The sequence below is a fragment of the Nomia melanderi genome, chromosome 1 (assembly GCF_051020985.1).
Source record: "Nomia melanderi isolate GNS246 chromosome 1, iyNomMela1, whole genome shotgun sequence".
Lineage (NCBI taxonomy): Eukaryota > Metazoa > Arthropoda > Insecta > Hymenoptera > Halictidae > Nomia > Nomia melanderi.
In genome coordinates, this window is record NC_134999.1 from 34,877,296 (window position 1) to 35,019,755 (window position 142,460).

The 142,460-nt window shown below is 56.2% G+C and overlaps 2 protein-coding genes across 7 annotated transcripts; one reads left to right on the plus strand and one right to left on the minus strand.

The window, feature by feature from the left end:
• Positions 1-9,793: 9,793 nt before the first annotated feature.
• LOC116432953 (uncharacterized) lies at positions 9,794-39,161 on the minus strand. 2 transcript variants are annotated; one of them, XM_076366153.1, is made up of 9 exons: positions 39,074-39,161; positions 28,541-29,562; positions 28,176-28,442; positions 27,754-28,071; positions 26,974-27,659; positions 26,406-26,894; positions 15,359-15,556; positions 13,448-13,628; positions 9,794-10,593 (listed from the first exon to the last, which is right to left on the minus strand). In XM_076366153.1, the coding sequence occupies exons 2-9, from the start codon at positions 29,531-29,533 to the stop codon at positions 10,348-10,350; spliced, it is 3,378 nt and encodes a 1,125-aa protein (XP_076222268.1). In that variant the 5' UTR covers positions 29,534-29,562; positions 39,074-39,161; the 3' UTR covers positions 9,794-10,347. The 2 variants fall into 2 exon arrangements, with proteins under 2 accessions (XP_076222268.1, XP_076222235.1); XM_076366120.1 differs by having other exon boundaries at positions 28,176-28,445.
• Positions 39,162-39,795: 634 nt separating this feature from the next.
• On the plus strand, positions 39,796-112,344 carry tio (zinc finger domain-containing protein tiptop). Of its 5 annotated transcripts, none has more exons than XM_076365824.1 (4): positions 39,796-39,967; positions 41,069-41,781; positions 104,276-104,525; positions 105,865-112,344. In XM_076365824.1, the coding sequence occupies exons 2-4, from the start codon at positions 41,742-41,744 to the stop codon at positions 109,976-109,978; spliced, it is 4,404 nt and encodes a 1,467-aa protein (XP_076221939.1). In that variant the 5' UTR covers positions 39,796-39,967; positions 41,069-41,741; the 3' UTR covers positions 109,979-112,344. The 5 variants fall into 5 exon arrangements, with proteins under 5 accessions (XP_076221939.1, XP_076221941.1, XP_076221935.1 ...); XM_076365826.1 differs by lacking the exon at positions 39,796-39,967 and adding an exon at positions 40,581-40,616; XM_076365820.1 differs by lacking the exons at positions 39,796-39,967; positions 41,069-41,781 and adding exons at positions 67,736-69,895; positions 84,714-84,845.
• The last annotated feature ends 30,116 nt before the right edge of the window (positions 112,345-142,460 follow it).

Genomic DNA, 142,460 nt, shown 5'->3' on the forward strand with positions numbered 1-142,460 from the left:
TGGCGTGCGATACCCCGACGCCGGCGATGTATTTTCGCCGATGTTAAAATACGAGTACAATCGTATTCCTTGTCCGATCCCCGACAGGGGCGGAGAGAGACGATTCTCCGAGAAAGGTATTTCCGAGTCTGTCGATAAGGGAGAAGATGCGAGTGGATTTGGCAGTCGCTTCGTAGAAATACTCAATATTTACGCGGTTGTTCGATCGCCCGTCAGAATCAGGTAAAGTCAGTAGGAAATAAGAGCAACGGAAGGCAAACTGACGTGGGAGTTACCCACGGTAGAAGAGGGACGGACATCAAGCGAGTAAGCTACGGATGCACCGGTTGGCAAGCTTTCGGGAAGATGGCGCTAACGGTACATTAGATTCTAGTTGAACGCTCTCATCCGTCTCTCCTTTTCCCGCCCTTGATCGATTCATTTATCCGATACGACGTATTCATCTCGACACGTTTTTCCTCCTCGATCACGCGTCGTTAGCACCTTCGAGTTTCCTCCGCGAGCGAAACTTTCAACGGTTAACTCGTCTCGCCAAGGAAAAAACGAGTACAGTGGTAACGAACAAAGGTTTTCGTACGAAAACTTTCGAGCGTACTGGCACGGTACCAGAACGGAAACGCGCAAGATCGAGGACCATGGAGAACGAGATTGCGCCGAAAGAAACGAGGATCGTTTCGACGGAGGAGCGGAAGAAAGAGAAAGAGAAAGAGAAAGAGAAAGAGAAAGAGAAAGAGATAGAGAAAGCGAACGAAGAAGAGAAGCGAGAGTGAACTGTAAAACAGTCGTCCAGTCATGAAAGGAGGGGAACGATGAGCGAAAGCGAGTGTTAGTCAGAAAGGAACAGCAGGTGCTTTGTCACCGCGCGAGTAAATCCGGCGAGTTCTCGGATACGCTTCTCCCAGATTGCGAGATTCTCCGCGCGCGGGCTTTTCTGCCGATCACGTCATCGAGATACAATTGCCCCTTTTTCGTCCGAGTCGATACGGCCGCGAGTCGTGTAGGGATCGCGGAATCGTTCGCGACTCGGTACGATGAGCGAACTCGCGCGGGCCTACAGCCAGAAAAGACAGGAGGAGGAACGTTTTTGTTTCCCAGTGACATTTATTTGGGTGCAAGGGGACGTGGGGTTCTCGTTTTGCATAAGTCAGGTGTATCCGTGTGTGAGTAGAGGCACCGTGATATAAATCCTCGCGCGAGGAGACTGCCCAGTGGCTCTGCCTCCGTCTTTCTCTTCTCCCGTCTCCGCTCTCCCCATCTTCATCTCTATCTCTATCTTTCCGCCTTCCCGGCTCGTCCCAGCTCTCTTTTTCTCTCGGATCGCAATGCCGCACCGCCTCTCCCTTCGTCCCTTTCCTATCTGCGGCTCCCATCTTCTTTTTCGCTTGTTCGTTTCTTCGTTCGTTCGGTTCTTCGCTTGTTCGCTTCTCTCCGCTTCTCCTCGCTTCTCGTCGTTCCTCTTCGCTTCTCCCTTCCCGTCCTTCGCCACTTGACTGGACACGAGCGCACTATGGTGCACCCTGTTCTGCATATAATGCACCGGCCGCCGTTCCACCCCTCTTCCGTGGCAGCGGTGGCCCCCTCCCTCCCTCCCTCCCCCCCTGCGTTCGGCGAAGAACTCGCCTCCGCACATGCATGTCCACCGGCGTAACGTTGATGACCCACGAAAGGATCATTACCGAGGCAACGGGCACCGTGCCGTTCTCTCTTGCCTCCCTCGCCGACCGAGCGTCCGAGGGTTCGTTTAAATACCGGCGCCGCTACCGAAAACTAACGAGCCGATAAGCGGACGGTTGTTAAAACGCGCGCGTCCGCTCGCATAACTCGCGAGCAGCAGCGTGCCCTGTCCCGTCGACGGTCTCTCTATTCGAACCGGAGCCTGTTTCCGTTTCCTTCGAGGGATCCCGCACGGCCGCGCGGCCTCCACGAATTCGTTCGCGTAGAACGATTCGAATTTCGACCGGCACGGTATCGCGAATAAACTATTTGTAAGGCTGAGATACGAGACGCGTTGCGGCGCGGCGCATTCTTCGGCCGAGAGAACCATCGGAAGATTCCAGTTCTCTTTGCTTTGCTTTTCGACCGATCCGCACGCTTCCACGGAATCTTATTTGATCCGTCATCGTATTTTCTACGGTGATGCATCGATTATACCGATGCCCGGACGAAGAGGGGGCCCGGGAGGAGATAGCTGGTACCAGAGCTGGAGAGAGAGAAAAGAGAGGCGCGATCGAAGACGGAAGAGGAAAGATCGAGAAATGGGAAGGGCGAGGAAGGCGCCGAGTGGAAAAAGGAAGACGACGATGCCAGTTTTGGCCGCGAATAATTCAGACGGGGGAGTCGTTTAAACGTCGGGGCACGTCGCCCGACAGGTGTAGGCATCGATTAGCATAAGGTAACGACGCCAACGAGCACGTAAACACGTCCCGGCCGGGCGATCGATGGATCACGATCGCGCCGATCTTTCCAGCGATCATGATTAAAGTGGGTCTTTAGAGTGTTCGACGTAACGGATCGGTCGTTCGTCGTAAGAACGCGTCCGTGAGCCATTCCGTGTATATTCTCGCTCGATCCTTTTCCTCTCTTGTCTCCCCTTCCTTCTCCGTTCCTTTCTTCTCCCCTCCTCTTTCTTCTTCTTCCTCCACCTCTTCCTCCTCCTTCTTCCTCGTCCTCCCCGCCCCCACCGCGCTATCTCACTCTCCCTGTCCTCCGAAGCTTCTTTCACCTGTACGAGAGAATCCCGGGTGACCTTGGCTGTGATTAACACCCAAGAAAGTAGAAACACCGGCTCGCACATACGTCGACCCGAGTCGGCGGCTGCAGGTTCAAGGTCATCCGAGGAGCGCACGGATAATCGACGGTTGGTCTTTTATGCGAAAACTCGCGAACGCGAACGAACCGTCGAGCTTCCACAAAGACGGAGTACATCCCGGCCGGCCGTGCGGGCGCCGCGTATCGCCGGAGATTGAATTTCGCGAAGCCGAGCCACCGTTCCGAGAAATTTGAATTCGCTACCGCGAATCGTATCGGGGAAGGGTTTATACGATCCATCGGGTACTAGCTCGTTACCGGCTCGTATCGTTCGAGCGCAGCGCTCGTTGTTAATAGGGATACACCGAACTTTTTGTAAGGTTGCGGTAAGTGCAGCGTCATTGGTAGTACTCTCGTTGTCGTCGGCGTTGCTGCTACCTGGCTCGAACTCGCGCGTGCACGGCAAAAGGATCACAGGCATCCCTTATATGGGTTGTCACCGAGGTTGCCGGGATAGGATAATAAGATACTACCTTCTTGCTCCTGGATCCTGGACAACGGGCGGTGGCCGTACAGATCGTGACCGTCCCGTCGCGGGACGACGCACACCCATACTCGCCCCGGCACGCTGCTCCTTTCTTCTTTCCTCCTTCCTCTTAACCTCCTTCCTCTGTCCTCCTTCCCTTTCCCCCTTCGGCGGTCTCTCTTCAACGTTTCCCCTTTCCTCTGCCCTCTTTTTCCCTTTCGACTTTGTTTCCCGAACGGTCGGGTTTACCGCGAGCCCTTGTTCCCGTCGTTTCGACGTACCGCCTAATAATAGTTCCCGATTCGCCGGCAACGAAATCTCCCTTATCGAGGTGAACGCCTCTCGCACGGGCTCCGTTAACGATGCTCCGAGCTGGCTTAGGTTACGGCCGAGGAGAAAAAAAATGGGACGCGAACAAGACGAAAAAGGAGCGGGTCCCGGGACCCGGATGTCGCTCGTGCTCTTTGCGGATGGACGTGCGAGCCGGGCATTAGCCTAGTTATCGGCGGTCCGTGTTCGAAAGTAAATATTAACGCGCGGAGTCCCGAGAGCGACCTAAACCGATACGTTACCGTGCAAGCCAAGCGCGCACGTATAAGGCGGTCGAGCATCGAAGTTCACGAGGATTGGACGCACCAGGGCCCCGTAGATCGTATCTCTCGAGCGAGTTTACGTAGAAATCCGCGTTCTACCGACAAGCTGGACTAACCTAACTTAACCGCTCTCGAACAGTCAGACCCTTCGGCTGCTGGTATCGCACTACGAATCGTCTACCGAATCTTCGGCGCATATATTATCGAGCGAGGACTGTCGCGGGAGGTTCGCCGCTGCGAGCCGTGGAATCGTCGCTGGCGAAGATTATCGAAATCGTGGCGAAGACCGAGCTTCGAGAAGGATGCCCGGGCAGCCTTAATTCGATCGGTTCTTCGAGGAAACGTAGAACGATGTTCACCTCCGTTCGGCTCGCCGGACATATTTCGTCCCGGCCGTCCCGTTTCATTCCCCGTTTCCGAGAACCGATCGCGCGGGATCAATTACGAAACGTCGAAACAAAAGTAAAATCGCGTCGTTCCCGTCGATTTCGAGAACGGTGCGCCGATGCGCTGACGGTCTGTTGCGCCGCTGCGCTGTACCGCACCGCTCGAACGGTTGGCGCTTCTCCTACCCGAAAGCCGTGACACGTTTATGGGCCCGTACGGTGGTCGCTCGAAGCAAGCTGATCGGTTCATAAAGCATCCGACCGCGATTCCCTGGTAGTCACAAATCAACTCAACTGGATCGTTTGGGCCCTGTGTTTCAGCGGTCTGTGGCGTAGCCAGGCTATATCTGTCGGAATGTACCATAGGTATGGTCTCGCGCTGCTTCACCAAGACAAACGCAGTTTCACGGATAGGTACGAATGAACCGTCCCAGAGACAACACCGAACCTTCGTCTTCTTCGTGGTCTCTCGTAACGGACGGGCCGCGGTGTGATACACGTAAAGCGACGCCCTTAAATCACCACGGGACCGAACGCCTCGTCCTTCCGTCCCCCTTTTCTTCTCCTTCGACTCGGGGAAGGTGCACCGAGTTGGCCGCAGGGCCCACGGTCCAAAAAAAGATGGATTTATAAGGATCCGAAAGCAGCCTAGGGTTTCGGGGATTCCATTCGTTCGACTCTCGGCCGTGGGCACCGGGCTCTCTCCGGTTCTCGGCTAACGTCTCTCGACCGCCGACTCGCGACTCGCGTCCCGCGTCCCGCCTATCTTACGCTATCGATTATCGATTATTTCCGATCCTGCCCCTTTGGATCGTGGCCGTTCCTCGTCCTCCGAGAGAACCACGAGAACAGATTTACGATACCAATCGTATCGGACAAACTCCGTCCGGCCGTCCGGCTTGTTTTTTCATTTGAAAAGAATACCGATACTTCCGCGCGTATCGACCTCGTCATCGTGCCCCTCTTTACGCCTTCCCCCCCGTGCCCCGTGCACGCGCTCCCCATCCTCGGCTGTTCGCGGGGAAAGATGTAATCGGCGAAAACGCGCAAGATCGATACTATATAGAGTAAATATGACGGCACGTTAACCGGGAATGCCGGGAGGAAGATTTCCCGATGACATCTCCCGCGGGAGCAGCAAATGCCTCCGCGTCCCCTCTGTGTTCTTTATCACCGCCCCGGAATGCTTGATAACGTTTGATTTGTTTCAATCGTAAATATCAAGGCCGCGCAATATGGCTCTGCTCTTTCTCGGATGTGCGCACGGATGCAGCAGCCCCTCGTTCCAGGGCAAACGTGCAGGCGTGCAGGCATGCACGAATATACCGCACGCATCCGCGCACGCACGGCTGCTCGCTCGTTCGCGGTGCCGCTTCCCACCGGCTGCGATAATTGCGACGCCCGTCCCCGCGAGAACGGGCATTAACACGTTAAGCGGCGAGCCTGTATTTTCTTCCATACCCCTCCTTTCAGGCCGTTGATATCCGATATCGTCGTGTGTCGTCAGTCACCGGTGGTCGTCGCGGTCTGAACGCAACGTGGAACGCGTCGGTCACCGGTGACTGACGTGGCGCTCGACGTGTTAAACGCTGGCGCGAGCGCCGCTGTCCGCGAACCTCCACTCCGAATCGACAGTCGGGACGCCGGCCTGTAATTTGCGTGTTTGGTTAGCTCGCGATAAGAAACGTAATCTCGTCGGCGAAGAGTTCCTCGGTATTCCGCGCGAACGTGGCCCTAAATCCCCGAGGGACGAGAACGCTTCCAAAACGAGCAGAAAGCTTGAACGGTCGCGAGGTGCCGAGTGCGGAGAAAGAATGGGTGGCGGAGGGGGAGCGAACAGAGGGTGAGAAAAGGCGAGAGATGGAGAAAAAGAGGGAAAAAGGGAGGAAGGGACGGCGAACGGCGGGAGGGACAGAGAAGTCGATATACACGCACGAATGCGCGCTTCGTGGTTTTTCAATCGGGTTTCGGCGCATTCTTTAATTCGTCGCTCGAGGATAACACCCCTTCCTCCTGTTGACCGGCGGGACGTGTGGTACGCGTACGTGTAACCACGCACACGCGCACCGGCCACGTTTCTGCATTTGCATTCCCGACGCAAGAGGTGCGCGCACGCCGCCAAGACAGGAGCCATCGAATGTTTAATTCAAGATACGTGAGAGTGTTGAGCCGGAGAAACAGAGGGAGAGAGAGAAAGGTGGAACGGAAACAAGATCGGCCACGGTCAAGACGGAGACAACTGTGCGCCGCGCAGGGCCGACGAAGCACGAGATATATAGAAGTTGGCCGCGTATGAGCGAGTTCGGTGAAACGAGAAAGAGAAGGGACGCATCCTCGAGGAGTGGGAGGAAGAGAGCAAGAGCTGGATAGAGAGAAAGAGAGTACCAGGGAGAGAAACAGAGAGAGAGAGAGAGAAGCGAAAGCGTAGGGTAGCAATTGATGGGACAGGGTGGCGCGTTTGTTGAGCTAATTACTGTAAGGCGAGGCGCTTACGCGCGCCGCTACATACAAACGGCATTAAAGGTGGTGGCCATCAATCCCCGTGGGTCCCCTTTTCCAGTCCTGGCAACTCGCCTCTTCCTATCCTCTCCTGTCTTCTTCGGGGTATCTCTGTCTCGAGACCGCGTCTTCTCCCTTTCGAGAATCGCGCGCTCCGTTCTCCGCGCCCACATATGACTTCTCTACCATTAATCCGTTATAATTCATCGCGTCGGCTGCCCTTCCTAGATTTCTATTACCTTGTCCGATATCGTGAGTGGAGAAGGGAGAATACGAAGCGAACCGAAGGCGGTACCGAACACCGTCACGGTAAAAACCGATTCCTTTCGACGAGCTCTGACGAGAGACGAGAAAAACCGGCGGCCAGCCGCCGAAGGTACGCATAGATCACCGGTGCCCGCGGTAAAGATCGTACGGCGTGGGTGCCTTGGAACCTCGAACGCGACCGTTCGATCTCGCCGCGTTTGCAAAAGGATGCCCCGGGATGCACGTGCCTCGGTCGACGCGCCGTTGCGACGCAACATAAATAATCGCGGTCGATAATTAAGACGGCGTTTCGGCGCTTGTGCGTGTACAGGCCGACACCCGCTGTCTCCTCGCGACGTGACATCGAGCTCACGCGTGTAGACACGCGAGACCGCGTCCGAGCCACGGAGGGAAAATATATCGTCCGCCCTCGGCCCATTCCTCCTCCGGTCTTCGTTCTCCACTCTCACTCTCACTCTCTTTCTCTCCGTCTCGCGTTCTCCCCATTGGCTCTTCACTGGGATGGAATCTCAGCGATTCCCGCGAACTTTGGGACACCGAATATCGTAACGGGTAAGGGTCCTCGGCTGCTCTTATGCGAACGGAACGAAATGGAACGTAACAGAGAAGGAAAGCAAAGGGAAGCGAAAAGGAAGAGAAGCGAAGCGAAGTGTAGTCGAAGCCGACCGTGCCGTATGCGAGAGCTCCGCTGTCACGGTAGAAAGTATTGCGCGGATTCATCTGGATAAACCTTGGTACGATCAATCACCTCGCGATTAACCGAACTGCCTACGAAATTGAACTCGAACGGTGTAATTTATAGTGGTTTTTCTGGAAAAGATAAGACACGGTCGTCGTAGCCGGTGACAGAACCGTCCTACAACGAAAAACTTCCTTCGCGGTTGAACAAGTAGCGTGCACCGTGTCTACGATCGTCCAAATGTCGACATGCATAAGTTACTTGTCTACGACAACAACGACGACGACGACGACGACGACGACGACGACGACGACTCGCAAAATCGCTTATAACGTTTTAACAGTTCAACGTTATTAACTGCCTAAATAAGTGACGCGACGGAGCGGCATCGCGAGAGGGAATCCTGCTGCCAGTGACATAAGTTCCCGAGTGTAATTAGGGGAATAAAGTCCGCGGAATTTCGCGAGCCAGAGCCACGATGCCCAGCTACGATCGTAAAGAGGACGAGTGTCCCGGCGTAATCCGAGGCCCGCAGACTCGTTGCGAGAAGGGGCTGCCGCGGAAACGACGAGGACGCGTTAGGGAACGATGGTGGAGGGCGTCTCGGTGCCGACGTCGTCGTGCCAACCCCACGGGGCGCCAGGCTCGTTATATCTTCATTAAGCGGTCTACCTAACCATCCTGTCGCGACTTCTTAGCACTTCGCAGTTCACACTAATTTCGCGTTACCTTTTTCTTTCTACATATCGGTTTCCTTGTTCTCCCCGACCAGACAAACCTGCAATAAAGACGCTCGAAGAACAAGCGCGCGGCGGTATTCCGTTTCTCTTCGTTTCTTAGAGGCGCAACCTTTCGACTAAACCCTCTTCTTTACGAACCTCGAGCGAACACCTTCCTCCCGACCCGTGTTACTCCGCGTTTAACCGTGACCGATCTCACCGGCATCGCGGGCCATCGAGGGTGAATTTTCGAAAACGAAACGCTCCGTCTCCCTTTCTTCTAGCCCTTTTACCTTCCCACCTGAACGCGTCGCGTCCGCCGTTCACGCTTTCATTTTGTACAGGCGACCGGACGAAACTCGCGGAAGCCGGACCGTGTCGAGTCGTGCAAAATTTAAGCGCGATCCTTTGTCCGGACCGTGGAGTAACGCCCGCGAGTTTCGTGGTCGTGCCGGAGTCGGACGCAGGATTCCCCTTACCAAGGAAATTCCAAGTCGCCGAATCGCCGTAAGATCGGGACGCGTCGTTATGGGTTTGCCTGCTCTTTTCTTCTCTCTCCGTCTCGCTTCCAGGCTCCGTACCTCTCGGTTTGTTTCTCGAGCAGGGACAGGGGCAGCAGCGGCAGCATCGGCATCGGCATCGGCATCGGCATCGGCATCGGCATCGGCATCGGCATCGGCATCGGCATCAGCATCGGCATCGGCATCGGCATCGGCATCGGCATCGGTATCGGGGCGGAGGACCCGGTCCACGGCCAGAAGGAGGACGCGGTCGTAAATATTCGGGCGCCAAATAATGCCGGTTCCGAGCGAGAGCAAGCGACCACGACTGCTGCTCGACCCGTAATGAAGGACATCCTCGTTAATTAGTCAATAAATTATCCTTCGCGCTCACGACGCCCGTGGTCTCCCTCCTCTCTCCGTCTTTCTCGGTCGCTCTCGTCCTGTTTGCCCGAGAGAACTCAAGGGCCGCATACTTTACGACACCTATCTCGCGCGACAGCACGATGCATTTCTCACAATCAGGACCCTCGAAGACGGAAACGCGTCTTGTAAGACGATCCACGAGGTGGTCCGCCGCTGGCTTTCAGCCACGATGAATTTTTCAACGACCGTTTCGTCCCGTTTCCTCACCGCGTTCTCTCCTCGCCGTTGCTCTCTTCACGGCCCACCGCTTCCCACCTCTCACCCTTCATCCGCGTCTTCGATATCGCAACCGAATAGGACGGGACGAATAAAGTACACGCGACGAAATTAGCGATCTCGTTCGATCGTTCGATCTTTCGAACAGGTAAAAACAGTTGCATCGGTAATTAGCAGTTTTATTTCAAAAGCGACACAACTCGCCCACCTCCCCCCCCCCCCCCTTGCCGCGCAACCAATCCACTTTACGAGCGGGTCTCTTTATTCCTCGAAAGTGTAAGGGTTGTCGAGCGAGCGAACGAACATGGGTACAGGTGAATTCGAGCGATTCCCGGGACAAGCGACGCATCACGCACGACGCTACACCGGCGTTGTGCACGGGGCATAAAGATTCGTTCGTAAACGCGTCGAAAGTCCGTACCGTGCCACGTGACCGTACATCACCTTAACTATTTCCTGGCGTGGTACAGGCCTACCGGTTCGCACGACCACGAAGAACGAGAGTCCCGACACCGAAGCCGTGGTCGTCCGAGGCTAACGCTGTGTCGCGGCTCGATACATCGAAGATAATTCGAGGACGGTCTTCGCGAATGACCGTCGTCGTCGATCCGGTGAATATTCGAAAGACGTACTTCCCCCGTTCCAACGGATTTCAACTGCGGACGCGACGACGGACGAGAGAGCCGACGCGAACGCGCGCCATAAATTTGCACCCTCGAACCGGTAGACGTCCTCCGCCGGAAATACGAAGCAGCCGGATAGGGTCGGGAAAAACAATCTCGCGAGAGTTAACTCGGTGTTCGAACGAAACGCGACGACGAATCACGGCGAACCTCGAAAATTCCGAGAACGTAATCGGTCGCGTGACTAGGCGTAGGAAAAACCTCCTCGTGCGCCGCCAGTAGATGCGCTCGGAGTTCTTTCGCGAAATTCGTCTGGAAAGGGTCGGCGTTCTTCTCCCGGCAAACGTCGCATTCGTAGATCGTTTTGCCCGGATGAAGATTAGTGGATAGGACGTGTTTCCGGAGATTCTCCTGCAACAGAAAGAAAACGTTTGAATGAACGGCCGCGTTCGTTTCGCGCGTTGACTAGAACAGAAAGGAGAGGCGCTTCTGTGGAACGGCGATGAGTGTGGTTGGACCCGTGTGAATAGGCGGTAGCCGGATGGCGTCCGGGTGTTTCGAGAGTGGCGCGAGTCGAGTCGAGTAGAGTCGAGTCGAGTCCAGTCGAGTCGAGTCGGGTCGAGCTGAATCCGAGTTGAATCGAGTTGTATCGTGTCGGGCCGAGTCCAGTCGAGTTGGCGTTGGAACGAACAGGAGGCTCGGAACGGGCTTTCGTTGGTATCGGTCGACAGTGAATACCTGCGACCAGAATCGGTCTGCCGCAAACCGGACGCGTTCATTGGCTATGCCATGGAGCATTTAAAGGCGCTTTACCCTCTCGGGCTAAGTAGCAGGCCGTAGTCGTAAACATCTTCCTACCAGGCGGGCTTATACGAGCCGTTGATGGCAACGGCAACATCAAATTTAATTTCCCATAAGTAAATCTTTCCACGGGCAGTGCTCCGTGACGGTCTCGGGATAAAGACCCGTTCACACCGTCATGGGCGGTCGTCCACCTCTGCGCGAAACGCTCCGCCCGTGGAAAGTGAGCACCGTCACGCGAATCGCGTATCAAACCTTTCGTTAATTCCGATCGATTCCGATTTCCTCGGATATAATATTCTGCTACATCAGGGATGTACGCACGCTGCTATGCTGTACGTTACTAGGCCGGGGAATATTCCGGCCTCTTTACGAGGCTTCGTTCTAGGATCTCGGACCGCGCAGCTTTATCTTCTTTCCGTTTTATTTCTTTCCAGAGATTCCACTCGGTTAATATTAATTTCCTTCTACCTGTAGGCTACCTTACCGTAACTTAAACGTAAATGTTCTCGTAATATATGTATGAAAATTATCGAAAGCAGCAATAAGTCCGATATTCCCCCGGTCGGCCGCCGACCAAGCTGCTTGTAAAATTACAAGCGCGAACAGCCGGGATCTTTAACCCAGATCAAGATTATATCGATGGAATACCGAATGGCCGCCCGCTTCCACTTTTTACTCGATACCGAATAAATACTTGTGAACGCTCGTTCCGTTGCGTGTCCAGCGGCTACGTCGAGGAGCATCTCTCGAAATAAATTCCGATCAAAGAAACGAATAAATCGGTACGGACGCGGCTTCCTTCGATCGTCTACCGTTTCTTCCTTCTTCCTTCCTTTCTTTCTTCCTTACTTTCATACATTCTTTCCACCTTCTTTCTTTCCTTCTTTCTCTCCCTCTCTCTCCCTCTCTGTCTTTCTTTCCTCCATTCTTTTACTCTCTCTCCCTTTCGTCCTTTCATTCTTCCGCTCTTTTGTTCGTACGTTCGTTCTATCGTTCGATCGATACGCGGAGAAAACGATTTTCACTCGTTATTGCGCCTAGACTCGCGAATACTTTACGGGGTTCATCCAACCTGGAAGAAAATTGAAGAGGGAGATAAAAAGCGGCAACAGCCGGGGCAAGATGCGTGGAAGCGCGAAGCAGATCCGAAAGTAACTAGCGCTGCCTTCGAGAATTACCGCCCCTGCACCGAACTACCGAACCGTAAGTTTTCCGAGCGCGCTGCCACGCCAAGAGGAACAGAGATACCGAGAACCAGAAGGGAAACGTAAACGCGAACGATCGAAGCAGACTGGAACAGAAAGACTGAGAAGGGAAAAGAAAGAACCGTGTAACCATCCGAGGTAAATCATAACCTGGATGCTGCTACGAGTGGAATGGCGTGGGACCAGGGAAAAGGGGGTAAGAAGGACAGGAGATGGGCAGGAAGGAAACAGGGAAGGAAGGAAGGAAGGAAGGAAGGAAGGAAGGAAGGAAAGAAGGAAAGAAGGAAAGAAGACACGAAAGAAGAAAGGTGCGCGTGTAATCTTGTTGACGCAAGGCAAGCCACTCGCTACGTGGGTGGGAATTTCGTCGTTAAATCGGCTCGTACGCTGCTCGCGCGTTCCTTTCTTATTAAAGTCTTCCCGGGTAAACGGGCATCGCCGATCCCGATATTCCGTCGGAACCGGAGCGATTTCTATCGGGCCGCGTATCTTATATTCCCCCCCGCCGCCCTTTTCACCCCCCGGTCCGCCAGTTTTCCCTTCACCCTCGGCGCCGTCGCTTTAATCCACGGTTACGCGATCCGAATCTCGATTCCGATGAATTTTTGGATCGCGTCCGCGAGGCGGCCAAGATTAGGAACTTTTCACGGCGGAAATACGTCGCGGCACGGTTTAGATGTGGCGAGCGTTGTATCATTACCGATGCAAGACGTAACATTCGCAATTCTCCGTGCCGCGAGATTACCTAGGCTCAAGTTATCCCAGGCTGAGAGCCACTGGAATGAGTTTATGTCGCTATCAAAGAGACACGGAGCCCTCGTATGCGAGTCGCATCCTAACTAAAGCTTCAAAGGGCATTAGCATACCGGCCGCTCGGTATGACTGGGCCGTGCGTGTGTGGGCATCCAGTGAGCACAATTAACTCGTTATCTTATCGCGCCTCGGTGGCGGCAGAGGCGGCGGCATGGTCCAAACGTTAAGGTGTACTTTGCTTAATTTACGCCACGGAGTCACCGCAGGGACAAAAATTGAACAGCGAGTCGAGCTCCGCGGCAGCCGCGTGCGCGTTTGCGGTTCGTCGAAATGGAACACCGCGTCGACGCGATCGACGAGCCTCCTCATCATCGGCAGCGTCTCGAGCTGTCTTCGCTTGCGAACGCGACGCAGCCTCGGACACGTTGAAACTCGCGATGCCTGGCCGTCGGGTTTCCCGTGCGACGTCGTTTCATCCCCGAAATCAACTACCGCCGACTTACCAAGTTGTTACTCGCGTAAGCGCAATGCCGACATTTGTACGGCTTGGTTCCCGTATGCAAGCGCACGTGCCGCTGCAAATGAGAGGCGAGTTTCGTTTTAAAAGCACAGCCGGCGTACGGGCAGGCCTGCAGCGGCTCCGATTTCGTCGAGCTCGCGGTGTCTTCGTGGCGGCTGCGATGTCTGGAAGCAAGAAAATTACAATTTTCGTTTATTCCGTCTCCGTTTCTCGGACCGGATCGAGTCTGATGGGAAAAGAGGGACGACGGCGTGTCCGCCGGTAAATTGCGCGTCTTGCGGGCTGGAAGATGCGCCGCGACTCGGCGAGTTCATCGTCGCGGCGACACCGGTGATTATGAACGATGCGATATGCGTGCGCGATATTACGAGGGAGCCATTGGCCACGGCTACGTGTATATCAGGTTCGAAATGCGTGACACGTTTAATTAAAATCCCGCGTGATTTACTCCGCCGCACAGAGTGTAAACGAAAGAGACGGGACCAGATTCACGGTGGAGGGAAGAAGGATCGGCGACACTGCCGGGGAACGATGAAAAAGAGAACGAAAGAGGGACAGATACCAGAGAGAGAAACGAGATAGGTGGAAAAAGAGGAGACCGAGGAGAAAGAGGAGGAAGAGGATGCGGTGGGGGCGAAAGGGGTGGGAAAGAGAGGATACCGAGCCAAAGGGAAAAAGGAGCGCGGTGTACACGAATGGGAGATGGGAGAGAAAGAGAGCTCGTGACACTCTGTGGCTGCGTTGAGTTCGACTCACGTAGTAAGTACTCAATTCGCGATGAAATATCGCGTCGACCATCGCCATGCGGACGATCATAACGGGTTGCCCGCACTTGGCCGGCTGCTGCACGCAACTTCCGCTTTCGGTGCGCTCTCGCTCCCTCTCTCTCTCTTCCACCCACCTTCCAGCCTTTTTCCTCTTTCCCGCTTTCGACCGATCGCTCCATTCCTCGCTGCCTCCCCCGCCGTTTGTACTCCCCTGCCCTTCCTCTTTCTCTCTCCCTCTCTCTCTCTTTTTCTCTCCTCTTCCCTCTCTGTTTTACAGCTTTCGCGTTCCTTCTCCGTTCCCCTTTGGTTACACACGACGCGAAAACGAGAAAACGAAACAAAACGGCAAATCGAACGAGATGAAATTTATTAGCGACCTTCCACGGTACAATGCCCTTAATAAGGTAGAATTTAAATCGAAGCTCGCGGATTCGCGCGTAACGCGCGCGACAAACGGTCGTTGCATATTTTCCGGTATTAGCGTTCCAGTGGCTGTCCCGGGAGATAATTAAGAATCAATCGAGTGACGGATAAGAAATGCCGAGCGCAATCACCGCTCGCGAATTCCTCGATTAAGGGGGCTGCGCGTACGGGTTAACACGATCCGCGCAAACACGCGGGGGGTGGGAGAGAAAAAGAGAGAGAGAGAGAGAGAGAGAGAGAGAGAGAGAGGAGAGAGAGATTGGAAGAAAGAGCGAGAGCGGGGGCGAGCAAATACTTTTCCATTAATTACGGTCAGCGATTTATAGCTCGAACGAAACAAATTATATCGATAATACTCGAGATCCTTTGACCGTTCGGGTTCGAGCAATCGAGTACGCGCACCGACTACCGCGGCCAACGCAATTAATTTTCTACTTCCTCGAAGACATCGGTCATGCATCGTACATACGCGAGCCACTAGCACGATTAATGGCTTAGGATCGTGCCGTGCCCACCGGGGATCTCGATTAGAATTAATGTCAATGGTATCGGTGGTAGGCGAAGCAGCCGGTCATAGTCCCCGTTCTTCCCTAAGACCACGATCGCATCGAATCGTCCGCGAACTTTTCGTACCCAGCCCCGTTTAAAGGCGTCGGCGTGTCATCGGACGTATCATCGGACGTATCATCGACCGACAAACCCACCTGCGTAACTGGGATTCCGTTCTCGCCGCGTAAGCGCAGTCCGAGCAGCGGTACCGTTTGTCGGACGAAGAGCTTTCGTGCACCAAGCTTCGGTGGGACCTCAACTCGGAAGCTGTTCGGAGTACCGTCGGGCAGCCCGGAAGTCCACACTTGTACTTTTTACCGGCATGACGCAGCATGTGTTGCCGAAGAGCGTGTCTGAAACGAAAGGCAGAAAGAAAGAATGAAAAGAGGACAGAGAGAAGGGAGGCGAAACGGCAACGGAAGCATCGCGGATCGTACATGAGACGATACTCCGAGTTACCCGTATTTTACGGAATTTCTATTAATTATAGTTCGCTGCAGGAAATTTCTACTAAGACGTCGACTGCCACGGAAAGCAACAGCGTTTCGTGTGCAACTTATTCTTCTCCTGGTAAAGATAAAAAGGAAGAATTATTAATTATTTAGTAATCATAATTCTCACGTTACACCATTAGCTAGTTATTTACGCTACTGAATATATTTATCCGACATCAGTTCACGTGCGACGTTAGGGTTATCTCCTTGTAATTTCGGAGCTCCGGCCACAGGTGACCGCCGCGGCAGTTAACGTGTTAATTATAATTTGCTACGGGAATTCATCGCGTAATAAGACAGCGGAATAGTCTGGCATATTGCGAAGTGCGCGTGATCATCGGCAGTTCACACGCGGTACGATCCGATCGCAGCTGTTGCATCTTATATCAACCTGCCGGCTAGAGCACACAAGAGCTGCACTTTAAATAGTTCCTGTCAAGAGGTGACGATCTATACGGTTAGTGAACTCACTCCCGGCACGACGACCGACTCGACGGTCCGCGCACCAGTTTCGGTTCCGTGGCTTTTCTCTTTCTCCATCGCCGCGCGTGCTGCGGATCACGCGGAAAGAAGATGACGCGCGCGAACAGCCTGGATGCCCCCGCAAGGACGCCGGTAATACACCGGCAACGTTCGAGACCGGTATAAAAGCAAGCGAAAGCTCGTCGATGTTATCGAAATCGGCAGCAAATTTCCGAACGTGGTAGCCACGATCTTCGCTTACGTATCTCTCGGGCCTGTCTCGAGATCTTGGCCAGCGAGCGTGCCCTCTCCGCGCGGGAAACCTACCGCGGTAGCAGAACGAAGGACATGGTTCGAATTTTTCGAGATGGCAGCTCGACGATACCGGCAAACTCCGCGACCTGCAACGAATCGGACGAGGAACGAACTCGCGCGGGCACGGAGGACAGTGAATCGGAGAAAAAGGAGATGGAACGGAACGCGATAGAACGGACGAGAGACGAAGCCACGGAATGGAATGAAATTGAACGGATAGGAATGGAAGGGAAGAGAAGGGTCGGCGACGGGAGGGAAGGGAAGGATAGGACAGGAATGGATAGAGAGAAGGAAGATCGAGAGCAGAAGAGGCTAAGCGATCTGGGCCGTCCTAGGGGGAGTCCCGGCCTACCCAATTGGCTACGCAAGTGTAACGGCAACTTTTACAATGTCAGGATATACACGCCCTCGCACGAGCTTTGGACGTACCCTCCCGTACACCTGCATCCAGGTAGTCTTCGCAAGAAGGTTTCCGAGTGATCGCCGATCCTCGGAGACTCGACGCTTTCCTCTCGTTCGACCGGGATTCAAGAGATTTTTTCGCGCGACGATACGCAACGACGCACGGAAATAGGATATTCGATGAGGGAACGCTCCGATTCGATCGGTCGAGGAGCCGACTCTCTTTCCTCCTCGGAGCATTAATCGGCCGGGACAAGTTGCCCGGCCGTTCGAGCGCAAATGCGACGTATGCTCGCGGTCGCTCGTTATTTAGATGCGGCATCGGTAACTTCCGCAAACCAATATCTCCTCGTTGCGTCTCGCCGTTTCCCGCGCGGAAGGGAGCCGGCGAGATGGACGCGGAGATCGCCGGCATCCCGGGAATGCGACGAAAGCGAAGCGTACCCGCGTCGAATGTTGCTTCGACGAACGCGATCCCAGACGCTCGAGCGCGGAAAATGAGGATAATTGCTCTGAATTATGACGTCCCAAGTATCCAGCGACAACGCCTTTCCGGCGGATTCGAGTTCCGATTAAGAGGGATATTAATAGGATGTATTATACGCGACTGCGGTTTCTCACGCGTTATATATTCGCGCTGCAGTCATCGCGACCCAACGTTCGCGGTCGCCGCGCGATAGTCTCGACTCGGCTCGGCTCCGAACGATCCAACGGGGATGAAACGAGCGCTGACGATCGCGCGACACGCGAGAAAACTTAGAGAAAAAGTCGATCCGCCGACCAGTCGAATCGTTGAACGTCCGCGGCGAACGTCGAGCGTAAATTTGCCTAAAAATCTATCGGCGCGACATCGTCGTCGGACGGACGACCAGATACGGGCCGTGTCGGGCCGGTCCGAGCGGGGCCGACCCGGTGAATTATTGCACGGAGAAATCCCGTGTTCTCGGGCCATTCCGGGGGATTGGAATCGGAATTCCAATAGAACAATATTAATATGGTTACGGCGACAAAAGCGCGTCCACCGGCAACGACATTGACGAAAGGACGGCGAAAGGGAGGAGCGGGGAACGGTCAGCCGGCGTGTGTTTCGGTGGAATGTCGCAGGCGTGACAAGAGGCCGTTAAGAAGAGAGTCTCGGGCCGATTGGGCAAGCGGATGCGGTCACTCCGGATGATTTAGCGCGACGTCCACCGTCATCTCGTGAAATATGTGCCGGCCAGGGACTCGAGGTCATTTAAAAGTCTAATCCGCGACGGTACGATCGTCGTTACAGTCGTCGATAACGGCGGCGACTCGTTGCGACGGGATCCTTCCGATTCAACGGGAAAACCGAACGAACGACCGCGTACCATCAGAGATGTCGGGAAGAGAGGAGAAGAAAGTCGCGTGGTTGGCCGGTTCGATGGCGAGCTCGGCAACCTCGGCTCTCGCCGATCGACGAATATAAATCTCGGTGATGACGGCTGATCGACGCGCAGATAGTGCGCGCGCCCGGTGCCCGGCAATCTTCCGGCGAAAATTCGTATAATTAAAACGGAGGAGTTAGCGGTGGCGAACCGGAGTTTGACGTCGAGTCGAATCAAATCGAATCGCGGCGGAACGAGCGGTCCAGCGGAGCGATCGGCCGGCCGGGTGCTGTACCGGTCGTACTTAGATCGTGGAGAGAGTACGCGTCCGCAGGTAAGCTCCGGCAGGATGTAGCGACGTACGGGTTAATATAGCCTCGATCGTTCTGGGATGGGAATGGCGGGGCCGTTGCTGAAGCGATCGTGTACTATCCGAGAGGAGGGAAGCGGATGAGAGCGAGCGAGCACGGGCATTAATTAAAAAGGTTGCGCATTAAAATGATTTGTTTTAATTGGCTGAACGCGGTGAGGTATTTATGGCCTCGCGGTCCTTCGCTCGCCGGTCCGTCGGTCTGCGGCCTCTACAACGAACGTCGACTCGGACTTCTTCTTCGTCTGCCTCTCCTTTTCCACCACCTTCTGCTGCTCCTCCTCCTCCACCTCCTCCTCCTCCTCCACCACCTCCTCTCCTCCTCCGCTGCCTCCTCCTCCAGCAGCAGCAGCACCACCACCACCACCACCACCACCTCTTCGTCCTCCTTGTTCTTCTTCTTCTACTCGTTTCCCCTTCCTCAGCTTTCTCGTCTCGTCTTCTCTTCAGGTTTCTCGCCTTTCTCGCCGACTCTCGTCTTTCCTGCCACGCTGAGTCCTCTCCGCGCCCTAGTCCCCTCCGCCCCTGACCTCTTCGATTATCTCGAAATCGGACGATCGTTCATTCCGACTAGCCACGAGAGACTGAGAGAGAGAGCTAAAAGCCGATTCTCCTCTGGCGCGGAGCAACCGAGGGCGATTCATAAATATCGGACCACGACAAGTGGATCTTTATTACCGCGAATGATTTACAAGCGACTTTGCCGTGCTCTTTCTTCGACTCTTGTCACCGACGTATCCTCGGGAAGGAATAGCTTCCTCCTTGTCTCGCCGACGAATTCGTAATTTAATAAAGCGAATTTTTCTTCGCTTTCCACGAGAAACCCGACATCGCCGGACCCTTTACCTCGGCCGTTGCCAGGCTCGTTCGTTCGCGATTCGCCTATCGGGAGACGCGAGCCGCGATAAAAGGTAAACACGCGAGCGCGACTCGAAGAATCGGGGAATCGCAGAGGGCCGCGGAGTTGAAGAATCGAAGAATCGAAGAGTAAAAGGCTCGAGGGCCGAGGCTGCCGCGGTGGGTGGAATCAACGTTTCCAACGGACGATGGCTAAGGTGGGATCGTGATGGGCCGTGATGGTGGTGTGGCCGTGGAACGATGCCGAAGAGGAGGCTGGACCAGAGTGAACCGAAGGTGATGCATGGCCGACGGTTCCTACGGCGGGGCCGCAGACGAAGAAATAAAGAATAAGAAGAATATCCGCTTCGTCGGGTTCAGAGCCGGCCCCCTGGAGCAAACGCTGTCATAACTCAATCCCACCTTCGTTCGTTCGTTCGTCCGTTCGTCCGTTCATCCGTTCGTCCATTCGTCCGTCCTTACGTTCGTACATCGGTACGTCCTTCCCGCAGCGGTGCAACTCGCACTCGCGTTCATCTTGCTCTTTCGCCGACTCTTCTCCACCGCGCGGCCCCTCCACACCCTTCGTTCTTTCTTTCGATCCACCTTCCTCGGAACTCGATCTCGATCGCGGCGATCCGCCCTTTCCCCGCGACCTCGTCGAAATCTTCCCTCTCGCCCGTCAGATCCGATCGAGAATCTGTTTCCCTCGTCAGAAATTTTTCGGGCGTTCGCCGAATCCGTCCTCCCGATCGGAGTTTTTCGGGCATCCGATTCCCGTAAACAGCTTTTCGCTTCTCCCGCACGGACACGCGAACGCGCACGCGCATTCTCCCGGCGTTTCTGTGTTTCTATCGTCAAACTTACCGGGACCGAGTCTCGGGAACCGGTTTAACCAATGATTCACGCTTTATTCGAACGGCAGAAATTGCTCGATTCCAGTTCGTTCGAAAACTTGAATGGAAATGAATCGCGAGGCCGATCGTCGATTTTTGGAAAGATACGGGCGCGTTCGTTTCGCCGGCGATGGAGCCCGGGCCGAACGGCGGAAACGCGTCTATATCGAGCGATCGGCACCGATCGGTTCCCGATCTCACCGAGCCGCGCGTCGATAAATCTTCCGGGCGAGAGGGACCGATCGAAGCCGGGCACGATTGTCGGGCATCCTTCGGATTCGGCGCGAGCGATGCCGCAAATCGGGACAAACGATCGGACGAGCGAACGACGTCAGATTCCCGACTTCGAAAAACCGGCTTCATTAACTCTGTGCGTGACCGCGCGTCAAAATAAGTTGAAATTAACGCGCGAGTCCCAATCGGAGGCGGTTCTGCGGGGACAAACAAAACGGAATTTCGTTTCCGCCGATCTCCGGGGAGTGGTTTGTTAGTCTCGTATTTGGCGCTGATGCTGTAAGTCGGCGAGACCGTACGAACGAGAGAGAACGCCGGGGTGGCTGGAGAAACGTCGAGGGGACAGAGCGGGACGAGGATATCGCGTGGAAAGAGAAGCGGCGAGAAACGAGGAAAGAGAGGGAGAGAAAACGGGAGAGAGCGAGAGATTCTAGCTGCCGCGTCAGGGAGATTAGGGGATCGCAGGGTTGGTTGTTGCCGGTAAAGCCAGCGTGGGCAGGGGGCGGAGGGGCGGTTAACGCTTCGCAGCCGAGGCTCAGAATAAACAACAATATTATAACGCGAGCTTAATTGCGCCAGAGGGCTCGGTAACGGGCGCATAAATCGGAGCAGCGAGCGCGCGCGCCCTCCAAACTACCCACACCCCGTCCTTCTCTCTCTTCGCCTCCGTCTTCGTCTCCCCGATTCGCCACCCCTAGAACATGTACCAGTCTTCCACGAGCCGCTCTCGGAGTAGGATTCATTTACAATAAACATGTCCTCCGCTAATTTCGTCGGCGGAAAAGGAGGAATCTCCAGAACGGAGGAGCGTCTTAACCGTAACGTACGTCGACGTTTCTGCCTTCTCGTTCACCGGAGACGATCATTCGTTAGGGGAAGATCGCGAGTTCTTCGCGGGATATCCTCTTCCGGCAGGTTACGAGGCAAATTTCGGGTCAAAAGCCACGTTCGCCGGCTGTTCGATACCGTTCCCCGTCTGTTCGATCGTACCGCGACCGTCCGCGACCGGAAGAGACGTTCGTCGAACGAAACGAAGCTGGTAGCCGAGGTAGCGTACGCGCACCCGCCGCGAGGGTGAGGATTCCGGGACAGCTCCGCGGCGTACGGCGCGGATGGTAAAATGGCTACGGCGCCGAAAAATTACGTCGGTCGCGTCACGGGGCCTCGGACGCGTTACGATGGTTGCGGTTTGGCGACGTTTCAACCGGCAAGGAACTCGTCGTCGCGGTGTAGTTCGCCGTGTATACGGAGAACTGGTCGCGGGCCCGGATAAAGAGTCGATGATGCGCCGCGAGCTGGCTCGGGCTGGTCGGACGGACGCGCGGAGGCGAGCGGGCAAAACGACGGAAAAGAAGAAGCGGAGGCGATGGCGGATGGAAGCCGGGGCTTCGGGCTTCGAGCTTCGGGCTTCGGGGCTTCGGGGCTTCGTGGCTTCGGGGGATACCGGGTTTCGAAAAGAGCCGGCAAAGGGATGGAGAGAAAAGGAGAGAGACAGAGGGGCGGGTTAGGTCTGGGCTGGCGGCCGGAGGCCGGAGGCCGGCAGCTATATCTACGCGTCCTCGACCGCAGGCCTGTTTTATTTTATGAATCGCAATATTTCACGCGACAACTGGACTCGCGGGGCGGTCACCGCTAAACTGTCTGCATACGGGGCCGTGCTTACCGCGTGCCACCATACCAAAACCATACCACACCGCGTCCGCGTACCATCGCTACCGACCACCATTGCCACCACACCGTACGAAGAAAAGCCACGGCCGTGTACGTACGCGTATACCTACGTTCGACCACACGGCCGCTCTTGCGACACAATGCGCGCACAACCGAGACACCTCACTAATACATTTCGATGCGACGAATGCGGTGCAACAGCGTCGCATTGTTCCTCGGGGGGCATGCAGAAATCTTTCCTCCTCCTTGTTTCCCCTCGGCGCGGCGACCGTACGGCCGAGCCCCGGCCGAGCCGCTCCGCGCCGTTTTGCTCTCGGTAGCGCGAACAATCCCCCGCGGGATTCGCCTGGGATTCGTTCTCGGCCGGCGGATCGGCCTTCCGAGCGACCGGCCTCACGACCGCTCCGCCGACCGACCGGCCGGCCGGTCGTGCCTCCGGGCTGGACGCTCGGACGCTTAAGGGTGCCTACGGGGTGATCCGTAAAGACGACACCGTGCCTCATTAGCAGCGCCGACCGAGGTGAGAGAAAACGATACACGCGCGTCGCGGAAACAATGGTAGCTCGGGATCGCGCTGCGACGCGTACCACGCTCCTCGGCTCGAGGGCCCTCGAAATTTACGATGATCGGAGATTTATGCACCGTTTCGTATCCGAACACGCCTCGCGGTCGAATTAATTGCGCGACGCGGCGCGCGGTTGCTTTCGTCGTTATCTCCGGGTACCCTTCGCGAATCCTCGGCCGGACGATCCCGTCGACGCTCGATCGCCCGGTGGAAGCGCGCGCGATCCGGGCGAACGTCAACGGGTGGCGAGGTTACGCCAATCTCACCCAGTATGCCTATCTTTGCGCCGTTTACCTGGCCAGCTACGAAGAAGGCGGACGCGCCATTACTGCTATGGAAGATAAAAGATAGGCGCGCGCCACGCCGCGGTCCATATATGTAAATACCTCTGGGGAACTCGCGTACACATCGTCGTCGGGCAGGGACGAGAGGGTTGCCGGTGAGTAGAACGCTGCGAGGGACCGAGCAGACCCCGCCGCGAGAAGGAGCGGCGAAGGGCAAAGGGGGTGGAACGAACGAAACGTACGGTCAGTAGCTCGCGTATGTAACATACTATCTTGAATATGCGCATACATCGAGAATTGCCCGCTTATTCTGAGAATTGGTTAGGCGATCGAATACGCGGGAGCTGCCCGTCTTCTCGTAATTACCTCTCTTTTCTCTCCTACCATCCTTCCGTCCTTCCGTCCGTCCGTTCCGCCCCTTCCCTGCCCCACCGAAGTTTCTTCTTTTTCGATCGGTCGCTCGTTCCCTACCATTTCTCGATCGTTGCTTCTCCTTCGTTGCGTTACGTTTCGTTTACACCTCGTTCTCCCGTGTCTTTCCTTCCCGGCGAGAAACGGAGAACGCCAGGCCGGTACGAAAATCGGATAACGAAAGGGGCAGAGGGACGAGAGCGGTGGCCGCGACCAGGTTAATCGACGGGGATGGCTGGCCGGTTTCCGGAAAAGTGGAAAACTTCGTGAAACGTTTCGTCCCGTAACCTGTTCGTCGGCTCGCGGAAACGAGGGCAAGTTCCGGGATGCGACATCGCCGACAACTGACGCCCCGGCCTCGCCCGGTCCTCGACCGATCCGCTCGCCGTTCTCCACGAAAATTGAGCCGGAGAAAGTCCTAATCGAGCTAGCCCACCGGAAGTTTTAACTGCCTTGCGGTCGAAAGATGACGCAGGATTCCAGGTATACGTGCCGACGGGGAATCCTCGGAACGGAAACGCGCGAACTTGGAATTCGGGGAGCGGAATTTCGGACGCGATTGATCTACAGGGTGTCACCTCTGTCGCGACGCACGGTTTTTCTTCCACCAGCGGCCGTCTGACGAGGAGAAGTTTTCAACGAGAGTCGCAGAGTACAGAGTCTACGATAGATATAAGTGAAACAAATTTCGAGAACGGTTTGTCCTCATAGCGAAATCGAGGTTGCTCCGAGTTTTACGCCCAGAAGAATCCAGAGCATCTCACACGATATTTCTGCTGACATATCATTCGCTTCACAGTAGCGGAAATGCGAAACGTTTAGCTTTCCGTCGCACTTGACTTCAAGACGGTGTAGACCTCATTGAGCACCGAAGAGATTACTGAATGTGAACACAAATTTATGAAATCTTCGTACCGATACCTACTGTACACTCCGTGGCTAGCAACTCTTGTTCTCAACTTCGTTTAACCAGACGCAAGTGGGTGAAAGGTCGCGTATCGCGTCATAGGCAACACCGTGTATACGAAACGCGACCGTGATGGAGACGACTGGATTCGCCGGCCGTTCGGAAAGCTCGTCGCGAAGATTCGTCGCTGGTCTCTCTATCGAAACGTTATCCGCGGAGCGCGCGTACGGGCCGTAAGGGGTAGCGGAGTAGACGATGGTCGAGCCTAATCCTTCGAAACGGTCGAAATCGCGACATTAAGCGAAACCCTCGTCGTTTCGAAGCGACCATCCGGCTCGAGGAGTACGATGGTAGTCCGACGCGGAATAGCTAGCGTTACAGAGTGTAATGCGTGTACGAGACGGTCGGCACGAGTGGCGAACCAGCGGAGAATGGGCAGAGCGAACGGCGGCGAGGGGAGCGAAAAAGGGACGAGAAAATCGAGCCGTGCCGCGCGGACCGAGCGGACCGAGTTAGGTGTTAACATTTGCTTTATAGCGATCGCTCCACACCCGACCAATGGTTTAATACTTGGGTCGGCACGCGAGAGAAACGGTGTGCTGTGGCGCCTAGTTGCGGGCACCCACGTACGCTCCCTCTGCTCGAGCGCGTTCCCGCTCCGCATCGGAGAGCCACCGAATACGTATTTCCGTGGCTCGTTTCGAGCATCCGTTCAACGTTTCAGCGGTCGGCGACGTCGTTTCGCGCGTCTCCTACCACCGACTTCTGAAATCCTCGGAGCAGCGCTACCTAAACTATGCATCGCGTCGCGTCGCGTCGGTTACTTTGCGCCCTCCCTCCCCCCCGCCGGGTACGCGAGCTCCTCCTCGAATCGCGTCCAATCGAATCGGTGTATCGGTGGGATTCTTTCCGCGGAGGCGACCGAGCACGCTGCCCGCGCCTGTTATTTCACTAGTATATCGAAGCATTAACGCGCACGGGATTCTATTTGCATACGTTAGTATTAGAGAGTCGTAGAACGTGCACTTGCACGGACCATAATGCAGGCCCGTTAAATACTAGAATGACCCGTGGGGCTTACGGGCCGCTATGAGATGTTAATACGAGCCGGTGGCAAAGAGCGAAGTCGCTTCCTCCTGGTTGCTGCGTCCACCCTTTCCGCCCCTTCTTCCCTTCGAACCTTCCTCCATTTCGCCGCTCCCTCTTTCTTCCGTTCGGAGTTTTCTCTGTTCCATCGGAACCCTTTTCCCCTCGTAGGAAACTCGTACCCACCAGCGATTCGCTCTTTTTGGTTCCCTCCCCTCCTCGGCCGGGCCACGGATACGGTCTTTTATTTTATAGTTATGCAGCGAGGACACTTTTACTACGACCGCGCGAACGTTTCGTGGTTTCTGTCCGCGACGCCGGCTTTTATTGTTCCTCACTTTTTATCCCCGAAACGCGTGCCTTTCCACCGAAAGACGGAGATCGGCACGGCGGAGAGCGAGCCCGCGCGGTTCTCGACCGTTACAATGCGAGAACGTAGAAAGGCGAAAACTGCGGTTGTCCGTTGCGCCGCGATGCTTGACGCATTCACGGAGCTGGTAAATCCGAGCGAAGACGGAACGCGAGATCCGCGAGACGTTCGAAGGCAAGAGCCGTTTCGTAAGAGCCGCGGTCACGGGCCGTTCGATGCACCCGATCCACGATCGATGCGGCGCGATTGCAGCTAACCGGAAATCTCATGATAAATACGGTCCTTTCGTTGGCCGTATAACGCGGCGAGTTTTCTACGCTAAAACCCATTGTTGTCACGACACGATGTTCGCTATACGTCACGCGACCCGTCCGGCGGTTCCGTGCACGAAGAACGTGCCCAGGCAATTACTTTTACGCGCCATTCGCGAGCGATCGTTTAAAATTATTAATCGACCGATAATTTTGTTCGTGTCGGGGAGACGGTTTCTCCCGGTTGTGAACGACGTTCGGAATAGAAATCGTGAAACGGCGGGACGAACGGGATACTCACTTCGTGTAGAAAGCGTCGTTGCACTCGGAACAGACGAAGCTGCGTTTCCGGGCCGATTCGTTCGGCCATGCCGACGGCGTCGAGCCCGTGCACGCTTTCAGATGAGCGTTCAGGTCTGATCTTCTGGTGAAAGAGGCCGAACACTTGGCGCACGGAAACGGACGTTCCCCCGTGTGGCTTCTGATGTGGTTCCGCAAGGATACTTTGGCGAACGTCTTCTTGCAAACGGGGCAGGAATATTTCGGTAACGATTTCCCGTGCTCCGGCTCCTCGTCGTTATCCTTTCGAACGATCCCGGCGTGAAGAGCTTCGTGAAAGATGAATTCCGCTCGCGAATCCGTTGAGAAACTACAGCTGCCGCATTTCCATTCGTCCGTGACGGCTGCCGTCCTCGCCGCGTTTAATTTGTTATCGCCCCGACAGTTGTTCTCCCTCGTGTGTCTCGTCACGTCTTGCGAAAGGGCAAAAAGCATGCCGCATTTGGGACACCTGCGCAAAAAACATCGATTATCCCCTGTTTCGCGTGACGCGATCTATCCGGTTCCGTCCAGCATCGCCGGGAGCTTACCTGTGACACACCTCGGGATGTTCGCGCAGAAGATGCTGCTTGTGCTCCGACAAATTGGCCTGCTTCCCCCCGCAACGGGTGCACTGCCGAGTCGTGCTCGCCGTCGAATCTTCGCTGTACTTGCGGGCCTTCACCGTCTCCTTGTGACTGGAGGTTCTCCGATGCAACACCGCCTCCTGAGCGGTCGCGAAATTCATCGAACAGAACGAGCAGAAATAGGGGGTGGGCAGCCGGGTCGAGTCGTCCGCCTCGCGTTCCGCCTTCGCGTCGGGTGCCGCGTTAGGTGCCGCGCTGGGCCCCGCGATCGGTCCCGAGCCTGGTTCCGTGCTGGGCCCCGCGTCGGCTTTCGCGTCGTGCCGACTCAACTGGTGACGCTGAAGAGCCACCAGGGACCGCACGATTTGCGGGCACAGGTCGCATTTGATTCGCCGCTGATACGCATCGGACGCGGTGAAACTTTCCTCGTGACCGGTTTCCTTCGCGTGTAATCTCAGCTGCAAATTATATCGGAACCGGCCATCGCAGCCGGGACAAGTTAACGCTCGTTGACGACCGATCACCACCGGCACGGACCCGTTCATCATCGACACGACGTCGCGATGGCTCGTGCTCGACAAGTGGGCATCCATCGCCTCGTTCTCGTCGCACCAAAAATCGCACGGGGTGCACGTGTAGCTGCCGCCGATCTGGAAAACCGACGAGGACGATAAAAGTCGAGCGTGCTGCACGGTCGAATAACACGCGTTAAATCGAAACGAACGGGAACGAGGTAGATACAACCTGCTCGAGAGTGTTTGCGTGAAGATCGGATCGCCAATGAAGCAGAAACGTTTCCTCCGTATTGCAATAAAACCGGCAAGAGGAACACTGAAAGGGACACTGCCGAACCACATTCGCCATATTTTCCAGTAAAAAGCGACGGGCTCGTGGCCCGCGAGGATTTACGCCCGCGACGCGGCAGTGATAATGAGAGAGCAAATGCTTGCCCATTTGCGCCCTCCTCACTCGAGCGTGGCACATCTCGCAGCTCAGAATTTCCTTTTCCCTTCTCCTCGAATTCTTCTTCACCTCTTTCGCCTCCGATGTTTCCTTGATTTTCTGTCGATGATCGGTCAGTCGAGCAAATCGATTAGCGGAACGATTAACTAATCACCGGCTAACGGGAACTTATCAAGATTAAACGACAACACAGCGATAATTACCTGTGTGCGCGTCGACGTTTTCCGCGGCGGATGCAAACTAGCGATGCGAGACTGCGGAAAAACACCGTCCAACTCGCGGATGCTTCTTCTGGCGTGCAAATCGGACAAAAGATGCCTGTTGTAGACCAATCGGGAGGCAAGTTTCCTACCGCAAGGACTGCACCAATATCCCGATTCGATATCCGTTTGCGCTCCCGGTACCCATTTCCCCCGCGTGTGTCCTGGCGGCGGTTGTCCGGCGTTGCTCTTGGCTTCGTAGTCCTCGATCTTCTGAAACAGAGTATTCGATAGATTGTTTTCGCCGAACGGAATCAACCGGGACGATTCGGTTATCCGTCATCGTCCGGTCTCGATTCCCGACGAACCTGAGAGCTCTCGGTTGGCCGCCATTTTCCGCCGGTATAAGTCGGCGGTGGATGTTCTTGATGTTCCTCGTCCGGCTCTACATCGTCGTCGTGAAGTTGAGACATATTTTGGGGCAGATCGTTCAATCCGGGTTTCCATTTGCCGCCGGTATGGCCACGCGGCGGGCGTTCACGATCCTCCCCGTCCTCGGACTCTGAATAAGAATCTTCCTCCCCTAAATCTTCCTCCAAAGTATCGTCGTCCGATTCGTCGTCCTGCTGGTATTCGAACTCGTACCTCGGCAACTCCTTGTTCTCGTTGTTCGACACCAACTCGGCGAGTATCGTGTCCTCCAGCCAAGTTTGATGAACTTGCTCGATCCTCTGCGTCTCCTCTTGTCGCTTCCTGTCCGTCTGCTTAGACTCGTGAGACGTCATCAAGCTCTCCAAAGAGTTTTCCGGCTCGTGCTTGGTCGGGAACGCGCCGCCCTCGATGCTCGCGCCGACATGGCTCATCGACTGGTTTAATTTGTTCCGACTGCTCGTAACCGTGGACTTACCGGACGCGGAAGTGACGATATCGGGAAAACCGACCAGCGACGAGATACAGAGGTGTTCTGTCGGATCGTCGAGCTCCGAGACACCGGGCAGCATACTGTGAAGCTTCTCCTTCGCCGCTGATTCCTCCGCGGCGTCCGCGTGCATTTTCTGGCCCTTTTTCCGCTTCTCATCTTTCTTGAATTTCCTGCTCTCGTCCAGCAACGCGGACGTTCGTCGGGGATTCGACTTGGTGCTGCTTCGCAATTCCAACGAGCTGAAGAACGCGTCCGCGTTCAGTATTTCGGGGTAGGAGACGGTGGTCGGCGTGGTCGGCGACACGCGAGCCGCTTCGTTCTTGTCGTCCGGTGGACGACACCCGGACTGACGGTGCCGAACGTAATTCTCGAGACCGTGTACCGTCAGATGACACTTGATGCAAAAGTGCGTGTCGTCGTCGTCCTCGTAACTCTCCATCGGTCAGCCGTGATCGCGCGCTGGCCAATCTGAAAGAAATCGCATGCTCACGCGGTTTTTCCATTTGCTACGCGTTATTAATCCGTTCAGTCGGAAGGCGACCAACGAAGAAGAAACGGGAGAGAATATCCAAGGTGTCTCGCGTTTCGACGCCTCCGTCGAAGTTTGTCTCGCCGCGCGCCGGCTCGACGCGAAACTTCCCCGGGACGAGCTATCGGCGCGAACAAACTTTGGCAAAAAGTTCCCTCGGAGGGAACGGAAACGCCAGCGTGCGTGCGAACGTGCGTTCGTTCGTTCGTTCGTTTATTCGTTCGTTTGTTTGTTCGTTTGTTTGTTCGTTCGTAACACGCGTCGCCGAATTCGGCGGGACATCGAACAAGCCTAAGTTTGGTTTACGAATTCTGGGAGATTTATGAGATAAGCGACGCGCGTCGAGCGCAAAGGGCAGCGCATCGCGCGAGCGTTAGCGAACCGCGCCGGGCAAATTGAAGGTCCGATATTCGCGGAACAGAAGGGAAACAAGTTGACGCTTCGTACGAACTAGGGGTAGGAAGATCGGTCGATGCCGCTTGGCCGTTATTCGGACGACGACACTTCGCCTCCCAGTCCTGGCCGACCCTCCGCCGCCCTCCGCCAACGTCCCCGCCGGCCCCGCCGCTGCCCTCCGCCGTCCTCCCCAGCCCGTTACCCACCCCTGCTTACTTCCAACCATCCACCGCCACCCTCCTCCCCTCGCCATTGCCCTCCCGCCCGGACACCCTCCGCTACCTCTACCCCCTGCCTTGTTGCGCCCTTTCCGTTTCCCCTTTCCGAAGTCTGCGAACCGGCAGCGACCTCGTGGCTCCGTCTCCCTACATACCCTGTCTTGTCTCTCTTCTTCCTCTTTCTCTTTTCTCTGTTCCTCCGGCCGTTTCTCCGTCTCTTTCTCATCCTGTTCGTCGAAATCTCCCTTTCCTCTCCTCGCCCGTCTCTCCTTCCCGTCTTATTAAACGGAGAAAACTACCAAATGAGATTTCCATCCGGCTCGAAACACGCTCCTCGCAACCCGATCGCTTAACACGCGAATCCAGCCGGATCGTTTACATTTGACGTGACTCGAAAATTTTATTCGCGACGCGAGAAATACCGGAACTCCGAAATTATCCGTGAGATCTGGCTCCGTGACGGATGAAGGGGTGTCGATCCGCGTCGTCCCTGTCAACGGCGGACAAACGCATCGCCGCCGTGGAACGTCAGGGAACGGTCCAGGGGAACCTGATTTCTCGATGTCTCGGCAGTCTTCAAATTTTCATCGAATCGAGTTTCACTCCCTCCTCCTGCCGACGCTCGTACGAAACGTCGCGCCGGGGGAGGCGTTTCCGCCGAGCATCGTCGAATATCGGCACATCACGCGATCGGAGTGTTCGTTAAGCGGGGTATGCTACGCGAACAAACAAGCACAGACGGGGCGGAACAAACGCGAGCCAATTAAGCGTGGAACGGTCGTAGTAAATTAAATATTTGCCAAGTAAGGGTACGCGCTCCGATAACGATATTAATTATTGTATCGTCTTGTAGGACACGCGCGGGAAAAAACACGGACAATGGTAGGAACGATCACCGAGCTAGAAGAACGGAACTAAATCGAGTGGACAGATCCGTCGAGATTTACGAGCGTTTCACAGGAAAAACAAGAAAGCCCGTTAATTGGCTGGCGGTCGTGGACAGAATTGAGACGTCGATACGTCAATATAATATCCAACTGTGACGCATCGCGCGGAGAGCAGCCAGCTAACCGATGGTCGCGTTAACGTTGATCGACGATCACCGATGACTAATCCCTTATTACCTTTCCCACCGCGGAAAAAGCAGAGCGCACCTGCTACCAAGGAGACGCCGTTTTCCCTTCGATTCTCGATTAGGAAGAACCGGACGCGAGTTACGCGTCGAGAGGACCGAGAATCGGGAAGCGAGCAGCGGGATGCGAAATGCGAGGTCGCTTTGCGATCTAACCGCGGTTACGAGAAGGCGGCACAGCCGCCGAAGGAAGGGGAGGGATGGACGGATACTTGTTGAACGCACGAACTAGACGAATTCCCTCTGTTCCGATGCCACGCGAGGCTAAATTAACGCGCGAATATCCTACGCTCGAGCGGATCGGACACCGCGACGTCGCTACGCTGGGACAATTTCCAGAGCGTCTCGCATGGAATGGAACAAAGACGAAAGAACGACGGGTTTCAGCTCGGGACCGAGATCGATCCGAGGCTTTCGCATCGACGCCTTTCGACGAATCTTGTCGACGACGCTCGTCTCTCGCCACGGCGATCCGCGAACTCGCGAATATTCGATACCCGCGGAACGAAATACGAAACGTTCCCATCGAGAAGCGACAGCCCCGATCGGTGTCGCTAATCCGATCGAAATGGTCGAGGGTTTCGCGTCCCCTTCGTTCCTCCGTATCAACCGCAATTAACGATAATCAGCGCTCTGACCCTCGCCTACCAATTCAACCGATAGACTATACCCTTCTCGCTCCGGTTTCCCGGCAAAATCGATGTTCGAAAAACGAACCGGTACAGTTTTAAAACGAACCACGGCCACTCCGATGTCGATTGGAAACGCTGAACAGGCCGCGACTCCGACACCCACGGATCCTCTTGACCGTTTTCCACCCTGGACTTTTCGTCTTCGCGTATCCCCCCTAAATCGTTGAAGATCGGTTCGCGTTCCGAACCCGTCAGATCTCCCGATAAGCGCGATTTCCCTCGGATCGTTTATTTTTAGGAAATATCCATCGTCGAACGCCGATACGACGCGATCGAGCTTCGCGACTCGGGAGTCCGAAAAGCATAGGCGACGAGGTAGACGAGGTAAGCGAGGTAGTCGAGGTAGCCACGGAGCGAGCGTCCGAGAGATAGGTACCGTGCGAAGAGGTGGAGTACGGTCTAGAAGGGAGATGGACCGGAGGTAGACGCAGGGGGATGCAAGGTCCGGGGAATATTGAGCCGCTCCGTTAATGTTTATAACGACGTTAGACGTTGGTGTCCCCGGTAGCGCGCGTGTAGGTGTATAGATGCTACGGGATAGCTAGGTGGCTTCGCCTACCCTCTAGCGTAGCCTCTGCTTCCTCCCTTCCCACCCTTTACATCCGCATCTCTCATTCCCCCTTATTATCCCTCGCGCTCGGCCTCTCGGTTCGTCCTTTCGTATCTTCTCCTTTTCCTTCTGTTTCCCCTTCTCTCTTTCTCCGCGTTCGTGTGTGCAAGCCCTCGCTCCCTCTCGGTCAGTCGCCTTGTTTCCGTACCTCGTTCTCTTTCCCAGCGGTGGCATACAACGGTAGTGGTAACAACGGTAGCAGCCGAGCTAGAAGTAGAGGCAGAGGCAGAGGCAGAGGCAGAGGCAGAAGCAACGGCAGGACAGGAACTGACATAAGCGCACGAGTGTGTATGTAGAGCACGTACTCGGGGGCTCTCCAGTTCGACGGAGTAGGTGGAGGCGGGTGGTTGGGTGGTCGTGGAGACCTCTCGGTCGAGAGTATGGGTTGTGGGTGGTGAACGGGTGGATATAGCGCGGAGGGTGAGTATGTCGGTGGGTCGAGGAAGAGGAGAAGGGGAGGGCTGCATCCTAGCAATGGGACGAGGGAGCCTCTGTCTAATCGATGCCGCGGCGGTGCGCGCTCGCCCCGCTGGCTATTACGCACCTTAATGTCCTTTTCCCTCGCCTCCTCCCCGCGCCAACCACCCTCGCCTCTTCCTCCTCTTCCACCTTCGACGCCGCTATCCCCTCGACTGCTCCGCTGCCTCGTTGCCTCGCTGCCTCGCCACCTTCCTCGTCTCGCCTGTCTTTCTTCCGTTCCTGCCTCTCTTTCTTCCCAGAGCGGGACTCCGCGAGCTCTTTCTCCTTCCTTTCTCCTTTCCGGCAGCTTCCTCTCGGCCACGTTTCCCTCTTTCTCTCGCTACCTCGTTCGCTCGAACACCGAGAGGCGGCCATGACACGTGTCAATCTACCGCAGACGCCCGATCGATACCGACGGACCTCGGCTTCTCTCTGCGCTCCTCCACCTCTTTCTTCGCCCTATCGTCGACAACCACCCCATCCTCGTCCACCTAACCATCCCCATGCCACATCACCCATCCACCCGTCCACCCGTCCACCCACGCCCGTACCCGCGCCCGCACCCTATCCCCTCCTGCCCCCAGACCTCCTCTACCACCGCCTCAACCTCCGGCTCTCGCCCACCCTTACGACCGCGCTCCGTACTCCCTATACCGAACCTTCTACGAATGCTGCCGCTGCTATACGCATCGACGCGCGAACCCTCGACCCGTGCCGCGCGAGGCCTGCAAAGCTCGCCGGGAGTATCGCCTCTACTTCTCTTCCCGCGACAAACGAGATTTCGTTTTCCAGCAACCGGCCAATTGCGCGCCGGCCGCCGTATCACCGACGACGACTCTGCTTTTCCACGCTCTCCACGACGACCCCTATATACTCGCTCCGTCAAACCCGACGTCCATCGGGCTACCGCGTCCCTAACGGCCGCGAAACCTCTTTCGACTTTGAACCGCCACCTTCCATCGAATCGAATGGAACTTCGATGAAACGCCGGTGTACACATTTCGCTCCTTTCTTCCGCGGCGATACCGATCTTTCGGTCACGATCCGACCGGACTCGCCCCTTTCGAATCCACGGCTTTCATTTATCCGTGTTCTCAGAGCCGTTGGATCGTTGTTAATTGTTGTTCGCAACGAGGCACACTCGGCGAACGCGACACGCCGAACGTATTCGATTCGTATTCGCCGAGCATTTCATTATCTCGATCGCACGATCGAATATTTTTCCCTGTTATCTGCCGCGTAAGGTATCGATAGCGGGGTTCGCCGACCATTCGTCCGCGATTTCTCACATTCTCGATACAAGGTAAAATTCACGGATCGACCCGAAAACATTTCGTTACGTTAGAAACGCGGCAAGTTTATCGAGGTCGTAAACTTTCAACGAGCACGAAAATATGCGAGCACTACGGGGAAAGAACGTTAAAGTACGATCGTGCCCGTCTCTCGTCTCTCGTCTCTCGTCTCTCGTCTCGTACCGCGGCTCGTTTCCACGGACATTGATGTTTCGGAGCAAAGATACCAACCATCGCTCGAAATAATGCATCGGGAACCATCCCGAGATCCGTGGACTTTGATCGGTATGAAAAAAAGCAGGTGCGAGACCGACCGATAGGTTCGTAGCCGTGAGCGTGCGGCTGACCGTGGGGGTTCGCCTGCGATTTATCCATGTGAAAATACCCAAGGAATTATTTTCGAACGAGTCGAATCTGGTCAGCTGACTTCTCATCCGGTATCGGATCGTACTAATCGTCGACCGCCGTATTCGACGAGAGCTTCGGCTATTTTCGAAACCGTGAAGGTTACGTCGCTTCGGGCAGGGCTCGTTCCGCATTGCCCCCTCGAACGGTAGAAGTCTTCCCGCCTCTTCTCCCTTGGCCGTGCTCTTGCTCGCTTTCACTCGCTTTTCCTCGCCGTCCCTCCCAAACGCGAAAGCTGCATTTTTCAGAAAGGCCGACCGCGAGGACGACCTTTTTTACCCACCTCGTGAGAGAATTTGTCGAGGAAAGAGAACGTTGTCGCGGGTATTCGTTAAACGACTCGTACACTTGGAAGATGACTTTACGTCTAGCGGAACAGCGCAACGGCAAGAAGTCTTTCCCCAATTTACAGTGTCACAGTGTCGATCGATCGCGATCTTATCGACGAATAAGGAATCGGTGGTCGGAAACATTGGTAATCAGGAAATAACACCGACAGAAAATTAATGGAGGATAGATGAAAACCGATCCATCAGCCGCATTCTTCGAGTGATTCTATCCATCGAGTGATCCTCCGAATACTAAATATTTGGCGAAAACCGATCGCGTCTCGAAAACACTCTCGTATGCGGGATCTTTTTCTACGAATTTATGAACGCGGTGAATGAATCGTCGATAGTAAATCTACCTCGGGACGTCTACGTATCTGTGCATTCTCCGCGACTTAACGTTATGCCTGTAGTTTTATGACTCACCTTGTTTATCCGCGACTCGGTTCTAAAAGCGAAAAAGAACACGCACGATCTCCGAACGTCGCATTCCAAGGGAATTCGGCTACGATTCGGAGTAAAACTTTCTCTCCCGTTTTTCGATGTTTGCCGAATTATACAATCCGTGTAACGGTAATCGCTCGATCATCCTTCTCGGGAGTCTCGCGCGTCGAGGACGCAGCGTTCGCCGAGAGACGATTTGACGCGCGGGAACGCCGTGAAACCGTACGACAGGATCGTTTTCGGATCACGGGAAACGGCGGTTCCGGTTTTAATCGACTTATTCGACACGGTGACGTCGGCGAAACGACTCGGCGACATTCGTCGTTCATCGTTCGAACGTTACACGGCCGTCGTGTGTTTTTGGGCGAGTACGTATGGAAATTTCGGAACGTCGAGGAATCGTCTCGAGATCGATGGTGCCGGCGCAATAGATAGTCGAGGAAAGCGGTGTGCAGCACTTTATTTTACGAGGTGCACTTATTTCGGGTCTCGCGGGGAGCTGACGGTACAAAACGAGCAAACGTATACAATGGACTTGTGCGCTGACCCACATTGTCGTTGCATAACGGGACATCTTTCGAAATATTCGCAAGTTTAGTGCCTCCGGTCTCGTCCACCGACGACGGGAACGCTCGTAAAAGGAACCCCCGCAGTCACCGAGAGACACAAACGCAACTGACGCGAACCACGCGCGCACCAAACCGTTTTTCGGTTCTACTAACTGTCTCGACACTTCTCTCTTTCTCTCTTTCTCTTTCCCTCTTTCTTTTTCTCTCTCTCTCTCTCTCTTTTCTTTCTCCCCGTCCCCGTGATCGTCTTGATCCACAGACGAGAAAAAAGAGAGTTATATTCATCGAGAAGCTTGGCTCTACTAGAAGAAGAAACATGGGAAATTCCTCGAACCGGTCCGCGATCGTCGAATCGCGGTATCTCGAGGGCTCGGTAATTGACGAAAAATGTTTGGTGGTCCGAAACTGTGCAACCGAAATACGCCTCCTCCGACACGCAACCCCGCCGCTGCTCGGGGACCCTTTTTTTCCCTAAACTTTTGTGCGGCATAACGATTCTCGATGGCGCATCGCGATAAGTTGGAATCTTCTTTAACGTGGCCTCTAGAAACGGGGAGAAGATCCAGCTACCGGTAAAACCACTCGATGGGAACGTCACCTAATAAACGATCTCGTAAACGTCGGGCCGCGAATGTCGCCGGCGTTGAATTGGCCTGACGCGCGTAGAAACGACACGATCGCTTCGCGACCCCAGAACAAAAACGGCGCCGCAATCGTCGAAATAAAATACTCTTTATGACAGTCGCCGCCGCTCCGAAGCCCCGGCACCATTGGCGTAAAACTCGAGCGTGACGATCGTCGCGGATAGCCGGCGTGTCCCGAGAATCGAGAAAATTCCTTCAAAGCGAAGACGATCCGAATACGCGTTACTAAATTAAAAGGGAAATACTCGAAAGTAACGCGCGCCGTTCTGCCAATCGTGGCTATCGCTAATGCGAATATTCACGAGCGGGAGACGTTTGCGCAATTGCGGTTCGCCTCGCGATTGTCTGGCACACGGAGAATTCCTCGGATCGAAACCAAAAACGAAGCGGTATTTTCGTCTCGAATCCGTCTCGAGGCTGTCTCGAGTCCGTCTCTCACGCTTAATGTCTACAATTTGAAGTAACGATGAATAATTAACGAAAGAATTTCATGGTGTTGTAGCGAACGAAGCTGCCGGATTCGATGAGTCATCGGCACGCCCCCCGAACAGAGACAGCTATACCAAGATCCACTGAATTTTACGGACGAATCGAACGCGAGAAACGCCTCGGAGCTCGACTCGCCGATCCGTCGATCTCCCCGTGCGTCTGCCGATGGTAAAAGTCGGATGCCGATCAAACGTCGGGCGACACATCGAAAACAGGATTCTCCTCGGAGAATCCAGCGAATGTCGTTTAATAGGAAAGTGTGTCGAGTCGCGGCGAAACTTGTAAAAAGTGCAAGGAAACGAGGCTTTCCTCGGGATCGCGTATATCGGTACCGCAAGGAGTACCGGGGGATGGCTCTCACGAAGGACGAACGGTGAGGTGGCAGTAAATCGGGCGTCGGTGCAGTTTTAATTGACAGGAATGTTTAGCGGTAATGAACGCAAGGTGGAACGAGCCGGATAAGTTCGAGGTAGGAACAGAGGAGAGCCACGACCACGATACCAACGCCGACGACAACGGTGGCGACCGTAGCGATGGTAGCGGCAGTGGCGGCGGCGATACTGGCAGCATCGGTAGCAGCCACGACAGAAGAGGAACAGCGCGGCAGCGGGGCCGCGACTAGATAGAGACGCAGCGGCAAAAGCATAAACATCCCGATGCTGGCAGTGGTGGTGACGGCGGCGGCGGTGGCGGCAGCGGCAGCGGCAGCGACGGCGGCGGCGGGGGCAGCGCGCACGTTCCACACCGTGGGCGTCGCCATCGCGTTCCTACCACGACGGCAGGGGTGTTCTATGACGCTATAGATCATGCGGGCTCCGCCTGGTAGGCGGGCACAACCTGGTAGTTGGTACGCCAGTGCCCCTCTCCCCTCGGCACCGCCGGCCTTGCCAGCGCCACCACCGGTGCCCGCCAAAACGAGATCCGCTCACCGACTATCCACAAACTGACCAACTCGTATCCTTCGACCTCCATTCGATTCTTTTCCGACTCGAATCTTCGTCCGAAATTATCGTAAAGCAGTCCGCCGCGCGTAATGCTCGTCCCCGGCACCGTGACGAATCGAGAAGTCGCTCGGGAAACATCGATACCACGCTCCAGAATCTGACAATCCTCGTCACGCCGCTCTTTCGGTCCTTTCTCTCGAAATATTACGCGACTCGTGTATTCTTTTCCTAACGATTCGACGATTCGCAGTACCGAAACGATCGAACTTGAACGTCGAACGGTCCCGCCCACTTGACGATCTACGTCGATCGCGCGCCCAAGGGCGGTAAGACGAATTACTCGATCGCTCATCCGTATTCGTCGTCCAACTTTCATTTGCGACGCGTATCGGAACGGATCGAGAAGAAAACGGCGTTTCATTTTGAAACTCCCGCGTCGATCGTCTCACGATCGGCAGCGACTGCGCGTACTCTCGTTCATCGCGATCTCGATTAACTTGAAATGTTCTTAATCAATTTCTATTAGTAGAATTATTCCGCGGGATGTCTTTTACATTTATTGCGGCCCTCGTTAGGTCTATCGACTCGCCGATAAGCGCGTCGGAAACGCGGCACCGGTTCGTAAGTCGACGTCAGAGGGGCGGTAGAACTACGTTTCGTTCGAGTGATTAAAAACAATTTACTGGAACGTACGGAACAGTTTTCGTCCGTGATTTTGAGGTTAGCTTCTAATTTCGCGAGGTATTCGAGCAATTGCCAATAGTTTTCAGTGTACTCGAGTATTCCGGTCGCGTACGGTTAGGATTTGATGTGATTGTCGAACTTACCACGATTGGAGGGACGTCCGATGGCCGTACAGGGTCGAAAATTTCGAGAAACTCGCAGGTGGTGCTTCGCGACGCCGTAGTACGGTAGTACGAAATCACCGTGGGCAGCGCCTCTGGTGGCGGGAAGAAAAATTATAAGAACGAAACGGTTCGGTTACCCCCTCCTGCGCGATGTACCGGGGCCGACGAGGTTGGGGGCCCCGCCTCCTTTTTCGACCACCTCTCGTGCGCGCGAGCGCAACCTCAGTCCCCCGGGCCCATCGACGAACTTTCGTTGCGCCTTTCCGGTCTCGTTGTCTTTGCGTTCCGTGCGATATTTTTCGTATGGGGGAAACGCGTCCGCGAGTATCGCGGTGCGATCGTCGCGTAGAAGACCGGCAATCGCTCGGCCGTTGTTCTCGTCGATCAAATCCTCCTACGATCGGAGGGAACCGACAGTTCCGGGTCGTGTGATTCCATCCGGATCTCGGCCGTGCCGCTTCCTCGACCATTTCCCTCGGCTGTTTACCCGCCGATTAATTAATTTCTTTTTTTTTTTCGAAACCGTCGCGTTCCTCCCCACCCTTGGAATCGGTATCGGCTCGGTGTCGTTCGGTTTCGTTCCGTTTCAGTCTCGCGGAGTGCAGGTACGCGTCGTGCATGCGAACGTTTTCGCGAACGCAAAGTGTGCAGCGAAAGAAGAAACGGCGAACGAGACGGAACGAGTGCGCGAGAGGCAAAGGAGAGCAAGGAAGAGCGGGCAAACGAGGAAACGAGAACGAGTGGCGGAGACGAGAGGGAAAGAGGACTACTACTCCTGGGGCCCCCCACCATGCGGCCTGCCGCCGCGACGCCAGTCCGTAGTCAGTCAGCGCTGGACCGCCGCCCGCTCGATTTCGCGATCCACGAACGACGGTAGCCACCACTTCCACCTCTACCTCCTCCTCCACCTTCGCTTCTTTCCTCTCTATCTTGTTCTCGTTTCTCGCCCTCTACCCCTGTATTCTTAGCCAACCTTCTTTAAGTCTCTCTCTCCATCACTCTCTCTCTCTCTCTCTCTCTGTCCCTTATCCTCTTTGTCTTTCTTTAATCACTCTCTCTCTCTCTCTTCTCCTCCCTCTCTTCTTCTCCCTTTCTCTCCCTCTCGGTGTTTTCCGTCTCTGTCTTTTCCTCCGTTTCTCCTACACCCCTCGTATCTATCCGTCTATCGGTTTATCCGTATCTATCTTTGTCGATCTTTTTTTTTCACTCCGGTCTTTCTTCCTTTGTTACTCCGGGTTTACCCTTGCGCATTGAATCGGGCACTCAGATACATTAGAGACACGCGCGTAAACGCGATCGCGTACTAGTTCCATCTCGCTCTGCTAACTTTCTCCGCCTCTCTCCCTCTCTGCCTATCTCTCCGTGCGTTTCTCCGTCTCCGTGTCTCTCTGCGTCTCTCCGTCTGTTCGTCTCTCCGTCCGCCCCTCCCTACGCCGCGGGTCTTTTTCTCTCAGTCTCTCAGTGGTGTCTCTCCCCCCGTTTGTTGGCTTCTTTCATTTTTGTTCTCCGCAACGAGGTTTCGGTAGCCCCGTATACGTACGGCGGAGTGTCGTGCGCGCGTCTCGAGTGGATGCAAGGCGTCGTCGCGAGGCACGCGTCCCAGCAAGCGAAAACTCGAGCCGCGATTATCGAGATCCACGGTCGCAGGACGCGAGGATCGAATACTCCGTATCGGGGGCGACTCGTTCCTCCGTATCCGCGCGATAACAGAGCACCGAGGACCGCGTCGCGACGCGCCGCGGCGCAACCCGATCTAGGCAGGCGTCGTTGATCCCCTGCAGCTTCGAAGTGATCGTCGCGAGCCGACCAGCAGTGCCGACGTTCCGATTCAGATCGTGCCGGATTTGGTCTCGGTTGTGCAAACGGAGGAACGAACTGCTTCTGGAGCGTGCCGGAATTTCCCTCGCGACGCGCGTCTTTCGTCGAGCACGCCGCCGCGTTCTTACTCACCTTGTATCTTGGATCGTTCCGTAGGTGCGGCATACCCGATCCGACCGATGATCGTTTGTTCGAACGGGCCTGCGTCACGACGATTTTGAAACAGTGAGGCGCACGCCGAGTTTCCCGATCCAACGCCACGAGAAAACGAGCGCCGATGTGATCTGTCCGATCATCTCGATCGTGTACCGATCGTCTCGACCCTAACGAGTGAACCAGCTAGCCAGCGCAGCCGCGCATGGATCACGACGAACTGGAGGATTTTTGCGTTCGATCACAAGTGCTACCAGTGCGACGCTCCGATTCGATTCTCGATCCCGAGATCGCGAGGCCTTTCCGTTCCCTTCGTATACGATAGCCCGTAACAGTGTTTTCTCACGGTTAGTTGGTACGTATGTAGGTGCAGTTGCTTCTTCCGTCTAGAGAAACGATTAGGATGTCGCCACCGATCCTTGGAACACCGACGACACACGGATCCGGCGAACTCGCGATGAGGTAGTCAGTGCTCGTTGGACACGTGCAAGTGGGTGACTTTGTGTGCGCGGTGCAGGGAAACGTGGAACGGTTTCCCGCGGAAGATCTACCTAAGATCTTCCTGCGACGTCTTCGCGGGGCCACCGTCACATGTTTGGGATCCGATCCAAGGCTGCGTCTAAGGAGGGAAGACCTGGAGCCCGCACAGATCATCGAGCATTCCCGCAGGACGCAGATGCCCCGAAGGAAACAGCACGCTCCGCAACGTATGAAATGTGAGTCGAATTTTCATCCTTCCTAAATTTCGTTCGCCGATCTACGCGAACACGTCGTCGCAGGCCGCGATCGGTCCTCGATCCGCGCGCGTCTTCGCCGCCGCGATGCTTCTCTTCGATCGCGTCGAGGTCCGATCGCTGTCGATTCCGACAACGCGACGACGGAAAGAATACCGCGTGTCCCGACAACAATTCGGTCCAGTGACACCAGCGAATTTCACGAACGCGCGAGCACCTAGATACAAGTTCCCTCGACGGAACGGCGATTTTTACTCGGTCGAGATAGCCGACAATCGAGAGGTAAACGTCGTCGTTTCGCGACATCACTGGTTACCGCGAAAACATATGTGCAGTCGAAGCGCGTGTCGCTTTCGTGTGTAGGCACGGTCCGCGCCGCGATTAAGTTATTTTAGCGAGCGCGAAATATTCGCGGCGCGCGAATGAAACTCTCTCACGCGTTGATCGATTCCGAGGAACTTTCATCGGGGCTCGAGGAAAATTTCAACGATTCTGCGAACGTCGTCGAGCGAAACGCGTCTCGTTAATCGCTCCATTTGCGCGACGAACGCGACCGCGTTGGTCGTACGTGTGCACTTGCCGGTGGACCGATACGAATTCCGTTGGCCGAGCATTAGAAAAATTAGGATTTATATTCGATTTACTCCGCGGCGAAAAGAATTAATTTTCATCGTAATGAAGCGATTAGAACGATTAGAAAGCGGTGAAAATCCCGAGAAATTAGCCCGAAGAACGCGCCGAGAAACAACTGCGCGACCGGATTCTATAGAAGATCGGATCGGATCGAGCCCAACAGCGACGAATCGTTCGTCAAAGTTTTTTAAATATCGGCGAAAGAACGGCCGTGAAACGACGAGAGGAGTCCTGGCTTTGAAAGGTTGATGCGCGCCATGCTGCTTTTCCCACGTGGGGAAGCCATGAGGCGTAAACAAACTCGCCCCTGGTGGAGGACGCCATCTTGGTGAAGTTCTGCCGGAAACATTTACAATTCACTCAACTTGCCCTACCGAAACTCGGCCAAGCGCCGATAAATCTCGTTGTGCGCGCGCGCGCGCGGATGCTCGCAGCGTACATAAATCCACGGCAGTCTACGGAGTTTCGGCGCCGTAAACGCCACAGTTTTTCGCCAGCTTCCGCGGTGGCGGACTCGTCCGAGCTCCCGAGCGGCCGAGCTGCCGAACTACCCGAGTTTTCGATCGAATTCAAACGTTCCGACGTTGTCTTTGTCGATGAAACCCGCCGATCTTTTCGGATTCTCGTCTTTTTTCGACAAAGTACCACGCGAGAGGATGCTCCGACCGAATTCGCGGTCAGGATTCGATCATCTCGCTGATATCTCTTGACAGGGTCGCCTGGTGTAGCGGCCGAGTCGCGGCCGAGTTTCGGACGACACGCGACTCGGCCGCGATGAAGCCGTCAGCGAAAGTAGTCGCGAATAAGTTAACGAACAACAAAATCTGCTCCGCGAATCGATTAGCGTATCTCGCGCTAATTTCTCCGTTTAATTTACGATGTCCCGGTGAAAGGATTCGAGAAACACACTCGCGCGTCCATTCGTCGTACGAATCGATTCGACGTCTATCGGGAATACGCTCGTGCTGTGATCGCTATTCCGAGGAAGTTAATTAACAGTATATTACCGGGAAAAGATTGCCGCCGCGGCAACCTGTCGTTGTTGAAAAATACTTAATAAAATATCGACGAGATCCGTCCACGCGTATAGGAGGCGTACGAACGAATGCGAGAGAGATTGGTTTCGTTCGGCCGATCGATTAAACGTTGAGCGATCGATCGGACGAATGAATTTCGGTGCGGCGCGGCGCGGAGCGGAACAGCGGCGAGGCAAACGACGCGACGCACGGTTCACCGACTTTCCTTTTCGTTCGTCGGACGACCGAGGACTCGAAAACGCGTTAGACTAACGCGTCGTGTATTTGTCAGGAAATTCGTAGGCCGGCGCAACAGGTGCAGTTTAGAGGCGTCTTCTCGTCTCTGGGCATCCGAAAAACCGAACTCGTCTGCAATTCGATCTCCGGTATCTTTCGATCGACGCGTCTCAATCGGTCCGCGTCACGACGAAGTCTTTCCGAACGATAAGGAGAAAGCGTGGTCGCAACCGTTGACACCGGACCATCGTCGTCGGGACAGAGGGACTACCGATGATACGCGGCAGCGTACGACATCGACGGTCTTAGCGTCTTTTCGACTCGCGGCCGATCGACTCTCCTTTCCGAGAGTCGGAGAATTCGCGCCCGAGAGAAAGAGAGGCAATGTACATTCGATAGCGGCGCGCCGATTATAATAACGCGTCGGTGGGACTGGTGCGGAGAAGAGGATCTCGAGTTGGCTACCGGTTCGTGTTCGTGTCCGTGTTCGTGTTCGTTTCTCCGTAACTCGTGATCCACCGCTCCATTCATAAAGCAGGAAAAGTGCTCCGAGTCTGCGCACGCGCGTCCAAACGGCCGCCGTCCGTCTTTGCTACCAGATATTTTCGGAGGTCCGGAATTATAAAGCCAGCACGGCACTATATCGTCTTGTCCGCGAACGCCGCGAGACTCGTCGCGATATTCGCCGAAACCGGGATAACCGGACGAAAATGATCGATTCGCCGACAGACGCGCGCCTCGTTTATCCCAATGCCAAGCTACTTCGGTTCCCTATGACATATAGAACGGTTCGTTATTCGTCAAAAGAATTCCGATTCCCGTTACGATGTTCGCCTTTCGTCGTTAGTCGTTCGTGTCCAGTGGGTTTCCTGATTATCCGCGACGGCGGCTCGAATCGAAAACCCGTTCGAACTCGACGAGCTATCGGTTCCCGTGGAAAAGTCGGCCGAAATATGCAGCCGCGTTGCACGCGCCTGGAAACGGTGAAAACGACTTCGTAATCGTGAGATCAAGCCCGTCCGTCGCGGATCGCTCGATTCTCGAATGCCGCGGTCGATGCAGTGTTCGTGGCCTGTGGCCTGTGGCCTGTGGCCCCGGCCATGACGATTGTTTTTTAAAAAGGCGAGACCTTGAACGAACGAAACGGAGAACACGTTTTTCCCATGGACTTAGCCGCGCCGGCGGGGACGCCTGCGAACTGTGTACCAGCACGAAAAAATTTATGACGTCTCGCGCCGTTCTGGAAAGGACGCTGCAGGACACGCGCGGTGCACAGGCCCACGGACGGATGGATACCTGCCCCTAGCAGGGAGAAATTTCAGTGTCGATCCCGGTAAAAACCTTCGGCGATCCGTGGCAACCTACGCCTATTGCGCAAAACTTTCACCTCAAACAATGCCGACGCATTTTTGGGTCCCGAAGGCTCACTCCCCTGACGTCGTAAATCCTTCAACGCCGTGGAAAAGGCGGTGGGACCTTCGCTCGCTAGCTTTGGGACACCGGAAAACATGGAACCCGCATATGCCCGCCGACCGAACGACGAGCGGACTCCCGGCGACCGTTCCTCCAATCCCTTTTTCCCATCCATCGCTCGAGATTTTTCCTCCGTCCCGTCGAAACTCGCTGGAAACTTGGTCTCCTCGGTAGCCGTTGACGCGACGGCCACGGGGACTCGACAGATCGACGTCGAACGCAAACACGCTTTCGACACGTAACGAATTATCCATGCGTGAAAGATTCGAACTGGAGGTTTCCGCGTTGCTCGCGTACATCGAATCAGCTTTCTAATCGGCCACCATTATTTCCGGTGACCATGATTTACACGCGATACCGTATCGACGAGCAAATATGCCAAAAGCAGCATATCCGGAGATAAACGAGACACTTTGCCGACGAGTCTCGTCGTTTTCGTGTTTCGGTCTTTGCCCGCAACAATATTTCTCGGCCGACTCTCGAAACCGCTCGAACGCGACCGGTAAGCGTGACAGATGTCTGCCCGTGCCGGGATACGTATCTGGAGAATGCATATTTCGAAATTTTCGTTTCACCGCTTACAGTCGGCGCATCTGCTCCGTATCGCGCCGGACTCGATGTTGCTCGATTCGCAGCAGCCTCCTCGCAGATTCGATTTCTCGATTATTTCAACGCGCACTCTGCGAACGATCCGATCGGGGAGACAAGGATCGACGAAGCGTCGAGGCGAGATTGCGAGTCCGATGTCGGCGAACTAGACCCGCGGAGGAATCGGCACGCGCTCGAACGCGAGCGCGCGCACCCGCGTGCGCTCCTCCTGTCGTCCTCTCTTCGCTCGCGGAATGAATCATTTAACGCGAAGGGAGTTTTCATCGCGTTAAACGCGAGAGTAGGAAGAGAGCCGAGTGAGCGCGCGTTCGCGGTCGCGATCTCGCGTTCTCGCGTTCTCGCGTCCTCTCACCCTATTTTCGATGCTCGTAAAACCGGCGTCACTGTATCCGACTGATCCGTCTCCCGATTTATACCAGCGCGAGAGACGAAGCGGTCCGCCGCTGCTCGGAACTAGCGCTTGCTGCCGGATCTTTCTCCGCGCCCCATTCTCTAAGCGCTGCTAATAAATTAGCCGGAGAAAAAAACGGCGGTACGACAGATGCCCGATGGCTGCCATAAAGGAACTGCTAGAGACGCTCGCGGGTGGTGGCAGCACATCAAAGCGCATCCGTATCGTCCCGATGCACCGGCGTTGTTTTATGTTTACCAGGAGATTTGTTACTCCTCCCGGTTTGCCTGACAAACAGTCGAGCGAGATTCTATATACATACGTGTATATCGCTGGTCCATATCCCCGAAACGCATCCGCCTGGTGCGCTTTACTCTTACGTCGTCGCCGAACGATAAATCAGCTTAAATGGCGGCCGGGAGTCGTTCGGGGAACGGCGATCCCCGAGTATCGACGCGTCCGAATATCCGTGGGGTACGTACGTTTCGAAACGACGGAGGAGGAAGAAGAAGACGAGTGGCGGGGCACGGTGTGCTCTCGCCGCTCGGCGACATCGGAATCAACGGGGGAATCGTTCTTACGAATTCCTTTTCTAATTCTCTTTGCGCCACGGCGTCGATCGGTCGAGGAGAACGCAACGGCGTGTCCTCGTACCGGCGACACGCCGTGCCACTCGAAAACGAACTACTACCGCTGCTGCAGGCCGCGACGCGGAGCGGCGTCGAACGTGCCGGCACGCTTAAGTGACTTTCGGTGTTTGGCCTTTGCGCGCGGCGAGAGCCTTTTGCCTTTGCGACAACGCTCGCTTTGCGGCTAGGTTCGCGAACAAGCAGGCGGAGGCGGTAGTGCGTTTGACCTCTTCCTCCTCTGTCTCCCGCTTGGCCATTCCCCGCACGCACCGGCCACCCCCGTCGAGCCGTGCCTCGCCGCGGCGCGCCGGTTCGCACCGACTCCTTCCTCCTTTCCTCGAGTTCCCTCGTGACACTCGCGTATAGCATCCGTCTATCCACGCACACGAGCAAGTAAATCGGAGCGTAACGAGACCAACGAAGACTAGGTGGCTGTTCGGGTTTAGACAACCGCGTTGTTGAAGATGTAGAGGGTGCGAAGTGGCGAACGCGTTTCCGGTGGGAATGAGAAACGAGGGAAGAGTAGGGAGAAAAGAAAAGAGAACGCGATACGTGGCTCGGCCACGCGGCGGTTGCGATCAACCCCGTTGATCGGTGCCAGTCGAGAAGTAAACTCAACGCACGCCCCGCGCAAGCGACGAAAACCAAACCACCTTCTTCCCTTTCCGTTCGCGTCGAGTCCGTTGGCCAGTGCGTTTCACGGAAAAAACAGCGGCCGCTCGAGCCCGTCTTTTATTACGCGCCTCGTAAACCCTTCGTCCTCGCGGTTCCAGTTACCGAAACTGTCCAACTTGTTCCATTATCGATCGAGGGGACCGCGTTGAACGCAAACGATCGCGCACCCCTCATTAAGAAGAACGATCATTCCCGTAAAAATTCTCGAAAGTACCGAGACTTCCGTGCCCGGAAGACAGAAGTTTGCCCGGTCTTCGATAGGAAGTTGGGTGGAATGCCGAGCCAAAACTCGTAAATGCACACGCGGAATTCGTAGAGTGAGACGTATAGAGCAGCGGAGGGAAGGATGCACGCGCGCGCACTCTTTTCGGTGTGCAGCTGCACAAGTATGAGAAAAGTACGACTGTAGGAAAGGGGGATCACGACGGTATCGCGGTACAGTGGCCAAGCTATTCGGCCGTGCACGTACAATCTAGCTACTGTTTCGCAACGAGAAGGCCCCGAAGGGGAAGTAAGCAGTATCTCTCGAGTTTCCCTCGTGGCCCCTCGGTCCTCCGTCCTTCGTCCTCCGGTCGCCGCGATCTTTCTACATCCTCTCCCTCGAGTCTACTAGAGCTCGCCGCTTCATCCACCCTGACGCCCGCGACCCTCCGCGATACTCTCTACGTAGAAGGGAAGATCGTAGTGGGGTTTTCTCCATTCGTCGGTCCGTACGTCTGTCCGTTCATCCTTCTGCCCGCATTTTCTCGTCGCGTCTCGTCTCTTTCCGTCTCGTCTCGTCTCGTCTCGTCTCGTCTCGTCTCGTCCCGTCTCGTCTCGTCTCGTCTCGTCTCGTCTCGTCTCGTCTCGTCTCGTCCCGTCTCGTCTCGTCTCGTCTCGTCTCGTCTCGTCTCGTCTCGTCTCGTCTCGTCCCGTCTCGTCTCGTCTCGTCTCGTCTCGTCTCGTCTCGTCTCGACTCGACTCGACTCGTCTCGCGTGACGGCCTCGTCAGCCGTCAGCCAAGCTCCGTCCGGATCGATACGCTTGCCACCCTTACGACCCCAACTTCCTCCACCTTCTCCTGTGAAAAGCAATGCACCTACCATCCGCACCCCTCACCATCGCCATCACCTACCCACCCACCCTTCTCTCTATCCCTGCTCGCGTCTCCTCTCGTCTCCTCCGCGAACCTTCCCTTCCTCTGACCCCGCGGCAGCGGCTCTCTTTCTCTCTCTCTAGCTCTTTCTCGTCCTGCTCCTTCTCCGGCTGCTGCCTCCTGCCAGCAACCAGAGTCTAGTTGAGTCGAGTTGAGCCACCGGCCGGGTCAGAAGACGTCTGCTGCCCGGGCGAGCGACAGCTACCACCCTCCCATTCAAACACCCACCTCCGACCACCCGATTTTACCACCTCCGCCTCCTCCTCCTCGTTCTCCTCCTCCACCTCGGCCTCCGTCTCCCGCTCTTCCACCTCCTCCACCTTCGACCGTCCGTCCACCCACCCCTCGACCTACTCCACGACTCCATTCTACCGCGACGTGCCGCGAGATGGACAGCTTCGCTTCACCGTCGAATCCGCACTCCAAACTCGCTCACCCTTCTGTATCGTTCACATAAACGGCACACTTTCGGTGTGTCGGTGAACGCTACGGTCCCCTTCGTCAACCACTACCACCACCGTTGCTCGCTACTACCACCGCTGTCAACTTTCTCCTCACTCCCTCTCCTTGGTTCCGCTTCTCTTCTTCGTCTCGTACCGTTGCCGATGCCGATGCCGTTGCCGCTCCTATCACCGTTGCACCATATCGTACCCCCTTCGCGACACCCCATCTCTAGTCCACACTTTTCAGGAGTATTCTACAGTATCGAACGAAGCGAGCGTTTACGCGCGACAGGAACCGCCGTCCTGTCACGGAACGGACTGTAACCTACACTGGACAGCGACGATGCACGGCCCTCCTTGTCTATACAGCCCTTTTCCTTTCGAACATCGTTTCCATCTTACGACGAACCGACGCTACGGTTTCGTTGAACGTGGAAATTCGGGGTAGCTTAATCGCGGGACGCCCCGCGAACTCGTTCTTACGCCCCCCCGCCGGATCTCGTTTTTGTATATGCTCCGCGTCTCGCGCGAAACTCGGAGGAATAAGTAGTCGCGACGATTACCAGTTTCCAACTTTGTCCTTCCTTCGGCTCGAGTGCCTCTCCGGTGCACGCGGCCAAAGATCCCTCGTAATGATTCATTAGTAGTCGAGAGTCAATCGGAGATTAATTAATCGTTTGGATTCGAGAACCAATTAAAGTTTCCTCGACAACAAATCCGTCTGGCCGCGAGCACCGTTAAAGATTCCGATTTGTTTCCCCCGTGCTTTCTCGGAGTCGAACTCTCGAAGCGTCGTTGGCGTCCGCGTCATTTGCTCTGTAACCAAATTAAAAACGTGGCATTCTCCGTGCTACGACGCGCCTCGGCTGATTTTAATCGACTCGAGGCGACCGCCCAGAGAATCTTCCGGCCGACATCAATTGGTCGGCTTTAAGCCGGTGGAATCACGAAATTCCCGTACGTTATCGCCACGTAGGTTTGATGGCCCGGTGAATCACGGTGAACCAGCATGAAACGACGAAACGAATAAGCGAGCGGAAGAGAACGGAGAGAACGAACGAATGAAACGAATGAAACGAATGAAACGAATGAGACGAATGAAACGAAACGGAAGACGAAGCGAGGTGTAGCTAGGGGAAAGAACGGAAGATATTTGGCACGGTGTCAGTTTGCCGCACTCGTCGCTCCTCTTGCCAGAAAGAAGGTGAACGAAGCGCGTCAGGGTGGGTGAAGAAAGCGGGGAAGAAACGGATGGAAAGGGGAAGCGGTAGATCAGCGAGTGTCTGCAACGACAGTAACGACGGACCGACGTCGCGAGCTCGACCACCGTCTCGGAATCTCGAACCGCGCGCGCGTCGAAAATCATATTCCCGAGGAAGGCCAATCGGGCGGCCGGTGACGCATCGATTCAATCGATGTCGATTATCGCGAAGTCGAGTGACGCGATTAGACGCGTCAAAGTTTACTCGTGCCTTCGCCTCTCTCTGTCTGGCATCAAAATTTTCTCGCCGCTCGAGTTTTGTAACGCGAACGATCGTGATCGGCGAGCCTCGTTCCGCGTTTACCCGAGCGGAAGGCAACACGGCGGGGTGAACAATCAGCGGGGAATGCTCGCGCGATCCTTCGGAGCCATGCCCACTTTTTTTTTTTTTCTTTCACCGGCGTGACATACGGTGAAAATTATTGCCGTCGTCCGTGCGCCCCTCCACTCTCCAGCTGTTCTTCCTCTCTGTCGCTCTCCCGCCTTCTTGCGCATCGGACGGGTCGGAGTCGGAGGCGATCCCTGCCTCCCACGATACGGCACTGACGCCATCGTAGATGGGTGCCAGCTATCTAAGGGGTGATTTCTAATTTATGAGACTGGGGCGATGTGATGAACAGACGTCATAAAGCATGTCGCGCCCCGCGTCTGCAGCCTGCCACTCCTCCACTGCTTCTACCTATGCCTCTGCCTCCACCTCTTACTTCGCCCCTGTTCCCAACCCGGTTACGCCACCCTGCCCCGTCACCCGACCAACCGACCACCCGTCCACCCGTCCACCCGTCCACCCGTCCACCCGTTCACCCGTCCACCCGTCCACCCTCCTGTTATCGCTGCCTCCGACCTCTCCGGCCCTCTTCCACCTTCCGACGAACCCTACTTCCAACGCCCCACACCACCGTTCCGTGATTTGTGGCCTCTCGAATTCTCTTCGCGGGCTTCTCCTTCCCGAAACTTTGCCTCTCTCTTTCTCTCGTCCCTCGCTAACTCTCTCTTCTTCCTCCACTCCCTCTCTCTTCCTCGACGCCCCTTTTCTCCTCTTCGCCTCTCGCTTCCCGCACAGGTCTATTATCTCTCCTTTTCCATCTATCTATCTCTCTATCCGTGGCTCGAGCGTCGCTCGTCTATCCGCAACTTGGTTGAATTCTTCATAAGGGCGGACAACACGAACGTTCTTGGAAACGATTCTATCGTATTTGCGCGGTGTTCGAGTTATCAATTAGTTTCGATCGTTCGCGAGCCTGCTCCGAATCGGACGCACGCGGAGCGGCCGCGTTCGAGGGTGCGCGGGGAATGTTGAAACTGCGAGGATGTCGAAACGTTTGGTTTTCCTCGTTTTCCTTGTGTAACCGTCGTTGATGTGTGCCGCGTCGTCGATATTTTTACCGATCGACCTTAATACGAGACGCCTCGCACCTATATAAATGCATCGATGCGACGTCGATCACCGTTGACCCCCGATCAAAAACCGTTGCATCTCATGAATGCGCAATCGGTCCGCGATAAACGGTCAACGCGACTAACCGTCCGGACAATCTGAGAATTATTATTCGCCACCCGACACGAATCGTCTCTGTCGCTTCGAGATTGGCATCCTGGTCTCTTTTCTATTATTCTTTTCCATTGATCGATGGAAGGAAGAGAGCGACCGTTTAGGCAACCGGAACCGGCGAGACGCGCCGCGGGCCTCGCTAAAGATTCGCGCGTTTCGAGTCGAAGTATATCGGCTTACCGGAATCTTAGAAAGGCCGTTGTCCGATCGAGTCGGGTCGGCTCTTCGGATACGTTCGATCGGTGCAGGTAGTTGCCGAAGAAGCACCGAAAGGCGCGTAAGGAGAGAACGACGATCGAGAGCGCGCGGTACGGGGCGGCTCGACTCCACTCTTGCCCGCTTCGATTCGCCTCGACTTTGCTCGGCACGGTTCGGCACGGCCCAGAGAACCTTTGTGAAAAATCGTGTTATAACCCTAATTTAATTTTATGGCCGGCATTACGGCGGATTGTGTTGTATATCGGGGCCTGGGCATAATGGCCGTATATGGCCGAGTATAATAATGGAGAAAGGGAAGGAGGGAATGGGAGACAGAGGGAGAGGGCGAGGACAGCGCGGAGAACGGAGAAAAGACAGAGAGACCGGGGAATAGGTAGGAGGAAGGGCGACTAATAATCAGTTGTAACGCGAACCGTCGTAAACCGCAAAACAACTAGAATCGAGCATCGAACAGGGCACAGAAGAGAGAAAAAAAGCGGACGCCGCGATAGCAACTCGTCCAAGAACGAAGGACGCGAACCAACGAGGGTGTGTATTTATATTTAAAGGGGGTGGAACCTGGTGTATCATTATCTTCGTATCGAAGGGAGTGGAGATCGGTTCGATTCGGTGCCGCGTGCGTCTGTCGTTCGTCTCGGACGTATCGTGATCGGTTCGAGCCGTCTCGCATCGCGGCGAATCCCGTCGATTCTTCCGAAGTTGTTCGAGCCGGACACCGCGATATAGGTGCGGAGTCGCTAAAGCGACGATCGACCGTCGACCGTTTCGTTCCGTTAGCCGCGTTTCTCGTCCCTTCGCGGTTCGCCGACGATCTCAGCGGAGTTTCGATCGATCGGCGAACCTCAAGAATTAAATGGGAAGCCCGAATAAATTTTACCGACGTAAAAGTTTCGGGACCGGGCTCGCGATTTCTCGATACCCGTAAAAGTTCACCGTATTTTTGCTAACGTTCGAGCCGGGCAGTGGGCCAAAGCGCGCAGGGAGGAAAGGAGTAGAAATCGCGGTACGAAATTACTATAATACATCGGGTATATCGAGGTCGGAACAAGAGCCGCGTATTCCGTTATTATTATTGATCGGCACGGGGCGATATTAAAGCGGGCAGAAGGTATTCTCTATATTTACCGCTGGTTCTTCCGAAAACCGTGAAATTACTGATAATCACTGTTAGCGGGAAGTAACGCGGCTAGACGCACCCTTAACGATAACCGCGACGCTATAATCACCGATCCCATCCACCTCCTCCTCCTCCTCTTCCTCCTCCACTTCGGCCAGGCCCTTTCCGGGCCCTTTCCCTTCCATTCCCTCCTATTCCACTCTCCTCCCTTTTGGGTAGGTCGAACGGTCGGTCGGCATACAGCAGATTGGAAGGAAATCATAGAGGAATACTGCTCGGAGGAATGGAACGAAAACAAGACTCGCACGACGGGTTTCCTCTACGCGTAAATTCGAGAGTGAGAGTCAAGTGGAATCGAGTAGAAACAGCGTAAATTCGAGTAGACCGGAGTACGCCGGGCTGGAAGGGAATAGAAGAAAAGAAGAGAGAAGGTAAGAGCGGCGAAGTGAGGAGGAGAGAGGAGAACGGAGCCGAATGGAACGAAAGATCGAGCCAGAGCGGGGTCAGTCGTGTAGCGGGTAGGCAGCAGTTCGAGTTCGGCTGCCGGCCGCCGTAAAAACGTCAATTAAAGTGTTTTATTTGATCCTTCGTTAGAACGTTGAAATGGAATTTTGATTTATGACCGCACCGTTGTTGGTGTGCGTGCGCGAGAGCTGCGGTGCGCTAGCGCGCATACGCGCAAAATAAAATAAATAAGAGGCTATAATTAGTCGGCGGGCACGGTCGAGCACTCGGTCGATCGCCGTACACGACCGGTTCGCGAGCTCGATATACTCGGACGAGCAAACACTCGGACTCGATTTACGCCGATCCATGGAAAATAATAGCCGCGCGCTCGCAACTTTCGTCCGCACGCGTCCCGAAACCGCTCCTCTCGTGTATACCTGTATCGGCTCCACCGCGGCAATGGAACAACGCGCGGCCACGCCGGAACGAAGCGTTTCTACTTTTCGGCAGCGAAACGATTCGGCCGCGAATCGATCAGCGGCTGGATACGGCCGGCTCTTTATCGCGCCGGATTTAATAGCGTGGTTATCGCGGAAAAGGGGGGGGGGGGGAAATGATCGAGAAGTTGAACGACGAGCCTCCGCGAGATGCCCACGCGCTCGTCGATGTCCTCGCGGAACGATTTATTATCGAAAACCGGTGTGCGTTCGGGAGCGTCGAGGCCGAGGAAATAACACGTGCGATCGGAGCGTGCGCTGGAGCGAGCGAATGACCGAGTTAAGTGAAGAAGAGTCGCACCAGCCGTCCCGCCAGCCGGCCGTCCAAATGTTATTGTTTATTGTGGCCCAACGACAGCTTGATTTATCATGCGAGCCGGCCATAGCCATCCGTGAAATAGTGGCATAATCCCGTTGATTTGTGGCTACCATTGTTCGCGCTACCACTCCGCTGAAAGTATTTCTTTTTTTGTTTTTCTGTTTTTCTGTTTTTCTGTTTTGCTGTTTTCTCCTCTCTTCTCTCTCTCTCTCTCTCTCCCTCTCTCTCCCCCTCTCGCTCTCTCTTTTTTTTTGTTTCGTTCCGCTTCGTTTCGTTCCGTTCCGTTTTGTTTTGTTTACACCCGATTATTGTCTTTCCCGTTCGATTCGCCGCTTTCTGCGTTTCCGAGCATCACCGGCGCGATCCGTTTAGAGGACCCGTCGAACGTCGCGGTGCGCGTTAAACGTGGCTCCGCACCATCCTCCCCACGAGTTCCGCGCAAAAATTCGCGCACGGGGTTACGCGGCCCGCGATAACACGCCCCCGTGCCTTCGTCGATCTCCCGATCGATCGGCTCGCGGCTATCGATAAATTGCCAAGATGACGCGATAACTACGGGGCGACGCCGAGTAAGACCGAGCGGGTAATTTGTCGGGGATAACTATAGTTCTTGGGACGAGTACATCGATTCTTCCGACGATAATGCGGACCCGTGCGTCCCGCGGAAATCGTTTCCCTTTGCTTCTCCCGTTCGCCACCCTTTTCTCTCTCGCGGAGGAAAGAAAGGGGCACGCGTCGACGCGTCACTTGCCAATTAAGGTTGGCGCGCGCAACCGGGGATCGGCCGATCGTCGCTTCGAAAAAAAGATTCGCGAGGATTCGAGGGACGGGATGCCGGGCCGCGCACCGGTGCCGGCGCGGTCGAGGGTCGAGTGACAAACAACTCGCGAGTCTTTGAACCCGGTAAGTGGCTTGTTCTCTCGTAGGTAAGTAGCGGTCCGGCCATCGATAAGCCGACCTACTGTGCTTCTTACGCGGACGCGCATTACGGCGCGAAACGGCGGGCGGTCCCTTCCGTTTGACGAGAACCATTCATCCTCATCCACCTACGTTGATACCCACACGCTGCGAGGCCGTAACGCGCACGCAGCCACGCGTGTTCTTCCGTTGGCCGTCCATCTATCAAGCGTCAGAAGTAACGCGGCACCTCTGGCCGGATCGAGGACGAACGCGGGGACGAACGGCGGGAACGCCGCGCGTGGTCCCCGTTCCCCCTAAACCTCTCGTCCGATCGAACGTTCGAACGTTCGGACGTCCCTATGATCAGGGGTTCGTCTATCGGTGACGCAACGTTAGGGGTTGCCGTTACGGGACGAAGTCGGTCGGCGGTCCCTGCGGTAGAAGGGCCTCTGGCGGCTCGAAACACAGGCCCTTTGGCGATAACCTGCCAACGGTTCGCGCATTAGCTCGACAGATAGCGCTGCCTAATCGGGCCTCATAAATTACCAAATTAATATCCCGCGTTGCCGACGCCAGGCTATCCGTCAGGTGTCAGCCACGGTGCAGATAGCAGCCGCCGTTGCCTCCACCGCTGCTCCGCAGCCACCACCCGTTCCCAGTTTCCCTCCAGCGTAGCTGCTACTTGGTCGTTCGTAGCATCGCTTCCCGACGACCGCGGTCCTCTCTCGTAACGAGCATTTCGTTGTTCCAGTTTTCCATCTTTTCCATTGTTTTCTCGTCGACTTGTAAAATCGTAACAGGAGGAGGGGAAAGAAATTCGGAGGACCACCCAAGCTAGGAATCGGCATCCCGTAGGGTTCTACGAGGCTCCTGTTCATAGGCACGGGACGAAAGAGCCGCTGCTCTTCGAGATCGGTTCAGCGTTCCCTTCGTCGGTTCTGTCGTCTTCGTTGCTCTTTTTGTCGTCGGTTTCGACGCTCTCTCCCTGTCAGGTTGTCCACTCCGTTTAATTCGCCCACGCGAGTCACGCGTAAACGCATAAAGGGAAGCGGAGCCGAAAGGTGTTCGCGGAAAGGTGTACTGGTCGGGACGGGACGGGACGGGACGGGACGGGACGGGCGGGACGGGTCCGGGACGGAATGGAACGGGATGGGATGGGACAGGACGGGAGAGAGCGGGACAGCGAAAGCGCGTGAATCGAAACGACGAGTTATTTGGACGGAGCGACGCGGCGAGAACGCGGCGAGAACGCGGCGAGAAACGCGACGAGAGCAGGAGAGAAAGGTCGACCGAAGGGAGGACCGACTCGCCTGGGAGGAGGGAGCGCGTTTACGAAAGAAGGGGCAAGAACCGCTTACGAATTACGCGACGAGCAGCCAGCTACAGAAACCGGCTTCGAGCTACCTCTATGCGACACGGCTGCCAATTAGCGGGCTGACATCGACCTGACTGACCACCGTGCGCTGCCAACCAGTCTCGAACCGTTTCTCTTCTGCTCCTTCCTCGCCTCTTCCTCTCGCCACCCAACCGACTCCCAGCATCTTCGTCATCGATCTGAACGAACCTCGGGACGCGCTTCCGAAAGCAAAACCGAAACGGCCATCGAAATCGAATCGAGCCGCGCCGATGATGCATTTTGGTTTCAACCCCTGCGAACGCGGCGATCTTTCGACGGCCGTTTCAACCCCGTCGATGCGTTTCACCGCCGGTGGTACCTTCGCGGCGCTAATACGCGTGGGCTTTCGACAACGTCCCTTGTCCCCGTGGCGACCGCGACGAGGGGAATTAATTCGCGAGCGACGCGAGCTGGCTTCGGCCAACGAAAACACGTGGCAAAGTCCAGCGAGAAAGGGGGGCTGGGGAGTACCGCGTAACGACCAAATCTTGGACAAGTCTTCCGGCGCATCGGTGTTGGTAATTAATCGATCGTTACTCGTATAATTTACAATGCGGCGGTCATCGAGAGCGAGCGTACGTATATAAAGAGTCGGAGGAGCGACCGCGCGAGTCGGCGGACGGCTTAAACTCGCCGATCGATGTCGTTTTCTCGTGGAGTACCGGTCGCGAGAATCGCTCCATGTATTACCGATCGGTAGCGCGAGCAAGGCAATAATTATTACGCGTGTCGGCTGGTATTATTCGGGTACCTTTTAAAATGTCAATAAAAAGCTTGAACGGACCCGCGCTATCTTTGTCGTTTCCTCTTTTACGCTCCCTTTCCCCCGGGTGTCTACCCGCAGCCCTCGAGCATCGCTTTCTTCTACCATTTTTTTTAATGCCGATGCAGCTGCACTCTTTTCAGAGGAGGCCCCGTCACGTTGCATTACGGAATGATATTTGCTAATTGGGCACGAAGATAAAACGACAACGGCGTGGCAACTAATAACCGTCCCTGCATCCTACGCTTCCCTGCATCTTCCCTCCTCCTCCTTCGCCCGTTTCGCGCATCACCTCCACCACCTCCACCGCCGCGTAGTTTCTCTACCCTGCCACCTCGGCCCCGAGGGAACGGATAATCATACGTTGAACCGCGTCGCAACTAGCCGCAACACTTGGGGACGATACGTCGTTCCCGTATCAGCCGCGTATCTCTTCGTTTTATCGGTTCGCTTCCTCGCCAACTACCTTCCGAACGGTCTTCGGTTGCCAACGGACCGATTCCGGTTTTCTCCGGTCTCTCGCGTCCTATTACTTTCCGCGGAATCAAAATTTCCGACCAAGAAAATCGAACTTTGCTCGTTCGCGGGACACGCATCACCGCGCGAGTTCCCGAGATTTGCGAGTCGCGCTCGTCGGCCGCGTCGAAAGCGAGTTTAAGGGAGTAGTAGTCGAGACCAGACGATACCAGACGAGACGAGACGAGATCAGATGAGACGAGACGAGACGAGACGAGACGAGACGAGACGAGACGAGACGAGACGAGACGCCACAAGACGAAACGAGTTTTACTTAATCGCGTTATTCCGTGGTTATTAAGCCAGCCTGGAGGCGAGAGTAGGTACGGCCCTGAGGCGGTAATAAAAATGAGGGGAGCGAGAAACGTGTGGCTCGATCTGACGGCTGATGGAGACGTCTTCGTTCCAGACAGACGCTTCGGACGTTCGCGACGTTTGATCGACGGTTCTCTCCTCCTTTCGCATACGTTGCTCCCGATCGAGCTCGCTCCTTCCATCTTTCGCGCCTCGTCTCTCTTCTCGTCTCGTCTCGTCCCGTCCCGTCTCGTCTCGTCTTCTCGTCTTCCCGACTTCTCGACTTCTCGTCTCCTCGTCTGCTCGTCTTGTCTCTCACCACTCGCCTGCTCGCATCGCGCTTCGCGCTTCTCGCTTCCCACTTCTCACTATCTACACCGCGTCCCTTTCGGCCTGTCCTCTCGCTTCTCTCTCTCTCTTCGTTCTCCAACACTCCTTCTTTCCTCTTTCTTCTTCTTCTTCTTCTTCTTCGTCGTCTTCTTCGCTTGATTCTCCAGTCACTCCGTCGAGGTTCGGAGAAGGCACTTCGCTGGTCGCCGTCATCGTTCGTGTTTTTGCCGGGCCGCCTATAAATAGGATAGCCGCACCGCGATGCTTCTCCTCTGCTTCGAACCGGAACGCTTTCTCGCGTCACGAGCTCGTCATCGCATTCAAGGTCGCGTCGCTGACGAGACCGAATTCATCCTTTGTCCCACGCGACCGCGTTCTCACCTACCGAAGGTGGACGATCGGCCGGCGTACCGAAAATACCGAAAATTCCGAATCTTAGACACTCGCGACCGAGGGGAGCTAGTCGCCGTCAGTTCTCGCCAGGCGATCGTTGCCGCGAGATCTTGGAGTTTCGAGATGACGGCAATGGCGACGACGACGACGACGACGGCGACGACGACGACGGAGCGACGCGCTCATAGTTAAGTAAACACCGGAGGTTCGTTCTCATAACGGAAAGTTCCCAAAGCGGAGTTACGAATAGAGTTGCAGCAGCCGGTGGAAGATGAGACGCGAGGAAAACAGGCTAACAGGGGCGAGTTCGCCGTTTTATAGTCGAAGATACGGTCGTCCTGGGTGCACCGGTTGGAAGGCAGCCGCCGCCGCGAGGCGAGCCGCGGAGAGAGAGAGAGAGAGAGAGAGAGAGAGAGAGAGAGAGAGAGAGAGAGAGAGAGAGAGTGAGAGAGGGAAAAAGAGGAAGAGCGAGAAGGACAGTCGGAACGAGGCGAACGGCGAGGCGAATGGCGAGGCGAATGGCGAGGCGAAGGTCGGGGAATCTCGAAGAAGGAGCACGGACTGCACAACTTGATAATAATAAACTGAAAAAGGAGCAGAGGGCCTTATTTTAAAAGGGAAATGCGGCGGCGCATTTTTATGTCTTCGCCAGAACTTTTCATCTCTCGCGCCTCCGGTAAAAGGGGACGCTCGACGCTGCCGGTGCTGCGGTGGTAGCGGCGATAGCGGCGGCGGCGGCGGCGGCGGCGGCGACGAAGGGGGTTCGAGGGACGCGGCTATCCGTGGAAACCTCGCGAAAACTAAAACGAACGGGGGACGAGGAAGAGACACGCGAATGGTCCGAAGAATCGGTGGAACGAGGACGGCGAGATGGGAAGACGGCACACTCCCGGAGGGGAGAGAGTCGGGAGAAGAGTGTTTGGAGGTGGGATTGGGGGTGAGTAGGAGGTTAAAACGTGGAATGAAACGGCAGACTGCCGCTGATGAAATTCATAATTTAGATCCAATGCGCTCTCTGTACCTCGTTTAGAATACACTGCTATTTATAGTCGAAATTTTCCTTCGGTACGATCCACCCTTCCCGTGCACCGTCGACGCCCCGCGGCAACAACCGCCCGTGAAAATGCCGGTGGGAACGCCTTCCGCGTATCCGTCCGCTTCTCGACTTTCCTTTCGTTTCGTTTCGTTTCGTTTCGATTCGATTCGATACCTTTTCCCTTCGTCTCGTTTCGTCATCGTGAAACGAGACGTTCGTAGCGGACCGACGATGATCGAACCGTGGATCAACGGGCGGACACGTCGCATTACGTATTCCGAGGGGTACTCGAGACGATCGAGTAACACGCATCTCTGGAAGAACCGAACAACGCTCCCTCCGCCGATGGTTCGCCGTCGCGTTTCATCCAGCAGTTATCCCCCCCCCCCCCCCCCTAATAGGATGTAACATTATACGACGAGTCGCGTCCACTCGAATTCGCGGGCTTTAACGGTGGCCGAGCACGGAACGGCGAAGGCATAGGTCCTCGCTTCGCGAGCAATCCTCTTTCCTCTCGCAAGCGGGGAGAAGTGCCGCGCGCGCGTTCTCTCTCGGAAGATCGCCGGCTTCGTTTCCGGACCGCGAGCGAACGGATCCGCTGAGTGGCTGCCGGGCGCCTCGCCGATTTTTCGCCTCCGAATACCACCTACGGGGCTACTCTTACCGCGAGATGCGTCAGCGGAGAGGGGGAGAGACGCTGGTGGCATCGTAAATTGACCGTAATTGCGTTCAATGTTACGCGCGCACGAACGGATCAAAGTCAATTGCTCGAAGTGACAGAGTCGCGGGGAACAGAACGAAACCAATTGGTTCTCTCCTCGAGCTGGTGCGTGCGCGTTCCTCGCGAAAACTCCCGTCTTCGCGGACTTCGCGGCGTCCCCGGCGTTCGGTCGAAACGATTTTCCACGGGATTTCGGCTCGCTCGAGATTAGGAATCGACGTCCCCTGAATTTCGTCGATAGAATAAGTCGCGTGAACGACGGGCCGCGAAACACTGCGCTCTCCGTCGAATGACGGGGAGGACAAAGACGAGCGTGCGCGTGCAGACAATAAGCGTTAAACTCGAATGGCTCGACGCACAAAGCCGCGCGCCGCTCGTAGAAGAAAATCTAGAATATGGAAAGAGAGAGAAAGAGAGAGAGAGTGAAAGAGAGAGAAAGGGGAAGAGGAAAGAGGGAAAGAGGAAAAGAGGCGGTCCTGACAGGGAGACGACGCGTCGATCAAGCCTGCCCGCAGAATCGGCATTCAGAGCTTCCTTTTTCTCCGACAGGCTGGACCGATCGTTAGGAAGCCGAGTGTCAAACTGTCCGGCTTGTCACGGCGTGCGCGCCGCTGCAGTTATCGCTCCTCGCGGCGCGCCGTTTACATGCTCGAAAGGGGAATGCGAGATGCGCCCGCGCTGTCTCCGGAAGATGAACTCGTGCTCGTCAACGCCAGCAGGTGTCCGTGACGGTGACCCAGGATCGAAGGACCGATCCGCGAACTTAACGCTAAATCTTCCGCTCGGCCAATCGTACCGCTCGACGATTCGCGCTAGTTACTTTTCGTCGGACAGATACGAATGTCGCGAAGGAACGCATCGATCGATACCGTCCGGCCGATCGAGCCAGCCGGCTAAACGTTCGCGACGCGACGAGACCTCTCCTAATCATCTTTCTGCACGGCTCTCGGGACCGCTCGGCGCGTCGCTGTCGGCGCCCCGCGGACGAAAAGTAAAAAACGAGGGAAACGAGAGAAGGAAAAAACTGAGAGAACGAAAGGAAGGAAAAAGGAGAAAGTCGACGGGTTTACCCACGATAAATCGCGCACGGTGCTCAGGTATAAAGAGGACCGTACTTCGTTCGAGAATATTTCCCCTCTCGCTTGTTATCCTACTGCTCTTCCGCTGGCTCGTCGTATCCTCCGGGAACGCGCCGCGCGTATCCTGCCCCGTCGAATCGGGCAACGGCAACGGCAACGGGAACGGGAACAGCAACGGCAACCGCGGAGCAAAGAGAAAGGGACAGAACGAAGAAAGAAGGGCAGCGCGAAGGAGGCAAAAAGGGTTGAGAGATCGGGCGGAAGATAAGACTCATAATGAAAGGCATTCATTCCACCGCGAACCCGACACGGTGAACTTGAGTGACGTGGTTGCAGACAGCTGCTCAAACCTGCTCGGTCCGCACGCACCTCCGTCCATCCGTCTATCCATCTATCCGTCTATCCGTCTATCCGTCTATCCGTACGTCCGTCCGTCCGTGCGTCCCTTCTCGCATGATCTCCCTTATATAATATCGTATAACCGTCCGAACCAGATACGCGGACGCTCCCCGGAATCGAGCCGATACGAAAACGCTAAACGAAACGCCGCGCGGCGGGCTCGTAGCCGGTCTTTCTCGATCTCGATTTTATCTCGAGGCAGAAGGCGCGGCCACGCATTGTTCAGCTATCGTACCTTGGGATGCTCGACGCGCCGTTGAGTTTTACACGGTTGTCCGCGATGCGAAGCGAAGCGAAGCACACGAGTGTTACGCGATCGGGGCGAATACCGCGCGGCGCATCTTATAATGTCGCCGGCATTGAGACGGCCGGTTACCAGAATCGCGCGCGTATCGAGAGATCGACCGAACCGACACAACGGACAGCAGCCGGCCGGCAGCGCGCTAGTCCGCTCGCTTTCTTCCACGTCGAGGAAAGTCGACTCACCCACGATGTGCAACTCGGTTTTCGGACTGATTCTAAACGCAGAGCGGTAAATCTTTCCGCTCGGTGGACCTCCTCGAAGCACGAAACGCGTCGCTAGAAGCCCACACACCGGTCACGGTCGACGAACATGGCCGCGGGAGTCTTCCCCTAAAAACCGATGGAACACGTACGAACGGTGTGTTTGCCGCGGTATATCCGCGCGCGACGTCCGCGCTCGCACACGCCGGACGACGCCGATTTCGTTCGAGGGATTTCGATGGATGGTTAAATAACCTTGACCGATAAGAAACTCGGAGGTCTGGGTTAGGGTATCCCGAGGAGAGAGAGGACTTCTAGTAACGGTGATGCAACCGCGAGAGACCACGGGACGCGATTGGAAACGTTCCAGTGAGGGTTTTTTCATCGCAGTCAGGTTTTACCCCCGTCCGTGTGCTACCGACCGTTCCTTCTGTTACTTCTTCGCAGGCTCCGTCGAGGTCGAGGCTGGTCCGGGAGCGTGACGCTGACAGAATTACGCCGGGGCCCTGGTTCTGCTCTCGGCGTGTAGCGAGACCCGGAGCAGTCGAACCCCTCGGCTCTATGGCTCGCCATAAATATCGGCGGTGACGTTTAGGGAGAAAAAAGAATCTGCCGGCTGGGAATCGTGGATGACCTCCGTTTACGAAACGGCAGCTAGGAACGGAACGGGCCGGCCGGCTACCGGTCGTTTCGATCCTCCGGCTCTCGAGCGGATTCCGCAAGGTCCGACTCCGTTCGCGACGGATTCGTCCACGCATCGACGTGGGTCGCGGCTGTGGCACGATCGACGCGAGCGAACATCGTCGCGCCGATTCTCCGAATCATTAAGAGAGGTTCGACCTCGGTCGTGTAACCCTCGTTTTCGCCGGGTGTATAACTCTTTCCGCTATCGATCGCATCATCGTCGCTCCGAAGTTTGCAACGACCCCGCTTATCCGGGATCTCGCCGGTGCGGATTTATCGGACACGTACGACAACGACCCGCGTCCGCCGTCGTGCGTCGTTTAAATTCGTACGAATCGACCCGGCCGTGGGACCGCATCGAGAAATCGTAGCTCCGCTCCGACATCCGAGCTGGACGAGCGTATCCGCGCATCGCGCGGAAAAACGGTTCGTGTTTACAGCGACGTTTCCTCCCGCGCGTGTTTCGCCGCGCTCGCGGTGCGTTCCGATCGGCCGACTCCCTCGGGAGAGGAGGGCGGGAAGGAGAGCGAATTTTATCGGTGTTTCCACGGACGATTCCCCGGTCGCGTCGCGAGCCACTGCGAAAACCACTCGGAGAACGCGTCACGGCGTTGTTCTCGAGCTACCGCAGCCCGGCTCGTAGGCCGTTCATCCTCGCTTCGGGATCGTCGTTGAATAAGCGACAATTTGTATGACAATTCCTCTGGATGGTCCGGTGCATTGTGTCGGCATGTGAAAGTATGAACGTGGGCACGGTGTATCCCAGCATGCTCGTTGCCTCTTTGCCTCCGATTCCCGTCTCCTTCCCTCCTCCGGTTTCGATCTCTTCTTCGGAACCACGAGTGGACGAACGGTGTCCCTAGAAGTATGAAGCCGAACGAGAGAGAGAAAGAGAAAGAGAGAGAGAGAGAGAGCTACGAAACGCGAACCGAGAGCAGCGGAGAAACGAAGTGGAAGCTTCGGTGTATCGGGACGAGAAAGCGAGAGGCAAAATCGACGATCGTCGACAGGGGGAAGGCGGCGGTGAGCCAGCGACAGAGAGAGAAAGAGCGTAACAGAGGGGGGAAAGAGACGCGTATCGTTGCTCGAGAGATCACGATCCACGGAGCAAAAGCAAAGGTCGATCCGTGCTGCACGTTGCAGCACGACCGTACCACGGCGGTAGGACGAACGTTTATTAGAAGCGCAGAGGAAGCGCCTCTGTGACAAATGGCGTGGTTTCATTGTTACACGAGGACCCCCGGGCCCACCGGCAGGGCCACAGGGGCCCCTCTGCGACGTCGTAAATCTGACCAACGCTGATGGATAGAAATCAGAGCGGTCGGTGGCGCGCGGTTTTCACGGTTAAACGGAACGAAAGGAATGCCGGAGATACGCAACGCTTCCATCTCTCTCTCCCTCTCTCTCTCTCTCTCTCTCTCTCTCTCTGTCTGTTTCACTCTCTCGCTCTCGGCTTCTCTTTCCTCTTCCTCTCTCGATTCGAGGAAACCGAATCACCGTTCGAACTCGTACGCGCACGACCGGTTCGTCGATGATCGATCAGCTCGTATCGAATCGTTTACGAAACAATGGACTGAAATTTCGCCGATGATCGGTCGAGGAGCATTCCCTCTCGATTCGTTCGTTTCGCCGATCGTTCGGGGCCGCGGGTAGGGCGTCCGTCGTTCCCTCCTTCGGAACGCGGATCGGGAGAAGCTCTCGCGATCGTATCGTAGAACGATTCTAGAAAAGGCAGTGAACGTCGCGAAAAGCGAGAAGAGTTTCCTCGTCGAGCGGCGAGTGGGCACGAGTCTATCAATCGATCCGACTTCTCGGAGAAACGAAGGGACCCCAAGATGGCTGCTCGGGAACGTAATACACACGGGCCCCTGCCTTCCCAGCATCAGCGACTTAGCATAAATCACTCCCGCTCCGCTCCAGTCGCCGTCTCGCTCCCTCGTCCGCCGGTTCGCTCGTTCGCTCGGTCGCTCGCTCGGCCGATATCCGGCTATGGAAACGCGACCGTACCGCGAGCACAGCCCCGACATCTTTTCCTTCGAACGATTCGTTTCGATTAACGCGAAAACCGGCGATTCGCGCTCGTCCGTTTTATCGGCGGCGTCGAACCCGGCACTCGCGATACGACCGTGGAAACGAGGGAGAGGGGGATCGGCCGGTCGCGCGACGGATTCGGAAACTAATTTCCACGGATCCGAGGTGTCGGTCGGCGGTTTCATTGGAATCGCCGATGCGAGCGGGACGTCGCGGGATAATTGGTTGGAAACGCGCGCGAGGACGAAGAGAAAGGTTCGCGTTTCACCCTGGTCCGTGTTGGTAGCGCGCGCGTGTAGATTGTTCGCCGGCTAGGCTGGTACGCGCGGCCTCGATATTACGATCCGAAGAGATTCGGGGTAAGGAGGAGCAAGGATGACGGAACGAATCGAAAGGAAAGGAAAGGAAAGGAAAGGGGAAGGGAAGAAAGATTCGCGAGAGGTTGGGCGAACAGAGCAAACGGACAGGTCGCTTATTTATGGCAGCCATACTTCAGATATATGAACTGGTTCCCGTCGAAAGTTCGGGACGCCGCGTCTTTCCAGTTCAAAATGTATAGAGAGGTGTCCCGCCGCTCGCCTTCAGCGGCAAGATTTGCGAGGGGTCACCCTCGACGCGATATCACGCGAGCTTAATTCTTCGCTCGGTCCTCCGGATGGAAAGCCAGCTAAGGATGCCATCTCTAGCCGAGTTGGCGCTAACCGAGCGAGAGATCCTTTGAAATTCCATCGATTCCCCCCGCGAACGTCCGTGTCGTTCGTTCACGGAAAATTCTCTTCGAAACTGTGGCTCGCGGTCGAGGATGATTTCGGCTCGACCGTCCGTTCAACGACGGAAAGTCGTGTTCGCGGCTCGAGCAACGAAGAAGGTCGAAGAACGGGGCGGCGGGAACGGGGGAGCGAACGGACGCCACGTTGTAACGGAGTGGAGCGGAGCGGAGCATTGGGGAGAAGAGAGGCGATGGAGTAGATAAATAGATGGATGGGCAATATTATAACTCACCGGCTGTCATCCTGTACGGAGAGTCAGGCTGCTAATCAGACCCTGGCTCGCTCTCGCCCCTCGACCGACCCTTCACGAAAAATGGATTTATTGCCGTTCGCCTCGACTTCGGCACGCTATCGAGCTCTCTGATCCGTAGAATGTAACCATCGTCGTACTATTCGCGTCGAGGCTTCCACCGCGAGTCGGTCGTCCCTTTTCTACCCTGTTCTTCGTCCGCCCAGCCCCTCCTCGTCCATGGTTCTTTTCTTCGGATCTTTTAACGCGATCTACCCCCGAGTCCCGACGACTCCTCGTGATCGGTCTCTCAGTCCGAACTCGAAGGAGACGCGCGCGTGGACTTTCACCTCCGGCACGTCCGCATCGGCGACGAGGAATAGGCGAAGGAAAGACGGAAGACGCGAAAGGCGGCGAGTCGCGATCGCCGATCCGCGATCCGCGCGACGCCGGGGGAGGAGAGTCGCGCGGTTGGGCTCGGCCGCGGAACGATACCGGAGGGAGGGCTCAGGTGAGGACCAATGCATCAAGCAAACGGTGACACTCGCCTCTGCACGGCGTGCATAGATCATGTCGACCTCGTTGCCGTCGGACGCGGTGCTCCGCGACGACGAGACGGGGGAAAGATCTAAAGCTTGGAGGGGTACGACCCCCCCTCCTTACGGTCTGCTGCCGGCTTTCCTCTTTCTCGCGCTCGTTGTACTCCGAGAGCACAGATGTACGAGCCGAACGAGATAGACGCGAGGAAGAGAGTGGAGAACTGTCTGAGGCCCCAGCTCGAGAATACGTGTACACGCTCACCGACGCCTGCACTCGTGTACGTGCCCGTACGTGCGCGCGTGTGTTTTTTCAACGAGATTTATTACCGAACTCCTAATGCTTCGGGGCACGAGGAGAGGGTGCCGGCGTTCTTCCCACCCATCGGCGCTCACCCTGCTACACCGCCGTTGCCACCGCCGCCACCGTCGCCAACGTCGTCGTCGCCGTTGTCGCCGTCGTCGCCCTCGACGTCATCGTCGTCGTCTTGTTCGTCGACTTGGTCGTCGTCGACTTGGTCGTTGCCGTTGTCGTTGTCCTTGTCGTTGTCGTCGCCGGTCTTCTGGCCCGCCGGCACTCGGTACCTTCTCGCCACACCGTAGTTCGTCTTCGCGCGCCGCTTAATCCTTGGCTGCCACGCTATTACGAGTTGATTTACATTCCTGCGTTAACAAGGGCCAGTGGAACGCGCCACCGATTCGGCGCTCCGCTCCCCGCCTCGCCTCGCCTCGCCTCGCCTCGCCACGCCGTCTCGCCACGGTCGATCAACGTTCCTTCGAAAGAGGACATTTTCGAACAAAGGATCGCCGCGATCTGTCGCGGAACGGAGCGGCGAGACCGAGCGCGACCGTGGCACGTCACCGCCGAAATATTTACCGGCGCGGACGACGTCTCGAGCGCGTGATAAATCATTATTAAGCAAATCGTATTACCGTTTATTAATTTTACTCTTAACGGAAGCGACTCTAACGAGATCGTCGCGAGGGATTACGTAATTTCGGCCGCTGCCGTTGCCCCTGCCGCGGCCGTGTCCGCGTCACGGTGGCTCTTCCGATCTTGGAGAGTCTCACCTAGAAATAGCTATTCTTCTTCTTCTTCTTCTTCCTCGGCTCGGCCGGCTCGCGGCCGGGAGTTCGTCTATCGCGCTCTCCGCGTCTCGTTCGTCTTTCGCGGCGCAGGGAAGGAACCGTGAAGAGAATGGGCGACAAGGGGCCGGCGATCCGGCGGCGAGGGGGGTGCGTGTGCGCCAGGAGAGAGCGGAATCGGCCGAGCCGGTACCATTACGCGATTCGCTTTGACGAGAATTTGTCGGCGCAACTGTCCGTCGCGCTAACCCTCGACCAATCGTTACGGATGGACAAAGATCGAATCGGAGACCGACGTACGGAGTAGAACAAGTGCGAAGGGTGGTGGTGGTGGTGGTGGTGGTAGTGGTGGTGGTGGTGTGGCGGTGGCGATGGTGGCGGTGGTGGTGCGCTCGAGATACGCGTACGCCGAGTATCGCCGGTAGATGCAGGGGAACGGAGAATGGGAGTCGAACGGACGTGGAAAGAGGGAACGAGAGAAAGGAGAAGCGAGCGCGGGTACGCGGCGATTCGAGGGCGACGAAGAGGAACGCAGAGGGTCGACCGGGAGGACGAAGAAAGGGGAGACGCGAAAAAGTCGCGAGTCCAAGGAAAAGAGTCTCTCCGTGAAACTGGCGAGAGTAGGATGGGGGCGTGGGTGGAATGAGGCGCTAGTGGGGAGAGAAATACGTCGGGCCGGTGCGTGTCGGAGGTGGGGATAGGTCAGGGCCGAGGGCGGAGGGGTGGTGGGTTCGTCGCGGGCGAGAGGACGAGAGGACGGTCGGACGGGAGGACGAGAGGACGAGGGGTCGTGAGCACCAGGGGCCAGGCGGGGAGGGATGGTCCGTTCGTTTTACGCGGGGTTCGGAATGGGACGGCGGCGGGATAGCGAGAAGGACGACGGAGCGAGGGAGAAAAGGCGAGGCCGAGGGTTAGCGTGACCGAGAAGGGAGGTAGGTATAGGTAGTAAAGGAGCGGCCCGGCTCGGCTCGGCTCGGCGAGGAGAGAAACGAAGCGTTGAGCAGCGGGGAAGATTCGGTAGGAGAAGCGAGGCCAGCGCCGGGGCAGGGAGGGTTTCCTCGGTCGGTCCGGCTCGCGGGCCGGGAGGGGGAAGGTGAGGTGCATCGGTGGCGGCGGCGGTGGCGGCGTCGGCGGTGGAGATGGCGCGGCAGCGGAGCGGAGGAGCGGCGGCGGAGCGCTGCCGGAGCGCTGCTAGAGCGGTGGTAGAACGGCGGTTGAGCGGCGTGGAGGGGGCACGGACGGGGAAGATGACCGCGGAGCCGTCAGTGCGCCACGTGCTGTCGTCGCGGGAGGGTCTTTGCTTTCGCTCCGTCTCGTTCGAGAGTCATGCATCGCGTTGCCGCGAAATCGTGACTCGACACCGCGTCCGTCCGTAGCGTCGCGAGGCCGCGACGGAATCCGCGTCGAAATCCGAGCCGATCGAACCGCGAGCCCGCGACCATGCGAATTTACGAGCGGTGACGCGCCTCGCCTCGACTCGCCGCGGAGAGGAGAGAGTTTCGGAAGAGCGAGTGATAGGCGGCTTAGCGAACGCCAAACCAGTTCAGTGAGTGGTGCGTCTTTATTACCTTTGCGTGGGTGGGAAGATCCTTGGGAATGACGCGGTGATACGATGCCGAGGAAATCGCCGAGGACACGCGGCTCCCGATGCTCGTCGTCCAACCGCTGCGTTGCACCGGCCGTACGCCCGACCAGGATAATCGCTCCTGACGTTTCAGTGTTGTCGACGATTCATCGGGACTGACGTTTCCTGCGCGCTGGAACCACTACTTCACGGTAAGTCCTGTTTCGCGCTGACCGCGATCGAATCGAGCCTTCGTCCTCTCTCTCTCTCTCTCTCTCTCTCTCTCTTTCTCTCTTTCTCTCTTCTCTCTCTCGCTCGCGAGTCCTCGTCGGACTCTCGTCGCTGAGACGACGATGCGAGTCGTCTCGTCTGATCCCCGTCTCATCCGTCTCCTTCGAGCCGATCCTCCGTTCTCGACGCTCGCAGTTTTCCCCGTCCGTTTCCGCGGCGCGAGTCACGCGACACCGTCGCGCGCCTCGGACCGTCGTACTTCTCGCTTTTCGATCGCGGATCCATCGATCGCCGGATCCGAGTGCTAGTCGCGAGCGTTCTAGTAGATCTCGACGCTCCGAATGGTCGGGAGACATGACGGCGGAAGGACTCGGTCCGCGCAAAGGAGAAACGGCTCGCCTCTGGTCAGACAGCCCGAGCAGCGAAACGTCCCGCGAACCTCTCCAGCGCGGCGATGTATTCCGTGCTCGCGTTTCGTGGCTAGATGCGACGCGACGCGACTCCTTGCCACGTGGCAAGACTGTACGCACTCGCTCGAGCCGCGACCGAGGTATCGTTCCACACCAGTTTACTCGGAGCACCGGTCCGGCTGGCGGTGCACACGGTGCGCGTTACACGTGCCCCTTTCCGCGTTCCTGTATCTCGCGTGGGCGTGCAACGTGTATCGAGCACGCACGGCACTCGAACTGTTAATTGCCCGGCTGACCACGAAGAAACAACGCGACCCTCGCCGCGTGCTCGCGAACTGGAGCCGCGACCGCAATTAGCCGACGATCCGAGCGAGAATAGTATCGACCGGTCGGAAATATCCATTTACGTATTCCCGGTTAATTCGGTCGGTTGTTAAACTTGGCCGTCTCGGGCCGGCGCGAAGACGCGACGTTATCGGGCGCGATTCGATTCGATTCGTTCGACTAGGCCGAAGACCGACCCGCTACGGTTCTCGAACGACTCGGGCGGCCTTACGCGTTTCCGAGCGATCGCCGATTACGGATCGATGCCGTTGCCTTGTTGATTTCGACATCGCGGCTGACGTCATCGCGTTCGGAAAAAGCCGCGTCCCTCTAGAGCTCGACCGGTATTTTCGTCCGGCGTGACATTACGCCCGTCGACGGTCCCCGATCGAAACGATCGAGAACGGGCGGTGCAGCGATCGTCGCGAGATTCGCGAAGACATTCGTCGCCGCGGCCGCAACGTTTCCCGGCGAAGGCGGGGAGCCGAATGCGCGATCGACAACGCCGGTACGCGTACGAGTATGCGCGCGACAAGTGCACAACGGTAAACAAACGCGTAGACACGGTTCGTGGGTGTATATAGGCGTCCGAATGCAGACGCGCGAGCTCGATCGCGAGCTCGAGCGCGAACTCGAGTTCTAACGCGTCAATAGCACACCCCCGCAATTCAGTAGCGCCTATTGAAGTCTGCGATGACGGGCCCCGTCTGTCAGCAGATCAAAGCCGAAGTAAGCTCTCTTTGTGATGCTCCACCGGGTCGGTATTTAATTATGTATGAGATCGATATTCGGGCCTTCGGGGGCTCTCTTTCAACTTCCCAGTCTCTCGGTGTCTCGGTCTCTCGATCTCTCCATCTCTTCGTTTCTCTGTCTCTCCGTCTCTCCGTCTGGCGTTCTCCCCTTTGCTCCGTCGAAAGCTCGCGCTCTTTCCCATCCAGGTCTCTCGCTCGGCATTTTCTCGTTACGAATAAACTGGAAACCATGCCAAATAAATCCGGTGGTTTTGCTTTCGCCTCGTCTCGACTCGGATCGGATCGGATCGGATGGAAACCGGGGGGAATCCTGAACGGTCTCGTCCTCTCGCGAAGACGCATCGACGCGCGAACGAGAAGAGAAAAGAGGGACGACGAGCGGACCGACGACGGCTCGGGACGGCCGGATCGTTCGGAGTCGTCGAAACGATTCCAGGATTCGTTTACGGTCTCGCGCGGTCGGCCCGGAGCTGGCCGAAGCTGCCCGCAGCGGGCGAACAGGAGGCGCTGCCACGGGCGCTAACTTAACGCGCGCATTTAAATCTCGCGCGATCGTAAAGATCTCGTAAACGGGGAGCGTCCATCCGTCGAAAGGCACGAACGATCGTGGGAAGAAAGACGAGATTATTAACGAGGTAAACGTACGCGGCCGGTGGCTGTAAACTGTCGAGGGACGCCGCTTCCGAACGACGAGAGTACGTAACGTTTCAATGAACGAACCTGAACGTACGCGGCCGCCGCTGCTAGTGTCCAGGGGAACAACCTTCCAGCTTATCCGTGTTCCCCCGCCTTTTTCTTTGATCCTCTCGACGTTACCCGCACGCTCCTCTCTCCATTGGGCGTCGCGTCGTTTCTTCGACCGGTCACCTCCGACCGACAACCACCCTTTCGCACGGCAAGAGGTTCCCACGCGGAACTTTGCGGTTACCCGAAACATCGGCGGAATCGATGCGACGCGATGCGTTGCGACACGAAGCGACGCGGTACACGACACGACGCGACAGGACGCGACAGGACGCGACACGACACGACACGACACGATACGATACGACGCGACCCGTCCGTTTCCGAACGTTTATTCGTTCAATTTCAACGATAAAATACTCTTTGATCAAAATCATGCCTCTCGATGAACGTGCTATCGTTTCATCGCCGATGCATACGTCATGCAAGAAACAAATTCGAGCAAAAAAAAAAAAAGTTCACCCTTCGTGAACGCAACAAAAAAAAAAAATATTAGCGAGCCGCGATGGCGCTAATTTCCCGCGACCCGCGGCGGTTCGGCTGTTCTTTTTTTTTCGCCCTGTCACGGTTTTCCCCGTCTCTCTCTCTCTCCCTCTCTCTCTTTCTCTCCCTCTCCGTCGATCCGTCCGCTCGTCCGTCCATCCCTCGTTCTCTCCGTTTCTCCTGCGGCCGATGCGTTCGCTGGTTCGCTCGCTCGCTTTTCCGATCGAACGAATCCATTTCGCTCGATTTCCATTTTCACGCATCGATTGCACGTGTGTGCAATCGTATCGCACGACGAATGACCACGAAAGGTTATCGTTGCACTTGGAATCACGATCGGTGCGTACCTTCGATTCGACGTGTTCGCTTCCGCCACTGTGGTATTATGCCGCGATCGTTGCTTAAACTGCCTACCGCTTCTTCCACCGCTTCCGCTTCTGCCGTTGCGAGTATATCGCTTCGGCTACCGCTTCCCGTCTTATGGCCACCGTTCCCGCTTCCAATCTCGCTGGCAGCCTCAATCTCTTCCACCGTTTCCGCGAGAATCCGTTCGAATCGAAAGCTCGCATCGGTCGTTTACGAGTTTTCGCGAATAATTGTGTGTTTTCACTGTTGGCGACGACGCCGCTAGCTAGAAACGGTCGAAAGTCGACATACAGGGCTGGAGAGGGAGGGAAAGTGGCAGACAGAGAGAGAGAGAGAGAGAGAGAGAGAGAGAGAGAGAGAGAGAGAGAAAATGAGATGCCGGGGGCGTATCGGTCACGCGAATAGTCAAATGTTTGCCCGTAACGAGAACGTTAGCGGAGAAGAGCGATAGAAGGGAGAGGATGAGGGGCGAGAGCGTGCGAGAGTAGAAGGTTGACCGAGCAAGAGGGAGGACGGGGAGAGAAGCCCGGTTTTGATCGGTCGCACAGAAAATTGTATTTTCGAAATCAATTAATATCCAGAGAATAATAATACACTGGCTAATGATCGCGCAGCACGTATGGCCATCCAGCTCGCTCTCTTCCCCACCCTCCCTATTCCTCTCTCTGTTTCTCTCTCTCTCTCTCTCTCCCCTCGCCTCTCTCCCTTTTCCCTTGATTCAGCCGCGATTACCCTCGGGCTACTTCGAGTTGGATTCCGCGCGGTTTGTGATGCGTCGGTTCGACCAAAGTGCGTTTGACAATTTTTAATTATCGATAACGAGTTTGACCGCGAAGATAGGTCGAGCGAAACGCACGGTGCATCGACGAATAATCGAAAAGCCGGTTCGGCTCGTTTGCCGATGTCGTACCGCTTCGATGGTAAGCGACGATGCGACGCGACATCCATAAACGTTTTATCGAATTTTGACGGCCGTTTGTCTCTTTAACTCGTCGATAACGCCCATGCCGATTATACCAAACGAGTTTACAAGTTTATTAAGAACGCCGGACAGCTGCACCGTCGCCGTCTCCGCTCGGACGTCTCCCGTTGCCGTCGATTTCCCGTGCGAGACGCGCGGTCCTCGCCGGGAATCTTTCGATTCCGCTCGATCCGCGGCGAACGACTCGACGGCCGCGGGACGGAACGGTGCCGACTTTCAACGGGGTGTAGGGGACTCGCGAGCCGGGTAGACGATATCTCGCGGTTACCGCTCGAAAACGGCTGGAAACGCGCGCGCCGGTGCGACGTACTTTATGTATTCGCGATAGACGATAAATTCTCTCTCGCCTCCGCGAGGAGAAAAATTCCTCCGTGAATCACCGGCTAGATTACTCGCGTCGTTGCTCTCTGGATTTCACGGGGCACAAGTACACCTCCGCGCGGGGACAGAGTCGCGTTGGTAAAACGCGCGCGCGTCTGCGCGTTCCGACCGGCGACCGGATCGTAAATTATCCTCGGAACCTTGCGCGCGCTTCTTCGATCGCCGACCGAACTGGATCGAATCGTTTCACCGATCGTTCCCGATCCCCGGACGCTTCGAGGGGAAAAGAGTTGCCGTGAATCTCTCGCGAGATGCTCGCCGCGCGGCAGCTCAGAAACCGAAACGGAATATATGCGGACCGCTTTCAGACGTTCGGACGTACGGAACGTCTGGACCTCTGGACGCTAGGCGCACGCGTATGCGCTCGTTGCAGCTGAAACACGGTAATCGGTGATAGCGGTGAATAGTAATTGCGCGTGTTACGTCAGCGTCGAGCATACGTGCCCGGTGTGCCACCCACTCGCGCATAGATCACTCTCTCGGCAGTGTTTCCCGTGTGCTCCCTCCTCCTCTCGCCTCCACGCTCCCCTGGATGTCGGCTCGAAGGAGGTTCCCCTTCGATGCGACGAACCGCATTCCGCGGAGGAGCTAGGATCTCTCGGCGACAACGACGTCGTAACGCGATCCATCGATGTCGCGCTGCGCTGCATCTTCGGTGTGCCTGCACGCGCGGCTCGTGCATGCCCACACGCGTAACGGTATCGAAGTCGCGTGTAAACCGGTGAATCATGACTTCACCGAGGCGCTACGTTGCGTGGGATGGAAATGGAAGGGACGAGGAGGTAGGGTGGGACGGAGCCGGCATCGCCATGCGGACGGGCCGATACTTGCCGGGAAGACGTTGTCGGCGTCGTTGTCATCGCCGCCCCGCCGCCACCCTTGTCGCTGTCGCTGCCGAAAACGACGACAGGGTGGAGTCGACTCTTCGCCGCGAACCGATTGCCCCATCGAGCAACAAGGTAACGCGGAAACCAGGGAGCAGCGCCGAACCTTTCGCTGAATTCTTCTCCGTGGTTCCGCTTCGACGTCTGCTCTTCCTTCGCGGTCGAGAGGAATTCGGTTCGCGACCTCTAACACGAATAATGCCGGATGATCCGTGTCGTCGTTGCGAACGGCAGTTTTGGACGGCTCGTCGCTGTCGATCCGTTCGTCGCGACGCACTGTGGGGTATTTGTAAGGATCCGGAAGTTAGTTTTACAAATTTTACCTGAACTGTAACACTTTTGGTGTTTGAGTTAAGTGGATATCTAAGGAACAATGTGCCGAGGATCGTTGTATCCTCGGAACACTCGGAAAATGCTGAGCTATCCCGAAAATTAGGCTTCGACTACGAGTTCCACTGTACAGTTTTATGAAACATTGACGAAGCTTTAATTACGTTCAGCTATCGATTTCTTCAAGGAAATACACGGTAGATAGGCGATGAACTATACACGCCATAGAATACAGTTATCCGAACAACTTCCGTACCCAGGGAATTTGTTTCAAAGTATCAAACATAACGACTTCGATACATTCTCCGTGACGCGTCGCAGACTCGCGGCGCGCCGCGGTAAACGAATCGCCGTAGAACAAAAACACGGACATCTGCGGAGGATTCTACTTTCAGATGACAATCTCGAAACCTCACCGAAACAACTGCGCTCGAAAGAATGCACCTTATACCGGCCGAATCGGGAAAACACCTGTTTATGCGACTGGAAAGGCGACGATCCACTCGCATTTTCCTCATTCACGATCAACACTGGGTCTAAGTATCGAATCCTCCACCATGCAGCCTAATGTCTCGACGAAAGATTTCCTCGTCGCGAGCTGCGTTCCTCGGAATTTCATCGAGGGTTCGAGTAAATCCAGAAAAATCGACGTACGGTCGCCACGCGTCGCGTCGATACGATCGATTCCCGTGGATCGCGGGAGTGCGATACGAGTCCAATTAACCCGTGTTCACGCATCGGCGACCGAGAACGATCCAAGGACCACTCTAGTACCGATCGGGAGCGTCGGTTATCGATCGAAAGACTATCGGTAATTGCGATCGGGGCGCGCGGCATTCTTCGGGATACGCGCGCCGAGGACGGGGAAACGATCGGCTGAAACGAGGGAGCCGCGGCGTATCCGAGCGAAATCCCTCAGCCGAAAGATACGATTCGAACGGAAGGATGAGCGATCGGCCCTCGTGGCGCGAACCGGGCTCTCGTGTAGCCCGCGAGGAACGCGTAATCCAGCGTTCGACCACGTGGCCGGTATAAAAAGACTCGTTGCCGACGATGCGTTACGTAATAGGTATGCTCGTTCATAAACAGCGCCGCTTGACTATGAATGAAGCACACGAGTCCGAGCTCGTGGCCGAGCCGCACAGCGCCACGCCGATCCGCACCGCACCGCACACTGCTTCCAAATCGCTAAAACCTGGCCAGAGACTCGGGAACGAACTTCTCGCTAGCGACAAGTTTATTTCTGGATCAGGTGCCCTAAAGGTATGTCTACGAGGAGGAACGGAGGGTAGGGGGTTAATCACTTCTACCTGCAAAGTTTCCGGGCTTCAAAAATCGCTGTCATTAATCACGCAGTCGTCGTGTGGTTCAGAGCGATTTCATTGAAGGAAGTGTGAAGTGAATAACTTTGGAAAAAATTTGCTGAATTGAATTCTGCGGGACGGATGCCGTTTCCGGGGGAATGTTTATCGATAGGAAAGTGGTTAGGACTGTTGAGAGTTACGTTTTGCGTTTGCGGAATGAAATAGAAGGAATAAGAGCTTGAACGTGATGCATAGATATTGAATGCGTAAGGTAAAAGTTGTCAGGTCTGTAGTTTGTAGTTTTATCTAGTATCTGTGGAAAGTAGCCACTCTAACTACGAAATCTAGATGATTCCGACAGTGAGTTGCTTCCTGTCAGACCGAGGATGACGGAAATTCCGACAATCAATTGCGATATCGGTATTATATTTACGTATAGAATCTCTATTTTCGTCTTATGTCGTGCTGTATTGAAATTCTTAAATTATTAATCATTTCCCTTTAAATACTAAGTATATATTCGTAACCAGCGACCGAAAGAACCTCCGACTTTCGGTTCGATCGAAGTGTGTTCCGAGGTTTTGACCATTCGGGACCACTGTGCGCCGTGTTCTCTCGCCCACATCCACGCATTCCTATTCCACGCGTCCGCCGTGACCAGTCTCGGCCATGAATCGCGTACATCCCGATGCGTTGGCGCTCTATCCTCGATCCATACTCGCGTTAGCGAATTTCGAACAATTAATACATTAACGAGAGCGACTCCGTCGGCTCGCGACGTACGCGTGCATCGTCGATAACCGATTCGCGGTAACGACGAACGGTAAGGAACCGCACGAAGGATCCGCGAACTGGGAAAAGTTCCGTGCAATCGGTTCCGACTCGCTCGGAAGGAGTCGCGACGGACGCGAGGCTGTCGGGGAAACGCCGCGAAATTTAGCCACGTCGGGTCTGCTTCTTTTCTTGCCGAGAGCACGAGCAAGCTACGCAACCTGTTCAGCTGTCGGGAGAAGGAAAAAAAGAAACGAAAAACCTTCTAAGAGGCTCAGGTGCAGGTATCTCCGACGCGGCGTCCGGCTCGAGAGATCGAGTTGCTCGATGTCTTCTCAAATACCCCGAGAAATTTAAAACGTCTAAGCCGTCAACTTTTCCGCCCCTGTTGCTCGATGCGCGCACCTTCCCTTTTCGCGGTTCCCCTCGGTTCGTTCTCGTCTTAACGCGCGTCCGTCTTTTTACTCTGTTTTCTCTCGACGGCGGACCCCGCGAGCCTCGCTCGGCTTTCCATGGATCTCTCCCGCTCCTCTTTCGTCTGGTTCGTTCCGGCGAACGGATTCGATCGACGAACGGAAAAGCGGATCCGTCTTCGCCGCGAGTTTCAAACGCCCGAGGCTCTCGCAGCTTTCGTTTCAGAGCGGGTCGAGCCGAGCCTCTCACAGACGACACGAAGCCGTCGAGGCTCGGACGGACCGTGGCCGTGGCGTGGTTTCGAACGATTGACAGCTGCGGAGAGTCATCTTCCACCGCATCATCGTGATCGTCGTTCTTGCAGACGGTACCACGATGATTGGCTGAAAGCGCATTTGTTTCGTGACGCAGCAGGGGCGAGCGTAAGATTCGTTCATCCTCGAATGTGTTTGTAAAGAAGGAACGGGGGCGGCAACGCTCGACACCGCTCGACAACGCTCGCCGAACGCCGCGAGCTCTTTTGTCGTAACGGTCGGCGCGCGGTGATAAATAGTCCTGGCGCCGAAAAAATGGAATCGATTCGAGAACCGAGTAGTCGTGGCGAAATCTTGCCGGTTTCTCCGGAAACAAGCGCGAGGGAAGCTATTATTTAAGGTCGTGCCGTGCACGGCCGGGAATCCCGTCATCTATACCTGGCCCTCGTTGCTTCGTCACCGACGGTCTTTCGGTTTCGCCGATGCATCGACCGCGGCGGCGGCGGCGGCGGCGGCGGCGGCGGCGAAGGAGGCGGCGGCGCGCAACGACTGAACGAGACGAAAGAACGCGAGGACGAGAGAAACGCGTCGTACCTGGAGCAAGCGAGTATCCGTAGCGGCGAGGATAATAAATAATAAAGGTATAGGTACGGGAGATCGATGGCTGTAGCATGACTGACGGTCCATCAATCATCTCTTCGCCCTTCTCACGAGGCATCGGCCGTTCGGCCAACCGACCGACCAACCGACCGACCGACCGACCGAACGATCGGTTGCCTGCTTGGCTGCGTTCCAGGCTCCTTTAGTAGAGCTTCGCACGCGTTTCTCGATTCTCTACCGGTTTTACGGATCTGTCGGTTGTTCCCGTCTTACGGACAACTTCCGTCTTCTTTTCCCGCGATCCCGCGAGAATTTCGCGACACGGTGTGACCGGCGTTGACCCGATAGAACGAACCCGAGTCGCGGCGACGACGCGTTCGTTTCGTTTCGACGTGGACCGAAAGGAGCGGCGGGATGGAGGGGAAGTTCGGAGCACGAGAAGTCTGCCATCCGCCGACTAATCCGTCCCCTTCGGCGTATGGTGAGTGGCCGGGACGTATCAATCGGAAGGCTGGTATAAGTTTCCGCCGCTGTGGTCCGCCGGTACCGAGGTTAGCTGTCGTGGTCAGTTTCGAATTGCGGCGATGTCAGTGACAGCTGTGCTCGAGGGCCGCGTATTGAACTCGCGTCCAGTCACGCTCCTTTATACCTACTTACCTTGCCCGTTCCTCTTCCATCGCTCTCTCCCGCCCTCTCTCATTCTCTCATTCTCCTATTCTCTCGCTCTGCCGCTCGGTTTTCCGCCGGTTCTCTCTTTCGGCCCGTCCCAGTCACTCCCGTGCTCGGTCCTTTCTTTCCCCGTACTATCGCGCTTCTGGCAGCCGTGTTTCTTCTACTCGTCCGATTCCCGACACGATTCGAGCGGTTCGCTCGAAATTCTCGAAAACGTCTGTCGATAAGGAACGGGGCGAAAGCAATCGGTAGATTGTCCCGCTGGCTCCCCGACGTTTCGCTTCTCGCGCGACCATCTCTGCCCGCTCCTACCGCCGCGAATAGAAACGGAAGGACGTTGCTCCGTGAATCGAGAGGGAATCCGTTGCTCGTTTTCTTTAATTAAAGCTTTCCACTTCTCGCGAAAGCTACCCGCGCCGTGCTCGTGCCGCGCCGCTATCCGACCGTTTCGGGGGCGAGGAGCGGCACGCGAGACCGAGCCGGAAGTGAAAAGCCGGAACAAAGGGAAGAAGTAACGGTCGGGAGAGCGTGGTGCATGTCGGGGGGCTGTTTAACTCGCCAATTACTAGAAACACCGAGCCGTCGAGGCTGGTATTAAACCGGCTACCACCCACTCGGGCTCCTTCGGCTCACCCTCTCGAATACCATCCGCGATACCTCGACTCGCTGTACAGCTCTCGCGCCTCGAGTCAATCCTGAGAGCTAAAAGCGCGCAGGGGCGAGGGGAATTGTTCGCACGCTGCACCTCGGTCCTTCCAGAAAACGTAACAGTCGAGCCTCCGCGTCTCTAGGATTCGTTGAACGCGAAACTCCGCTGCTTAGCAACGAAATTCGAGGTCAACGTTCGTTACATCTCACTTCGTCGTGTTCCGTTCCGTCTGCATTCTTCGGCCGAGCCAATAACATTCGCAAATTCTACAGCTATTAGCATCCCGAATGGAAGAGTCCTATCACTCCCGAGACTTCTCTTAGGATTGACTCGCTACACGAGAGCTGTACAATGTACGTATCACGTTCGGTCGGCGGCCGAGCGAGAAGGGCGGAGGTAGTCGAGGATTTCGCGGCCGCGTTAGCTGCAGCTTCTCTTCGTGCGGTCCGTCCGTCGACGGCGAAGAGGTTGGCGCAGGAACGGGGGAAGAACGAGCGCGATATCCGCGGCAGTCTCGACGATGCTCCGGAGAACTAGACCGGCGCTCGTTACGGCGAATAAAGGAGAGGGTTCGGGACGTTCCGGGACGAGCGTCCAGGGACGTTTCGACGCGACGAGCGCGCCTTATCTCCGCCGTATTTTCTCGGGGCGGCGGGGGAGGCCCGAGAGCCGGCTACCATCGACGATTAATCCCGTTCCTGTTGGACCGTCTCGTCCCCTTGGATCCCCGGCGATCGCGTCGCGGAGGTATCGAACACGGCCGGACGGCCGAGAGCAGCTTGTTGCTCGAATCGAGGGATCGATTCCGCGCTCGTTTCGCGCGTTCCCTTATTTTCGACGGGCAGCGACGGAAACGAATAGAATTCCCTCGTGCGTCCGTGCACGAGCGAGGGGCGGGCGGGGTCGCGCGGGGAAGTGGGTGTGGGGAACACCTAACCCAGAACCGACGATTTATAATCGGTGACGAATGAGCGCGATCGCAGCGAACCCTCGTCTCTCCGGCGTTTTATAAATGTCGCGGAGCAATAAAGACGCTCGATGGATTAGCCGTGAGCCTGGCATTCCGAGGCAGCGGATTCTATTCTGGTGATTCGAAACCAGGCACGCGCGTCCAATGAATCAATCGAAGCCTCGCTCTTTCCCCCGTGCCTCGAAGCTTTGATCTCTCGAAGACGTTTAACGTCCGCGAAGGACGGACATTTCCGAGAGAGGCAACGATAAAGGCGGAGGGGCGAGGAGTCGCCGCGCGTTCGTTTCGTGACTTTTCTCTCCCTCTCTATCCGTCAACGTACCCGTTCCAGTCTCCGAGGTTCGTTTCGAAGACCGGCGTTGCGTACGCGCGCAAACGGTATCGACCTCTCGCGATTCATCGCCTCGTCCCTGTCTCCGCAGCCGCACACCCTCTCCATCCCCATCCGCGCACCGTGCTCGGTTACTTTTTCTTGAAACGAATTGGTCGCGTCCGCGACACTGCGACCGATCCTACCGACTCCTGTCGACTTCAATTTTACGACATCAGCCCGCCTGCGCTCTAGCCACCCTCGAGTCCCTCGGTGAGGCTCGATCGTACTTTTTCTTCGGCAACGCCGTGACACGAACACGCCGTATCCCCGTTGTTCCAAGAATTCACGTACGCGTCATAAATAGTGCCCTGCTCGCACTCTGTCGCTTCCCTCTCGCCTCTCGGCCCCTCTTCTCTTCGATTTCTCGCGCGATCCGACGTTTTCCAATATTCCAAACTGCACCGATTCCATCTGGGGTCCCTCCGAAGCTTCTTCAACGTCTACCATTCCCACTCCCTCTCCCTTCCTACTCTCTCTCTCTCTTTTTCTCTCTCTCTCTCTTTCTCTCTCTCTCTCTCTCTCTCTCTCTCTCTCTCTCTCTCTCTCTTTCGGTTTGTTCCGTTTCCGTTCTCTCCTCCTTTCCCGACTCGCCTCGACCTATCGGACCATCGATTCCCCGCGTTTCCGGAAACTTTCCGAATTCGGCTCGGACGAGGGACGGTTCGGAGTATCGGCGGTATGGATGGATCCCGTCGCGTCGGCACGGACGAGAGGACCTGTTCCCGCTCGACTCGTGAAATGGAATTGGCGCGAAACGTTTTACGAGCATGCGCGTCCTTCTCGTTTCTCGTTTCCCGTTTGTCGTTTCTCTTTGCTCTTCGCTCTTCGGCCGTTGCACGTTCCTCGTTCTCGGCACGAACGGTGGCTCCGCTGCGACCTTTAGCCAACACCGAATCCCTTCGAGTCGTAGCTATCCCCCTTAACTCCGCACGGCTCTCTCGACCTCCCTGTGCAACTACCGCCGCGCAGCCACCCCCGTCACGGCCAACCCTGACCTGATTTATGGGACTCTCCGAGCGTCTACCCTGCCGACGCGCGCGTTTTCGAGCCTCCCTTCCCCTACGTTCCCACCCCGGGTCATTCGCGCAGACAGCTGGCTGGCGTTTCCATGAACGAACTTCCACTTTCCTACGTTTCGTGTTCGCTGTCGGTTCGAGCGTCTCGCCGCGGCGCGTATCGGCGCGCGTTCGATCCGAACGAGCCCCGATCTTTTCTCGTGCCGCGACGACGACACCGCGTCCGCCTCAGCGACAGCTCGCGTTCAACGTTTCTCATCGCACCTCTGTCAACCGTTTCTCCTTCCTTCGCGACCGTTTTCTCCGTAGACATGGCCGAGTAATATAGGAGCCTTGCATCTGTTGCTCGAGTGACGCAACGTCCCGTCATAGATCACAGCCAGGCTTTTAGAGAGCGCAGGCTGTTAAGGAGAGTGCGAACGAGGGAGAGAGACAAGTCGGACGGCGGGGCGAACGAAACCCAACGAATGCCGTCCTCGGGATCGGAATAAACGGAAGCAACCCGGGGCGCGGGGAGATCGAGGGAGCCAAAAATATTTGCCCGGAAAAGAGGAAAAGCAACGGGACGATGAAAGCGAAAGAAACGACAACCCGGGGACGAACGCGAGCCAGTCGAGGGGAAAAGAGAAAGGGAGAAAGGGTGGCGGGTTACAGGGGGAGGGGAGCGTCGCGGGAGTGACGAACCGTTACCGTTCAACTCGGGTGCAACGCGAAGCACGCGAGCGAGAGTGCTGCCGGTGTCTCCGGTGTCTCGTAAACGGGACGCGTGGTAAAACCTAAAATCCATTGCCGGCTGAAGCTTCGCTCGGAGGCAACGACGACGTCGCGACTGAACGCGCCTCGTGAATCAGCGCGACGTACGACACTCGCGGAAAATTGAACCTTCCGACGATAGGTTTTCCTTTAGGGACGGAACGTGGATTAAGGAATCTATCGATGTTCTCGCGACAGTTTGAAAATACACCTCGGAACCGGCAGAAACGAACGAAGAGAATCGCTGTGGTCCGGCTGCACGGAGCACGCCGGTTCGCAAACAGCGGCGGGGGATGGCAGACCCATTCGCGACGATACCGCGTGTTACCTCTAACGCGACACGCGATTTTTCACCGACTCGCAGCCATCCGGCGAGAAGAAGCGTAGAACGAGAGCGTAACGTTTACACTGTCTTAAAGCTGAACCCAACGAGATCAATGTTTCATATTACTGTAATTCGAGCAACGTTAATAAATACACCACGTGATATCTGTTTCAAATACATTTCGTCGTCCTATACGATACGGTAAAAATCTTCGCACAATCAACCACAATTTCCCCATGCAAATACCTCTGTGAACGTTTCACTGACATCTATCGTCCACTCCGTACCCCCCAATTCTCGTTCCAAATTTCTCTCCATCGGACGACCGCAAGTAGGCGAAAAATCGCGCGTCGCGTTCGATGTAACACCCTGTATACGGGCGAGAGTTTGTTTGCGCTTATGGCCTGTGTCTGGAAGGTGGGGGTCGGAATGAAAGGGAAGAGCGGGGTCGCCGCTTTATCGAGTCACCCTTACGCCTATTATGCCTAGCTACCCCGGCATCCACCGCCGTTGGTAGCGCTTTAACGCGATCATCCCCTTGCCGCGCGCAGTTTCGGCGGATCCCGTCGTACCGCGTCCCGCGCCTACCGGCTGCCCGTCGCCGGCACCGACACCGACACCCACCCACACCGACGTAGACCGACGCCCACCGATGTCGACCGAGGTCCGACGACGCCGTGTGACGCGGCGCGCGAATTAAAACGCCTCATAAATATCTGAAACAAAGGCGGCCGCTTTTGAGGGCGTACGGTGGGAAGATATACGGCCGGTTAGGAGGGCTGGTAACGGACGAACGAGGGGGAGGCGGCGCGAGGGGGGGTGTACGCGGTCGCGGCTGTTCCGGGGACGCGATCCGAGCGTGCGAGAGCCACCCTCGGGAAAAACATCGTCGGCGGGATGGAAATCTTTTTACGGGGCTGGATCGCGTTTCCTCAAGGGGAGCGAAGAACGTTGCGCGATCGATTCGCGGTGGCGGAGCGCGTCGCGATCGCTGGTCGGAAACACGGCATTTTTCTGACCAATCTGACTTTTTCTCTTTCAGGTAAGTAGTGGTCTCCGATCGTTTGAAAAGCGAGCGGTTCGCAGCCGCCGCACCGGACGGGAGACATGCGCAGCAAGCAGCAGCCAAGGCCTTCCTTTCGGTGGCCGCAGCAACGCGGCGATAATCTTACCGGTAAATATCTCTCTGAAACGCAATGTGTATAGGTACGCACGAGCCACGCACGCGCGCGCGAACTTTCGCACGCATTTTTAGTTTGCATCCGAGCGCGCACTTCGCGCACCCTTTGCTTTGGTTGTTCGCTTTAGTCTGATCGTCGTTGTGGTCGTTTGTCATTGTGGTCACTGTTCTCGTCGTCGTCGTCAGTCGTTGTCGTTGTATTTCGGAGTTTCTTCGATACGGGACAGGGCAGCGTACGTAGGATTCGATTATCGATAAACGAAGGTCAACGGTTTATACGGCTACCGCTCTACACCGCTTGCACGCATTTATTATTCGATTGCTGTGTCGTTGCGTAGAGTACAGAGTATTTCGCTAGACGTAGACGAATGGCAAGCTACGTTCACACAGCCGCTTCTGTTCTATCGTTTCCACCCGCATTCTACCTTCTGTGTATCTGTAATTCGCTCCCGTGGAACGAGATCGCGACGTCGACCGCGAGGGTTAGACGACGAAACGAGCCGAGGCCGATAGTTTCGGTTGCTCGAGGATCCGCGTGCGTGCGTCCGAGGATCGGCGCGGCCGATTCCTCCCGTCTCCGATAGCCAGACCAACAGAGGATCGCGAAAGCCGGTCTCGGCGAGCAATCCGCGAGTGACGTGACACGCGAAATCCTGTATTCGCGTTCCGGCAGCCCAGGAATATCGGCGGACGTCTAAACGAACCGTTGTACCTTCTGCTTTGATTTCAAAGAGCGGATCCCTAACAGCGGAGGAATATTCATTTAAATATCTGTCGATACTCTAGTCCGACGCGAGGATTGCACCGATGTCAGTGGCGGACTTATGTGCCCTCCGCGCGTTCTCCGTTCCCCTTCTCGATCTCTGTTCCTCTTCCACTTCCTCTTCCTCTTCCTCTTCCTCCTCGTCCTCCTCCTCCTCTTCCTCTTCACCCCTTTCCTCGTTTCATTACCCTCCTCCCGTATGGGAGCGCGCTTACTACCTGTCTACCTGAGCGCGTTATAGAGTGCGGTATCTATACTCGCGCACCGGCCGACGTCCGATCTCTGTTGCGGATACGTTCGATCCCCGCTCTTTGTTCTCGACGACCTCGCTCCCTTCGGTTTCTTCGATCGTTTTACCCCTTCGTTACGCTCGCGACTTTACGTCTCGTCGATTCTCCTCTCGTCTCGTTACCGGATGCCCACGCGCGGCCGATCGTCGAGAACCCGCGACGCGTCGATGAACGCCGATCAACTGCCGGGGAAATCAACCGGGATAGTTTCCTCCGATCGAGTTTTTTCGACGTCCAGGCGACTCGCTCTCGCGCGACCGGTTATCCGTTGATTTATAGGAATTTACTTTCCTCCGACTTGATGTTTACGGACGACGCGTCCCGTCGAAAACGGGTAGCCGAACACGAACCGCGTTCCAGGCTTTCGCCGACGCGTGGACGATCGAGAGTTCGTAACAGCGACCGGGGATTGTTGAAGAGAAAGAAGGAAGAAAGGTAGGGAGGCAGGAAGGAAGGAAGGAAGGAAGGAAGGAAGGAAGGCAGGCTGGGAGGGTAGAAAGCGGAAGATGCAAGTTTGCTGCCCGAGGGTAACATTTCGCGTGTACTCCCCCTTCCGTCGGTACTCCCCTCCGCGTTCCCGCGCGTAGTCCTACTAGCAGCATTTTAATCCAGCGAACCGACGTCGCTCCACCGCCGCCCCGAATAATCAAGCTGAAATTCGTTGCGAGCGCAGGCAGGCAAATTGTCGCGAAACGTAACAAAAGAACGAGATATTAGCCGACTGCGGAGCTGCGACTGTTGGCTGGACCGCGTACGCCGGGAGACGGACGGGGGAAAGGTATATACGACGGCACGAGCACTACGCCGGGCTACCGCTGCGAAGTTTACGCGACATCGTCGGCCGTAGTTGATTCCATCCTTCCGGGCTTTCGCGGAAGAGCGACTCGAGCGCGAGTGACCGTGGCGACGATTCGGTGGATGCCGATGATACACGTAATGGGACCACGCAATTACGTTCCAGCTAACCGGGCGTCCTTGCACTCTCCCGCGACCATCTATCCCATTATCTCGATCGCGATATAGCGTTTAGAGATCGATCGATAATCAAGTTTTCCACTCGTCGCGTTTGCATACGCAACCGTCAGACGTTGATCGATCGAAAATTTATGCCTGCTCGTTCGTGTTTTCCTCGTGGACTTCAAGTACGCGGCGTCGATCGAAAGTCGAAGCGGGCGAGACTCGCGCGAGAAGAATAGGCGGCTCGTAAAAGGGTTCGACGACGGGCCAACGGCCGGTCGCGAGAAAGTTGATACGCTTCGAATAGAATTCGATGCGAGCTCTTCGAAAAGGGAATATAGGAGTCGCGCGCGTTGCGGAGCGAACCGGAGTAAAACGCGGATGAGTCGGTGTGTGCGTGTGTCGGCGGTTGGCTCGAAGGAGCGAGGAACGCGCGAGCGCGCGCTCGCTCGCGAGCAGCAGTGCAAGGAGAGCGGAATGAATCGCTGCCACTCAAGGAGCAGTCGACGGACGTGCCGGACGGGCTGACAAGGCCGCGCTCGTTCCTCTCTCGTAGATCGGCGATGCTGCGCCATCCGAGCACGCTTCCAACCAACCGCGTCGATATAACTGTCCACTACCGATAACTACGACGAGTTACGGTTGCTAAGCGCGCCATCGTTGTCGCGATCGCGACGAGAGAAGAGAGGTTCCCCGTCTCTCGGTGACACTCGCGACTTTCCGTCTTTGTCGCGTCTACTGGTCGGTGTCCCCCTCTCTTCCTCCTTCCCTCCTTTCCTTCTTTACGCTCGCGACCGCGGTGTACGTTCGGTCGTCCATCCATCTACGTGTCTCCCGTACGTAACGCGTATCCCACACTCTCGGACCCGGCTTAATTATAATACGGAGATATTTATTACCACGCGTATCGTCTATTTCCGTCGCGCGGCCGTAGGAGGACCGGCTAACCACGGCGAGCGATATCGCGAACGCGAACCAAACTGGCTCCGTCGCCGGCCAGAAGGGAACACCGACGACGGTCGCGCCCGTCGGAATATGGACACAGTTCGAAGGCGCGGCTCCGCGGCGATTCCGTCGCGTCACGGATGAAAAATCCACGACGAACCGGGATGCCCGTGAACCGACCGGCCGCGGGAACCGTCGAGAGATCCGTGATACTTGATTCGTGATTCGTGAATCGTGAATCGCGAGAGACACGGCAACCGTGCCGGTTGCGGGTCGCGTGTTTCTTCCGTCCGGATTAATGCGAGGACGAGTGATAAGACGGCGTCGAATAATGCGGTCCTCCTCCACCTGCCAGCGGGCGGCAGGAACACACCTCCTTCCTTTTTAATTCTCCACGGCCGGCGACCGATCTCGCTAGATGGTATCGCGGCTGGCGATTCGAGGCGAGCCTTTCAAACCGAGTCACAATAGACTTTCCGAGGGCTCGCGTCAAAAGCCTCCAGCTGCTTTCGCTCTCCCGCGACTACTTTTCCAACTCGGGCCCGCCACCCTTTTTCGTCTCGCGTCCGACGAGGGAAGGTACACGCAGCCGCGCGACGCGATCATTTTTAACCAGTTTCAACGGTTCGCTCCTCCGTCGATCGGCGGACGAATAGAGCAACAGGGACGATCCCCCTCGGAAGAACGACCGCTTTTCCGCCGAGCGGTCGACGCATTCCCATCGATGTCAATTATTCCGATTACACCCGGCTTGGTTATGCTTGTCGGAATCAATCGGTGCGACGCGATAGGAATAAGAAGAAGCCATCGAAGAGGCCGCGCTTTCGCTTCTCCCGTACGCGTCGCGTCGCGTCGCAATTAATATCCTCGTCGCGACGACCTCGATCCGTCTCGATGCACCTGGCTTTCGTCTTGTCTCGCGCACTCGGACGATGACTCGAGACGACGGGACTGGAATTAATATTCGGAACCGACACCGTTCGACCCGCTCGGATTTCTCATCCGTGCCTCTTGATCCGTAGGACCGGTGCGGAGCGTCCCATCGCGTCGCTCCTCTCAATCTCCTCCGCGACGACTCGCCCCGATCCGATTTTCCACGTCGAGATCGTACTTGGTTCGCTGCTCTGTCGCGGTTATCGCCGGGGTACGCGTTCGCCCAGCGTCTTCGCTGTCAGCCACGCTTCTGCGGGCTACCTTGGCGAAGTTAACGCGCGTCGCGCGATTTCGGTCAACGTTCGATCGATCGTTCCACGGAAGAGCGATCGACGCGTATCGGCTGTCGCGATCTCGTCGAAGCTGTCCGAGACGGAGACGAGAAAGCGGCGCGAGAGGGGTGTGGAGCTGCGGGCGAAAAAGGAGATCGAGTGGACGCGAAGTGGACGGTACGTCCATCCTGTCCCGGCCTGTTCCGTCCCGTTCTGTCCTGTTCTCTTCGGACCTGTCTCGTCCCGTCCCGTCCCAACTCATCCCGTCTCGTACCGTTCCGTCCGTCACGTCGCTGCCGTCAGATTATCGTTCTGACACTTTGAGAGTTATTCCGGCCGCGTGCCTGCTCGCCTGCTCGCCTGCCGACCAAGCCCGCCAGACTTCTCGCGACGTCTCGGACTTTTGCTTCCCTCTCGGAGACAGGAGGAGGGTTCGTCGCGAACGTCGCCCTCTTCCCTTCGAACGGTTCTCGCGTTCCTCTTGTTCGCCGCTCGTGACGGGTCCTCTCCTCTGCCGACTGCCTCGCGTCCGGAGGCCGAGACCAGCGGGTCGAGGCGAGAGAAAAGAGATCGGTGAGGGCAACGGAGAAAGGCGGACAGAAACGGACCGTGGCCGAGAGAGAATCACGCGGGAGTGCGCGAAAGGAATCGAGAGAGCAAACCGCGCAACCGTGTATTTGAAGTCCGGTCGACTCGTTTGACCGGTGTCGATCAAATTTCCGAGGACGAGATTATTCAAGGCCGGCGACGATCGAGACAAAGCTCCTTTCGGGGCCGTCTACCCCTTCTCATCGACGACTCTTACTTTTCTTCTTCTTCGTTCGCTCGTCTCCGTCGTTCGGTCGCGCCCTCCTCTTTGCTCCGTCTCTCTGTTCCTTCTCGTCTTCCGACTCCCTCTTTCCTATCGTCACCACCACCACCGGTCGTCACTCCTCTCCCTCTGGCCGTCTTCTTTCGACTTTGAGTCGCGCTAGCCTTAATTTCATCGCGATCTCCGTGAAAGCTTCTCCGGCGCGCGTCTCGGATCGATCGATCAGAGGCGACGTTCGCTCGACCGTTGCGAGAAGAACGAGGTTTCGGATCGCTCGGAAGGAAGGGGAGAGAGAACTCCGCGCGAGACCGGAACTTTGGGATTTTCGCGCGCCGAACGTCGCTCGTGTCCGGTTCTACGAGAGGAACTTGGTCGCGCGTTCCCGAAAACGGTCGCGCGACCTCGACCACGCGCTTCATTCGATTAATAATTCGATGCAATCGTCGTTCGCGATTGGATTATCGCCGGAACGAACGGAAAAAATAAAAGGGGAGCGAAACTAAAAACCGTGGGGAAACGGGCGGACACGCGCGGCGGCGAGGGGCGGTTGGCAACGGGCGGCGGGCTTTACACGTTCGTCAAATTATTCGAGTTTTATACGAGCGTTTCGTAAAGCGACGCGTCGCCGGCGGTCGTTCGGTCGGTCGTTCGGTCGGTCGGGCACGCGGTAAAATCGTGTCGGCGAACGATTCTCCTCTCCTTTCTTTCTGTGGACCGGCGAATCGGTGAGTCGGCGAATCGGCGAATCGGTGCGTGATCGTGTGATCCCGTAATCGCGAAAACCGCGTTTTCCGACTGCTAATTATCGGGCGTTAATCGATGCAGCGTCGCGCTCGTTACGCGTCTATCATTAGGGAACGCAAAAGTGTACGCGAACGGAGAACATCGGCGGCGCGTATTAAAATGCAAACATTCGACTCCGATTCGGACGGTTTAATGCCTCGTTCGATTCGAGCGCGCCGACCAGGTAATTAAATCGAATGAAATTACGAACGATTAATGCTCTGGACGCGTTCGTGGGTCACGAATCAGCGCGAAATCACCGAGTCCCCGACAAAAACTATATTCCAAAAACAGTTATTTCATTGCCCGCGACCTGTCGTTCCCCCACCTCATTCCCTCGTTCCCTCGTTCCAGCCCAACTCTCTTTTTCCCTCTTGTCTCCGTTCTTCCCTCTTCTTCCCTTTTATTCTTTTCTGAAACGCTCGCTCACCGTATTCACCGCTCGGTTTTTCAGTGTTTCGACGCGGCGGAAAAAGAAAAGGACCGCGGGCGGAAAAGGTAGAGACGAAATAGATGTTACATTTTTCTGCGTCGTATTACGTTGTACATACATACGAAGTGGAACGAGTTTCAGCCGCACCACGGATGGGAAGCATTACGGCGAAATACTGGGGACGGATCCGTGCGCACCTAGACGTTTTTGGACGTTAAACTCGGCCGCGCGGCGTGTACGGGCGGCGGCGCGGGGTAGTCGAATGCGGACGCGAGTTAATGCTGCCGCTCGAGGGATCGCCGCGACATTTCCCTGATGAAGTTGAGCTTCGTCGCGTAATAAGGGTAGCGGGAGACGAACGAACGAACGAACGAACGAACAAACGAACGACTGGTGCTGAAGCCAAGGGAGGGTGGCTTTACGGCCGGTCACGGTCCGCGTCGCGCGCGCGTTTTTCGACGATATCCGGTTAATCGCAACGCCGGAATCCCCAAACAATTCGAGCGAAACGTTTTTAGCCGGGTCACGGGACGCGCAGCCATCACGGTGAACGAAAGATACGGTAATGGTAACGTGAACAGGGACAGCAGCGACGGGGGCGGGGACTGGGACGGCAGCGGCAACGAGAACGAGAACGCGACGTTGAGGTCTGTCGTAGTTGCGCGCGCCCCGATATCGAACGTACGCTAGCTAAACTCAAGGTGGTCCACTACATCCCTGGGTGAAGTTGACGCGCGGGGTGGACCTGTCGAGGAGAAGGGTCGAGGCTGGAAGCGGACGTGACACGGCCGTCTTGTGACCCGTACCGTTCCAGCGAAGCTGGGCGAGGCGAGGCGAGACGAGGCGAGGCGAGGCGACTCGACGCGACGCGACGCGACACGACGCGACGCGACGAGCCGCGCCGCTCTTTCCCCGTCCAACCCTCTCTCGGTTGCTGGCTCTCGGCCCCCGGTCCTCGACCCACGTCCCCGACCCCTTCCAGTCCACATGCCACCGTGCCGACCGACCGCCGCTAGTCCAGCTCTATTGTTGTTATTATTAAAGGGGGTCGCTGGGGGTGGCTGCCGCTCGGGTGAGAGGGACGATGACGGAAAGGAAGGCGGCGTCTGCAGGTGACAGATGAAACAGCTACCCTCTCCCTCGCACCCTCTTTAGATCTCTCTTGTTTTCTCTCTTCCTCTCTCCCTTCCACTGCCTATGACGCTCCCTGTCTCTCTCTCTCTCTCTCTCTCTCTCTCTCCCCCTTTCTCTCTCTGTTTCTCTTCTCCTCCTTTCTCTTTACCTTTTCGTTTGTCCTCTTCTCCGCACGGTCGAGCGCGCCCTTACGGAAAATGAGATAGACAGCGCGATGAAGAGACGTAGAAGGGGGAGAGAAGAGGGATCGAAGCTTTTGCCGTTTGACTAGCGCGAATTCGCGGTACGAAGTTCCCCGTCGAATTCGTCGGGACCCGAGAGATCGGTCGATGAGACGGAAAAACAGCGGAACATCTAGGACGCGTTCGAGATCCATTAAAACGGAAGTGTACTCCTGACGGTCGGCGAAAGGACAACGGGAGCGGCAGGAGGGGAGAAAGACGGGAGACGGCGGTTAGTCGAGGTTAGTTCCATCACGGTCCGGCGTGCCGACAGAATGGACACGCGTGGAATGCACGTTTCGCGTTCTTCCTGGTCGTGCCGACGAAGAAAGCGGCTCCCACCTACATACGTTTACTGCGAATCCTCCGGTTCCACCGCGGGGTCCCGCACACCGCTCCCGTTCGTTCCGAAATAACTCGACGTCACGGATCGTCACCCCCTTTAATCGCAGCCGGCACCCAACGCGGACAGAACGCGCCGGCATCCCGGTGGCGCCGTCCGACCCACCGAGATTCGAGGATCCACCGGAGATCCACCGGAGATGAAACCAATAAAACGCTCCGGGACGATATTCGGAAGTCCCGGGGAACGGACTCGGGCCGGCGACTGCTCGCTGCTGGTGCGATCCTTGCGACTCCGTCCGTCCTTCCACCCTTCCACCCGTCGACCCTTCCCTGTCCGCGGCAAGCTTTCGCCTCTCCAGCCTTCACCCTTCCGTTGCCTAGACTCGAAGACAAAATCCTCTAGTCGGAATGCCCTTTGCCGCTGAATATTCAATGAAGCGTACGGGTGTGGTTTCGAGTCGCGTCGCATCGCTGCTCGCTTTTTCCCTCGTTCCCTGTTTTCCTCCAACGGCCGCATCGTCGTTCCACGATTCACAGGAGGAACGATCGACGTCGCCAACCCTGCGTCGCGACTGGCGATTGTACGCGACGAGACGGGGATCGCTCGTGTCCGTCAACTGGAATCCGTCCAAAGGGCGAAACGACGATGGACGCCGAGGCGTCGTCGCCGCCGCTCACGGCATTGATCTGTCGGACGGCTGTCTTGATATCGACGGTGGGGGGACGGTTCCGGAAAGCCGGGCAGCCGTCTAAGCGGCTAAGCGGCTATGCGGCTATGCGGCCCGGCGACCGGTAGACGTTCGCCTCGCTCCCGCTCCTTTATTCCATCGCGGTATCCGTGTTCGCGAACTCGCGTGACTGCAAAATATCTCGAGCTCTCGCCCTCTGTCGCGTTTCCCCTCGCTGCTCGGACTCGCTGACCCGAGTCCCATCGTCCCTGGCGGCGTCACGTCGCGTCGATTCGTCGGTCGGTTCGATCGTCGCCGCGAAACGAACGGCGATCGCGCGACTTCCAGCCGATCGTAACCGTTCGTAACCATCGCGAACTGTTCGCGAACCCCTTCGGAGACCGCGTTGTTAACGGAGCGTAAACAATTCGATTGGAGGCACCGAAACTGTTCGGTAACGCGAACTTACGTATTACTCGTTAACTCGTCAAGCGACGCGAGAATCTTCACCGCTTTTCTGTACGGTTATTCTTAGCAAGGAAAAGTAGCGACAATTATTTACTATTTTCCGTTACGATCTTTGCATTACACTATCAGCTTAGTTACGTTATTAAGTATTTTGATTGGACATCGATTATGTTGCATGTTACGATTACTTTTAGTAATTCAGAAGCGTCAGCCATTTGGTGGCTGACATCGCGTTTAGCGTGTTAAGCTATTGGGGACGTTTCAATGACCGACGATATTTCAGTGGACTGTATAATTTATTGAAGCTACTGTGCTAGAAAAAATGTTGGAAATACTTTGAAAATAAGAAATATATACGTATTTCCAGCGATAGAATGTTAGAGGTTACTGTGTGAACCGTTCGATCCTTGTAAGCGGATTGTCGAATCGTTTTTCCAGTGGCTTCCGGAGGTTCTTTGAGAGAATAGGAATTTTCTATTGGTGGATTGCGAAAGGGAATTTCCTTATTGGCTGGTAATTTGTCCGCACGACTCACCGTAGTCCTGGCAGGTTGAAGTCCTCGAGTAGAGGCGACTCGCGCTGCGGTCGAAAATCACGACGTGTGTTGAACGAGTTTATGAGAAGCCATAGCCTATTTCTTCCAGAGTTATAAACGGAAAATCGCGACGAAGACGTTAAACGGCTACCTGTCGGTGCAGGTGAGATAGAAATTTAGAGAGTTTCCATTCGACCTCCTCGTTTTGTGTTTCGTTGATTGACCCGCGAGTCGTGTACAAAGTTGGAAATATTTGTCTGTTCTTAATTAGGAGCGCGATTAACCGAGTCGGTTAACGGTTTTTACGGTTTTCCAACGTTAAGATTCTATGCAGTCGACTGTTCTCGAGCAACAGATTCGTTGACTGATATTTGTTAAATATGGAAAACGAGATAAATAATTCAGTTTCGTTCTTATTTTGTGCGGACTATGCGATAAGATTGCTGCTGTAAGATCTTGTCAAGTAGAGGAGTTCCAGTTTCTACTGTCACTTCTTCAGTTGGTTCTGTGCATAATGAGCTTTCAATCTCTGGTACATCAAAATATTCTTCGTCTCTCAACATATCTCTGTTACGATCTCGTAAACTGTCAGACTCGCGAGCAAACAAACGCATGCGTTAAGGAAGAAGAGGTTTTCATATCGTACCGGCATCATTTAAGAATCATTTGTAGATACGATTCAAGTTCCGGCACGTATTACATTTTAAATAAACATGACAACACACTAAATCGAGCTAGTACGATATAATATCGAGGAATCGACTGCTTACGTGCTACGAAATGAATATTTAAAAAGGAACAAGAATACACCAATAACGTTTCCCTCTAGAATCTTACGAACGTACACGAGAAACTGTAAGAAACCAGCGGCGAACTTCCTCGCGGTGAGGCAACGCTATTAATCCGCCGGTAATTAAATCAAATTATGCGAATCAATATTATCAACACTGATGTGCATGCTCGTTTTGTCAGAAGCGCCGTTGCCGTCGTATTAAATTGAAAACATAAGAGGAGCGATTCGAGCAGTACGACTTAAGCAATCTTACCCTAACACCAGGAACCGGTGGACCGGTCCTTAATCACAGCTTTCGGCGTCACGATCTCGGAGCGGACTGCGCGAATCAGCCGCGAGATAGTTATTGCGGCGGACCGGACGACTCGCCGGAGGATCGTTCGTTTTGATTATTGGAATACTCGGGGCTCACGATGGGTGTATACCGTGAAATTACCTTCGAAATTTCGCTGGATCACCCACGATCGCGTGCAACCTTAATTCGCGCGAATGATTCCACGAAAGATCGGACGGTCGTCGTCACGAACGTGTCCCAACCGATCGCGAAGGGAGACGAGAGCGACGATCTGAAGTCCGAAGGCTCGTACCCTAGGCGTTGTCCTCTCGTATACCCTTTCGACGTTATCGAAAGCCAGAGGGACGAGTGTGGAGAAAGAGAGGAGAGAGTCGTTGAAAGGGCTCGAAGGGTCGGAGGATCGTAGCACCGGCGGGGAGGATGGCGGTCGCCGGAAGGGGGAGGCCGAAGATGTTCCGTACAGCGGCCGGAATGATACGTACGCGAGTAACAGGACGAGAAGGAGGCTCGGAGGGTTTAGGTTAGGTTGGTCGCCTGACCCGGTTGACAATCGATTGACGGCTGTCGCCAAGACCCTCGTTTCCACCCTTTCCACCTTCCGGTGTAGCGGAACTCCCCGATCGAGTCGATTCCGTCAGCCTCGTTCTCGCGCGACACCCCGTGCCTTCCCCGAGCGCGTTTTCCTAATTATCTTCTGCCGAGGAAACGGGGACGAATCGACGCGATCGAACGGCGAAGAGTCCGTCGCGCGACTCGTCCGCGATTCCAAATTTAATTAGGGTCGCGCCGGCGGTCCCTCCCGATAAACCGCAATTCCAGCTCGTTCTCCTCGCTCGGTGATCCATTCGAGCGTGAAACTCGAGAGGGGACCGTGGAGCGGGAACGAAAGAAGGAAGACTCGATTGCGGATAGCGGTCACGGGACTCACGGGAGAGTGCGTCGAGCGGGAAAATTCACCCTAAAGGGGCATCCCTCCGTCGCGGTGTGCGGGATCCGATCGTACGCGCCGCGGACGTCGACGTGGACGCGCCGCGTCCCCCCTTCCCCGTCGCACGGCCGACCGTGTGTACGCCGAGAAAGCTTCAGGAAGGTAACAGGCCGGGTATATATGTACCGGGCGGTGTTGGATATTATTTGCCGGGGACAGTGACAAACGCCCGTCAACGTCATTTCCACTCGCAACGTCGGCTTCCTCCGACAGCACCGACGTCGCGCGATATCTCCCTCTCCACGAGACACCTTCGCCTCTCGCTCCCTCTCGCTCGCAGCTTCTCTCCACCACCTCCGCGTCGGTCGGCTTCCTCCACCACTATCTCCACCACCACCTCCAGCTCGGCTTCCGTTCCTTCTTGCTCGCTCCTCTCGCGGGAGCCGAGCTAGAAACGTGACGAGCGTATCTAGTTCTGGAGCGACTCGTCGTCTCCGCCAGCCATCGCGAGGCCGCGCGTCCGGCGACCGCGACTACGCCGCTCGCGTTTCCGATCCGCTCGGCCGCCGATCCTCCTCGATTCTTTTCCTCCGTTCGCGGGGGAACGATCCGCCGAGCGGATCATGCGGGTCGCGCGGATAGAACGGGTCGCGGGACTGAAGGAAGACACGCGGATCGTCGCGGTTCGGGCAACGAAAGTCGCCGTGACCGGAGAAATCGTCCGACCGATGCGAAAGAGTGGGGTTAGTTGGACAGAAGGGTGTACGGTAACCGAGGAAGGAAGGGGGTACGACGGCCGTGGCGGCCGTAGCGGCCGTGGCGGCAGTGGCGGCCGTGGCGGCCGAGAGCGCTGGAACCGGGGAGGGGGCGTAGGTAGTCATTATGTGGAGGGAGGTGACGTCACTGACGGTGACGGATGGCTACGCGTCAGGCAAGTATAAACCCCATGGTACCCAATAAATTATTGCAACTATAAATTACTTCTGTGCTCACGATATAATGCCTCGGCTACCGCCGCGACGCTGGTGTGCGTCGACACACACGGACACGCGTGTGCGTGCTGTCGCGTACGTGTCGAAGGTGGGGCGTGCAAACAAAGGTGGTGCGATCCCGTGCTAACTAGTCCCTACGCGGACGCAGCCGACCCTTCTTTTCGATTTTCCGCTCGACATTCGTCGTCCCGCTTTCGGGATCCCGCCGCGAAAATTCAGCCGCTTCGACCGTGATTCCGTCGATCTCGCGGCGAACGCGACGAGGAGCCGCGTTTGCTTTCGGTTCAAAGGTATCTGGCCAGATCCCCCCCTCGTCCCGATGCCTTTGGGGGGTTAGGAAACGGAGACGAAGCCGCGCTCGAAAGGGACGGGGAAAGATATTATGGGCGAACGAGTGAGTTATACGTTTCGCCGCATCTGCGTCGCATAAATCTGCCCCGGAACTCGGTACCGACCCTCTTACGATCGCGCTCCAACAATTTCCAGGCTTCGATGCTGCCGATGGTTGATCCGATTCGTCGATCGACCAACAACGACCGGCCGCTGGGTCTTCCGTGATAGATCCGCGCGATGAATCCTTTCGAGACACTGTTTACGCCGTTTGGAAACCGAATCGAATCGTCGCGCGTCTTGTTGTTCGTCGGCTCGGTAGCTAATAAGGGAAGCACCTCAATTGTCTGGTTTGATAGTTTCTTTGTGAGACGATTGTATACATTGTTCTTAACGATACGTGTGAAACATTACCTATAGTTGCTCAATACTGTTCGAGATATAAGCGATTAAAGGTAGATACCTTTTGGATGTATCATAATCTTAGCGGCAGTATTTCTAAGCAAGTAGACCTGTCTGCTCCGTATAACGAAGACGTTACTGATCCACTCCAGATCACGGTATTTTTCACTTATTTATTTTCTTCTAGTATAAAACATGCATAATCTTGATAATGGTCGAAAACACGCGTGAAGCATAAGAAAAGCCGACAGCACGAACATCAGATAAATACCGGGCACTAAAAGTGTCAGTGCAACAAAGTTAAAATAAGAAAAGAGTACAGTCTCAAAAGAATTAGAATCCAAGTAGCGCGGTGACCCGGAGTCGACCCCATCTTCGAGTTACGAAGCTGTCAACGAGCCTCCTTCAACTTCAATTATCCGTATCCACAGAACTATTCAGTGACTATATCCAATATCTCACGCGCACCATTACGAACACGTACACCGTCGTCTAAGAAACTGAAAACCGAAGTCTTACAATTGGAGCGCCACCTCCGTGAGATATTCGGTCGCATCCGTTATCCAGGCGCGAACCGTTCCGCGCGGCGGGAACACGGGGAAACGGATATAAGAGGAACGGAACACGACGGAATGGAGCGAGACGACCGAGGCGAGGATAAAGAGATCGAAAGCTGCGCGCACCTGTCCTTCCGTACATCAGCCGTCCGTCATCCGGAGGACGGATCGTTCGCGGTCGGTGCCGCGTCCTCTTCGGAACAACGTCGGTCGTCGGTTCGTTCGTTGAACGCGCGCGCTCTCTCGGGCTTTTCGCGCGGCACGGCATCGCGCACTTATTTACGTTGACACAATATTTATTAGGACGGATCGGTGAGGCGGTCGTTCGCTCGCTCGTACGAGGCGGCAGCCTATTTCGGGAGCCGCTGCTCGCGGCAAAGTCCGGCCAGTCGGTCGTCTCGCGGGATATCCTTCGCTCGTCTACGGGATTAAGACGCGGACTGGTCACGCGCTTTATTTTTTCACGGCTGCCGCGAACTCGCCTCGACGCCGCTCGTCGTCGAACAGAGGCTGCTCCTCGTTTCGGCCGGTCGATCGTCGACCGGTGGAGAAAAAATCGAAATCGGCGAACCACCGTCCGTTCGCCATGTACCCGCTAGGACGGTCGCGACCACGACCAACGACCACTTCGCGCGGTGATGGCGGACGCAGAGGCTGAGCAAACGAAACGATAACCGGACGGATCGACACCAGCTGCTCCGTGTTTGTTGCCGGTTCTATAAATAGAGTCGGTCGGTCGGTCGGACGGTCGGTCTTTCTCGCGAAGTCGCGGCATCCGTCTCGCGATCCTTTCGTTCTATTCGTTTCTTCTTCTGCTCTTGTCCCTCCGCCTGCCCCTCCCCGCTTATCCTTTTCCCGCCCAGCCGTTTCGATCGTTTACTTTTTAACTCGGTCGTTCGCTCGTCGCCCGTTGCTCCGAGTCGACTCGGGAGACGGTTCTTCGCTGACAATTATTGTTGTCACGGTCTCCGCACCGGCAGTCGGTAACAGAAGTGACGCTTCGGAAGACGACGCGGCGCGCCGCGATGCAACGCGACGCCGTCACTGGCAGGAAGAAAGAGACGCGAGAGGGTTTCAGGGGTTACGGACGCGGAACGAGGACGGAATCCGCGTAGAAGGGGAAAAGTGTGACGGATATCGCGGGGAAGGCATCTCCGTCGGACGGTCCTCCTGTTGCCGCGGCGCCTCGAACCCTCCACCCCGACGCCCTTTCCAGCTTCCGCGGAGATTCGCGCTCCGAACGGCTCCTTGTGTCCGGTGTCCCAGCTGATTCCGCCGGGAGGGTTTCGCCACGAGAACTCGATCGTTGACATTTCGACCGCGATCGGCGAACGGCGCGTTTGCGAAACGAGTTTGCGGATTTTCAATTTTTTCCAACGGAAGTTACGGCTGCAACGGCAGCACCTACGGCAGCCGCGCATCGATCATCACTGTCGCCTGTTGCGCGAGATCGGGTGAACGGACGAACCGGCGTAGCGAGGCGAACCTCGGAGGCCCTCGACGATGCGAGATGAAGCAAGGCGAGACGGCCGACCGACCCGACGAACGAACGAACGAATAAACGAACGAATAAACGAACGAACCAACGGACGGACGGACGGACGGACGGACGAACGGACGAACGAACAAACTAAAGAACGAACCGACCAACGAACGGTCGGTCTTACCAGACGACGCGTAGCCTGTCATCCATCATCCGGTCGTCCTACCTGCATCAACGAACGCACCTACGGTGCGACCGTACGCGCTCGATCATTAATACCATTCGGCTGAGTACGCGTGACGCGCTGCGCTCGATGGCTTCTTCTCGCTCCCATCCAGCGGTACGCGAATCTGAGAACGAGCGATTACGCGCGGCTTCCGTAGCCGGCAGCCGAGGTTACTTGAAACTACGAGTACCGATAATTCCTCGGGAAACAGTTTTTTCGGCGGGTCGCTTATCGCTCGGCTGCACACCGTGCCGGATGGCCGTTCTGGGTAGACAGAATTATTTTCCCCCGGTAATGCATTTCTATGAGGTTCTAATCGTTGAAACGGAAAGCAAATTTGCTTCGTGTCACGGTTTACGATTCTTTTTAAATATATTCGGAACAACCGTCTGCCTTTCAGTTTGTACTTAATCGGTGCTCATTGAAACATGGAATTTCAGATGGATCCAAGGGAATGTTAATGTTCGAATATTACGGAACGCAATGTAGCACTTGTGGTTCATTAAAAAATTCATTTCCACGATTCTGTCCAGCTAGAACAGCCATTCGACACAGCGCGCCGCGTCGAGACGCCGTCGTCGTTTCGTCATTTTTCACTTTGACGAACCCTCCTCCTCCATTCGTCACGATTCCGCCCCTTCTCGTTCCGAAAGGGAAGAGAAACGAGATTAGCGCGTGGTTACTTTGATTCCTCGACTACCATCCCGTGCGTCGCCCGTTTCTCCGTGTAACCGCCTCGCGTATTTTCTACCACCTCGAACGGAACAATCGCGCGGCAGGAACACCGGCTCCGGAAATCTCCGTGATCTCGCTGGTGGATGCGGGAAAGATTGAAAGGTGCGACGCGGGAAAAAATTCGACCGTGAATGCAGGTGTTGCGCGCGTGAAAGGATAGTCGGAGAGGTGTTGGAGGAAAGCAATCAGCCGACGCGGATCCGTGGTTTTCGGCTGGAGTCCCGGCTGTCGGGCGGATTCGAGCGCAACGCGCCCAAGTACCGCGATTTTCAGAGATCCGTTGGAAATCAAAGCGAACGCCTGTAGACGCTGTCGCGTCGCGTTCGGTCGTTTAGCGTCTATTGTTTCGCGGGGACGACAGCGCGGATCGTATCGTCCCGTCGGCCGCGTACCCGACAGATCGAACGTCTCAATCGGAGGACTCGCCGACGAGGAGCAACAGAAAAGAATCGGCCGGTCGGGCGTTCGCGGGCCCGAGGATGCGCTTTTTATGCAGGGACGGAATCGCGGAGCGTAGGCCGGAGGAGCCCGTTCGAACGGGAACGATGGAACGTGGCGTGGCTCGAAGAATGGGGGAGCGATTCGACAGGCTGATGGAGTGAGTGTTGACTTAGGATAACAGTCGCCTCATCGGTCAATCAGTCAGGTAGACTATCGTAGGTCGGTGCTCCGTCTTCGGTTCGGTCCTGTCCTGTCGTCTCGTTCGGACGGCTAAGTGACTCACGAATACGACCACCCGACGTTCCGGTTCGGAAGACAAAGCGATTCGAAAAAGAAGAAAACGATCGGGCCGCGCGAGAAGAAGAAGGGGGCCGAGCGAGAGGAGAGAAGCGGCCGAGTCCGAGAACCGAATCGTAAACATTCGCATCGACGCCGAACGCGTCGAGTCTTTCGGCCGTTCGAGTCGTTGGTCCCGTTTGGTCCCGTTTGGTCCCGTTCCTCTGTAGCAGAGGGGGAACCGGAACACGCGTAAACGCGTTCGAAACTTCACGCCGATGCGTTAGAATCCCGAAGTGTCCGAGTTTCGATAGCCGTTTTCCTCCCTTGGAATTGAAACGAGAGCACGCGGCGCCGCGCTCCCATACGATCTTCGAGGTCGAGCGTCGCGGATTCGAGAGCCGGTTGCTCAGCGAGGAAGAGGAAGAGGCGAGCGGGAGGCGAGAGGGAGAACGAGCGAAAGCCAGAAAGAAGGACGGAGGAAGGAGAATGGATTCACCCGTCAGTCACACTCTGGCAGACCGCGAGAGAATCACAATGCGGAGCCTCCCTTTACTCTTCGTCTCTCCTCGTCGTTTCAGCGCGCTCTTTCTCTGTTGCGCTCCTCTGCTCGCTCGCCCGACTGTCCGTCCGTCCATCCATCCGTCCGTTCATTCGTTCGTCCGTTCGTCCGTCCGTAAGGTTGCCCGCCTGTCCATCCGTTCGTCTCTTCGTCTGCCTCCTGTCACTCTCCTCGCCAACCTCCCGACGGTTCTCGCATCAGGAATTCATCTCCTCTCCTAGCCTGTCCTGCCTTGTCCTCCTCCGTTGCTCCTTTTGTTCCCTCCCTCGGAGCGCCGCTCCTTCCCGCCTTCCGTCTCGCGCTCCAGGCTCGCCCGGCGAAACCGCTTTCCAAGCTTTCCCAACTTTTCCCGGTTTCCCTCGGCACCGAAGCGTCGCACGGCGACGAATTCTGTGGAGCCGCGGCCACGTCGAACGTTCGGCCGAGCGGAGCGGTCGTCAACGTCGGAAGACCGAGGCGCTGATAACGCTCCGAGCGAGAACGCGAAAGGAAAATGTTGTTATCTCAATTTACCCTGCAAACAATTAAGCGTACGCGGCTCGCCTTGGATTTTCGCAACGCGCGACGCGCCGTGCCGCAACGACGGGCTTAATTGCTGGCAAACGTAACCGATTTAACGCGCCGATGGCGCATAAATTTCAACGGGACGAGACGAGACTCGCCGCTACCGTAAACCTCGAGCGTGTTCAAATTTACGAGACGATCGTCTGCCCCGCGGCAGAGTCACGAGCGAGGATCGCACCGCGAACGATCGCGGATGCTTCGGCTCTAATCACCCCGAACGAGTTAGAAGCCGGCGACGACGATCTACCAGCTGAGAGGTGGCGGCCGCTTCCGTGCCGGTTAATCGGTGACCGGCACACGACTCCTCCACTATGGTGGACGGCTGTCGTGACTCTCGAGCCCGCGATTCCACGCGACCGATCCCACCGCTAACAGAGAGACGCTGTCCACGGAAAACGAAAGAAACGCGGCGAAGACGTGGAACGAAGGAGGCGCGGACAGGGTTAGAGCGCGATCGTCGCGAAACGAAACGACGAGGAACGGCGAGCGAAAAGGAACGGAAGGGAGATCGAGGATGTTCGGATCGGAGCGGTAACGGGCGGAGCTGTTCCGCGGTGGTCCGCCCTGGTCCCTGGTCTTGGTTTCCCTTCTGGTTACGGGGTCCCGATTCCGCACCACTCTCGAGTGGTTCTTTTTGTCTGCGAGGTTTGTCTCGTCCTCTTCCTCGTTCCCGGCGTCGACGTCGCCGTCTTCGCGGTCGTTGGTCGTTCGTTCCTCGAACGCCTCCCGTCTTCGCCTCGATTCGCCTCGATTCGCCTCGACTCGCCTCGGTTCGGCTGCGCTCGGCGTGCAGCGGCCCTGCCATCGGATCGTTCACGGTCGCGCAGGGCTTCGGAGGGACGCTCCGGCCGAGAGAGACAATGGACAATGGGGACATAAATCTGCGTAATTAGTTGCCGATGCATCCGCGGATCGATGCGCCGCGATCTCTTTTCCCTCCTCGTTCCGCGGCCCATCGGCGAACAAACGATCGTTTGGTTGGCCAGTCGGCAAAGTAGGACGGTGCTTCTCGATCCGTTTGTCCCCACCCTCTCGAAAGGGAGGTGTGCGAGCCTCGTTCCTCCTCTCTCGGTTTCCTCGGACCAAGATCGCCATCCTCGGCCCTTCGTGTCACCCTTGTGTACGAACGCGCGTCCCGTCCGAACAAGATGGCGACGGGACGCGCGTACCGAAACCATCCCCGTGAGAGCTACTCGCGATCGTCCGCGCGAACGGGACCGATCGCCGCGACCCTCCTCTTTCGGTCAGGTGGAATAACACCGCGGCTGTGTTGTGGTTTCAGGGGAGGACGGAGTCGAAGGCTCTGGGCCAGGGCTGGCCGCGGACCTCCAAGGAGAGGAGGGCGATTGCGCGGAGGATGACGGGCCGATCAGCCCCAGCGAAAGGGGTTGCCCGGTCGCAGCCAAAGAGGAAGAGGACGGTGAACAGACCGACGAGGAAGACGACGAGGATGCAACGCCGCCCACTCCGCCGCCTTCCGCTACAGCACGATTGAATCCTACGATTTTGAGGGATACCGGACCCCCGGACAGGTAAACGAGCAACGAGTTTCTAAACGATTTCTCGAAGATGTATCATAAGTTTATCGAAAGTCGATCGGAAATCGATGGAACATCGATGGGACAATTCGTGAGAAATTCTAAGGAACGTTCGTCGTAGCCGTGGTTGTCGTTGTCCACGAGCTCCGAAGGTATCGTGCGCGAACCAGTGGGAGCAGGGGACGCGTACACGGTGAGATGAGAAGACGAGAAGATGGGAAGGCGCGACCGTCGGGAGTAAAAACGTAAATTTCAGCGAGCACGGTTCGCTTCAAACTCATTAGCCGGTGCTTTACTCTGGGGCTTCGTCGTAAACCGCCTAAATCAACGGGAGCGGTGCTGCCGTTCGCTTTGAAGTCGCCGACGTCGGATAGGGCCCCGTGTATGTACACACACCGGTATTCTCGTTGTTTGAGCGCAACGAATCGTCACGTATCCGTGCCGAGGACGGCGGCGCGGAGTGTGGCGCGGCCGTTGCGCGGATTGCGGCGCGGCGAGACGAGGCGGGAGCCGGCTCGCGAACGAGCGAGACGCTGCAAACGCGGTGTTAAATGCCTTCGAATGGGATAGAGAGACGGACTCGGAGGGCCGGCGGGAGGACGCGAGAACGGGAAGGCTCGCGATGCGAGGGAAACGAAAGGGGTGGGGTCAGAGGGAAACGAGGGGATAAATAAGCTGCTGGCAGACCGATATCGGTGACTGCCGCGCGACGTCGTACAGTTAATAGAGATAGGCACGTGTTACGCGTCGTGTCGCACCGGCGATCCCACCAACTCCGTCGGTTTTCGCCGCTCCGCCGCTTTGCCGCATCGCCGCTCGCCACGGGGGCGGCCGCGCCGTTTGGATCCGTGCGTTTCCCCGTCGGTGTGCGCGTCGCGTACGGGTGTGCGTCTGACGGCGGTAACGGCCTGCGTCGGTGGCGCCTCCGAACCCCGCTGCGCCCCGCCTGACCCCGAAAACTTCCCCTGCATGCGTGCCGGTGCTCCCCTTTCATCTCGCGGCACGCATTCGGCATTCAGTCAGGAGCAGTCAGTTACGAGCGAGCCGTCGACACGCCTGTATCTTCCGCGAGCACGGCTCTCGCGCGCCCTATTCGAATCCGCGGCGCAACCAGCGAGCGGTCGCGCGCGCGCACGATCCGCTCGCGATCCGCGCAGCCCCGCGTCCGCGATCCACGCGCTCACGGCCACGACACGCGTTGACGCGTCCACGACAGGTATCGATTTCTCGCGGCGACTTACCGCGTGTCCGCCGTCGCGTGTTGGCTACACGCGCGCCGTCCAAGGGACCGTACACGCGCCGTAACGGTTGGCCCGTCTGCTTGCTGTTTCAGAGATCCGATGAGTCCTCGCTGCCCTTCCAGGGACTCGCGGGAATCGTCCGGTCCGGCGACTGGAAGCCCACCGCCGCCAGCAACGAGAAGCAGCGCGAGTCCGGTCAGTCCGAGCGGCATCGTGCCCCTTCCGCTCGGCGGTCACCCTCTGCTGCCGCCGCATTCCGCCGCCATGATGGCCGCCTATTTGCAACAAACGCACCAGAGGCTGCTGCTCGGCCACTCGCCCCTGTCCCGGGGCTCGGTGTCGCCGCTGGTGTCTTCCTCGTGTTCGCCGCCAGCCGCCACCCCCGGCCTCCTGGTGTCGCCGAGCAGTATCGGCGAGGTCTCGCCGTCCGCCACCCCGTTGCCCGCGGTCCTCGATTTCAGCACGAGAAAGGCCTCGTCGACGGAGGACGACGAGGAGGAGCAGATCCTGAACTTGAGCAAACCGCCGACACCGTCCTCGTCGACGGAGACGAACAACGGGCCGTTGGACCTTTCGGTGCCCAGCAGAAAGCGACCGGGCCCGGAGGATTCGCCGCCCCCGCCGGTCCGAAAATCGTCCAGACTGGCCAGCGGGTCTGCGGCGGCAGCCGCGGCAGCGGCGGTCGCGGCGGCCACCGCGGCCCACCAGGATCCTGCCCAGGCGGTCGCAGCCGCGGCCGCTGCGGGCTTCGGCAGGCCACCGGTCGTATCGCCGTGGACGTCGCCCGTGGTCGCCTCGCACTTCCCCTACTTCGCTGCCGCGGTCGCGGCCGCCGCCACTAGTCAGCAGCAACTGTCGCCGAAGAGCACCACCGGCGTGGTGGACCATCATCAGCTGTGGAACGGCAAGATCAAGCCGCCGTCCGCGTTGGAGAACAAGTATCAGCCCAGCGAGGCGACCAAAGCGCTCGAGAAGATGAGCGAGCTGAGCAAACTGGGCGGCGAGGATCTGTTCAGATCGTCGTCCGGCACCGGTGCCGGTGGAGCGGTCGGGGCCGGCGGCGTGGGCGGCGGCGTCGGATCCGGCGGCGGTGCCGGCGCGGCCGGTCCTGGAGGCGGTATCGGGGCCGGAAACTCGTCCGGCTCGACGTCCGGAAGCCGCCACAGCGCCTGGCAGTCCCACTGGCTGAACAAGGGGGCGGACCAGGCGAAAGACGTGCTCAAGTGCGTCTGGTGCAAGCAGAGCTTCCCCACGCTGGCCGCGATGACCACCCATATGAAGGAGGCGAAACACTGCGGCGTGAACATGCCCGTGCCGCCGACCGGTTCCGCGCTTCACCCGCAGCAGAGCAACGTGCCCAACATCCCGACGCCTCAGCCGCCTCACCAGCCGCAGACCACGTCGTCGAGCAACGCGGGCGCGGGCCCCGGTGGCGGTGGGTCCGCGACTCCCAGCAGCAAGCAGAGCCCGTCGGAATTGAACCTGTTGATCAAGGAGACGATGCCGTTGCCGAGGAAACTGGTTCGCGGGCAGGACGTCTGGCTCGGCAAGGGAGCCGAGCAGACTAGACAAATTCTCAAGTGCATGTGGTGCGGCCAGAGCTTCCGCTCCCTCGCCGAGATGACCTCGCACATGCAGCAGACGCAGCACTACACGAACATCATCTCTCAGGAGCAGATCATCTCGTGGAAGTCCTCGGACGAGAACAAGGGGAGCAGCGGGGGCAGCGGTGGCAGCGGGAGCGGATCCGCGAGCGGAGCCGGTGGCGGCGGTGGCGGCGGCGGAGCTGGCGGCGGTGGCACCGCGGTGCCCGGCGGGAACGCCGGCGCCACCGGACCGCACGCCGGGAACACAGGCCCTCCGGGTTCCGGTGCCACCAGCAGCCACGTGAGCGCGGTGCTCACCTGCAAAGTTTGCGATCAAGCGTTCAGCTCGTTGAAGGAGCTGAGCAATCACATGGTGAAGAACTCCCATTACAAGGAACACATTATGCGCTCGATCACCGAGAGCGGCGGCCGACGCCGGCAAACGAGGGAGAAGCGGAAGAAGTCGTTGCCCGTGCGGAAGCTGTTGGAGCTGGAGCGGGCGCAGAACGAGTTCAAGAACGGCGACGCCGCCGCGGCGCTCAGCCACGGTCTCGGGAAACACGCGGGTAGAATAACCTGCGAGAAGTGCGGGGACAAGATCGACACGTCCATCTTCGTCGATCACATTCGGCAGTGCATCGGCGCCGGGACGGTGAGCGCGAATCAGCGAAACTTCTTGAAGAACGCGTTGATGTCGAACCATTTACCGGCGACGCTCCCGCCGAGCGAGAGCGGACGGAAGAGCGCGAACGAGGACAGCTCGCCGGTGTCCACGAGGCATCACCGGTCTCCCTCGTCGGCCAGCGACGCGACCACCCCCGGCAAAGACACGCCGACGCCGACCGGCAACGAGACCACCGGCGCTTCCTCTTCCCCCTCGGTCTTGAACGCCATCGAGAAGCTGATCGAGAAGAGCTTCGACTCCCGCGCGAGGCACGGCGCGCCCGGACTGCATCACGCCCAACCCGGAGCTCCGATGGGCACCAGCATTCTCAAGCGACTCGGCATCGACGAGAGCGTCGACTACACGAAACCGCTGGTCGACCCGCAAACCATGAATCTGCTGCGATCGTATCAGCAACAGCAACAGCAGCAGCAGCAGCAGCAGCAGCAGCAACAACAACAACAGCAACACTATTCCACGAGTATGGCGGCGCGAAGGGAACGCAGCGGAAGCGAGTCCAGCTCCGTGTCGGAGCGCGGCAGCGGCGGAAGGACCGACACGATGACTCCCGAGAGGCGGCTAGACTTGTCTTCCGTCGGACACTCGGAAAGGCATTCCCATCATCGCCGCGTCACGCCCGACAAGCAATTGGTCCCGCAAAGTTTAGCCTCGGTGCGCCACCATCCAGCCACGGAGGAGTCCGGGGACGAGGAGTCGTCGGCAGCCGCGGCGGCGGTGTCGGCAGCGGCCGGGTCAGGATCGGGCTCGGGGACGAGCGGTTCGACGACGACAACGACGCCGTCCGCCGCGACGACCACCGCGTCCACGGTGGTCGTGAAGAAAGAACCGAAAGACGAGGAGACCGAGGATCGGCCGACCGGCGAGGAGGAGCAGTCGCAGGCACAGAGCAGTCGAGAGGTGTACGTGAAGAAGGAGATCGTTGATGACTGCAGGGACGAAGAGGAGCAAGGCTCGTTCAATCATCGGCGGGGCAGCCTGCACGAAGGAGCGGAAGAGGGCCGAGACGTGTTGTCGCCTCGAGTGAACCCGCCGACGCCCAGGTCGACCGGGCAGATGGAGCAGTTGGTCCGCAGCCCTTGCCGGAACAGCACGAGCAGCCCGACGAGCAGCGATCGCTCGGTGACGCCGCGCGGCACACCGGACACCAAAGGATCGAGCAGTCTCGGCGCTCTGTCCTCCATGTTCGACAGCCTGTCCGGAGGCGGCAGCGGCGGCACCGGCGGACCGAGCGGCGGAGTCGGCGGAGGCGCGGGCGGCGCGGTCGATTCGCACGGCCGCAAGGCCAGCAGTCATCCCCTGGCCGCGCTGCAAAAGCTCTGCGACAAGACGGAGACCAGGGGCGGCGCTGGAAGTGGCAGCAGCGGCGGCAGCGGCGGGGCGAGCGGCGGCGGTGGCAGCGGCAGCGGCAGCGGCAGGTCCGCCGGCGGACCTGGCTCGACGTCGGGCCTGGGCTCGGCCGCGGGCGGCGGAGTGGCCGGCAGCGGTCCAGGGTCCGGGACCACGCCGGGCGCCATCCTCGCCTTCAGCTGGGCCTGCAACGACGCCGTGGTCACCGCCGACTCGATCATGAAGTGCGCATTCTGCGACACGCCGTTCATCTCGAAGGGCGCGTACAGGCACCACCTGTCGAAGATGCACTTCGTGAAGGACGGCGTGATCCCGGACCCGTTGACGATAGGCCGATCAGCCGCGGCGGCCGCCGCGGCGGCAGCTGCGGCTGCGGCAGCCGCGGTCTCCCAGAACACCGCGTCGGGGCCGCCGACCGGTCACAGTTCTTCCTCGCCCCCGACGTCGCAGCGCAACAAGTCGCCGCCGCTCTCGCAAGCGAACGGCAGCCCGTCTCAGTCAGCGGCTTCTCCCCTCGAGGAGAGTCCGCACTCGAAATTTCTCAAGTATACGGAGCTGGCCAAACAGTTGTCCAGCAAGTACGTATAGTCCGAGCCCCGTAAGTAGCGGTGCCACTTGTACATAAGTGTATCTATACTGTAACGACTGTAACTAGCGACCACGGACCGGAGTGGTTCCAGACTTCTCGACCTTCGGACGCCTCCGCCGCGACGATCCGTTCCCGCGTTCGCGAGCTCGCAGTCCGTCCGAGTCGCCGCGACACCCGTCGATCCCTATTCCCGCTTTCCTCGTCGCCGTCGTCCCCGATTTCGGCCGCGCTTCGTCCGTATACCGTTTCTGTCCCAGCGCTCGCGCGGACGGCCGAGGCGCGACGCTCGCGGGAACGTGATCCGTTCGACGACCGGGAGGCGAACGTCGAACGTCGAACGTGTGCGTTAATTAAATTGTGATGCCACCATATCTCGCGGCACTGCTGAGTCAAGGGGCTCGGCGCGCGGCCAAGTTTGTGATTTTATAAATACTTAAGGGCGTTTACGACGTGCAACGAGAACCGGTACGATTAGGAGGGTACGATTTGGAAAATGGTACGATCGAAAGGGTACGGGTACGGTGTATTAGATCAACCGGAGAGAGAGAGAGAGAGAGAGAGAGAGAGAAGGTACCTTCTCGAGGACGGTACGTTACGTCCCGGTTCTTCGAGGAGGAAACGGAGCGAGAGGTTAGCGAAGGAAACGCGAGTAACGCGATACGCGCGATCGAGTGTTCGAGCATACGATTTGTCGTGGGAAGGATCGAGGGAAGGGATACCCGTCACGGCGCTGTCGTAAGGACCGGATCATCATGTATACCTCTAGAACGTAAGAGCGTAGTTGATTAGCGCAGCATAGGATAGGCTAGGGTCCGCCCTTGTATAGGAATCTCTTTGTTGATACTTATTGCCACGAGACCGGTGAGATCGTTCGAGGATCGATCCTCCTCGAATGGGGATCCGAGGTGCCGGAGGGGCGGGGGACAGCGAGCGCGACAAAATCGGCGTATACTGGCGTGTGGAGAAGCAACGAGATACGGTGCAATAGCGAGGCTCGCGATTGCTCGGTATGCACGCGGGCCAGGGCGGGCCAGGCCGGGCCGGGGCGAGTCGAGCGCGCGCGAACGCGACGTCCTCGAACAGACATCCTCTTCCTTCGCTCGCGGGAGACGTGGCGCGCGAGTATTGTACCATTGTAAATTTTTCTTTCTTCGAAATACTATTTATTGCGCCGCGCGACTAAACGCGACATTTTAAGTGTACAATATCGTCATTATTAAACGCTCGAATTATCGCGGACACCGTCTGGAATTGATCGCGATCGCACGATCGAGCCTACGAAGTACGAGGCAGAGAGGAATGCAAACCGCAGAACGGAACCGTGAACCGGCGAATAACGAAAATCGTTCGCAACCCGAGGACCGTGTCGGGCCGCGAATCAAACCACCGAAGCGAATAGTCTTGCATCTGCGTGCGTGTGTATTCGACGATGATGAGAGAAACAGTGGAAGAGAGGAAGATCGAGGATGAGAGAGTGTATGTGTATGCGCGTGTACGTATGCGTGTGTGTGTGTGTGTGTGTGTATGCGAGAGAGTGAGAGTGAGAGAGAGCAAGAGGGAACAACAGCATGCGAGTCACTTCGTTCCTTCGTCCATCCGTCCATCCGTCCGTCCGCCCGTCCGTTCGTCGATCGGTATGCATGTTGCGTGGCTGCGTACGCGTGTCATTTTCGCGTGTTTACGAGTGCATCGCGAGAACTCGAGATTGTCGGGGTGAAAAAGAGGAACGGAGCGAGAGAGGAAGGGATCGAGCGAACCAACGAACGGGTACGGCGGAGCGACAGAGACGACGGAGACGGTGAAGAACGGCGAGACGCGCGGGAAAGTGCACCGTAAAAGCGCAGGTCGAAACGAAAGCACCGGCATCCGAGTCGAGCGAGAGAAAATTAGCCGAGGGGACGATGATTGCGCGCGTTCGAAGACGAGGAAGCCCGAATCTGGAACGGAACACACTTGTATACGTATTTCTTGTAAACTCTAATTCTTCCATCGCGGACTTTAAAAGTATTTATCGATATAACGATAACATTACTATTATTATTGTAATTATATACGACTGCTGAGAGTGGGACGAAAAAATACGAGACACGAGATCTACGTGGATGCGAAGATCGACACACGCGCACAATTAAAAACGCGGAACGTGCACACACTCGCAGAAACTAAAGAAAACGATAACGCGAATGGCCAACCGTGCGAAAAATACGCTCGAAAAGTACCTACCTACTTACAAATGCGCAACCACAAAGATATGCATCATGTATACGCGACTCTTGAAACCATTTTACCAGATTTGTCATTATTTAATTATTTCGGTTGTATTTTAAAATGCAATTAAAGCTCAAATAAATATATATGTTATAAAGTATAAGATCACGTGTTCGTTTACTCTTGCAGCGAAACACCTGTTCCGGCGATCGGCTGTCCGCGCGACGCACCGCGCGGGGGATCACGGCTCATCGTTGAAACGGAGACGTACTCCGATTCGGAACGGCCGTTTCACGGGTGATCCAATTGCCCACCGGTGTCACGGCGCGGATATCGACGCACACTGGACCGAAATCGTAAAAGCCCCGGCTAAATGCGTATTTCTGTTACTTCTGTATCAATCATTGCTACGCGACCTATTCCCACCGGTTTTCACGCCGTACCATCCGATTCTGAACTTAGCTCTTGTAATCAATTTAGAAACTACTCTCACGGATGCCGTTTCACTCTAAGAAAATGAAACAGTTCGCTCAGAATGCGATTTTAAGTACGAAATCTTATATAAACAGCCTCGAAACTCAATAATCATAGTTACTGATAACAAAAGATAAAATTCCTTAAACACAAAATAGAATTCTTCTGAAACAAGCATTCTCAATTAATTTTAAACGACCTTTAAATTTTATTAATCACACCACTAATTAAGAGCACACAGTACAAATTTCGTCGTCAAGCAGAAAAATTCGAATTTACCCCAGGCTTTCACAGTTTCCAGTCCACTACGCGCGCATACCATTTCCCATCATTCCCATTCCAATCTAGATTCCTCCCGAGACGTCGGCTGCGCGGCGCGTTTTTCGCTACAGGCTCGAACGAAGGCAAACTCACGGACCACGCCGGGATACGAGACAGAGCTCGCTAACCCCAGCTACCTATTGCTCGAGGCTGGTAATGAATTCGTCTAATGGGTCGTAAAGAATCCGATCTTACGGAGCGAGGAGGCCGAAATAAAACATCTCCGAAGAGGCTACCGATTCTCGAACGCTCCACGAGTCGACCGTGTTCCTCCCGTTCTCCGCGTGTCCCGAGAATATTTCTATTCCTCTCCCTTTTCCGAACGCCGCGCGAACGAGCAATAATCTAATTCCGTTGGTCTCCGAAACGAGTCTCGATCCTCCGCAGAATTCTCCAAAAATTCTCCGAGAATCCCCCGAAGGCGGAGCGGAATGGAAACGCAGGAAAGCGGGCAGCTGCCAGGGAGATTTCGAATTCCGTTACCGCGCGAATCCGGCGATGGTGATGAAGATGTCGGCGGTGGGCCGAGAACGCGTGGGATAGCCAGCTGGATGCGACGCCGCGTCGCAGCGCAGCGCCTCGCCGGTGGGTGTTCGCGCTGTCCTCCCGCGTTCCGTGCGGCAACTTTGCGTTCCTTTTCTCGCCGGCTCCCCTTCCGCGTCCCGAGCGTCCGCTCGGCTTTCGGATTTCGCTGGAGCCCGTCCTTTCCGTCTCTATCCCGCCGTTTCACCCTTTTCCTCCGGTGCCCTCCGGTTCCCTCCACGATTCTCCGCGCCCGGTTCCCGGCCATCTCGTTCCAATTTAGTTGCCTGAGATACGCGCGATCTGTACATCTACTTTACGGCGGTCGCGCGCGCATACTAAGCAAAGCGCCACAGCGAGAAGTGTCTCGCCCGAGGGCGAGGGCACGGCGGGGGTGAGAGGCGCCTTGATCAGGTAAGCTACTGTCCGAGTAAGACGCGGACGCCTCGTTACATCTGTTCCCCGCTTTACGCGAGTCCTTTGTACGCTGAGTAACGGGCTCGAGGCCGCGGCCGGGCGGCTAAAAATTTCGCGCGCACCTCGAAATTTCTCCGAACGTATCTGCATTGCAAATTAGAAAAGTTCGCGGTATCTTGCCTTCCCTTGTCATGGGAAGAGCAATCGTCGGTCAACGAGGAGGCAGGAATTACGGGCGGGACGCGGAAGGAGGTCCGGGGAACGGAGGACGACGAGAGAATTGTGTTTTGAGGTGATTCGGTTGATTTTTGATTTTCCTGGGAGCAATTTTGTACGAATGGATGGGAAACGCTGCTTGATTATTCGTGGAAACGTGCGACGACGACTGAGATACCGATAGGCGCGAATCGAGCCGGTTACGCGCCGCGCAGCGGGAGCGGGTGAAGAATTCTGTTTCGAAGAACCGTAGCGCGGATTTGAAGCTGTTTCAGGAGGCTGCGAAATGCTACGAAGTGCGGCGGAATCCGCTCGGCAGCTCGAACACTGTTTCTAGCGCGGTTCCGCGCCCACGCGTCTGTGCGTTCACGGCTGCATGACCGAGAACTACCCCGCTACGCGAACAAACGGCTCGTTTTACCAGGAAACAGCGAAACGAGCGGTTTTCCTGTGTTTCAGCTGGAACTGGGAATCGTTCGGAACTATGAAGTATATAGGGGAATAGGCTAATCGTGGTGAGGTGGCAGTGATGGTCAGTATTGTTGCTAAAAAGTCACACGTCCGATGTTCCTAATTTTTATTGTTTATGTACTATTATCTAGTGTATGCACGGTTGCCACTCAATCGACAGAGAACAAGTTGTGTTTCATAGCATGATTGCGATGGTTTCTGTGAGTGTAGAGTGAATTTGAAGTTTTTGTTTTTGTAATCTAACCCTTTGCACTTGAGAGGTCTCTTAGTCACTATTCGATTCAATAGAACGAAATTAGAAATTGTTGTATATGTGGAAATGGATGTATTTGAGTGTGTGAATAGATATATCGATGAGTGATGAATGTGTGTGCAATAGATGAATGACGCGACTCTGTGTGTCAGCGCGTTTCGAATGAATGTTCAAAGCGTTGGAATACTCTGGATTATATTGATTTTCTCCATATGTTTATAATGTTCATTTTTTTATGAATCTAGAATATTCCAAATATATGTGAAGTTAATGCATGGTGATGAAAGAATGTTCTAGAAAGTGTGTGAGTGAGACAAGAGCATCCGAGTATATAAATAGTGTGTGCGTTGTTTGATTGAGTTAGTGTTTTATTGTGAGCTCTGATGAAATAATTATACTGTTTCAAATAAAATTCTTTTTCTCCTACATATGTGACATTGAGCTTTGTACGATGCATCGATATGTGAGATATTTATATACAATAGCTTTGTTTCTCAGTTTGTCTCCTCGTTAATTCGTTTCAAATAATGTCTTATCGGGAGGTTTCCGGTGAAAGGGTTAACTTTAATTGCTGATGGATGTGTTAGGGATAGGAAGGGCTGTATTCATATATCATGTAAATATTTGACATTTGTATGCTTAATATTCAATTCCGTCGATTCGATACTTGCGGGCAATGATGGTCGGTTGCCTGTAATATGATCGTCGCTATTTATTAGCGTTATGAAGACACTCTTCTCGATTACAACAGCTTTACTTGAATAATATAAACGCGGTTTCGGTACAATGGGAAAATCAATGGACTGCTGAAACTGAATAGTAATTGGGATTATTGAAATTGATCACACGATGCGAACAGCTGGCAAACCGTTAAATATTCCCCTTTCAGTTTCACGGTTGATAATAAAAAGGCAGGAAACTTCTTCGACAAATGAAAGGTATTTGATAGAGCAGATAAAGTCAGAAAAAATACAGAAAAATGTAAAAGCATGAGAACTTAGAAAAATTGATCACTCCTAATCGGCATTATACAAATCTATTATCATCGATGGCAATACCGATACAAACGAAACGGAAAAGTAGATGCCACTATTCGCTTCCAATTGGGCAATATTCTGACGACGAAATACGGTTTTGTCGCGTCTCTCGCGGCCTATAGGCCCATTCGGTAAGTTTCAAGTGGGACTCGCGGGAAGGGGTCCGTCTGCGAAAACTGTTACTGTCCTCGGATTATCGTTCCCTATAAAATAACTGATATTGCCCGCAGCTACGGGCGACGATGACCCCGGACATCTGTTTCTCGTTTACAAATTCTGTTATTTAAACGACCGTAAAACCATTTCTCCTTGTATCACGCCAATTGATAAATGATTCAGGTTCACGATACGCTCGCTTGGATGAACACATTACCCCATGTTTCCCATTTTATTATAATTGTTGCTTAAACGATCGTCATCGCCCCGCTCCGCCCTACGTCTCGCGTACGTACAAGGACACGGACAGCACGCACGACACAGGGGCCGCTTTGTGCGTCGGTTATCGAAGACGGGGCTCTCTGTCGAGCTCGCAGGTGCCGGGCGATGTGTTTTTTTTTTTTTTATCGCGGCGTAATCGAGCCGACGATCACGCCGGAAGCGGTCACAGATAGTCGACGCGAACGGAAACTATTCGGAGACCTCGGCTCGGTCGCAGTCGGCGAGAATTTCGCAGGATAATCCGAGAATTACAACCGGGATCCGTATCCCGTGACACCGGATTCACCGTGGTCATCCGTACTCGTCGTTTTCATTCGGCCGGCGATCGACCGATCGACGACGGAAGGAAGAAAGGAAGGAAGGAGCACGGGGAGAAACAGAATGGGAAGTAGGATGGTGCAGCCGTGCCGAGGGGGTTGGGCCGTGGGACGTTACGGGAGGCTGCGGGAGGCTGAGAGTGGCTGGGCGAGACTCGGCGAGGGAACGAGGGAAAGAAAAAAGAAAGGATTAGACTACTATTTTGCAGTTTCTTATAAATATTCATTTGTTCTTCTCGATGAATCGGGGGACTGGAGGTTCTCGCTCCAGGCGGTAAGTCGCGTTAAGAGCGCTAACGAGCGACCCCTCCGGTAACTAGAAGGGAGAGAGTTTCCCCTTGGTTTCCTAGTTCCCCGCTACTCCGCGAGCACAGCCGGGTGGACTTCTCCTTCTCCCTTGCTCTCCTTCTCCCTTTCCCCCGACGTTTCTTCGCTCGAAGCAATTCCACGAGGCAACCGCGCGCCGCGCTGAGTTGTGCGAATTTGTTTAATTAGAAGTTAGGCCAGCGATACATTAGCAATGTAAATACACCTCTCGCCTTCTTCTCCTTTCGCCGAGCCCCTCGCGGCCTTCCGTTGCTCGGCTCTTTCTGGGACCGGCTGTTGTTCTCCTAGCTGTCGGATCCTCCCGTATCGATACCGTGAACCGTGGGGCGCCTCGAGGAGCGACTCGGAAGCTTGTTCCAACCCTCGTTTTGGAATCGGACTCGAGAGAGCCGTTGCGTTCCACCGTTTATTCCGGACGGGACCGGAGCGCCGGCGATCGCGATGCCAGTCGATTTTCGAGTGGACGGGGGGTCGAAGATCGTTAATATTTTTTGGACGTTCGACGCGGCGCATTGGCGTGCACCCAAACCGTCTCGCGTCGCCTCGCGCCGGATTAGAGAACGAGGAGACATCGTCCGTGCGTCGACTGATAACGCCGGTTCCCGCGGTCGATCCGTGGAACGCGAAAGAAAGACGACGCCGGCCGGATCTACGGGGAGCACGCCGTGCACGAAACGAGGCGGACGATCGTCGACGTGGCCGTCGAAGGGCCGCCCTTCATTGGTTTTCCCCGAGATTAACACCCATAACTCATTCGGGACACGGAGCCGTGCGTCACTCCTAGCTGCGCTATAATTGCCGACATAAATCAATCGGCCGATGAGATCATAAACCCGGGGCGATACACTGCGCCAACAGATCCATATAACGGCAAGTGCGCGGCTGCATGTTAAATGTCAATTGACGTCGACCCGACGTATCGGATTACCACGAACACGGCCGCGAGATGGCGCGACACGCGTCGATATGGATTCGAAAGCTAATACCCTCCTTTCGTTTCGTTTCGTCTCATTTCGCCTCGTTTCATTTTCCACGATACCATCCTGAAAACGATGAATCCTTCGAATGATCAAAATATTCTTCCCGGCTCACAGTATCGCTGAAACGCGGACGCGAGGGAAAAAACGATCACAAGCTTTCGAGAAACATGAACGCGCTTCCTTCTCGCTCTCTCGCTCCTCTCATCGGCGACCCTGAACCCTGCTTAGTCCGAGGTAAAGGTATACTACTCCTGAGAGGTACGGGAGCTCTCGGCAGGGCGGTTCGCGGGCCTAAATATTGAGACGGTGTTTATTTAGCAGGGAGATATATGATATGATGCGGACAATATAATGCATTGTATTCAAATACGGGAGCCCGCGAGTCGTGACCGGGAGCATCGTAGAGCTTGGTCGTCGCGGTCGCTGGCACAGCCACGAGCACAACCGTGCTCCCAACCATGGGCTTAACCATGGGCGCAACGACCATGGGCACAGCCACCGGCACAAGCACCGGCATCGGCACCGGCATCGTCGACACAGACACCACCGGTTGCAATCACCCGTCCCGCCAATTCTACCCGACCAGACGTCCGTTAGCCCACCGATATAAATAATACGGTGCGCTCGAATTCTCAGGATTAGAGGATGCTCGCGAATACCCGCGTACTCTAAGAGACGTTAGGTCGAGGCCGACTTTCGAAGAACCCGGCCGGCCCCCGATTCTTACGATCGCTTCGTTTACGCGCGCGCGCCCGCACGTTTCGACGTTCATGCGCTCGAGTTGTCGGCCGGGCAATGCTGCTGACGGTCTTTCTTTCGAGCCATATACTGGGTGTCCGAGGTACCGTCGTAACAGGTTTAGAATTCGTCGGGAGTTTAACCCTTTGCGGACGAATGCCGGCAGTTTGCTGAGATCAAACTTCCATGTTTGGAGTACTCAGTTCTGAACAAATGATTTGACTGTTCGAACGGCGAGAAATCGGTACACAGTTTCCTTGTTCTCTATGATTTGAGCATTCAGTGTTTAATTTAGTAGAATTTGCGAAAGATTTTGTATACTTTCGACAATCTTCCGTAAAGGGTTAATCGTTGTCTTCTTTTGGGAGACGTCTCATTGGATTCGTTGTGTGTATTATAGATAGGATGCGTGCGATGTATAATGAGAGTTAATGTGGAAGACGAGGAATGAGTAGATGTATTGGTTACCGTGGGAAACACCTGATTAGTAACAGAAAATAATGTTCGGCAATTGACACAAACTATCGAGCAGTTGAAACCAGACTATCAGGATTGAACACTTGTAAACATTACATTTTTCAGTTCTCAAATCTAATAACTATGTAAAATTACTCAAACGTGTCAACGCCTTTACCAATGTGTTCATATCGGGGAAGCTAAAAATTTATCCACTGTCGAGTGTGGAAAATCCCAAAAACTAGCTGAGACTCCCGAGCTTGCTCATCGCGGTGAAACTCAGTATATGAATGATATAAAGAATATAATGCAATATTCTGTGCGACGTGCATATGCATCTCGCTACGTTGTTCAACAATACACAGTACCTCCAACAACATTCTCCTCAAGTTAGCGGATTGAATTTTTCTTGAAAACAGTCTTTTCTAAATGCCAGGGTAAGTCCTGAATTTTTCGGGTGACAGTACCGTGGGACACCATGTATACAAGGACCGTCTTGTAGGCAGGTATGTAGCCGCATGACAGGGAGTCCGCGCCTGGCGTACGTTACCAGTTATCTACGGTCCATATCAAATGCGCCAGTGTCCTTCCATCGCGCTCCGTTTACGCCCCAGCTCCAACTTCGTCCAGGCCAAACTTCTTCTTCTTCTTCTTCTCCTTCCACTTCTTTTTTCTTCTTCATCTTCTCCTCCCCTTTCATCCGCAAGCATTTCCGATTCTAAAGTCAGCTTCCCCACGTCTGCAGCCTAGGATTAACGCGTATCAGCGTATACAAGCCGTTCGTTTAATTCAAAGCGGAATAAGTGAAAATTCCAATAAGAAATCGTCTCTCGAGTAACTCGCGACGCGAGGATAGTCTAGGAGCATCGATCTCGATTCCGAGGAACGAAGACGACCGCCAGCGATCCGATCCGAATTCGCTTCAGCTTAAACGGAAGAGCGGATAAGAGAGAAAGGATGCAGCTGCAGCTGCAGTGGCAGCGGTGACAGTAGCGTCGGCGGCGGCGGCGGCGGCGGCGGGCAGATTCGGGTTTCTAGCTGGCGGAGTAGGAGAAATAAAACGGAAACACGAAGGAAGGAGAGAATTCGGGGCAAAGTTTCGTCATTGCGAAATGACACGAGTGGTCTTTATAGCGGGAACGTTGGTAGAGAAAGACCGTCTTTTTCGGCGGGTGTCTTTCTCCTTCGTTCCGCGTGTATTGACAAAAGTGTCGGTCGGCTTCTCCGCCTCCCGCAGTTTCGTCGCGCCATTCTCCGATATTACCGCCCCGTCGAGGGTTCTGGCACAGAGTAGGATGAGGGTGATTGCGACGAAATCATTGCGAGGAATAGAAGAGGTGCCGCAGTTGGGAACTCATAAGACGTAAAACCATCTTACCAACGCGACTCGACGCGACGCGACGCGACGCGACGCGAGGTGAGACGAGGCGATGCGGGTGCACGGGGTGTACAGGGTATACAGGGCACGCGGGACTAGGAGCGGCAGCGACAACTGCAACGGTAACGGCAACTACGATGCCATAGACGTAGGCGATCGAAACACCGGCTACAGATTCGCTTCGGAACGTTCGAAATTCAAACACGGACGCGAATGAAAACGCGGTGAAGGCTAAGGCTCCCAGACGTCCTCCCGTCTCGATGAGGAACAATCAGGTTGATTTCGAATCGACACACGCGTACGTGCGACGCAGTCGTCATTAGTCGAGGGGTTCACCGGCGATCGCGTTCGAAAGAATCGCGACGTCTGGAAATCGAGACGCTTTCGAATCGAGCTTTCGAACGTCGATTCGCCGCTGGGTTTCGTCTCGGTCCTCGGCCGACCGAGTTGACGCTAGTCGACTCGACGATGATAAAGCAAATAGATAATGTCCGAACTTTAATTAAAACTGGACGGCTGAGTGACATATTTGATTACCCGAGAATTTAATTAATCGCTTCGCGAACTCGTAGCGGTGAAACGCGGCGCGCTGGGAAGGGTTCCCGGTGGGAGCGGAGCGGCGAGGCCGATAAGTCGCGGATTCGTATTGCAAAATTATCTCCTTTTTATGTTCCAGCCCGTGGAACGGCGCGTTCGCTAACGAGAGACTAATTAGTCGCGCGAAATTACTCGCATTCACGGGGACGATAAGCACCGACGCAGCTGTACAACTGGACACGCATTCGCGCCCCTGAAAATGCCCCATCCCATCGTTTTTCGTCGGGCCTTCGAGCGTTTCGTTTCCACTGCCACCTTAGATCCGAATAATCCTTTTCTCTCTCGCGCATCTTTCGCGTGTGCACGCGATTCGTCGAGATACCTTGCTCAAGGACGGCTCTCGCACTTTGTCTCTTTCTCCTCTTATCCACCTCCTCCTCTCTTTCCTCTTTCTCCTCTTCTCTCTTCGTCTCCTTCTTCATCTTTCCTACTATACCTTCTCCTCTCGTTGCTTCTGTTTATTAAAGAAACTTTTATTACAAGAATAAAGGTCGCGACAGATCTATATACGTATATATATACATATACACACACAGAATTTCCTTCCGCGCAAAGATTACGCGAGAGTCCAATAAAATGGTCCGAAGTGTCGTTACCTGTGCCGTTGTCGGTTAGCCGGCGCACAGCTCGACGATCTCGGTTCGCACCGCGAGATCGTTAGCCACGTACCGTAGCACCGTGTCGCTGTGATTTACATTAATGATTCGTCTGGTCGCGAGGCACGCAGCTTATGGTCGGATTAGGAGCGCCGCGCGTCCTTCTCGAGCCGCGTAACGGGCTGGGCTTCCGCGGTCCCGCCAAGAAGCGCCGAGAGACCCCGAGGTCCGACCGATCGAGCGAAACGATTACTTTCCGATCCCGCGAAGAACCGACGGAAACGCGAATCTTCCGAATGATACATCAGGACGCGGACATTTCGAAGTGGCTGCCGCGTAGAGCGCACCGGCGAGGCCTAGGATAAATAAAGTCGAAAAGAAAGACGGACCGGCGGCGGACAGAGGCAGGTAGGGTCGCGTCGAAGCGGAGGGTGCGCCGCGGTTGAACGGTCGAAAACGCGGGGGAAAGGGGGAAAAACGAAACGCGCGACGCGACGAGAAAGGGGAGGAAAGGAGCAAAGGGAGAAAAACGAGGAGGAAGCGAATACGCGCAAGAACCCTTCGGTCTATCGGCCGGCAGCAGCGGAACCGAGGTTGGAAGAAGAGAGAAGTACGAACAACGAAACGAAGAGGTGCAACGGCAGCTTCGGTATAGCATAACTTCAGGTATATCCAGTGCCAGTAAATTATACGCAAAGTGTACGCGAAAGCCCCCTCGTCCCGTCCCGCCGCGTCACCGCCAGCTAGCCCCCGCCCGTCCTTCCTCCTCCGCCCCGTTTCTCATCCTTTTCGTTTCCCTTCTCCTCTTCCTCGTCCTTCTCCTCGACGCTGCATCCCACCCTCGACACCCCAGAGGCCGCGCCTGCCTCACGTACATCATTATGATTGATCGCTTCACCTTACTTTGTAATTAAAACTAGTTGCCATTGTGCCCAGCTCCGTGTGCTCGTTCGCTCGCTCCGGTTTCCTCTCGGTCTTTGCCTCTCCGGCTCTCTGTCCCTCCGCCGGGTCTCCCTCTCGCCGATCCTCTCGCCCTCCCCGCCGCTCCCCGTCCTCCTTGTACACTGTACCCCGTTCCCCGCGCCTCGTTCCGCGTTCCTCGTTCACCGACCATCGTTCTCCGTGCTCCATCCTTCGCCTCTCGTCCACGTTTGCACGCGCAACGACGAAGCGAGAGCAACAACGGTGGCACCGCGCGCCCACCGCCGGTTATCGTACAACCACCCATTTAGCTATCCAGCTATCCGGACGAGCAGGCCAGCCAGCCAGACCAACGACGCCGCTGCCCGTGCTCGCGAGAAACAGAAGCACGCTCGTCGTGTCTCCGTTTCCGCTTCCGATTCCGATTCCGATTCCGATTCCGATTCCGATTCCCATTCCGATTTCGATTCCTATTCCGTTTGTATCGCGACCTTGCCGTACGCGATACTCGCTCGCGGTGCGAACGCCGCCGCAGGACAACCACCGAACAGTCTTCCAGAGGCTCGGACGTTCTCCTCTTCGTCGAGAAAGTCTCGCATCGCCTTTCTTTCCTTTCCGCTCGTATTTCTGGTTCCTTCGGGATCGCTCCCCTCGCGGAGTATCGGCTCCGCGACACCATCCTTTGCAGCCCCTTTCGATTCCTCGACCACCGGCTCGCGGTGGTCTCTCCCCTCTTCACGCCGCTGCCCCTACTCGCTGTTGCTCGCGTTCGCCGGCTCTCCTCGTCGCCCCTTCGCCCTCCGGGCGACTCTCTTCGTCGCTTTTCTACCCGTCCGAACCAAGTCACCACCGCCGCAATCCGGTGAGCGCACCCCTGTCTCTTCCCGGGGGCCATGCGTCATAGTTATCTATGCTTTTTGCAACGGAGACTGATTTAGAGCCGTCTAAGGACCCGGAGCCCTACGAAAATTAAATAATTGCTAATTTATGGCGCGCATCGAGCGGCTCGTTACCTCTCCTTCGAATCTCTATCTCTTTCTCCTTCCCCCTTCGCTGCTCTCTCGCTATATTTCTCCCTTCCTCTCTTTCTCTCTCTCTCCCTCTCTCTCTCTCTTCGTGTCTCTCTGTTTGTTCCTTCTCTCGTTTCCTCGTGAATCGGTTCCTTCGCACAATACGAGCACGAGTTCCCGATCGCCGTTTTCCAACGCTTTCCCGCGTACGTCCGGCACGATCCGAACGCGGATCGTCGATCGCGGGGCTTCCTGTCGCGCGCCGTTTCCGTATCGATGCAACGATTATCGCTGGATACTATACCGCCCTGTGCTCTGGAAACGCCGAGGATCGTCGAGCGTCGTAGAGGTCCGATCGCGCGTCGACGCTCCTTCACGATCGCGCGGCCGTGGTATGCAAATTAACGGTGACGCGCTTTAATTCGGCAATAAATAGGGGTCACCCTTGCGGCGAGCGTCGGACCATCGCTCACCCTGTTCCCTTTTTGCGCCGCGTCATGGGAAAGCTTCAAATTTATTCGACGCGGCGTTTCAACGATATTTATAGGTCTGGTCGGTTCCTATCGCGCGTACGGTCAACTCGAAACCCCGCGAACCCGTTCTTCCCGCCCTCTTTCCTTCCCGCTCGACCCTCGGACCATCGCACGAGGATCGACCTCGGTGAACGATCCATCCGTCGTCGGCCCGTCGGTCGTTCGACGTTTTCTCGACCGTTACTCCCGCCGAAGTTATTTCGATCTTTACGAGACGTTCGTCGGTCGACAGTTTGCTAATCGACGGTAAAAAAGAGTCGGCGGGGGGAAGGCGATGAAATTTATCGCTAAAAAGAAAAGGGGGCCACGGGTATAAATCTTGGGTATTATAATGGGATCTGTCCATTATTAAAGAACGAGTGATTTAAAGGAGGGGTGGAGTCGAACCGTGCTCCGCCGTCGAAGTGGGTGGGTTACCGAACGATCGTGAATTTGATCGGCAATCCGACCGGCCACGGCCGTGCTTTTTCGACGGTTCGTCATCCGTCGGTGTCTCTCGTTTCTCGAAATTCGCCGCGGAACGCGAGCGTGCGCGACGCGAAGCTAGGCTTCGTGGAAACAGTGCCGACTAGCGACGACGAGCGGCGCATCATCGCCGCGTTCTTTCTCGCCGCGATGAAACGAGGAGAAACGAACGGCGAGGGCCGAGAAGCAAGAAACGGGGAGCGATCTCGAAACCAATTTCAGTGGTACGGAAAGATATTTTGGCGGCGACGATTATTCTCGGCGGCGTGGCGAGGCGACGCGATCGTTGTCGGGCTATCCGTCCGTCCTCCGCGTTCGTCCATCCGTCCGCTGCGCCGTGCCGTGTCGCACCATGCCGCGCGCCGTCTTAAAGTCTGCCGGGATATTTACGACTGACCGACTCATTGCCACGGTGAGTTGAGCGAGCAGTCGTCACAAATCACGCTGGAGAAAGCCGACCTTTCTCTGCTCTGGGAAACGTCTGGCATTTTTCTCTGCCGGGGATAACTTTGACTTATCGGTGACGGCGCGCGGAGACGCGGGGCGGATAGGTAGATAAGTGGACGTACGGGACACGCCGGGGATACCCGAAGAAAACGGAATGCCGTCACAGAGAGAGAGAGGAACGAAGCGACGGAACGGGGGGGAACGAAAATAGGGTCGGAGCGGCGTCGATCGAAAACTCAACGAATACCGTTTCGCGGGACGGATGTGTGAGGACTTTCCTCGAGTCGTTCGGACGTCTTCCGTCGCGAGACGATACAGGGAGAGAAGTGGCCGAGGTTCGGCAGCGGCGGTGGTGGTGGTGGTGGTGGTGGCGGCGACGGCGGCGATGGTGGTCGGTGCGGTGCGCTCGGCATGCTCGATGCGCTCGGTAGATGTCCCTGTCGCATAAATCACTGCCGGTATCTTCTGGCACGGCGGCTCGCTCATCACGGTAGAGTTCTTGTCGCGCCTTAATAACGGCCGAGCGTCTCACCCGCGCCTCCGCTTCGCGTCCCACGGAACCCAGTGAACCCACGGAACCCACTCCGACCCATCCGTGCCCCGCGTCCTTCCGCGGAGCCCGCCGTTCGGACGGCTCTGCCGCTGCACGGTTCTGCTTCGGACGTTCCCCGCAGCCGCCGCGACGCGTTGCTTCGCTACAAATCCTGATTATATTCTGCCAGTGACGTTACGCCTGTGAGGGGACGATGCCACGTTCGAGTCTGGTTTTTGTATTTCTCCGCGCCGCTTCTTCCCGTTCCGCTCTCCGTCCCGTGTTCTTCCGCGTTGAACCTCCTCCGCGTCGTGCTCGCGCTCACCCCCTCGGCCTCGTGGTCCTTCCAGACACGTCCTTCCTTGTCCCCGTCTCGGTCACAGTCTCCTTCCGCGACCCTCCGCCAACCCCGATACGTCGGAGACGTCAGCATGGTGCGACGAGGACGGTCGCCTACCCTCTCGAACATAGCAGCTTCTTCGTTCGTCTCCGGCGGACCGACCGACACGAGCCGGACCGCGTAAATCAATTTTCAATTACGAGCCGGGCAGAGGAGCAACGCGGCGTAACGGTCCGCCGACGTAAGGCGAAGCGAGCGAGGCGGCGCGGAGTATGTACCGTAGGCTGTTGCTCGCGGTCGATCGAATGATCTCCGCCTCGCCGAGGAACGATAAAGTTCGAACTCCTCGTTTTTCCTGGAAATCGTTCGCTCCGAGACCGGATAAGACGAGGATCCTTGGTGAAATCGTCGCGGAACGACAGGGCAACGATCAACGGATGTTAAGAGAGAGGATGGGAACGGAAAGCGGATGAGGATGGAAACAGTCGGGAGAAAGGCGCGCGAGAAAGAGAGAAACCGAGAGAACGAGAGAAAGAGCGAGAGAGAGAGAGAGAGAGAGAGAGGCAGAAGAGACCGACCATCGACGCGGCTCGGTGGATACGTACGTATTATTATACTTCGCTACAGTCATATTTATAAATCAACGATATAGCACGACGAGCGGAGACGCGGAGGGGTGGAATTTATAGCTTCGTTCTCTTTCCTCCGCTGCCAGTTCTTGCCGCCCCCCGACTCGCTCCGTCTCGCTCGTTCTCGCCTCCTTTTCCCCCCTCTCTGTCTTCCCCCGTCCAGGTCCTGTCCCGTTCCGTCGCGTCCCGTCCCCTGGCCCCTCCGCTGGTAAAAGCGCTCCCCTCACCTTCTTCACCCTCCGACACCGCTCATTCTGCGAGCCACCCCTTCCGATATCCTAGCAGGCTCGCTGTTCGTCGACCGTCTCTGTTCCGCGCGCGCGCCACCGTCCTTTCCTCGTCTTTTTCGTTCCGTCCGTCTTTCTCGCTAGATTCGTAACCTCTCCGAACGGAGAGTGCGCGGGCATACAAACTGCCAAGCCTGTACGTATGAGCTTAGGTCGACATTTTCCCTTCTCTCTTTGGCAATAAATCTGCGAGTCTTTTGAGCCGACGGCACGGTTCGGGGAAGTGGCGCGAGGGGAGGGTTTCGGGGAGCGTGGCTCGCCGCCGCTCCTGGGGTGCCAGAGGACGTCTTCTCTTTCTCCTTCTCTTTATCTTTCTCCTTCTCTTTCTCTTTCTCTATCTTCTTCCCTCGCTGTCTCTCCTTCCCTCTGTCCTTCTCCCTTTCGACCTCTCTCGCCGGCTCTCTCCGCCATTCCCCGATCCTCCTTCTCGGTCTCTCCGCGTCTGCTCCGTTCGCAGGCTCGTTCGCTCGCTCGCTCGTTCGCTCGTCCGTCCGCTCGCACGCGCGCGCGCGCGCATCACGGGAATGTATATAATTAGCAGCATTGTGCTTCCTCGGACAGATTTACGGGTCGCATCGCTACCGCGGCGGCATGCATAAGCGCGTTAAATAAGTATTTATCCGCCCCGTGGGGGATGCGATGTCGAGGTAGCCGCCTGATGGATTTGCCGCTCGAACGGCCGACACCGCGTTAAACGACAGTCTACCCCCCGAGCAATGCACCGCGGAACCACCGCGTTTCTCGGCACTCCTTCCCGCGTCCCGCCGTCCTTCCGTCAGTCCCCGCGCCTCGTCCGTCCTACCCACTTGACCCGAATCCGCGCGACCGGCTCTCGTTCGTAAACGGCCGGTCCCCGATCGAGCCTGCGAATCCTTTTCGGTTCAGTGCCATAATTTTCCCGGCGAAGTTCGATAGTTGCGAATGGACAGAAACGGGAATAGCGGGAATAGCGGGAATAGCGAACGCGGGGAACGAACGCGCGAGGAAGGGACGCAGGTAGAGCAGGGGACAGAGGTGGGGACTACGGAATAGATTCAACCCGGATAACGACTATCGAACCTAGAACCGCGCGCGTATTTCCTGCCGTTGCACCGCTTTAGACAGAGGTTTTCGAGGTCCATGGGTTTGTCTCGTTTCCTGTATCTAGTCGGTATCGGTTGTCGACTGCCAAATCGTAGCTTTTCCGGCCCCTCGGAACCGACGCGTTGGTCCTCGGTCATACTTCTTCCAGCGAGACCTTCGCTCCCGTTTCGTCGTCGTTCCCTTCGCGGAGAATCCATTCGTTCGCGCGAACGACGCGATACCGGGAACGCGGCGAGCGTTAGGAAAGGATTGCTGTTCATTGTTTTTGTCCTTCGAGCAACGGAGAAACAGGGGAAGATAGCGAGACGGAGAACGAAGAGGGAGAGTCGAAGATTGGCGACTTTGCTCGTTCCACCGCGACGCGATTCTCCTGTCGCTGCTGGTTCTAACGTGGATACTCGCGTTGGTTTCGGTCGGACCGGGTCGGGTCGAGTCGAGTCGGGCTGGGTCGAGGTAGAACACACAGCACGGGATAGGGTAGGACAGAATAGGGTCGGGTAGGGTAGGTTCGAGTCGAATCAGGCTTTGTCCGGGTTACGGTCGCGGCGAAACTTTGTCCATTTCCATTTCGGCAGAGTTCCGTCCGATCGCCTTATCTCGGCGAGAGCCGAGAAATTTAGCGCGCGATTCCGACGAACGCGATCCCATCGCAGGATGATTCCGTTTCGCGCGAATACCGAACAAAACGGCGGCGGTATCGCGATGCGACTAGACGCGGTCGATCGAGGGAGAAGCGCGCCATACGTTTCGCGTAGGTATAAGCCCCGATGGCTGGGCGGTGGTTTTTCGAAATCGCGGAAACGCTGCGGAATTATCCATAATTTTTCGCGGGCTCGTCACGATACGCGAATGTCAGCGAGCCTGCGAGCGGATTCAATGGACCGGCGTGGTCAGCCCCGTTAAAATCGATGAATTACGAGACAACGCATTAGTGCAGTCCGCACGATACTAATCAGCGAAATTTCCGTGCGATAAATAAACGAATGAAAGCGCGTAACCAGATACGCGGTAATGTCGATGCGATGGAAACGGTGCCCCTCGTAAATCGACAGATTTTTCGGTAAAAAGGGAAAAACAAATAAATGGACAAAGAACGAAAATCAAAACCTCGACCGTATCGGCAACGCGTGCGCCAGGGAAATGTATACGAGGACGCGGCTTATTGGTGGTTTCGAGGTGAATTTGCTCGTAAATATGTATTCGTAATATTGATTCGACATAGACGCATAAAGATAGACTAAACGGGATTTAAGCGCGGAATTGTAATTTGTGTAAATATTATGTTTGCGCTTGGATCGGTCGGTCGGCCGATCGACCAACCAACCGACCGACCGACCGACCAACCGACCGACCGATCGTTTAGGATATCGCGCGACGAGATCATTTTTCCAACGCCGATACCAACGGGCTCGCGTCGATTTTACGCGCGATCACGATAATTTTCGCGATCGCGCTCACGATCGGATTCGGTGGAAACCCTCACGCTTCCGCGAATCGTATGGATTCCCCAAAAATTGTTCAAGTTGCGAGTCGCCGGCCGCGAGGAGCACCCGAAACGAGCACGCGAGCTCGCGCTCCAACCAAAGAGGAGAATGACAACGAGGTCGCGTAGCTGGCACGCCGAATGTAACGAGCTGGTGCTCTTATCTCTTTGCTATTATCTCCGCTCGGTTCGTTTCCATCGGCCCGTTACGGCCGCGTTACCTTACCTAGCCTATACAAAAGTATTATGCGACGTTCGAGATGTCTGGTTAGCTGCTATCGCCGACCGAAGAGGGACGAAGCAGCGTGAACAATGCGAGCCGGAATACGTCCCGTCATCTTCGCGAATGTCCCGCGCACCCATCGCGACATGGATGTCTCGTGACCGATACGGTTCCTTCCTTACACTCTTCCCTACCCATTTTCCATCGTATCACCGCGCCACGTTGCGAGCCACGCTATCCGACGCCCCTACTTATCCGTTGCGCGTCAACGACGTCTGAGACTTAAATACCCCCAATTTCCGTCGGGTTTCTGTTACTCGACGACACCGCATCGGTTTTCGCGTCGGTTTCATCGGAACGTAATTTCAACGAGGAAGACGGGACTAAATGAAACGTGACGAACCTTGACCAGATTCGATGGAACATGACAAGACCGGACGAAACGGCACGAGAAGGTAAGAGTGTAAGAGGAATAGAGATCGGTAAGGAGGAGAGAAAAGAAAAGACAAGGAAAAGAAAGGAAAAGAAAAGGCAGCGATGTACTCGATGATATCCGTTTTGAATGAACCGATGACGTTTGAACGTTGCCGCCACGACAAACGTATCGATCGACGAGAGTGATCGCGCGCAAACCGTCTTGAATACCTTCCACGACAATGAACCGATCGTTCGATGGTCATGCTCGAGTCGCGTTCACCGTCTCCTTCTCTGACTGTCTACGTCGGATGAATCGACGACGCTCGTTTCCAAAGCTCGAAGCAATAAAACGCGAGGCAGACGGAAGGAGAACGTACGCGGGAAAAAGAAATAGACCGACAGACAGGTAGGAAAAGTGAGAGAGAAAGGAAGACAGAGAGAGAGAGAGAGAGAGAGATCGGTTAACGGTAACAAGATCAGTTGCGCGTACCGCGCCGATAGATCCGATAAAAGAATGGAAATATTAACGACGAGCGTGGCTCGCGCTGCACGGGAACAGCGGGAAAGTTGGCAAAACTCGGCCGCGCGGACAACGCGCAGGATTATCGGACCTTCTGTCGTGAGATCGGACCGAGTGAGGGATTGCTTCGACAGAGCGATTACGGTGGTCGACGCGTTTCAATGGAAAAAAGAGGGGAAACGAAGAAAAAAAATCGGTGATACCAAACAACGGGGTCGAGTCAACGTACAGAGGGATCCGGTGGGGTCGCGTTTTTCCGGGGTGAACTAATAGACTCCCGCTCGCTCGTTCGCTCGCTCAACTCGACGTACACCCTCTCTTCCTCACCCTCCTTTCTAGTTCCTCTTTCACCCTGCTTCTCCACCCCTTCCATCGCTCTCTCGTTCCCTCGCTGTTCTTCTCCCTATTCCTCTCACGGGTTCCCTCGCTCGCGCGCTCAAATAAAAGTTTCCCGTGACCCACCGCCACGACACCTGTTGAACCACTGGCCAGACCGAACTCGTCGTCCAAAACTAAAAAAAAAAAGTGGCCAATTAGCGTATGAAACCTGTCCATCAGAGTTGGCTGGAAAAGATTTACGGGGGAGGGAGGCGAAGCGAGAATACGAATCGGTGCGACGAGGGACGGACGTCGCGCGTCGTGCGACGGCTGACGGCCGATGGCTGACGGATGACGCGTGTGACGGGGTGACGCGAAACGCCCGACGATTCACGGTTTCGAAAAGTCGGCGAGACGCCGAAACAGCTAGCGGAGTTCCGCGACCGACGCGATATTATCGCTCGCTCGACCGTGGAACGTCGCAGGGTCGCGCGCCGACGACTACGCTGTGACCGTGTTACGCTGTCGGTGTCCGCGCGCGACCCCTTCGGCTTTTCTTCGAATCGCCTCCCGAGGTGAACCGGGCGAATCGCCATCCCTGGCCAACGGTTCTTCGTTCCTCTCCTTTCGCGAGGGTGACTCTCGAGACCGGAGAACGCGCGAACGTCGCGTACGAGCTACGGACGAGAACAAAGAAACGCTTCGTCCGTTCCGCGAGTTTCGAGACTTTATCGGTCCGAATCGGTGCAACTTGTCCCCTTCCCCGGTTCACCCGTTCACCAGTTCCCCCGTTCCCCCTACGCCGGTTGCCCCTTCCCTCTTAGCAGTCGCCGAGTCGCCCAGTCGCCCAGCCACCCAGCCACCCAGCAACCTTACTGCTCCCCGTCTCTCGTCTGGTCTGAAAGCGACTCGGCGAGTCGCCGGAGAATCGAAGGCGTGTCACGGGGCTGCCGAGGGTGGTATGTTTATTGCTCGGAGCTATCTCTTCTGGCGAGGGTGGTTGCCGCGTCACACGGGGACCATTTTCATAATTCGGCCGTTCGTATTCTCCGCAACCGCGCGGCCCGAATCGAACAACAGCGCGCCGCGAACGCCGCGAGCTCGCTTCTGGCTGCCTTCTCTTCTTAACCGTACCTCCCCCTTGCTTCCGCTCCCATTCCCGCTCCAGCACCCGTTCCCCTTCCTCCTCTCCTCCCTTCCTCCTTTCAACCCTCCGCCTTCGCCTGCTTCACTTCTCTCTTTCCACCGCTTTTCCCAATCCAGGTCCCTAACTTTTCCTTGGCCATTTTCCTTGTTCTTTTGATCAGACTCTTTCTCCTTCCCTCTCTTCCCCTTTACATTCTTCCCTGCCCTCCTCTTTCTCCGCTTTCTCGCCAGCCTCTCCGCTAGAACGGTATCGCACCTACCGTCGACTCGTCTTCGAAATCTGCCATTCCGGCGCCTTCTTCCTACGCAACGTTACCGTTCGCGGCGAGACAATTTCCAGTAAATTCTCCCGATTATTCGCTCGCGGTGTCATCGTCCGGTAACATTGATCACGTCAACGTTACCCGGCGTCTCGCGGAACCTCGAAATTTCAGACTCGCCCTCTTATCGTTCCTCCTGGTCTATCCTCGTCGTTTTCACGCGCGATCTTGGCGGATCGAGAGGACGATCGAGCGTAGGAGAGCAGACGAGGGAAGGACAAGGAAGCGGAACGACAGCCGCGGAGAGCAAAAGAGACAAAGGAAGAATGAAAGAAAGAACGCGAGAGGGAGAGAGTGCCGAGGCCAGCATGGCGTCAGTGTCTTCGCTGATCTATTGCTCCCAGTACGGCGGATCGATGCGAACCAATCAACCGACACCGTCGGTCCATCGCGTCGTCCCCGATGACCAACCGGACCGACCTTCGGCTAGGCGGACTCAGCAGGTTCTCTTTCGAGATCCTTACGCGCGCAAACAACGTACCGCGACGTCCGTTCAACCCGGCTAATCACTTTCGTAAATTAACGAAAGATTCCGAGAGGCGACGAAGACTATGCACGGAACTCGACGCCGATCCGCCGGGAAGGGGTGCGAAACGGCGAAGGTGCGCGCGCGAGTTTCGCGAGAGGATGCCATCGACGTTTCACCTCGATTCACCCGGGTTAGCCAGAGACAAAAAAACCAGCGCACCGTTTAATTAATACGATAATTCCACCATGGCTACGATCGCGATGCACTTTGCGACAGCACGAAAATTCAGACGAAAACCGCGACTTCGATGTCTAACCTATGAGGATCGGTGTCGACGTTGAAACGTTTGCCCCGCGAGATGACGAAAGGGGGTTGCGTCGGACAACGCGGAGAAACGAATGCAGACAGTGGCACAGGGCAGGGGTTCGAATGAAATTTTTCTATAAGGTGAAGCGTCGCGGTGAACCTGACGGCGAAGGTGGTGCAGCGGCGAGGGGTAACAAGAGATAGACAGACGGACGGACAGACGGACGGAGAGGAGGAGGAAACGAGAGAGGGAGGGAAAGAGAGAGAGAGAGAGAGAGAGAGAGAGAGAGAGGACGATGGCAAGAGAGTCTCTCGATCGAGGAATCCTAGAGGGGTTGCCGGAGGCTCCTAGGCTCTGGCTCGGTTGCTGGCAGGGCGCGCGTCAATAAGCGTCCATCAGCCGTAATGGCAGCGAGCGCCACCTCGGATGCATTTAGATGGCTGTTTAGCTCCGGTTGTCTCGATGTGGCTTGAAATTCTCTTCTCCGCAACCTCCTTTCCGCTACCCGAGACTCGAGCGTTTCTCGGTTCCGCGGGAACTAACGTCGTCGACCCTCGGCTGCCGCTCGCCCCACACGGTTTTCCCAACTTTTGTAGTTGCACCGAACGAGGCTACGCGCCCGCGTTGATAATTAGACGGTCCGGTTCGTTTCACGTAGCCTTTTAATTAATTTGTGTACCCTCCGCGCGGGATAAAATTCTCGACCTCCCCTCGTTTTCGCCTTTCCCTCGTGCGTTCTCGCGCGGCCTCCGCGAAACGGTCGCGATTGTGTTTCCGCCGTGTCTCGTCGGAACGCGGTCGACGGTCTTTAATCGGCGGACACCCTTGGACTCGAGGATGTTCCCCCGGCGAGAAGGAAACGTTCCGCGGTTTCGAAGTTCGGCGGACGATAAGGGTCGAGTCGTTTTTCGTCCGGAGCGCACCTACGAAAGTGATCGTGATCGATGGTAATCCGGACGCGTGGCACGATCGTTTCCGTTTGTTACGTATCAAACGGCGGGGGTGTGCGTGTGTGTGTGTGTGTGTGCTACGGGAAGGGTTGGCAACAAGATGGGAAGAGAGATAGGGGGGTGTGCGGGGAGGGTCTCGCAGAGGACGGTGCGTCGCGCCGATCGAAACAATCGTAAAGTAGACGTCGCGTACCGTCGAAAAAGCTCCTCGAAAAACGTGAATTCGGTCGGCGCTCGGTGTACGTTTGGCCGCGATATATGTAAAAAAGCTCGGCGAGGGTGGGAAGATCGCCGCAGAGCACTGGCTCCGGCTCGGGTTCGGGCTCCGAGCTCGAGCTCGAGCTCGAGGATTAAGGACATTATTAACGGGCGTACCAGGGACCGACATACTTACGTCCGGCCGGAATGCCCCGCGATAAATACACCGGTGGCTACGAAACTGGACGAGAACGAAGAGGAAAAGAGAGAGGGAGAGCGAAAACGCGCGGAGGGATTGGGGAGGCGAGGCAGGGAGCAACGGAGAAGGAGGACTGGCGTTTAAATAAAATCAGCATTTTATGTTACAAGGGCTGCTCTTCGATAGCGACCGACCAGCATGGTACGCGTCGCTGCGAACCGCAACGACGATCGCCCGATAGACCGATCGACCGATCGACCCACCGTCCGATCTACGGAACCGCGGCACGACCGCACGACCGCACGACCGTTCGGATCACTGCCACCGATCCCGACGCATAGGCATAGACTCGCCGTTCGATCCTCCTTCAAAGATCCTCACCCGTAACGTCCGGCTCGATCAATTCCCGATCTAATACCGTTCCGGTAGCCTATCGATTCCGTCGACCCCGCGAACCGATTGAAACGGACCCGCGACGTTAATACCGGCGAAAAGAATCAAGTTTCCCATTTATCCGCGCATATTTGCTAAGCTATTCGACCAACATCTATATCGGCTCTCCGCGCGCAATCATCGGGAGTGCGGCAACAGCTTTCGATCTCACTCGAAAATAGGATCGCAGGATTCCAGTCTCCCATTCGCGGTGAAGAATTCCGAGGTGCTCCGAGTTGTAAACAACGTTGCTGGAAATTTCGACGTTCCGGTTTTACCTCGTTCACCCTCGTTCTTTTGTTCTTCGTTTCCCGTCGGTCCTTTCGACGGGCCGGCGCGACAAGGCGAAATTTTCATCCTCCGACTTCGATATCGGTACTTGAAATATACAAGCGCGGGAGGCAGCAAACCACGCCGCACCGACGAAATATTAGACAAGAGGTCCGCGCCGTTGGGAACCTATCGGATGGGCAGTACCGGCTTGGATACAACAAAGTTGCGGCTGCACCGATGATTTAGTCCGGCCTTAATGGAGCTATAAATACTCGCTTTTCGATAGCGGAGGTTGAGGATGGCATGGCATGCCATAACACGCCGTGGCGAGGGGTAGCGTCGCATGGCATCGATGTGTACGATGCACCCTCGTCCGGATCATGGCTCCGGGTCCCGAGGTAAAGGCTAACTCGCCGCGTGACCCGCGCGCGTTCGAAGGACTCCCGGAGAGCGACGCGTCCCGCAGAAGCCGGAAAACTGGAAAGTCCGAGCAGAAGCGCGTTCTCAACGCGTCGCCGATGGAGGCTTCGCCGGTTCGAACGGGGCAACATCCTCCTCGTAGTCCGTTAAAGCCAAACAAGTTTGAAAGTCAGCGTCTCTTTTGACGCGGCTGGACAGGCGTACGCGTGTACGCCGCACCAACACTGCCCCGGCGTTCTATCGGGCTCTATTTAAATACGCGTCAGCACGGTGAGTTATAGGACGGGCCTGGTGATTTGCGACGGACTCGCAGCGCCATTAATTACCATGCAGCATCTTTCCTCGCCTTTATTCTTCGATGCACTATCACGCGGAATACGTCGGCCGACCTGGCTCGCCTTTCCCGCGTCTATGCGCGACGCAACGCTGCGGATTTCGGTGGAGCAACATTTCTGCGGTAACGAGCGGCCGTTAGCAGCGTCTAGCGATATAATTGCAGAACGGATCGATCACGTCGCGGCAGCGATGTCTGCATCGGCATCACCGACGTATTCGATATTTCCGATCGATTCGACGAACCGCGAGGCGACGCGAGACGTCCTTGATCGCGAGCCAAGGACCGCGAAGACGCTTCATATTTTAAAGCCGAGGGATGCTCGCGCGTCGTTTAGATACGAGATTCAGCCATCGCGGCGAGATAACGCGCGTCCCACTCGGCTGTATCTCGACAGAGTTAGACGCTACTTCGGTATTAGTCTTTATTGCTACCGGCGTCCTCGAAAACCTGTTTAGTCTTTCAGCCCGACCGGCGCGTAAACTATTTTGCAAAACGAGGGGGAAAACTAGTCGGACCGTTCTTTCGAGACAGATTCTAAAGACACGGGTCTGACGCATCGCTCCCGACAATCGCGTCCGCCGTTCGGATAGTACCTACCCGTTCGTCGTCGAGTCGACGCAAACACGCTCCGAACGATAACCGCGTCGCGTTAGGAATTCGTGAGCGAAAACCCGTGACTCGGCTGGCGGGGAGCGGAGCCGGGAGGAGAGCCGAGGGAGTAGAGGGCAACGCGGCTAGAAGTCGTAAGTCAGTCGCGTATGTCGTGTCCCGCGAGTGCGCACGAACGAGGGAAAGAACGAATACGTCGGTACTTGAACGGCCTCGATCAACGATCAATCGTGAAACGGCCGCGATTATTTCACGTCGGTTTAATTAGCACGCGGCGCCGGTACGCCCGATAAAACTCAACGGAGTGAAGCAGCTAGCCGGCTATCTCACGGGAATCTGATTTATAGCGAGCGACCATCGCGAGCACACAATCGTGCTTCCGAGTATACGTCGCTGTCCGCACAACTGTGCGCGCAACCCTGGATCGCGTACGCTCGTTCGCCTATTCGCCTAATCCCACAGTTCCGGGTATTCGTTCGTTGGCTCGCCGCGCGTTGCACCTGACGCGTTTCACGAATTTGACGGACTCGACGCGACCGAACTGTCCATCGACGACTATTCGCGCGAGTCTCCGAATATCGTTCGGCGAAACGATACAACCGATTTCCTCGAATACCGATTCTTGCAAATTCGTACGTTCTCCTGGTACCAGCGACATTTCGGTTACAAGACGCTTCGGTTCGGTGGAAGCTCGTTGCTTTGTACTTTCGAAAAAATCCGATCGAACGGTTTCAGTCGCCACCTCCGAAAAAAGCGTTTCCGAGCGCTTATCGCTAGATTATCGTCCTCCCTCTCTTTCGCTCGTTCTCCACCGCCCCTCTTTCTCTCTGTCTCTTCGATCTGTCACCTTCAGACTATTCGCGCCATCTGTTGGTACCGCGACCAACTAGAAGAGTCGTCTCACCGCTGCAACGCGCAGCCCGAGAGGGAAAGCGATGTCCCGCGTCCGGTGCGCCATTGCACGGTTTTTTTCGAAATGCCAGCCGTCTGTGACACTTGAATTTAATTGGGACGCATTGCGAGGGATTCCTTCGATCATCGCGCGATTGCAGCGTGCGCTCGCGATTAGATCGCTTCCAACGATTCGTCGATGTTAAACGCTCGACGAGGATCGTCGCGCGGAACGTTTGCGAGAGCGCGGATTCCAGCCACGCGAGTTTTAAATTTCGCTATCGCTGTCCAGGTCTGGTTCCCCGCGATGCTCGGGAAAGAATAGTCGACGATCGTCGGCCACTTGTTGCCCGTTTCGTTACTTCTTTACTCCGCCGGGACCGATGGGTTTCAGGTCCGTTATTAAGAAATCTGTCCGGCCGGTGACACGAGGACGCGACCGGGGCGATCCGAGAGGAATCTGTTTCGGTGAAAAACGCGAAAAGGGAATAGAGTAGTAACGGCGTCGTAAAACCGAAGGTCCGGAAATCTCGCGGTAGATCCAGCCGGTGGGAGGCGAAGAATATTACGCGTTCACCGACACGCGGTATGGCGCCCTTTCTCGCTGACTGAGACGTCAGCCCCCACTCTTGGACGCGTTGCCGCGCGTTACCTTTCTATCTCCGGCACCCGAGCCATCTACCGAACCTGCGGCGCGTCGGTCCATCCTCGAAAAAAGGGAAAAAAAAGAGATGGCAGGCAATTTGTCTGGAACAACCGATGCGTATCTCGCTCGCGCGGCGTCTTCCTCTACGATCTACGCGACGACGCGTCGGATCCTCGATCCGCGCGAGATCCGTCGTGCCTTCCCCGTTCGCGACGATCCCGGCGCGTCGCGGTTCCGTTGGCACGTCGGACGGACGGTAACCGAAGGTTCGCGGGTTCGCCCGGATGCGCCGAGGGGATCGTTGCGGACGCGCCACGGAACCCGCGAAAAAGAGTACCAAGGTGAATAGGAGAAGAAACGACGTCAAACGTGACCGCGGATACCGGTGTGCCGCGGATATAATAAAGATGGCGATATAGGAGTCATAATGTAGTGGTGTACTTAAGATGCACCGATCCACCGATGTGCATTCCGAGGGTCCGCGCCACGAGACGGAGCATGGAGGTAGAGAAGAGAGAGAGACGGAGTGACGGACAGAGGAGCGTGGGGGGTTGAAGTTGGGGTTGCGGTCGGTGGCGAGGGGGCGGAGAAGGGAGGAGCAGGGACGCGAGAGAGAGAGAGAGAGAGAAAGAGAGAGAGCGAGACGGGTTAAAAACGGAGAGGATGGCGGGGAGATGGAAAGGCAGCGTCGTCCTCGTCAGCCTCTCCCTCGCGCTCGAAGCGGCGAGACAAGCTCTTACTAATGGAGGAAATAAATTTCGGATTAAATCGTGGCCCGGCTACTTTATAAGGCTGCTCGCTCTCGCTCGATGGCAAAGTGAGGTGCGTGTGTGACGCCATGGACCCCTTCTGACATCCATGGATGGTCCACCATGCGCGTCGAACCCGCCCCCTTCTTATTTCTTCTTCTTCTGCTTCTTCCTCTCCTGTCTCTTCTTCTTCTTCTCCTCCATCTTCTTCTTCTTCTCTTCCCTCCGTCGCGGTATCCTCGTCGTTATCTCCGGTTTGCTCCTGTCCTCCTCGTTTCCACGCTCCATCCTCGTTCGCCGTTGCGTCGCGGTATTCCATTCGATTTCACCGTGTTTCGTTCGATCGGCGAACAGCCGCGACGCCGGGGACACCGGGAACCTCGGGAACGCATCGGTGCGAGTCAACGGAGCCGAATCGCGTATACGCGATCCGTTAGACGTAGTACTCGTGGCCGGTTCGGGAAAAGAAAGAGCGAGGAGGTAGAGACGGCGGGCAGGTGGGCAGGTGGGTGGTTGTGGCGGCGACAGCGGTGGACGGAGAGTTACACGAGGACGGCGGCCAAGGGGTCGGGGGGAGTTGGGTGGTGATGGTGGCGTCGGTAGTGGGGGAGGATGGCAGGGGGCAGGAGGGACCACGCTGCGCTGTCCTCCATAAATCTATCAGTCGCGGTTGTATAAATACGACTCAATGAGGCGGCCGTGAATCACCCTGACGTGCTTCATAAGTCCCGGGAGTTTATTAAACCGGCGGGCATTTCTCATGTCGGGGGATAAGATCAATACGGCCGCGCGCGGCCACGGTTGCCCCTAACCTCCGTCTCCTATCCACATCGTCGTTCCGCTGCTCGTTCTCGTGCCCTTCGGTGCCCACCGGACCCACTACGCACGCACCACTTTCACGCGGGTTTCGTCCTCTCGGTACTTTATCGCGAGCGCCGCCGCGCGCGATTCGAGGCGTCCTAGAGGCGGCCCGATTCGACCCGATCCACCGTGGAATCTCGGTCGCGAGGCGATTAGCGCGAGCTTTAGGCTTCGCTCCGCGCGGAGGACGCTCCGCGATGGAATCGTCGCATCGGTCGCGTAAATCTCGATTAAAAAGGGGTGCTTGACTAATCGGTGCAACGCGAGCGCGAGGCTGCACGGCAACCGCACGCCTACGATTTACTACTCCCACCGCTATCGATTTATTAACAGGCCTACCGCGGTGTTGCGGTTCGGCTCAAGTTCGTTAACGCGAGCCGCGATTGAAGCGCGCAAGACGCGGTCCGCGCGATCGACGTGATTCTCGAGGCTCGACGCTCCGTACGAGTGCGTGTCTACTCGTTCGGGCGGCGTAGCCCTCGAGGAACGAGTGGATGAAAATCGAATCAGCCTAGAGGAAATTTAGCAGCGGCACGACGCGCGTGGTCGGTCACCCGTAAGGGATCCAACGTGGCCTCGCATCAGCTATGAACACGCAGCGGCGCTCTCCTACGAAAGGCAGAAGGTGCTGGTATGGTAGCTCGGTTCGAAAAGAGGATGAGGAGTAGATGGAGGTTGAATGTTTCTTCTAGGAGCCCGCCGCGCGATTTATGGAGCGAAGTGACGGGAGGTGTTTATTGTGCAGCATCTGTTACGTTACTCTGGCTCTGCAGTCTCCGTCCGCCCAACCCTTCGTTGCCTCTCTTTCTCGCTCTCGTTTCGTCTTTCCACGAACCTCTTCGCTATCCCTTTCTCTCCGCCGGTCGTTCGTTCTCCGAGCTCGCAGGCTCGCGCCAGTCCGCCATCATACATACAACAGACGCCCTCGATTTATAGTTTTGAATTAGATGGAAGTAAAGGAAAGGTCGCTGGTTGCTGTTGCGTAAATTTCAAACCCCTGAAATATCTAGATTCCTTTCCATCTCTCTCTCTCCCTCTCTCTCCCTCTCTCTCTCTCTCTTTCTGCGCCTCCTTCCTCTTCTCTTTCGGAATCGCTATTCGCCCGGTCCTCCCTAAACGACGTTCCGCCGCTAATTTTTAGAGAAGCGCCCGTCCGCAGCGCGTCGACCAGAAATCAAATTTGGAGACGGAGGTTTGCGAAATCGAGAGGATGGGGACAATTGGGGATGAAGGTCGATGGAAAAGGGGCAAAGGGACCTTGCCGGGGGAGACGCGTCACTCATTCGCCTCGTGTCACTTACACAAACAGACGTACATCACGGGCAGGCGGGCAGGCGGGCAGGCGGACGGGCAGCAAGCAAGCAAGCAAGCAAGCAAGCAAGCAAGCAGCCAACCAACAAACCAACCGAGCGAGCGAGCGAGCGAGCTAGCTAGCAAGCAAGCGAGCGAGCACGCAGGCGGGCATGCAGCCACATAGCTACGTGTTCCCTTTTATGTTCCCACACGCGCGTTCGCATAAACCTGTCAGTCTCGTGTCACGTGCAGCGCAGTCATTCACTGTCGCCGGCAGCGTACCGGTACTCACGACAGTCCTGTTGCCGGCGACTGAGAGGAAACCCTTGCCGCTTTCCGAGAGAAACGCCGCGATCAAGAGCGCGGAAAAGACGGACGCGTTTCTCCGGATGGCAGAAGTTTTCGGTAAAATCGGCACCGAGATCGACAACGTCCGAGCCTCGACTCGCGAGAGACCGACTCGCACCGAGAGAGAAAGGAAAACGCGCGCGTCCGTCGAAGCGAGGACGTGCCGCGTTACGGAAGAGCGGAAACGAGGGGAGGGAAGCTGATAATTTCGCCACGCGAATCGGATCGTGGATTATACGTATATCAAGCTCGTCCGCGGGCGAGAAGAGCAGAGAGCCCCGAAGGTTTTACGAGATATGAAAATGAGGACGGCCGTAATAAAAGTGATGTAGGGGGCTCCTCAGAGTCGTTTCTGAAGGCGCCACGAGTCACTCGTCAGGTTTATGCGGAGACGTCCATCATCCCCTTGACGTGCTTCATTGCCTCCTGGGCAAACTCCGCCGTTCCGGTTCTACGGTTTACCGCATTCGTCTTTCCCTTCTTTCTCCGCTCTCCCCCCTAGGCCCCTTTCCACTTTACTCCTTTCCTTCTTTCTCTATTCTTCTTTCTGCTGCCGTCCCTTTTCACGCGCCCTGTCCCTCCTATCCCTCTCGGCCCTCGTTCGACCGCCTCGCCGTGTTCCGGGTGCTCCCCATCGCCGTTGTTCCGCGTGTGCCGCACCTCCCCGCGCCTCGTCGCATCGCGTTCCACGGTTTCGACGCGATCCGACTTTTCCTAGCAGTATTCCGAGGATCGTGCTTCTCATCCTCGCGCTCGATTTCGGCACCGCCGAAAATCTACGACGGGGTCAATTGTCCACGGCCTCGAATGTCCGCGGGTGTCGTCCACCCTCGATGAAACCCGAAGGAGAATCCCTCGTGATCTACGATTCGATTTCGATCCGATACACCGCTCGGTCTTATCTCAATCCCCGACACTTCTTTACGCTCGGCGTAGCCGAGTTATTTTCAGAGTGGCGATATCTTTGTTCCTTCCGCCTTCGTTTCCTCGTAAAGTTGACGGTTCAACGTCCAGTTCGGCGAACTTTATCGATGAGATTTCCCCCCCGACGCCGTCGTGCTTTACGGAATCGTATCGAT

Coding starts and splice junctions, on each gene's coding strand:
- tio (XM_076365820.1), top strand. CDS start 84,779: ATGCGCAGCAAGCAGCAGCCAAGGCCTTCCTTTCGGTGGCCGCAGCAA. Junction 84,846..104,275: donor ACGCGGCGATAATCTTACCG/GTAAATATCTCT, acceptor TTGTGGTTTCAG/GGGAGGACGGAGTCGAAGGC. Junction 104,526..105,864: donor GATACCGGACCCCCGGACAG/GTAAACGAGCAA, acceptor TTGCTGTTTCAG/AGATCCGATGAGTCCTCGCT.
- LOC116432953 (XM_076366120.1), bottom strand. CDS start 29,533: ATGGAGAGTTACGAGGACGACGACGACACGCACTTTTGCATCAAGTGT. Junction 28,446..28,540: donor GGCCAACCGAGAGCTCTCAG/GTTCGTCGGGAA, acceptor ACTCTGTTTCAG/AAGATCGAGGACTACGAAGC. Junction 10,594..13,447: donor CTTACGCGAGTAACAACTTG/GTAAGTCGGCGG, acceptor TTTCTGTTGCAG/GAGAATCTCCGGAAACACGT.